At 41.1% G+C, this 129,522-nt stretch overlaps 2 protein-coding genes across 2 annotated transcripts; both read right to left on the reverse strand.

Annotated features, from left to right (window-relative positions):
- Positions 1-52,844: 52,844 nt before the first annotated feature.
- LOC310633309 (vomeronasal type-2 receptor 26-like) lies at positions 52,845-121,237 on the reverse strand (the record flags this gene model as incomplete). Its single annotated transcript, XM_083351010.1, has 2 exons — positions 121,001-121,237; positions 52,845-53,752 (listed from the first exon to the last, which is right to left on the reverse strand). The coding sequence occupies exons 1-2, from the start codon at positions 121,080-121,082 to the stop codon at positions 52,845-52,847; spliced, it is 990 nt and encodes a 329-aa protein (XP_083207136.1). The 5' UTR covers positions 121,083-121,237.
- Positions 101,322-108,385, reverse strand: LOC310633310 (vomeronasal type-2 receptor 26-like; the record flags this gene model as incomplete). The annotated part of the gene is made up of 4 exons (XM_083351011.1): positions 101,322-102,217; positions 102,336-102,462; positions 105,429-105,656; positions 108,224-108,385. The coding sequence occupies 4 exons, from the start codon at positions 108,383-108,385 to the stop codon at positions 101,322-101,324; spliced, it is 1,413 nt and encodes a 470-aa protein (XP_083207137.1).
- Positions 121,238-129,522: the final 8,285 nt, after the last annotated feature.

The following is a 129,522-nucleotide window of genomic DNA, read 5'->3' on the forward strand; positions in this document are numbered from 1 at the left end:
TCTGACATGTCTGCCTTAGAGCAAAAAAGGGAAGTGTCATGGAATTGCATGGCAGCAGTTCAGATGATGTTGGAGACACTAACACAAATTTGTGGTGTTTTAAGTATAAAAATATATTTTACATTTAAATTTACAGCAATTCTTTGATAAATTGAAAGATAAAAAGATGAAGTATAAGAAGTGGAAAGAGGGGCACATAACTAAGGCAGAATATCAGCAAACAGCCTGTGCCTGCAAAGATGAAGTGAGGGAAGCTAAGGCTCAAAATGAACTAAGGCTTGCGACCAAAGTCAAAAATAACCCCCAAAAAGCTTATTTCAACATATTAAAAACAAGAAAAAATGTAATGTAGTGGGTCCGACGCAAGGGAGAGACGCCAGCCGGAGTACGTGTTCAGCTCTTTATTGGGGGGGGGAACGTACTGAGGAATGAGGGTTACCTGGCCTCCTTAAATACCTAGCCAGGTAGGCGTCCAGCCAATGGGGTTGGCCCTAGGTTTCCCGCCAAAACTAAGGTTCCCGCCAAAACCATCCAGGCCAAACCCCCCTGGTGGCTGTTGCTATGCAGATGCCTGCATTGGATACATAACACCCCTCCCCCCTTAGAGAAGAACCACAACTATAGAACAAACATTACAACTATGTACATACATAACTATATACAATGCATGCTGATATATATGCAGTTGTTGGGTGGTCACTTGCACACATAGTCCGCTAAGTATGCTGGTGTCCTGTGGGGCCTGGTGGACCGCCTGGGTGTGGCTTGGCCCTGGACTTGGACAGCAGGCTCGTAATGTCTCTGTGCCGGGTTGAGCAGAGTTGGTTGCAGGAGGCCATCCTCCTCTAGTTCTGGTTCTGAGTCGTCTACGGTTGGTCTGACCTCCCTTGGGGTGTGGCTATCCCGTTGGCCGTGGGTGGTGCACTCAGGGACCTTTCCTCTGAGCTGGTCGATATGTCGCCTTATGTGTTGATCCCCCTCCACCCCCACGATGTAAGAGAGAGGTCCAGTTTTTTCAACCACGGTCCCCAGAATCCATGGATGCCCTGCCCCATAGTTCCTTGCCCAGACCAGGTCCCCCACGTTGAGAACCGTGTGTAGTGATGATGATGATGATGGCCTATCTGTCTCTGCTGCCACTCGGTCCGGGTGCAAGCAGTCAAGCTTGGTGATGAGGCACCGTCCCCATCATAGTTCTGCTGGGCTCTTTCCTGTGGCAACGCATGGTGTAGTGTGTTGGGCAAGCAGAAATTTCACCAGTCTGTGATGCCAGTCCCCGCTGATGATGCACCGGAGCGCGTCCTTGGTCGTCCTTACCATCCGTTCAGCTTGCAAGAAAATGGTAAGTGAGCACCTGTCCAGCCTAGACAAGTTCAAATCACTAGGACCAGATGGATTACATCCCTAAGTTCTCAAGGAACTGGCAGACGTGATCTCAGAACCACTGAACTATATTTTTTAAAGATCCTGGAGCACTGGGGAACTACCAGAGGACTGGAAGAGAGCTGATGTAGTTCCCATCTTCAAAAAAGGGAAAAAATAGATCCAGGAAACTACAGATCTATCAGCCTGACCTCAATACCTGGGAAGATTCTGGAAAAGATAATCAAACAACAAATCAGGGAACACCTTGATGCAAACAAAGTCATCACTAAAAGTCAACATGGGTTTGTCAAAAACAGATCATGCCAGACAAATCTTATTGCATTCTTTGACCAAGTGACAACACTAGTGGACCAGAGGAATGCTGTAGATATAATTTACTTGGACTTCAGTAAGGCATTTGATAAAGTAGATCACAACCTACTACTTGATAAGATAGAAAAATGTGGGTTAGATAGCATCACCACGAGAAGGATTCGTAGCTGGCTGACAGGCCGTACTCAGCTTGTGGTCCTCAATGGAACTGCATCTACATGGAAGGAAGTGTGTAGTGGGGTGCCCCAGGGCTCTGCTCTGGGCCCAGTGCTCTTCCACATCTTCATCAACAATTTGGATGAGGGGATAGATGGAGAACTCATCAAATTTGCAGATGACACCAAGCTGGCAGGAATAGCCAATACTCCAGAAGATAGGCTTAGAATACAGGAGGATCTGGACAGACTTGAACACTGGCTGCTATCTAACAAAATGAAATTCAATGGTGAAAAAAGTAAGGTTCTACATTTAGGCAGGAAAAATCAAATGCACAGGTATAGTATAGGTGGTACCTTGCTCAAAAGTAGTAACTTGTGAGAGGGATCTCGGAGTCCTAGTAGACAATCACTTCAATATGAGCCAGCAATGTGTTGCAGCTGCCAAAAAAGCCAACACAGTGCTAGGCTACATTAACAGAGGGATAGAATCAAGATCGTGTGAAGTACTAATACCACTTTACAATGCCTTGGTAAGGCCACACCTGGAATACTGCATCCAGTTTTGGTCACCACGATGTAAAAAAGATGTTGAGACTCTAGAAAGGGTACAGAAAAGAGCAACAAAGACGATTGGGGGACTGGAGGCTAAAACATATAGGGAATGGTTGCTGGAACTGGGTCTGTGTAGTTTAACGAAGAGAAGGGTGAAGGGGTGACATGATAGCAGTGTTCCAATATCTCAGGGGCTGCCACAAAGAAGAGGGAGTCAAGCTATTCTCCAAAGCACCTGAAAACAGGACAAGAAGCAATGGATGGAAACTAATCAAGGAGAGAAGCAACCTAGGACTAAGGAGAAACTTCCTGACAGTTATAACAATTAACCAGTGGAACAACCTGCCTCCAGAAGTGGTAAATGCTCCAACACTGGAAGTTTTTAAGAAGAGACTGGACAGCCATTTGCCTGAAATGTTATAGGGTTTCCTGCCACAGCAGGGGGTTGGACTAGATGACCTCCAAGGTCCCTTCCAAATTATTATTATTATTATTATTATTATTATTATTATTATTATTATTATTATTATTATTATTATTATTATTATTATTATTATTATTCAGAAAGAAACAACACACAAAGTAGTCAGGAATACAGGAACATCATGAGGTAAATCTAAACAGTATACAGAACACAGGGGGGGGAAAAAGGAAGGGAAAAAGGGAAACTCCCCCTTTACATCCACAGCAGCCAATCACAGCATATATTGTCTCATGCATGAGTGAGCACTCTTTAACTAATCAACTACAACTGTGTGTTCCAGCCCATTGTACACTTTATTGTTCAAGCTACTAAATTAAATACACTGACAAGAAGTCTTTGACCTTCCATGGGCTGTTGAATCACAGCTCTCATTGTTCCCAGGAAGCCTGACCAGTATTGAGAGTGTTCTGTACCAGCCTGCTACCGGCCCTGCAGCAAAAGCAGGGACAACCCCTTTACAAACGGCAAGAGGCTGGAATAAAGCCTGCCAAATTTATTCACATAAAACAGAGCAAGACAAGACACCAACCATGAAACAGGAGCTAAGAAACAGGAACTATCCAAGCGGTTGCCTTTAGCAAACCAGCCCTCTCACACATTCCCCTTAAATACAGTTCAGGGCGTGGCCTCTCTCTGCCTCTTTCCAAGGTGCCCCATTGCCTTCCTCTGTTTACTCCTGATTGACTGCCTCCTGCGTTGGGCGTCCTTGAACAGGGCCAGCTGTGGGTCATCTTCATCCACGCTGTCAGGCTCACACAGCTGGGTCTCCATCGTGACCAAGTGGGAGGGGCTCGGCTGAGGGCCCTGCGGAGCCTCAAGGCCATCATCAGCAAGCTCTTCAACACCCCCTCCTCCTCGTCTGAGTCGTCCGACCCAACTGCCGAACCCACAGGCTGACCCTGAATCACAACAGAGAGATCCTGAAAGTTGTAATTCAGCAGCCTCTGAAGAGGCTGAAGAGCCAGCACCAAACATAAAAAGACAAAATAACAGTTTCTTGTCTCAACTTAGCAGGTGATTGTTCCACAGTCTACTGTTTCTAGAGCACCCAGGACTTTTGGAATCCCATAAGGCAGGGGTCTTCAAACTCGGCCCTTTTATGACTCATGGACTTCAACTCCCAGAATTCCTCAGCCAGCATGACTGGCTGAGAAATTCTGGGAGTTGAAGTCCATGAGTCATAAAAGGGCCGAGTTTGAAGACCTCTGCCATAAGGTCTAAGGTCTTCATTCCTAACTACAATAATGCCAATAATGGGATGGGCATGGTTTTGCTATGATGCATCCGGCCCACAGGCCAGCAGTTTTACACCCCTGAGTTAGAGAAACAAAATTTCTCCAATTCCACTGAAGCTTGGTGAGAGTTGGGAGTCTGAAATTTTTTCAAAGACAGCATGTGTTAAGAAGAATGCAGATGGTTCGCATAACAAAGAAAATTTGTATACATGAGCTACATGGAAGCCTGGTGGTTGGGCTGGGAAAGTCATTGTTAAATGCTATGGTTTGATGCCTTGAAATTTTAGACCTTGCCATTACTATGCCTTGAATTCAATAATTCGTCTGGTGCGCCAGATGCAACCCTATCTGGACCTGGATGCCTTGCGTACAGTCACTCATGCACTTGTGACCTCTCGTCTAGACTACTGCAATGCTCTTTACATGGGGCTGCCCTTGAGAACCACTCGGAAGCTTCAGCTGGTACAGAGTGCAGCTGCACGAGTTCTTTTGGGGGTCTCCCGATACTCCCATATTACACCTCTGCTCCGTGAGCTGCACTGGCTTCCAGTTGCCTTTCAGGTGAAATTCAAGGTGCTGGTGATGACATACAAAGCCCTACATGGCATGGGTCCGGATTACCTATGGGAGCACATACTGCCGGCGTCAACTTCCCTCCGTCCTATACGTTCCCACAGAGAGGGCCTCCTCAGGGTACCACCGGTCAGAGAATGTCGGCTGGTGACCCCCAGGGGGAGAGCATTCTCGGTGGGTGCACCAATCCTTTGGAACCGCTTACCGGCTGAACTCCGGATGGCCCCCGACCTTCGCTCCTTCCGGCATGATCTAAAAACTTATCTATTCGAACAAGCCGGCCTGGCCTGATGGATTTGGGTTTTAATATTATTTTAACTAATGTATTCTTATTTTTATTGCCCTGTACACCGCCCTGAGTCCTTCAGGAGAAGGGCGGTATATAAATCAAATAAAATAAATAAATAAATAAATAAATAAAGAGTAAGCTTTCCAGAAATGAAAATTCTGGACTTTTGTTTGGATACTTGAGCTGGAGGTTGACAGCTACATTGTAAGGGAGAAGATTCTTGGAAACTCCTTTTTTCTTTGACTCTTCCAGGGAAAGAGAGGTGTAATGGATGGGTGGGTGAATAGATGGATACTTATTTGATTTAAGTTTATTCAACTCCTGAGAGATGTATGGCAATCCATCATACTAAAGAGGAAGTGTACTAAAGTAATTGTGTAAACAAATGTATTCGTCTCCTTAAGGCAGATGCTGATCAAGGTAGCCATAATCCTGATAGCATAACTGCACGTATTCCCCAGCAACTGTCTTAAAGAGGAATGTATTAAAGTCCTTGTTTAAGCAAACATAGTCTTGTCCTTAAGGCAGATGATGATTGGGATGCCATATCCTGTCTGTGAAACTACACGTACTTCATGTAATTTTCTTCTGTAAACTGTTGTCTGATAAGTATGTGCAGGATGTAACCATATAAGGAACAATGTATAACTAGGAATTAGAGGTGTATAAATATGTCTGTTCATGAGCCCTTCGGGGTTCAGACCTTTTGCTTTGTTTAAGCCTTCTGAACCTGCGCAATAAACCTTTCCTTTCCTTAAGAGCTGGCGTGAGTCTCTTCTTTCTACAACAATACATCTCTCTGGAGTTGAATGAACATACAATAAATAAATATCCACCCTATAACATAAAGATCTGAACAATGAAGAATGGAATGGTCTAAGGCAATATCAGCATCACTTAGTTCAAAAGTCCAAAATAAAAAAGGTAACGGTAACAATTTCATTATATGAAAAACACAACATCATAAAATAAACCTGTCACATATAATAGCATGAAAGGAAAATAACTGGAAATCAACCTAACAGGATGACAGGTGTCTCAGATGCCCCAGAACAATTTGGTCTTGGATGCTTTCTGTGAAGCCATTACACTGACTTACATCAGAACTTCTCCAGCTGTTCCCAGCTCACCCTGCAGGGAGGACTGAGAAGTTCTTACTTCTCAGATAATTATTAGAATGACAGTGATTTCTTTCTTGCCTTCAGGCCAAATGTCAAGAGATTCTTTATTCCCCTGGATCTCTGGAGGAGATCAACAGGCTCAGGAGCAACACATGGTAATGTTTGGCCTCATGAAAGTTAGTGCATAAATTGTCTTGTGACCTTGGGAAGCTGGCCTGAGCTTCATGGTCACCAGGATGTCTGCTGTTGTGTTAACCCATGTTTCCATCATTTGGGAAGTCCTCTCTGGACTTCATACTGTATTAGAAAAGTCAATCTTGGTGGAATCTGCTTTCAACTTCTCCAAACTCTTCTGCTCTTCTGATTCTGAGATCAGATGTAAGGCAGGGGATTCCTTCAGTTAAACCAGAAATGGACCATCTACTTCTGCTTCTGATGGAGCTTTTGTTGCCCCAGGCAGCCTGTGGGATGCTCAGCACCAAGTGCTTCTCAATTTTGGGGAGGGATGCAAGAGACCCACTCAATCATTATAGGCCAGGAGACCATCTCATCAGTGGACTCTTCTCTGCAACAAATATTCGACAATTACAACTGCATAATTTCAGTTTGAGTCCTTCAACAGAGGTTAATGAGTAAGTCACAGAATGTTGAATGATGTTATATTGCCTTTGATAAAAAACATTGGGGGGGCAAGTTAGATTTCACTACATTTGTATACAAACAGTATGACGTAAAATACATTCTGCAGATAAAACAAACACAAGCATTAATGCTCAGCATCCTTGTGTCAAACTGATCTCTATGCGGACAGCTTGCTTTGATCTTTCAAGGCTTGGGAAGTTATGGTCATGGTTTAAGTTGGTCCATCAAAGAAAATGACAGGAGGCTCCAACTGGTCAGTCCCATGTGAGGGAAATGGCTGGCTTCTTTTTTGAGTTTTTATTAAAAGATAGTTCTATATCTCCGAGAAGGACAGTATCTGTAAGTTCAAAGACATTAGCAGTCAGCTCTGTTGCTTCAAGACATGCTCCCAGATGTCCTCAAAGTCCACGGATTTCCTAAAACTTCTCACTGCCAGATCAGCAGCCAGACGTTGCTTTCCTGATGTGAGTATGGGTATCTTCAGATACTCCTTCTGGACTCACTTCTGGTTCCATCCATACCAAAGTGTTTTGAGCAGTTCCTCTGCCCTCTCTCTCAAGCAATCAGGGATCAAGACCATTTACTCAAGAGAAAATGGAGAAGCTGATGTTCAATTCTTAACTTCTTTTATTTTCTGCCCTATCTGATTCACGTGCACATTCATTCATACACATAAAAACATGCACACTATGTACATACAACATGTGTTTTTTAACCCTTTGAGTGAATACCAAGTCCTGGTTCCTACACGGAAAGGTCCATGCAAGTTTCTGGGCTGCATTTTCAGAAATGGTTCACTAATAGCTTTTTCTGTGATATTTTTTGACTTTTCAGTTTGAGGTTGAAAGAGAGACAGGGAAAAAGAGAGGGGGGAGGGAGAGAGAGAGAAAGAGAGCAAATGACAATGATGCACAGATTGTCTGGGGTGCTTCTGTTTTGACTTTTAAAAAGTAGATGCTGATATGAAGAATTTTGGTCAAAGTCTTGTAGAGACACATTAGGACAGAAGAAATGCATTATTTTTGTTGAATATAACATCATGGCATAATGTATGTATCTTTTCAGGAAAGCAGTTGTGATGTACTGGAAAATTCTGTCCTTCCTTTTTGCCATCCAGGAAATCAACAAAGATCCATTCCTCTTACCCAACCTCACACTGGGTTACAACCTCCATGACAACTTTCGAGACAGAAAATTGACATTGGATGGTCTGTTGGATTTGCTTTCGAATGGAGAGGCCAATGTTCCCAATTACAGCTGTGGAAGGCAGAGGAACATGCTGGTTCTCCTGGAGGAGACCAACTCTGACATATCCATCCTTATGGCTGCCATATTGGGCATCTACAAAATCCCACAGGTATAGAGCAGGCAAATGACTCTCTAGGTTTACTCCAGAGCTTTTTAAGGAGGTTTCCTTCTTAAAAATCCTAAGTGTGAGTTAAGATGAGCAATCCTTCTTTATTTTATCTGTCACAAGCTGAGATTGTGCCCCTGTGGACAAAGGGCCATTGAAACAACAGCTCTAATTTTAACAGAATAACAGAGTTGGAAGGGAACTTTGAGGTCTTCTAGTCCAACACAGGAAACCCTATACCAGACATGTTATTTGTTCTAATTTTCAGGAAATTTCTCCTTAGTTCTAGGTTGCTTTTCTCCTTGATTAGTTTCCATCCATTGCTTCTTGTCCTGCCTTTGGAAAATAGGTTGACCCTCTCTTCTTTGTGCCAGTCCCTCAAATACCACATCCTATTATACTGTACCTTCTATAAGGACTCATGGACCCACCTCGTAACACCTCACCTCACCTGCCCACCTAGCAGTTCAAAAGCATGTAAATGCAAGTAGATTAATAGGTACCACGTTGGTGGGAAGGCAACAGCACTCCATGTGCCTTTGGCATATAGCCATGCTGGCCATTTGACCAGAAATTGTCTTTGGACAATGCTAGCTCTTTCAGCCAAGAAACAGAGATGAGCACTGTGCCCTGGAGTCAGACACGACTGATCTTTTATCTTTTTTATTAAGTCCATCAAGTAGCCTGGAATCTTGCAGTCACTATCAATTCTCTGACCCCTTTTTTCCCTAGGTTCTAATAGTTTGACTTTGCAAAATCCTAAAATCAAATGTAAACCATTTTTTCCCCAGATCAGCTACACTTTTATTTCACCGTTCCTGACTGATAAAACTCAGCTACCCTTTTTCTACCGGACTGTCCCCAAAGAAGGTGCTCAGAATCTGGGAATTGTAAAACTGCTGCTGTATTTTCGGTGGACGTTTATTGGCCTGCTTGCTGCCGACACTGATAATGGAGAATATTTCATTAGGTCCTTCATTCCTGTGCTGGTTCAGAATGGCATTTGTATTGCTTTTTCACAAATCACGTTACTAGATACTGAGAACTTCAATTATCTGATTTCTGTTTTCAAAATGTGGCACCAAATCAATGTATTTGTTTACTATGCAGAGTTTACGTTTGTAGAAGGAGAAGTGTTTGTTGAAATCATATTGAACTTTGTGAGAAAACCTGTTACAGGAAAAGTTTGGATCACAACTGCTTTGTGGGATCTCTCCATTGAATTATCGTATAACACTTTCTCTTTAAAATACACCCATAGTATTTTTTCTTTTCTTATCCAGAACAGCCGACAGAGCAAATTTGAAGAATTTAGACAATTCTATTTTTATATCAAAGCATTTATGGTTAAAAAATTTCACTGTTTGTATGGAAAGTCTGCCTTGTCTGTGAAAGGCTGGACAAGGTGTACAGAGAAAGAGAACTCGGAGACTCTGCCTCAAGAGAAGATTGAAAAGATCTTCTCTCTAGATAGCTCCTTAACATACAATGCTATCCAGTTTGTGGCACATGCCTTAAATGTGGCCTATGCATCTCAATCCCAGAGGATAAGGATGGAGAGAAAAAGCAAGCTGGAAGTTGAAAAGATCCAGCCATGGCAGGTATTCCCTTATAGGTTCCATGTGTATTGCTAAGGGTGACAGATGCTAAACATCACAAAACACTCTCTGAAAAATGTGAAAAATGTTGAGAAAAAATTATGGGTCACATTTTTTTCCATAAAATCCTTTGTCTTCATCCTTTTTTAATCATTTGACCTCCCACAATGCCGAACAAAAAGTAATTTCTTGGCGGTATTGTCTCATACCACTACAACATTTCTATCTCCTGTGCTCTGAGCTTTTTTTTCCTTTAGATTCTGGAATTTCACACTTGGAAACAGGATTTGAATTCTCTCTCAATGTACAGTATTGCAATCCAACACACCATTTTATTAAATTGCGTGATTGTCAGTGTATATCCTCGTAGAGGCATCCAAAGAGTGCCAAATGCAATATACTAATCACTTCTTACTTGATGGTTTCAATATTTCCTTCAGATTTATTTATTTTATTTTATTTTATTACATTTATATACCGCCCTTTCCCGGAGGACTCAGGGTGGTTTACAGGGTAATTAAAAACCAAAATACAAAAGTTAAAAAACCAAGTTTAAAAAAATTAAATTTATCCCTGTATAAGTAAAACCCCAATTAAAATAAATTAATCCTCAGCCTGGGCCAGAGAGCTCGAAGAGCCAGGTCTTCAGGTCCCGGCGGAATGAACGGCACAACTGATTATAGCCAGGTGTTTGCTTCCTTAATTTTTAAAGGCAATTAATATTTACAGGACTGAGATATCCAAACTTTTGTCTTCTACATCCTCTCCCTTGTAAAATTGAAACACAGGATCTAATAAATAATCAAGGCTCACTGAAGTTCTTTGATGCACGCAATAGGGGTTCTCTAATATTGAGACACACCCTTAAAGAAAAAAGATGCACCCCTATTGATACCTCTCAGGGCAGAGGGGGAAACTAATGCATAAGCATCAGAGGATATACGCATGCATATTTATAGGCAACAGATTTCAGATGACCTTTTGCTCTTCTGCTGTCTGTTGTTGTTAGCTGCGAAGTCATGTCCAACCCATTGCAACCCCATGGACAATGTTCCTCCAGGCCTTCCTGTCCTCTACCTTCTTCTGGAGTCCATTTAGGCTCACGCCTACTGCTTTAGTGACTCCATCCAGCCACCTCATTCTCTGTTGTCCTCTTCTTCTATTGCCCTCAATCTTTCCCAGCATTAGGCTCTTCTCCAGTGAGTCCTTCATTCTCATTAGGTGGCCAAAGTATTTAAGTTTCAACTTCAGGATCTGGCCTTCTAAAGAATAGTCAGGGTTGATTTCCTCTAGGAATGAGCGGTTTGATCACCTTGCAGTCCAAGGGACTCACAGGAGTCTTCTCCAGCACCATAGTTCAAAGGCCTCAATTTTTTGGCACTCAGCCTTTCTTAGGGTCCAACTTTCACTGCCATACATTGCAACTGGAAAGACCATAGCCTTGACCATACACACTTTTGTTGACAGGGTGATGTGTCTTCTTTTTAGTGTGCTGTCTAGATTTGCCATTGCTTTCCTCCCCAGGAGCCAGCATTTTTTTTAATTTCTTGGCTACAGTCCCCATCTGTAGTGATCTTGGAGCCCAGGAAAATAAAATCTGTCACTACCTCCATTTCTTCCCCATCTATTTGCCAGGAATTGAGAGGGCCAGATGCCATGATCTTGGTTTTCTTAATGTTAAGTTTCTACCCAACTTTTGCACTCTCCTTCTTCACTCGTAACAAGATGCTCTTTAGTTCCTCTTTGCTTTCTGCCATTAGAGTGGTATCATCTGCATATCTTAGGTTGTTAATATTTCTCCCGGCAATCTTAATTACAACTGTTGATTCATCTAGCCCTGCCTTTCTCATGATGTGCTCTGCATATAAGTTAAATAGGCAGGGTGACAGTATACAGCCTTGCCGGATTCCTTTCCCAATTTTGAACCAATCAGTGGTTCCATGTCCAGTTCTCACTGTTGCTTCTTGACCTGCATATAGGTTTCTCAAGAGACAAATAAGATGGTCTGGTACTCCCATTTCTTTAAGAACTTGCCACAGTGGCAAGTTCTGATGTCTACTTAGCTTCAAAAGAATCAAGGGAAGAAAAAAAGCAATAAACAATAGGGAGAAGTTGGAATGCCAGATGCTGTGTCGCCTATTGGCAACTTGAGGACAAATTTATGGGAATTGTTCTGAACAGGCTGCAATTCAAAAAGCCAAATTCCCCATATATTTTCATGTAACTGTTTTCATTCATCTAACACCTTCCTTTCCTTACACTCTGTAGCTCCATCATTTTCTGAAGAATCCCCAGGTCTACAACAACACCATGCAAGGAATGTATTTGGATAGGAATGGAGATTTGATGGCTGACTTTGACCTTGTGAGTTGGGTGGGTTTTCATAATAGGTCAGGTACCAAAGTGAAATTGGGGAGTCTAGCAAGAGAAGGATATGCAGGAGTGAAATTCAGCATCAACAAGGAAGCCATCATGAGGTACCACGGAATGAACCAGGTGAGAAAAATATCCCATCTCTTCAGTTTTGTCCATTATCTCAATGAGTATCCCCTCCCTTCACAAATTATATATCAGAATGACTGCCTTCAAATACAGGCTTTAGAGTTGTGGCCTTTTAATTTGGCAATAGCAATGGAGACTGTGTTTTGTGTCATATAGACAACTTCCTTTCCAAGAACACAGAGTGAAATGATGTATGAATGGAGGGATTTAAGTGGGGGGGGAGTAAATTCATTTAACTTGCATGTGTTCATTTGGACATTTATAAATTAAAGAGGTAGACAATGTAGCCAGAGTTTGGCTATAGATATGCAATACCTATCATGCTTGAGGATCCTAGAATTCCCATTTCTCCTCCAGATCATACTGATATGTGTTGGTTTTTTTCAGAATTGCTGTGGCAGTCTTCTATGTCAGTCTCTAAAATGGCAGCATGTATAATTATCACAAACAACTGCCAGTTTCAAGAATAACTTTCCAAACAATTGTTGGACATCCCTGGAATGTCCACCACAGTTTGGCCTGGAGGAGAAACAGAATGTTCCATTTCTAATCCATTTAGCATACCTAGTTTGTTGACCACTTCCAACTCTATGTCTCATTTCATAGCTTATGTTTACAGATATTTCTCAATGCCAATTCTGTTCACTTTCAGACATTGCCTTACTCCCGGTGTGTGGAAGCTTGCCAGCATGGATATTTCAAGGTAGTCCAGGAGGGAAAAACAAACTGCTGTTACAACTGTGTCCCTTGTGCAGAAGGGAGGATTTCTACCCAAGAAGGTGGGTGAGTGGAAATCAACACAGTCCTTTCGATGAAGATGTTTTAAGCCAGCAGTGTGCTGCAGCTGCCAAAGAAGCCAACACAGTGCTAGGCTGCATTAACAGAGAGATAGAATCAAGATCACATGAAGTATTAATACCACTTTACCACTTTGATAAGACCACACTTGGAATACTGCATCCAGTTTTGGTCACCACGATGTAAAAAAGATGTTGAGACTCTAGAAAGAGTACAGAGAAGAGCAACAAAAATGATTAGAGAACTGGAGGCTAAAACATATAAGGAATGGTTTCTGGAATTGGGTATCTCTAGTTTAATGAAGAGAAGGACTAGGGGTGGCATGATAGCAGTATTCCAATATCTCAGGGACTGCCACAAGGAAGAGGGAATCAAGCTATTCTCCAAAGCGCCTGAAGGCAGGACAAGAAGCAACGGATGGAAATTAATCAAAGACAGAAGCAACCTAGAACTAAGGAGAAACTTTCTGACAGTTAGAACAATTAACCAGTGGAACAACCTGCCTCCAGAAGCGGTGAATGCTCCAACACTGGAGGTTTTTAAGAAGAGACTGGACAGCCATTTGCCTGAAATGGTATAGGGTTTCTTGCCTGAGCAGGTGGTTGGACTAGATGACCTCCAATGTGCCTTCCAACATTATTATTGTTGTTGTTGTTGTTGTTGTGGTTGTTGTTGTTGTTGATATTTGGGGCAAAGGCATGCAGTATTTATTTAACTACAAGGACTGATTTCACCATAGGGGGAGTAGCAATAATGTGCCAGAATCAATTGGAATGAGATTTTGAGATGTAGAGGAAATCAAGCAGCTAATGAGAAAATTCTGTAGTTTTGTGAAGCATCAGTTGAAATGACAGGAAGTAGCCTATTACTTCATCTTGACAAAGACTATGAGGTTGCTCCTACAGTATGAAGATCTCCATAAAGGAGAATGAAACCCAACTCACACAAACTCTAGTCTGTCATCTTGGCATATTTTCAGGATAGCTTCATTTCTACTTAACCATCTTCCTCCAAGATTTACAAGAAGTAGGGTCTGTGCTTCCTGTGGAATAGCTATTTGGGTGAATACATTGCTGCTGATGAGAAACCTTTCCATATTATAGCTATGACAAGGGAAAGTCAGATATTTTTAACATTTATTCATTTGGTGGACAAATGAATCAATAAATGGTTGAACAGTATTAATTACATTTAAATGTTATCCTAATATTAATGAGTTATGCGACAAATCAAACTGAGTTTTGGGGAACAGGAATATTTCAACCCTGTTAGGTTAGCCAGTTCTAGTCCATTAGAGACCTTACCACATGACAAAGATGGTTGTTCTTCACCTCTTTTTTCCCCTATAATCCCAGAGATGGAAAAGAACAGGAGAAAAATAGAGGTATTTGTCAAGTTAAATATGTCTCCCTCAAATTCTCTCCTTTTAATCTAGCTACATTTTCTCACTTTATCAACTTTGGACACTTACTATTGCAAGCACATCCACATATATATTAATTAATCTAACTGCTATCCTATAAATTCATGGTAGATGTTACATTTGTCTTTTGCAGATGCAAACTACTGCATCAGATGTCCAGAAGATCAATATCAGAATAAGAACCGAGATCAATGTATCAACAAAAATGTCAGCTATTTGTCCCATCAAGATAATTTGGGAATCATCCTTACTACCTTTGCTCTATTCCTAATCTTAACCACAATCTTTGTCTTGGGAATCTTCATTAAATTCCAAGAAACTCCCATAGTAAAAGCCAACAACCGGGACCTCTCCTATATTCTCCTGATCTCCCTTCTGCTTTCCTTCTTGACTTCATTTCTCTTCATTGGCCAGCCAAGGAGAGCCACCTGCTTTCTCCGACAAACAGTCTTCAACATCATCTTCTCCACTGCTGTATCTTCTGTCTTGGCCAAAACAATCATGGTGGTGCTGGCCTTCTTGGCCACAAAGCCAGGAAAGAGAGTGAGAAAATGGCTAGGCAAGAGTGTGGCCAATTCCATCATCCTTTCTTGTTCTAGTGTCCAGGTTGTCATTTGTTTCACTTGGTTAGGAGTCTTTCCTTCATTCCCTGATTCTGACATGCATTCACAGCCTAGAGAGATTGTTCTGCAGTGCAATTTAGGCTCTGCTGCTATGTTTTATATCACCCTCAGCTACATGGGCTTCCTGGCTGTCATCTGTTTAACAGTGGCTTTCCTGGCCAGAAATCTCCCTGGGGCCTTCAACGAAGCCAAACTGATCACCTTCAGCATGTTGGTCTTCTGCAGTGTCTGGCTGTCTTTTGTGCCTACCTATCTGAGCACCAAAGGGAAATATATGGTGGCTGTGCAGGTCTTCTCCATCTTGGCTTCCAGTGCTGGGCTGCTGGGTTGCATCTTCATCCCTAAGTGTTACATCATTGTGCTGAGACCAGACTTGAATACAAAGCAGCAACTGATGTTGAAAAGTGAAGTAGAAAAGTGACTCTGATGGATGTTTTGGAGATATATTGTATCTGGGTATATAATAGTTTAATTCATCATTAGGTACTTCTCATGGGAAAACCCACTTTTTCTGACTGCTTTTTAAAATGATCTCCTGCTTAAGTCCACTTTCCATCTTCTTCTTTTTTATTGAAAAGTTTTACAGTACATTTTTTAAAAGACAAAACCCCTCCCAACCCCCTCCCCTCTCCAAAGACCTCCCCAACTCTTCTCTCCCCTCGCCCTCCCCCCTCCCCGACTTCCCAGAGCTAAATACAGGGTATAAAAATACAAACAATCATAGTCTACCATATGCAAACAACAATAAAATATTAAGTTCTATCGCACTTTAACTTATTAAAATAACTACAAGTAATTTATATATCACATCAATACTTATTCAAATGCTAGGTGAAACTTTTTAGTCCCATATTTATTCTGGATGTAATCAATCCATCTTCTCCACTCCACAATATATCTCTGTTGCGACTGGTCTTTCAAATACACTGAGATCTTTGCCATTTCCACCAAATTGGAAACTTTTAAAGTCCATTCTTCTATAGTTGGCAGTTCTTCCTTCTTCCAATATTGCGCTACTAAAAGTCTCGCTGCCGTAATTAAATTCAACATCAACTTAGTGTCCACAACAGTAGTATCTATGATAATGCCCAGTAAAAACAATTGCGGACAAAACTTTATCCTTTTCTTGAATATTTTTTGCATATTCCACCAAATTTTAATCCAAAAAGCTTTAACCTTTTTACAGGTCCACCATATATGAAAATATGTTGCGTCTTCACAACCACACCTCCAACATTTGGGCTGGCAGTTTGGATACATACTTGCTAATTTTTTAGGATCTAAGTGCCACCTATAAAACATTTTATAAAAGTTCTCTCTTAAATTTTGGGCCTGTGTAAATTTTACATTTCTCACCCAGATCTTTTCCCAAGTATCCATTGTAATAACTTCTTGAAAATTCTGAGCCCACTTTATCATACAATCTTTAACAAGTTCCATCTCTGAATCAATTTCTATCAATGCAAGATATATCCTTTTGATATGTGCTTGACCTTGATCTCTAATTTGCTTTACAAAATTTTCATCAATCATTGAAAAACCAATTTTCTGGTCTTCCTTCCACCTAGCCTGTAATTGCCCATACTGAAACCAGGTTTGTACAATCTTTTCTTCTTTTAAAATATTATATGGCTTTAATTGCCATACATTCCTTTCCAAACTTAAAATTTCCTTATATGTAGTCACATCATGTTTAAACCCAACATTTATATTTTCTATCGCGTGTTTCGGTATTGCCTATATAGGTATCTTATAATTTAACTTATGTCTGTACTTTTTCCAAACTCGCAACAGAGCATACCTTAAAATATGTATCTTGAACACATTATCCACCTTCTTGTCATACAATAAATATGCATGCCATCCAAATAACAAATCATGGCCCTCAAGATTTAGTAATCTCGCTTGTGTTAAATTAAACCAATCACTTATCGCTGACAAAGCAGCAGCTTCGTAATATAATTTAAAATTAGGCATTTTAAGACCACCTCTTTCAAGCGTGTCTTGCATAATCTTAAATTTAGCTCGTGGCCTTTTCCCTGCCCAAACAAATTTATTAATACCTTTTTGCCATTCCTCCAGATTTAAATCCTTTTTAAGTATAGGTATCATTTGAAATAAAAATAAAAATTTTGGCAAAACATTCATTTTCACAGCTGCGATTCTTCCCAATAAAGATAATTGTAATTTTTTCCCCCAACTATCTAATTCTTTTTCTACTTTTCCCCATAACTTTTCATAATTATTTTTATACAACTTTACATTTAAGGGTGATAAATATATCCTTTCAGTCTCTGTCATTTTTGCATCTAATCTGATATTATTTTGGCTGAGGTCTTCCACTCTCTCGTCCAAGTGCTCTATGCATACAGCCATGCCTTGAAATTGAAGTAAGATGTCTGCCCTCATTTCAGTAAACCTCTCATCCATAAGATCAACTAGTTGTTGAGATTGCTTTTTCAAAGCCTCTTGCAAAACATCCTGCAAATCTTTTACTGTAAAAGTTGGTACAGGTGCAGGTGCAGGGGGGGGGCATTAAGGCTTGTAATAAAGATTGCTGCACCGGAGAAGCCCCCACGCTTCTAGGAACTTTAGAAGATTTGGCAGCCATTTTCACCCACTATTGCCTGCTACGCACTTTCACTTTCATCAAACTCCACAAAGTCCACCAAGTTAAAGATCATAAATTCACTTTCACCTGATTCTCCTGTATCGCTCTGCCTGCATCCAAGTTCTCTAAAGTTCTCTCTTGCTGGCAGGGATGGTTGCTATGCCCTGCTCTGCTCCAAAAGCCCGGAGCAGAGGCATCCCGCAATCCAGAGCAAACTCAAGCTTCGGGGGGGCTCAATCCTTCAGCCGCCAGAATTTTAACTCTGGCAGCCCCGGAGAGCTCTACCCCTACCTGGGCACTCACCCCCTCCTCTTCTCCCGAGGAGCGGGCTTCCGAGCCGTCAAAACAGCTGATCGGCACTGTTTTTGGTGGCTCTACGGAGACGATGGGGCTGACAGCCAGAATGGCTGCCGGTGGCGAAGCCTTGCCACCCGGAAGTCCACTTTCCATCTTCTTATCATTCTATGTCTAGCAGTATTACTTGGCATTTTAGGTTTCATTATCAGCTTATAATAAGGAGATATTAGCATTTATCATGGCAATGTAGACCTTTTTTATACTTTAGAAAAGCACATTTTTCTTCTGAATCAAGGACACTTTTTTAATTTGTGAGAACTAACTTTTTCAGCCACTAAACTATAAAGAAAATATTCTGAAAGTTCTTGAATACAGCCGCAAGTTTTAAGTAAGATACCTAACCACCTGGTAGGTATGTTATCTGTAATCCATGTTTTCTATTGTTCAGTTCTTACATGTAATCATCTTTTATCGTTGATTAGTTGCTTTCTGATATATCACATAAACTAAATGTATGTATCATTTCTTTTTGTACACTATCAAAAGACTTGACACCTCCCTCATCTTAATAAATGCTTTTTTTACTTTGCTGTGATTTGTATTGTTGGTTGGGGGTAAAAAGTGATTTTTGCAAAAACTAATAGTGTTTTTCTCTGTCAAATTCATTGTAATAGCTCCATGCCAAATTCAGGATGCCTGATTTTCAGGTAACAATAGGAGAAGAATGGCTACAATGCAAAAGATGCATTTTAAAAAAAAATCAAGGGTAATTTATTCACCAATAAATACTTTCTTGTTTTAAAGTTTGAATACACACATATGTTGAGACATGTTAGGGTCCAGTAATGGATTCTTGATGAGTGTTTCTTTAAAACAGGCTGGGAACATTCCCTTCATCAAGGATGAATTTATCATCACTTGGACACATCCCTTGCCACCTTCTGAGTGGCCTTTATCAAACAGGAGGGACATGGATCTCATTCACAGGTGGTGGCATTTATATTCCAGAGTACTTGTTCATTTGCAATGAACTCACTGCAAAGTGTCTATATTGTCCTAATTTAGGGTGTCATGTGAACACTACACAAGAGTGAAGAAAACAAACAGTCCAATCTTAGTTCATACTTCTCATAATAGAGAGGCATTGATTGATTGATTGATTGATTGATTGATTGATTGATTGATCAATTTATATGATCCCTTATAGACCATACAGTTCCATGGACACATGGTGGTTTCTCATAAAAAAAATAGCAACCAAACAGATGCAATCAAGACCCCACTGGATATAATGTAGTTAACATAAGGTCATACGTCATCAACCTCTTTAAGCCCCGCTGGAGAGTTGAGTTTTCAATGCTTGTCTTGAAATCTGGGAAGATGGGTGTATTCCTTGTCTCAGGAATAAAAATGTCCCAAAATATAAGACCAGCCACTGAGATGGTACAATGGAAGAGGTCCTATGTGGCCTGGGCAGGGGGGGCACTTTGCATCCCACCTCTATATTGGGGGTGGTAGCAAATCTGTCAGAAAAAGATAGTCTTGAAATTCCTGAGCTCCAGGCTATATATCATATTAAACAATGGTTTGTTAAACCATGTTTGTTGAGTAGGCCACAAACAACCAAATTGAGGTCTCCCATTTAGTCACAAGCCAGGGCTGAATTCAAATAATGCTTTCAACTGAAATCAATTTGCCCTTATTCAAATCATAGTGATTTACTTGTTATCTTGATGCAAAAATCTCCAGAGATTTTTCTGCACACTTTCAGAAGGTTTGATAGGGAGATGTCAATAATATATTTTCATCTCCATACCACACACTAAAGCTCATGGCATTGGAAAGATATAATGCATAAATGGGTCTGGAGAAAAAGCTGGGGGAGGTCTTTTTGAGCACTATGGAGCTGCATATAGTCCCCTCTCCTTGAGATGTGAAACATGGCATGTTTGTGTAAGGAACGCTCCTAAAGGTTGTGTCTCAGAAAAGGGTTTGTTCCATTTCTTCCTCTAGACTGTTGTTAAAGCAAGCACAATGCAGGAAGCTCAATCAGGAACACAAATCATGTTGCTGCTTTTTATCCTTGTGCTGCTCTTTTGGCCTCAGGGAGTCTGTGGGACACACGAAGTCAAATGCCTCCTAACTCAATGTAGGGATGGGATGAACCCACCCAATCATTACAGGCCAGGAGAGCTTTTTATTGGTGGCATAATCTCTGCAACCAGGGCTAAGTTTCAACCATTAAGCTTCAACACAACTCCTTCAACACATCCATTCCAGTGAGTGAGTCTTCAAATCTGCATTTCAGCTGCCTACTTTTGCTACATTTTGTTCACATACCAATTTCCTTAACATCCTCCAAAGAGAACTAGATTATGGATGGAAAAAAAGAAGGAGGTCACTCCTTTCTGCTCCTTAAGGACTGCTGTATTTTTCCTCTATACTGAAAATAATTCTTTTACCAGGATCCCAATTCACTGATAATATGAAGGAATTGCCCACAGGAATTTGTATAATCACTGAATTTCTATGTCACTGAATCCCATTTTGAATTGATGGCCTGTATCATAATCTTGACAGCCAGTTTGGGGTGACAGTTAAGGCATCAGCTAGAAACCAGGAGACAATTATTCTAGTCCCACCTTAGGCACAAAGCTAACTGTGAGACTTTGGGCAAGTCAGTTCCACTTAGCCTAATGACAGAGACACAACTGAATGGAAGAAAAAATATCATAATCTTATAATGATTTTAATGTAGGCTAAATCTGTATTCAGGAGACTTCAAATCTAAACACAACAGACAGGGATAACATAAAGGCTTTGTTAACAGTCCCAGATGTTTATTATATGTTATATTTGTATATACAGCATGTGAGTGACCCTTTCCAACTTTATCATTTAATGATTTTGTCTTTAATATTGAAGAATAGGTCAAATCTTTAAATATTAAGAACTGCAGAAAGTAATTTTTGCTACAAACTGGAGCTGTCTGTCTGTACCTTTGAAATTGATCTAAAATATTTACTGATACAGATTATTGTTTTTGTTTTGTTTTGTTTTAATATTTTTATGAATGTGACCATCCATTCAGAGGATCACTTGGGTTTCCCTGGATTAGAAGTATTTTTGTAAATAGAGGTTAACTAAAATGTTACTTAAATTGATTCAGCTCTAATACAATACCACTTTACAATGCTTTGGTAAGGCCACACCTGGAATACTGCATCCAGTTTTGGTCACCACGATGTAAAAAAGATGTCGAGACTCTAGAAAGGGTACAGAGAGGAGCAACAAAGATGATTGGGGGACTGGAGGCTAAAACATAGGGAACGGTTGCTGGAATTGGGTATGTGTAGTTTAACGAAGAGAAGAGTGAGGGGTGACATGATAGCAGTGTTCCAATATCTCAGGGGCTACCACAAAGAAGAGGGAGTCAAGCTATTCTCCAAAGCACCTGAAAGCAGGACAAGAAGCAATGGATGGAAACTAGTCAAGGAGAGAAGCAACCTAGAACTAAGGAGAAACTTCCTGACGGTTAGAACAATTAACCAGTGGAACAACCTGCCTCCAGAAGTGGTGAATGCACCAACACTGGAAGTTTTTAAGAAGAGACTGGCCAGCCACTTGTCTAAAATGGTATAGGGTTTCCTGCCTGAGCAGGGGGTTGGACTAGATGACCTCCAATGTCCCTTCCAACTTCTTATTCTTATTCTTATTCTTATTCTTATTCTTATTCTTATTCTTATTCTTATTATTATTATTATTATTATTATTATTATTATTATTATTATTATTATTATTATTATTATTATTATTATTTCTAGGAAAGCAAAGCCAGAATACTGGAAAGTGCTGTCATACCTTTTTGCCATCCAAGAGATCAACCAGGATTCCCATCTCTTATCCAACATCACCCTAGGTTACAACGTCTATGAAAATTATTTCAATCCACGAATAACCTCAGATGTTTTGCTGGACCTGTTTTTGGAGGGGGAGGCCAACGTTCCTAACTACAGCTGTGGAAGGCAGAGAAACACAGTGGCCTTTCTTGAAGGATCTGAGACTGGCATATCCATCCAGATATCTACCATGTTGGGCACTTACAAAATTCCACAGGTCTGATTTTGCCAGGGGGGAAAAATTGTAGTTATGCAATATTTCAAAGTTCCTTTCTTGTAAATCAGGGGTGTCAAACTCCATTTCATTGAGGGCCGAATCAGCATTGCGGTTGCCCTCAGGGAGCCGGGTGGGTGTGGCCTGGGTGGGCGTGGCCTACTGGGTGGGCGTGGCTAGAGTGCGTATGGCCTACTGGGTGGGCATGGCCAGCTCTATATCGTTCGCATCAAGGGTGCCTATGGGGGCCTGGGCAGGAGTGGGACAGATCTGAGGGTCTCTGGCAGGAGGAGGGTCTCTGGGCCAGGGCCAAGGCAGAAGGGGCCGTTCCCTCACTGTTTCCAGGATGGCTTCGCGGGCCACATGAAACTACTTCGCGGGCCGGCTCCGGCTCCCGGGCCTTGTGTTTGACATGTCTGTTGTAAACAAAGAACAAAGTCTTCTCATGGACGTGATAGCATTTAAAATGAAGGTTCAGGTTCTCTCCATTGGGAGAGAAGGATTAGAGCACACATCCCAACATGGGTCCATCCCACCAAAGTCCTAGCCCACACTGGGAGAGCTTCTAATTTTTGGAGTTTAGAAAATTCTCCACTAAAGAAGCAAATGGGGAGAGAAACAATGTGTGAAATGAGTCTTCATTTTAGATAGTGGACAAAGCCACTATTATTATCTAAATTTTGAATGTTAGGGAAGTCAAATAAAGTGCCACCTTCTTTTTTTCCCCTTTTCAGATTAGTTACAATTTTGTTTCTCAGATTCTGATGGACAAAACTGACTTTCCTTTCTTCTACTCGATGCTCCCTACTGAAGGAGTCCAGTACCCAGGGATGGTCAAGCTTCTTCTCCATTTCAGGTGGACCTTGGTAGGTCTGATTGCTTCCGATACTGACCAGGGGCAGAAATTCATGAAGACGATGACCTCCATGCTGATAAGGAATTGCATCTGTCCAGTTTTATCCAAAACATTTTCCAGAGCTGGCAAGAAACTTTTCAGTCTTTCTGATGCATACAGCAATTGGAGACAAGTTAATGTCTTTCTTTATGGTGTAGACAGGGATACAATAGGTATTGGGATATTAATTATACACAAAACTGTCGACTATTTTAAGAAACCTGTTACAGGCAAGGTCCTGATGACAACTATCCTGTGGGACTTACATCTATATTTGATGGAGATGGCTTCTCTCACTGAACTAAGCCAGGACAAGTCTGACAACATCCATAGCGTTTTTTCATTTCTTATAAAAACAAAGCGAACAGCAAACTATGCTGTATCATGTCATTTTTACTCTGCAATGCAACACTTTTCAGAAAGATCCTTCATGTGTTCCTACACCAAGGATGCCTTTATGGTGAAACTCTGGAGACGGTGCAGAGAAAGAAAAGAATTGGAGAATCTTCCCCAGGAGCTGATTGATCGTATCTTGTCAATAGATAACTATTTTACTTACAACACAATCTGGGCTGTGGCACGGACTTTACATACAATCATTTTATTCAGATCTAAGAGGACAAAGAATAAAGATGGTAAGAAAACAGAAAATCCAAGGCTGAAGGCTTGGCAGGTATTTTTGGTTGTTGTTGTTATTTCTTTAGGGCATGTTTGTCTCGCAGACAAGAATCCATTTTATAATTGTCAGAGCTGAAAAGCTATTCTGAGAAGTTGGTTGATTCTTGATACAAAAGATAGATTGAATTTAAACATCCTGTTCTTCTTCCCTTTGCATAACCATCACTCCTTCCCTTTATCTGGCAAGTTGTTCTCTGTTTAAATTGCATTATAAATAAAATATTTTAATATCTTTACTCTTGATTTTCTTTTTGTATAAGTTAGGGGGGAACAAAACCTGAAGGGGGTTTCAAGATTGCAGCCAGCCCCTTGAGGGAAGACAGGCAAGAATTGGCAGTGATTCCAGAAATGCTATTTCATAAGGCATAAGAACAGAATCTTGAAAGCTTGACTAAGGGAGTCTCCCTATCTCAGTGTTTGTTCAGTTCATATACAATTACACTGGACATTACTAGATATTAGAATTTAAATGTTTATAGATTGTCTACAAATTACTTGAGAAATAGAATTTAGACTTACATACCACCCCATAGTGCAGTTTATAATGTCAGCATATCACTCCCAACAATTTGGGTCCTCGTTTTACCGATCTTGGAAAGATGGAATAACAGAACAGAATTCAGAATAACAAATTTCAAAGGGACCGTGTCTAACCTCCTGTTCAAACAGGAAACCCTATAACATTTCAGACAAATGGTTGTCCAATCTCTTCTTAAAAGGAAGGCTGAGTCAACATTGAACCCCATCAGGAACAAACTCCAGGCTGTGAGCAGAGTTTGTCTGCAATACTGCATTCTAACCACAGTGCCACCATGGCTCCTTCACAAATAAATCTGAAACTTTCACTTTGTATGTCAGTTCACCCGAAGCACAAACTAAGGGGTCTTACTGTAGATTTTTCTAAGTCCTGTCTAAACTTACTATTTTTTTTCATCCAGCTTCATTCTTCCCTTCAAAACTCTCAGTTCTACAATAATTCCATAGAAGGAGTGTATCTGAATGAAAATGGAGAACTGATAGCAGACCTGGACATTGTGAATTGGGCAATTTTCTCCAATATATCTGTAAGCAAAGTGAAATGTGGGCATCTAGAAAAACAAGGTTCCCTGGATTTCAATGTTATAATCAACCAGAAATCTATTGAAGAGATGGAAAAGCTGAACAAGGTGAGAAAAAGACAACATTTCATTCTTCCTGAAGCTCTTACCAAGAGAATTGCAGTGTTGGGGCATGAATATGTTTGAGATGTCACTCAGTTCTCTAAGAAAGGCAGTAGCTTATTTGGTTAGATATTCAGATGGGAAAAAAGAATGGTATCCTTCATGATTCAAGGAAAATACAGCTGTTCTCCCCCATCCCTAATATTGGCTGTTTTTATTGTTCTTTTTACTATTGTTGTAAGCCACCCAGAGTTATGTGTAATAAGTTGAGAGGCTGTATAAGTCAGAAGGAAGGAAGGAAGGAAGGAAGGAAGGAAGGAAGGAAGGAAGGAAGGAAGGAAGGAAGGAAGGAAGGAAGGAAGGAAGGGGAGGGAGAGAGAGAGAAAGAGAGAGAGAGAGAGAGAGAGAGAGAGAGAGAGAGAGAGAGAGAGAGAGAGAGAGAGAGAGAGAACTTTATTCCTGTACAAAGTGATGAGATTTGATCCACAGGAGCAACACAATTCATTTCACAAAATAGAGAATCCATTTGATATCTTCTTTTGAATAATTCAGTATTTAAAATTAGGCCTTAAACTCAAATTTTAGTGCATAAAAATTGAAGAGGGAGATAAAGAAGGAACCTACATTCAGCCAAATCAGTTGGATGAGCCCCAAACATTTTTAGGTAGTGTGGGAAGTCAGCTCCCCAGAGAAGGAAATATTAAAAGGGCAGAAGAAATATATTTCCTGAAAAGATCTTGAAGAGGCAGGGAAGCATGCCCAGTTTTCTTAATAGCCCCAGGTGTCCCTCCCCCAAGCAGGGACCAGCTCTATAGAGATGCAGGTGTAAATGCAGGGAGCTAGGAGATTAAGAAGAAAAAGACCTAAAATCTACATACACCATCCAAAGAGTCATCAGCCCAGACCCAGGGAAGCAGGACATGATCTTTGAACATAATAGGATTAACCCATCACCATCAGAATACCAGAAAGGCACACTCAGACTCAGGTCAAAAGTTCATGACACAGGAAATAGCCTCAAACAGTAACAGGAAGCAGCTCCAAACAAAAGGCTCCAGAGAGTATACAAACCCACTCCCTACATGTCTTCATTCTTTCTTTTCTGCCAGCCATCTTCCTGTCTGGTTCTCCTTTTCAATAAACTACAACCTTCTTCCTAAAACAGTCGCCATGTTTATTCCCAGCTTGGATGGAACCATGATGAAGAGTTTTCTTCCAACAGTAGTAAAATTAAAACTAGACATTTCAAACCCCTTGCTGTTTGCCACTTTCTTGATGTTAATTAATTCATTAATTAATCTTTATGTTATCGTTTTCTTGATGTTGTCTCTGTTTAGCCCCTGCCTCCTTCCATATGTGTGAAAAGCTGCCATCCAGGATTTGTGAAGGTGGCTCAGGAAGGGAAGCCCGTCTGCTGCTATGATTGTCATCCTTGTGCAAAAGGAACCATATCCGCCATGGAAGGTAAGTGGCATCAGAGGGAAAAGGCTGGCATTTGAGAACAGCATGTATTGCAACATCTTTCCATAAAAGGGTATTTTGATAGGCTTTTAAAATATATTTCTTCATATTATGTACACTTATTTCAACTATATATTTTTGAGACTAAAGTGAAATAAAGATGTAGGGCAAATATTATGAGAGAGATGGCATCTCTGGCTTTTTATCTTTTTCAATACATCTTCAAGTTGCTACTTAATGATCTTGACTGGGTCTTTAGAAGAGGATTGCGTGTCATTCTTGCAATTGTCAATGTCTGGAGGGAACCATTTCTTTGGGTAGCCATATTTTGCGGTTTCAAATCTCCTCAGAAGCCAAGATGTAGGGAAATCCCTTTGAAGCTTCCAGAATCTAGCCACTTCTCTCAGTGCCTCTTCCATTCTCTAGTCCTCCTTTCTATGTTCAGATATAAGTACTCCAAAATTTTGGTCCCCATAGTGAACAGAGATGTAGACTTGATGAATGAATTCACATTTCAACTCCTGGATTAAATCCTGAATGGAGGAAAGGAGAGGGGAGGGGAGGGGAGGGGAAGGGAAGGGAGAAGAATCATGAGTCAATGCTAAACCAAATGTTCTCTGTGCACTCAGGGTAAGATGGCTCTTTTGCTATTGATAAAAATGCAAGACATCTTCAGCCCAGTGCACAGTCAGTCATGCCCAGGTTATCTCATTTATGGAATGCTGCAATGTGCTTTACATGGAGCTACTTTTGAAGAGCATTTGGATGCAATAATTAGTACAGAATGTCATGATGCAGATAGTTCTGGAAACCTCTAGGATGACACTTGTAGCACTGTTGTTGCATGAGCTGCACCGGTTGCCAATTTATTTCTGGATCCAATCCAATGTGTTGGTCATTACCTGTAAAGCCCTTTGTGGATAGGACCAGAGAATCAGAGGAGCCATCTTCTCCCACTGCCCCACTCAACCCAGCAGAATTGCTGTAGACCCCATCTATTAAGAAATTTCATCTGGTGGGGTCTAGGAGAAGAGCCTTTTCTGCTGTGGCCCTTTTGGAACATGTTGTAAGATTTGCCCCCACTGTTTTAGTTTTTGGACGGTCATTAAATTTGGCTCTGTCATATGGCTTGAGGTCCTGATGCAGGCACTCTATGCTGGAGGTGGTTGATAGATTAGGATAGAATACCCCCACCCTGTTGTAGATCTCCTGGTTTTTAGCTTCTATTTAGCATTTATTAATTTTAATCATTTTATATTTCTGGATTTATTATATTGTAAGCTGCCCAGGCTCACTTCATATTTCAATATGCAATCTCAGGATGGCATATAAATGTAATGAATAAATACCCACATCCAATTCATCCTGGAAATCATGTCTATCCAACTCTTCTTTCTCCTTGGCAAATGTAGTATTTTCCCATTTCTGCTTACAAAAATGGTCTTTTAATTGCACTTTATTTCTTTGTAGACACAACTTCATTGGTTCCCTGAAATAATCATAAAAGGTTGTATCTGTTTTAAATCATCAGGTTTATTTGCCACACAACTCACAATTCAAGACAATTATGAGTGGCTTACATTAAGATTATTTCTTTACTTTCAAAAGGTTCAGCAGTGGAATGATAAAATAATTCCTTCCCTCCTTCCTTCCTTCCCTCCTTCCTTCCTTCCTTCCTTCCTTCCTTCCTTCCTTCCTTCCTTCCTCTCTGCAAGTACATTAATGAAAGGATGATATTAAAAAATAAAAAGAAAGAAAAGAAAAATAAAATTATAAAATGCAGAGGAAATTATGTTTTCTCTTCTAACTGGAGGGAAATGAAATGTATTAATTTCAATCACACAAAATCAGAAACACCAATAATTTGACTCAATCAATGGATTTGATTAAAGTACATACTTAATGGGAAATCTTACTCTTGTTCTTTTCAGATGCACAAAAATGCACCAAATGTCTAGAAGATCAATATCCGAATATCAAACGAGTTCACTGTATTCCCAAGACTAATAGCTACCTTTCTTATAAAGAAACTCTGGGGATTGTCCTGGTTTCTATTGCCTTATTTATGTTTTTAATCACAGGCATTGTTTTGGGAATCTTCATTAAATAAGGAAACTCCAATCGTCAAAGCCAACAATCGGGACCTCTCTTACATACTCCTCATCTCCCTCCTGCTTTCCTTTTTAACCTCCTTCCTCTTCATTGGTGGGCCAAACAAACAAACCTGCCTTCTCCGACAAACGGCCTTCAGTGTCATCTTCTCAGTTGCCATTTCTTCAATCTTAGCTAAAACAATCACAGTAGTGTTAGCCTTCTTGGCTACTAAACCAGGGAATAATATTCAGAAGTGGCTGGGGAAAAGCTTGGTCAATTCCATCATCTTTTCTTGCTCTGCTGTCCAAGTTGCCATCTGTAGCATCTGGTTGGGTACTTCTCCCCCATTTCCTGAGTCTGACATTCATACCCAATATGGAGAGATTATTTTGCAATGTAATGAAGGATCTGTCACCATGTTTTACTGTGCCCTTGGTTATATGGGCTTTCTGGCTACCATCTGCTTCACAGTGGCTTTCCTGGCCAGGAATCTCCCTGGGGCCTTCAACGAAGCCAAGCTGATAACCTTCAGCATGCTGGTCTTCTGTAGTGTCTGGGTGTCCTTCATACCCACCTACCTGAGCACTAGGGGGAAGTACATGGTGGCCGTGCAGGTCTTCTCCATCTTGGCCTCCACTACTGGGCTGTTAGGCTGCATCTTTATCCCCAAATGCTACATTATTTTTTTAAGACCTGATCTGAATACCAAAGAACATATGTTGTCAAAATAAAATAGAAATTAACTGTTGGTATGTCTATCCTCAAAGGTCAGGATTATTATTTGCTATGTTGATATTCCTTAAAAAGCACACATAAAAAAGTGTTATATCATTGTATGAGACCAGACCTGAATACAAAGGAGTAACTAAAAAGGGAAGTAGGAAAGTGATTGTGATAGATGTTATGGGGTTATTCCAGGTAATCTGGGATGTTCACACCCAATATTTTAATTCATCATTAGATACTTTTAAGGGTAAAACACTATTTATCCAGTAGTTTTTTTAAGTGGTCTGCTGCTTAAGTCCAATTTCCATCTTTTTATGTTTCTAAGTTTGGTAGTATTGGCTTTTTAGATTTCATTCTTGGCTTTTAAATAAGGATATTTTAGCATTTTAGCATGGCAATATAAGCCTCTTTTCTAACAATAGAAAAGCCATTCTGACTTTTTCTTCTGAATCAAGGAAATTTCTTTTCATATGTGAGAACTAACTTTCAGCCACTAAACCATAGAAAGAGCATTCTGAAACTTCTTGAATACACTTGCAAGTTTTAAGTAAGATTTCAGTAAGACATTTGATAAAGTAGACTACAACCCTCTACTTGATAAGATAGAAAAATGTGGGTTAGACAGCATCACCACCCGATGGATTCATAGCTGGCTGACTGGCCATATTCAGCATGTGGTCCTCAATGGAACTGCATCTACATGGAGGGAGGTGTGTAGTGGGGTGCCCCAGGGCTCTTTTCTGGGCCCAGTGCTCTTCAACATCTTCATCAATGATTTGGATGAGGGGATAGATGGGGAACTCATCAAATTTTCAGATGACACCAAGCTGGGAGGAATAACCAACACTCCAGAAGATAGGCTTAAGATACAGAAGGATCTCGACAGACTTGAACATTGGGTGCTATCTAACAAAATGAAATTTAATGGTGAAAAAAGTAAGGTTCTACATTTAGGCAAGAAAAACCAAATGCACAGGTACAGTATAGGTCAGTGATGGCAAACCTTTTAGAGACCGAGTGCCCAAACTGCAACCCCAAACCCACTTATATATCATCGGGTGCAGGGTGGGCATGGCCCATTGGCTGGGCATGGCCCATTGGCTGGGCATGGCCCACTGGGTGGGTGTGGCTGCAGTGGTAATGGCAGACTGGGTGGGACTAAAAAGTTCAATCAATCAATTCCAACTTTGCGAGATCTTTTTTTTCCCGCAAGAAGTTGAAATTGATTGATTGATAGAACCTTTATTTTTTGCACACAGCGGCGGAGGCCTAAAGTGAAAAGGTTTTATAAAACCCAGCTGAAGGCCTAGGACTGGGGCGATGGCGCCCATGCCCACAGAGAGGGCTCTGCGTGCCACCAGTGGCACATGTGCCATAGGTTCGCCACAACAGGTCTTGCTCAGTAGTAGTAACTGTGATAGGGATCTTGGAGTCCTAGTGGACAATCATTTAAATATGAGCCAGCAGTGTGCTGCAGGTGCCAAAAAAGCCAACACAGTGCTAGGCTACATTAACATAGGGATAGGATCAAGATCACATTAAATGTTAATACCACTTCATAATGCCTTGGTAAGGCCACACTTGGAATACTGCATCCAGCTTTGGTCACCACGATGTAAAAAAAGATGTTGAGCCTCTAGAAAGAGTACAGAGAAGACCAACAAAGATGATTAGGGGATTGGAAGCTAAAACATATAAGGAACGGTTGCTGGAATTGGGTATGTCTAGTTTAATGAAGTTTCCAGTGGATGTAAACTAATCAAAGAGAAAAGCAACTAGAACTAATGAGAAATTTCCTGACAGTTAGAACAATTAATCAGTGGAACAACCTGCCTCCAGAGGTTTTGAATGCTCTGACACAGGAAGTTTTTAAGAAGAGACTGGACAACCAATTATCTGAAATGGTATAGGGTTTCCTGCTTGAGCGGGGGCGGGGGTTGGACTAGAATACCTCCAAGGTCCAACACTACTACTACTACTACTACTACTACTACTACTATCATCATCATCATCATCATCATCATCATCTATTAAGATACCTGGGAAAGGGAGTGATGTGACCCATAAATTTGCCATTTGAGGAATGTTATCTCTAATCAATGTTTTCTGTTGTTCAATTCTTTTTTTTTAATCCCATTCATATCCCGCCCTTCTCCGAAGACTCAGGGCGGCTTACAATTTAAAGCACAAATCAATGTGCTTAGCAATAGCCTTCATTCTATGTATATGCCTGCTTATTAGGGCTTTCGCCCCCCCCCCCCAAATGGCATTATTACAAAGTCAGCTTATTGCCCCCAACAATCTGGGTCCTCATTTTACCTACCTCGGAAGGATGGAAGGCTGAGTCAACCTTGAGCCTGGTGGGACTCGAACCTGCACTAATTGCAGGCAGCTGGTGTTACTTAAGGAGGCATTAGCCCACTGCTCCACCAAGGCTCATTTATTAATGTAATAAATGTCTTTTATTATTCAATTAGTTGTTTTCTGATGTATAACACATACTGAGCTCTTGTATATTTTTTTATGTAACCTATCAAAAGATTTGACCCACCAAAATAGTGTGCTTTTCATTTTGCCTGTGATTTGTATTGTTGGGTGGGGGTGAAAAAGCTACTTTTGCAAAAGGTGTTTTTCTCTCTCAGATTCAGGGAAATAGGTTTCATTCATTCCATGCCATATTCTGGATGCTGACCCTATAGTTTCCTCCTCTACCTTTTGGGTGACAAAGTTGTTAGCTAAGTTAGTCAGGAACCTGTTTGATCTCCCATTTGGTACAGAATTTGTCTTCCAGTTGATGACAGGGTAGTTAAAGTCCCCTATTACTTTTGTACTGGGCTTCCTGCACACCCTAGCTATGATTAGCAAAATGTTCATCTATTTCCTCTGTTTGGTTGGGTGCACTATAGTATGCACCTATGGCAATGTCCTTTCTTTTTCAGTTTATATTAACTGAAGCACATTCAAGAAGGTTTTCATCCTTGTGGAGTTTGTTATTATTATTTCTTTTTTTTTTTTAGGCTGTCAGATTGCAATTTCAGGTTTAGCCACAAGGTGTTCCCCCAAGTGCTTAGAAAATTCTTTTCAATTGTTTCTTCTGTTTTAGAAGAACAGAGCCAAATTTTCAAATAAGGATAGGAAGTAAGGAGTAGATAGTCAAAAGCTTTTAGTCCACAAGGTTTTTTTTTTAAAAAAATAAAGTTCTAGTTGAGGTCCAATACGTTTTTTCAACGTTTATTTTTAAATCACCCCTGGAAGTTCAATTGCCGCTGTTTCTGAAGGGAGGGTTGAAATCCTCCCTACCTCTCCGCAGGGGGGAAGGTGCTTAGCAGCTTATTTAGGTGGAAAGAAGAAGATTGGAGTATAAGTCATGCTGATCTTACCCAGTCTCTTCCACACTGCTTTAATGTTGCCTGGTGGTAAGTGTGACTTCGGCTGCCAGCAGCCTAGTGACCGGCCATGTTACTATGGTCGGTCTTTCGTCTGCCGGTTCAAAGGGAATGCATGTACTAATGGGAGAGTTGCGGCTCCCCTGCGTTTCTGCTAAAGCCCCTTCTTGCTGGTCGCCTCTCCAAGGCAACTCTTTGGCCCTTTTAGGGCCCCCCAGTGATGTGAAACTGGACATGGAAGACAAGAGCTGTCCTCCAAGCATCCATAATGGCTGCGTCGGCAAACCAGAAGCTGAGGTGTAGTTATTTCTTTCAAATAATGAAAGTCGGCCTCCTCCTCTGTTAGGTCTGTTTGTTTAGAAAGAGTGCACAGAACAGTAACAAAGATGATTAGGGGATTAGAGGCTAAAACATGTAAAGAATGGTTGTTGGAATTGGGTATGTCTAGTTTAATGAAGAGAAAGACCAGGGGTGACATGATAGCTGTGTTCCAATATCTTAGCGGTTGCCACAAAGAAGAGGGAGGTTTTTTCCAAAAGACTTAAAGGCAGGACAAGAAGCAATGGATGGAAACTAATCAAGAAGAGAAGCAACCTAAGGAGAAATTTTCTGGCAGTTAGAAAAATTAATCAGTGGAATTACTTCCCTCCAGAAGTTGTGAATGCTCCAACACTGGAAGTTTTTAAGAAGAGCTTGGACAACTATTTGTCTGAATATAGGGTTTCCTACATGAGCAGACTGGTCCCTTCCAACTCTGTTATTGTATTGTATTGAACAATCTAAATCCTTCTAGCAATACATTCCAGTTATGAGTTTCATCCCATCAAGTTTTGGTAATGACAACAATGTTGCAGCTGCCTCATGTACTAAGACTTCAAGTTCTCCCTGTTTGATAAGAAAAGAAAGAAATAGAAAAGAAAGAAAAAGCATGCAAAGAAATGGATTCTGATATTCTTCACAGCAGCTATAAGTACAAATATATTTTAGTCTTTCTCTGTAAAGTTACATCATGTTACTCTTCTTTCTGTAATCCATCCTATCTAATTATCAAAACCATAAATCACAAGTTAATTTATTTTTATGCAAGAAATGAATAAGAGGGTTCCAGTCATCAGTAAAGGTAAAGGTAAAGGTTCCACCGCACATGCGTGCTAGTCGTTTCCGACTCTAGGGGCCGGTGCTCATCTCTGTTTCAAAGCCAAAGAGCCAGCGCTTGTCCGAGGACGTCTCCGTGGTCATGTGGCCGGCATGACTAGATGCCAAAGGTGCACGGAACACTGTTACCTTCCCACCATAGTGGGCCCTATTTTTCTACTTGCATTTTTACGTGCTTTCGAACTGCTAGTTTGGCAGAAGCTGGGACGAGTAACAGGCGCTTAGTCTGCTACGCGGCACTTGGGATTCATCAGTACATGTAGATAATGTCCTTTCTCTAATCAAAGAAGTTAATTTATCCACCTTAGCTATATCTGTCCAATTCACCAGTTATTCCTTCTTAGTGGATAGTATAGAATCTTTCCATCTTTGTGTGTACAGTAATCTCACTACTGAGATCTTGTACTGAACTAGTCTTCCATAGCTTTTTTTTCAATGGTTTATCCATTAATACTAAAAGGAAAAGTTTTGAATGCAACCAAATATAGATCTTTTAGATGTTCTGTTAACTATACCCTCTATATCAAAGTATGTATATAAGGGGCATCTTCTTATATGCTGACAGATTCTTTTCTCTCTCTTGGCATTATGTACAGTATTGGCTACTAAGGAGGCCAATCCAATAGCAGATAGCTTGCACACCTTTGAATCTCAACCACAACTTCTAGGATTGAGAAGTGATCAGCTACCTCTTTAAATGTCTTTCACTTTGCAATGCTATGGTGGCCCATCAACATCTGACATTTTGTCCCCTGACAAGAATTGCATTGAAAGAATGACACATTCCTCCTAGGGTTTATTCCAAAGTTGAGATCATTCAGATACCATGTTGAGGCAAAGCCAATCCTTTAACTGATCTCTGACTTAGAAAAATGTAGAATAGCAATCAGGGATCCTGGGGAAACATTTTTGGTACCAGAGTTATCCATCCTGAACAACCCACTAATCCATCTTGTAATCAGGGAGCATTCACATGGATTTTTAAAAAGTTGGTGGTTGCAATCATGCTACTGATGGTCCACCCCTTTCATATGTCATCAGACAGACAGACCAAGGTCTGAAAGTGTAAAACAGTGTAAAAGTGTAAAAGTAGCAAAGGAACAAAACTTTTTAACCAAAAAATGGGGATTGTAAACAGGACATCATGGCGAGGGCATAACTGGGTTGATTTGGGGTGGAAAGAAAAAGCTGGGTATCATCAGCATACTGATGATACCCCACCCCGAAACCACGAATGAGCTCACCCAGCGGCTTCATGTAGATGTTGAACAAGAGGGGAGAGAGGACCGACCCCTGAGGAACTCCACAAACGAGAGACCTCAGGGCCGATCTCTGCCCTCCCGTCAACACCCACTGCGAGCGGCCCAGGAGGTAGGAGGAGAACCACTGTAAAACAGTGCCCCCCACTCCCAACCCCCTGAGACGCTGCAGTAGGATACCATGGTCGATGGTATCAAAAGCCACTGAGAGATCTAACAGGACTAAGACAGAGGAACAACCCCTGTCCCAAGCCCGCCAGAGATCATTCACCAGCGCGACCAATGCCGTCTCCGTGCTGTACCCGGGCCTAAAGCCCGATTGGTACAGGTCTAGATAATCAGTTTCCTCCAGGAACAAAGGAAGCTGATGCGCCACCACGCTCTCCACAACCTTCGCTAAAAAGTGAAGGTTGGAGACCGGATGATAGTTGTTCAAAATAGCCGGGTCCAGAGCAGGCTTCTTGAGGAGGGGCCTCACCACCGCCTCCTTCAAGGCAGTAGGGAATGACAATGATATCTTTAGTTTTTCCTATGTTTAAAACAATGCTGTTAAAAGCTGTAGAGGAATGGAGTTGACTCAGAGCAATAGCATGTTGTTAGGGAAGGTGTGTATTGCAATGAAGTCTGTACAGATTTGCTTTGCTATGGTGTGTCCAATAAACAAAGAAATGTTCACTGGTACTAGACTTTATTTTGAACTTTGATCAATTTCAAATATATATTCCTTTGATTTTTTTCTAACTAACTTTGGGAAATTTATTGAAAGTAAATAAAACATCTGTTGACCAGCAAAAAGAAAGAAAAGGGTTAGCTTAGTGAAGGGGCATATTGAATGGTTGGTTGGTTGATTGATTTGATTTGAGTACAATGACTTTCAGCATTTTAAACGTTTCAGAGGTAGGGTGGCAATGTTAGTTCTTTTAAATATAATTGTCCAAACATATAGGCTGTAGAAATATTGCACTCAGATTCTCTCCCATGTTGGGAACAACTTAATAATCGTTGGTAGTGCATTTCAATAAACTGTCCTCTGTTGCCACTATCCAAAATGCTTTGGTTTCTAAATTAAGTAAGCAGTTTTCTTACAACAACCAAAACACAAGAAATCCTCCCCTGATGGTTGTATTTCAAAGTGGCAGGACACGGACTAAATGAACTGAATATGGGCCACTGTAAATTGCCACTGTCTTCCCAACTCCACCAACTTGGTGGAGCAATGGGCTAATGCCTCCTTAAGTAACACCAGCTGCCTGCAATTAGTGCAGGTTCGCATCCCACCAGGCTCAAGGTTGACTCAGCCTTCCATCCTTCCGAGGTAGGTAAAATGAGGACCCAGATTGTTGGGGGCAATAAGCTGACTTTGTAAAAATGCCGCTGGGGGGGGGGGGCGGGCGAAAGCCCTAATAAGCAGGCATATACATAGAATGAAGGCTATTGCTAAGCACATTGATTTGTGCTTAAATTGTAAGCCACCCTGAGTCTTCGGAGAAGGGTGTTCTGTACCAGCCTGCTACCGGCCCTGTAGAAAAGGCAGGGACAACCCCTTTACAAACGGCAAGAGGCTGGAATTAAGCCTGCCAAATTTATTAACATAAAACAGAGCAAAACAAGACACGGACCATGAAACAGGAGCTATGAAACAGGAACTATTCAAGCGGTTGCCTTCAGCAAACCAGCCCTCCCACGCATTCCCCTTTTATACAGTTCAGGGCGTGGCTTCTCTCTGCCTCCTTCCGAGGTGCCCCATTGCCTTCCTCTGTTTACTCCTGATTGACTGCCTCCTGCGTCGGGCGTCCTTGAACAGGGCCAGCTGTGGGTCATCTTCTTCCACGCTGTCAGGCTCACACAGCTGGGTCTCCGTCGTGACCAGGTGGGAGGGGCCTGGCTGAGGGCTCTGTGGAGCCTCAATATTATTCTCAGCAAGCTCTTCAACACCCACCTCCTCCTCCTCTGAATCGTCCGACCCAACTGCCAAACCCACAGGCTGACCCTGAATCACAACAAAGGGCGGGATATAAATGGGATTTAAAAAAAAACCCTCCTCTAAACACAGAAATATGTTTTTAGGTCTGCCTGTGTCTCACCACAGCCTATAAACTAATTTGCTCTTCAATGTATTTGTCTCTTCTTCTACCTATGATGAAATTCTTCACTTACCCAAAGAAATCACCCATGTTGCACACTTTTGTTTATAATCAAATAGGACACAAAAAGGGGAAATAAAACATAATACATGTGTGTACTTTTTTAGGACCATTAAAACCTCAAACACTATTTTTGAAATAATAAGTGGAATTTAAGGAAAACACCTACTAAAAATCACTTTATATTTTATTTTGACATCACATATTCTTTTGTATTCAGGTCTGATCTTAGGAAAATAATGTAACATTTGGGGAAGAAAATGAATCCCAACAGGCTAGCACTGGAAGCCAAAATGGAGAAGACCTGCGTTGCCACCATGTACTTCCCCTTGGTACTCAGGTAGCTGGGCAGGAAAGACACCCAAACACTGCAGAAAACCAGCATGCTGAAGGTGATCAGCTTGGCTTCATTGAAGGCTCCAGGGAGATTCCTAGCCAGGAAAGCCACTTTGAAGCAGATGGCAGCCAGGAAGCCCATGTAGCCCAGGGCAATGTAAAACATGGTGACACTGCCTTCATTGCATTGAAGAATAATCTCTCCAGACTGTGTATGCATATCGGAGTCAGGGAATGGGGGAGAAGTCCCCAACCAGATGGTACAGAGGATAATTTGAACACCAGAGCAAGAAAGGATGATAGAATTGGCCAGGCTTTTCCCTAGCCATCTCTGAACTTTATTTCCTGGTTTTGTGGCCAAGAACGCTAATACTACCATAACGGTTTTGGCCAACACAGTTGAAATGGCAACTGAGAAGATGTTGCTGAAGGCTGTTTGTCGGAGAAGGCAGGTGACTCTTCTTGGCTGGCCAATGAATAGAAAGGAAGTCAAGAAGCAGAGCAGTAGGATGATGAGGAGGATGTAGGAGAGATCCCGATTGTTGGCTTTGACTATGGGAGTTTCTTGGAATTTAATGAAGATTCCCAAAACAAATCCTGTTATTAAAGACAGGAATAAGGCAAGGGAAGCTAGGATGATCCCCAAATTTTCTTGGTAGGATAAGAAAGTTTCAGCCTTCGGTATACAGTCATCACGGTTGACGTTAGGATGCTGGTCTGCTGGACATTTGGTGCATTTTTCAGCATCTGAAAAGAGCAAGATTAACATAAACATAATCCTTGTTATTCTATAAGATGTCTGATTACAGTCAAACTAGTGATGGTCTGGAATTTTTCTGGAGAAAGGTACCTTGAAGCAATGACTAGGAATTTTAATCAGAGGGAGAGCGCTAAAGGAAAAATGTGAAATTATGCAACAAATTCACTGGACAGCTTTATAGGTTGCATTATATGCATCCCAGAATCCAGGAACCATGTTTTAGGGATGAAATCAAAAATGACTCTGCAGCTCTCCCATTAATGACCAATGGAGAGATGGTCTTTGTAACTTCCTGTTTTGGATTAGTTCAAGCAGAGGAAGGAGTCGAAGGATTGAAGGACTCAGTGGCTCCCTCTACATAGTTCTGAGTCTTTTTTTTATTGAAAAGTTTTTCAATACAGTTTATCTTTAACAATCCCTCCCCCCCACCCCCCACCCAACCCTTCCTAGCCCTCCCTAACCCTCCCTCTTCCCCTTCCCCCCTCCCCATCCCCGACTTCCCAGAGCTAAATACAAGGTATAAAAGTAAAAACAATCATAAACAACCATATGCTAACAACAATAAGCTATTAAGTCTATCGCACTCTAGCTCATATAAAATACATAGTTCTGAGTCTTGACAGAAGGAAGATGCACACTAGCTGCTGGTCTTCATATGTAAACTGGCTTTTAGGGAAACTCATTTGCAATATCAATGCCTCCTTTCAACCTGGACCAAGGAAATGATGAGGTCTCGTTTTTAATCTTCCCATCCATGTCATGAAAACAAGCACCAAGTGTTTTCGTTTCCTTGGGTATCTCTATTTTATTTATTGTATGGTACATTCACACCATATTTCAGTAAAAAAGGATCACAGGAGTAAAAAAGCAAAACATAAGATATAAAATCTGTAATCTTAGCAGGAAGATAACAAATGTATATCAAAGTGGCAAATCCAATTATTTGCTTCATTTCTCACAGATCAGCATTATAGACTGTTTTGCACCCTCTCATTATGTGCTGGATAGGGTTTTTTGGCCTCACAATCACAATTCAGTGATGATATTTTGCCCAACTTATAGAGGAAATCTGCACATCTACCATGACCAGAGCGAATTCAGTTCAGTGTTGTCCATATCACACAGTGCTGGTCAAATACAGATAGTTTTTACAAAATGCATGGATAGCTTCTACATGTGGAGGACAATTTTCTGTCCAGAGTTGTTTCCACATGTTGTGAATGTCTAAATAATCTTTAACAAATGCTTTAGCAGTTGAGATGGTTGGATGTCTAGATCTCACTGTCAATTCTACAATGAACCTGGCTGCAGCCATTTTCTTCATTCTAAGTTGTCACAGGATTGGGAGGGGGATGGAAGATTTCTACTAGTCTAAACATTTTACTACCCCGTGAAAACCAAGGTCATTTCTGTCAGTTAGATAGAAGCTGGATCATTTAGTTAGAAAGCCCTCCAAACTCTTCTATTGGGGAACATAGCTAATTGCATAGCTTTGGGATGGGAAGTTTAACTTTGTAATATTGTTGCTTTCTGAAGGGAACTTCAGACTGGGTTTCACTTCTGACTGTGACGATACTATGTACCCAATAAAAATGTTCTTTGAGGAAGTTTCAAGCTTCAGAGTTTTGATTTCTTTGATCTTGCTTATCAGAACCTTGACACTCAGACTGTTTTACTCCAAATGAATTTGGGCATCTCTTTTGAGGATGTATGAAATAAACCAGCCTCAGTTTTACAGTTCTTTTTGTGATTCCAGCTAGAAGGAGAAACTCCTCTCAGTTTCACCCACTTAATTAAAAAAGAAAGTCCCTCGTTTTTTTATCAGGGAACATGTTGAGAAGGAAGGAAGGAAGGAAGGAAGGAAGGAAGGAAGGAAGGAAGGAAGGAAGGAAGGAAGGAAGGAAGGAATACTCCAGTCCTGCTGCATTACCTGTTAAACAAATAACTCCAGACATGTAACACCTCTACTCCGCAAGCTGCATTGGCTTACGGTTGCCCTTCGGGTGAGATTCAAGGTTCTGGTGATGACCTATAAAGCCCTAAATGGCGAGGGTCCGGGATATTTGAGGGAACACCTGCTGCCAGCATCAAGCTCCCTTCGTCCAGTGCACTCCCACAGGGAGGGTCTTCTCAGGGTACCGCCGGTTAAAGATTGCCGGCGGGTAACACCCAGGGGTAGGGCCTTCTCAGTGGGCGCGCCTGCCCTGTGGAACCAGCTGCCCAGGGAGCTTAGAACTGCCCCTGACCTCTGTTCATTCCGCCGGGACCTGAAGACCTGGTTCTTCGAGCTCTCTGGACCAGGCTGAGATTTTTTTTTAATTTTTAATTTTAACTGGGTTTTTATTTTCTCTCAGGGTTTCATTTAACCTTTTTTAATTTGTTTTAACTTTTGTATTGATTTTCTTTTAAATATCCTGTAAATCACCCTGAGTCCTTTGGGAAAGGGCGGTATATAAATCTAAATAAATAAATTTACTCATACAGTAATATATCAAAGGAAGGAAAAGGAAGTAAAGGGAAGACATCAAGAAAACAAGAGCAGTTAAGAAGAGCAAAACATTCCATCTGTTTTCTAATGCCATTGATTCTCTGTGTTTTGATATCCTGCTCCCCATTTAAACTCCAAAATTATTATCACTCTTTTGAAATAAATCAAGCATATTAAAAGAGATTAGTTTTTAAGAAGCCAAGCTCAAAAATGCCTATCAAAACACAGTTTTATTTAAAATGTCAGGGTCTGCACTATCCCTTTTCTCAGGTGTCACCCACCTTCCATGGTGGAGATGGTCCCTTCTGCACAGGGAAGACAGTCATAGCAACAGATGAGCTGCTCTTTCTGAACCACCTTCATGAATCCAGGATGGCAGCTTTCTACACACCTGGAAGGAGGCAGGGGCTGAAGAGAGGGAGGACAAATGTCTAGAAAATGAACTTGTTTTTTTTAAAAAAAATGGCAAAAGAAGAAAGGTTTTGTGAATTCCACTTCAAGATTTAGCTTTGAGTGATAAAAAAAAAAACCATTAAGAAATTTGAGGTTCATCAAGCAGATTGAACTGCTTATCACTTCCCTCTTTCTGTTTTGGCTTATACACGGGATGAAAGATTTAGACTTTCATTTTAAATTTAGATATTAAATGTATTGGTAATGTAATCATAATTTTAACCATTGTCTAACCATTGCAGGATGAAGGCCTCTTCCGTGTAATTCTAACCCAGGGAAAATTAGAAACAATAGTACACGAGGGAGGGTATGACATAGTTGGCATTATGGAAATCTGGTGGGACAAAACCCATGAATGGAATGGATTGATGGATGGATACAAATTGTTCAAAAGAAACAGAAGTACAAAAAGAGGAGGGGGAGTTGCACATATGTAAGAGAACACTACATATCTACAGAAATGCACATGATCAAAGATAAAATCTCTCCAGAATGCATATGGGTCAACACAAAAGAGAAAAAAGTGACATTACCATAGGTGTACATTACCCAACCAATCAGAAGAAATAGATGAACTCTTTAGCAGCCAGTTAACAAATGTATATATAGGAAGCATACCACAATAGTAATGGGTGACTTCAACTATACAGATATCAACTGGGAGACAAACTGTGCAGCGACTGGGAGATCAAACAAATTCCTAACCAACCTAGCTGACAACTTTGTCATCCAAAAGATGGAGGAGGAAACTAGATGTAAAGCCATACTGGACTTAATTCTTACTAATAGAGGAGAAGTGATAGAAGACTAGAAGACCTCCAAGATCCCTTCCAGCACTATACTATACTATACTATACTATACTATACTATACTATACTATACTATACTATACTATACTATACTATACTATACTATACTATACTATACTATACTATACTATACTGAGGACCCAGATTGTTGGGGGCAATTAAGCTGACTTTGTAATAATGCCGCTTGGGGGTGTGTGTGAAAGCCCTAATAAGCAGGCATATACATAGAATGAAGGCTACTGCTAAGCTTGTAAGCCGCCCTGAGTCTTTGGAGAAGGGCGGGATATAAATGGAATTAAAATTTTTAAAAAAATAATTAAAATTATACTATACTATACTATACTATACTATACTATACTATACTATACTATACTATACTATACTATACTATACTATACTGTTCAGAGCTTTCTTTTGACAATCGGACCCACAATGCTTGATGATGTCATTGATGCATCTTGTTTTAGGTCTCTTTCATGGATGCTTTTTAACAAGTGAGATCCACTCTATGACTGCCTTGGTCCACCTGCCATCAGTTCTTCTAATTTAATTTGATATTAATTCAATTTAATATAGAATTTATTTAAATATTCAAATTTATCAAGGAAATGTTGGATGGATTCTTTGCTTTGACTAAGTAAGCCATATAATTTTCATGATTGACTCAGCCTACCTTCCTTTACATTGACTCAGTTTCCATGAAAATTGAAGACAATATTTTTTTTTATTCACCAGAATAAGAAATGAAGGAGAAGTTTATAGTCTCAAGAGCCCAATCTGCTGATATGAAACCTTGAAGGCATTGAAAGCAAACTTCCACCACCACCACCCCTCCTTTTGGCACTTTCAGTGGAATAAAATAAATATTATTCTACCTGAGTCAGCATTTCCACCTCTGTGATACTCTTCTGGTCAATGATAACTTTAAAATCTTGGGGTGACCGGTTTTCTAGACTGCCAGATTTCACTCTCTTGAAAGATTTGTTGAGGAAAAGAACCCAGTTGACAATATTGAGGTCAGCTGTCAGATCTCCTTTCCCATCCAAATATACTCCTTCTATGGAGTTATTGTGAAACTGAGAAGTTTGAAGGAAAGAGTGAAGCTGGGAAGGAAAATAAAAGAGGAGTTTAGAAAGAACATCAAACATTCTTTGAAAAGACCACATGGACTATGCTGGGAGGGATCTGAACATTTCTCTCTCTGTTTAAAAAAACAGATTTTATTTTGCATTTCCAACTTGCTTAGGAAAGTATCAGCAAACACAGCAATAGTAACAACTGTAGATCAGAACAATAATTATAAAGAATTTTGAACAGCTGGCCATGTACCTGAATATCATTCTCTGTATATCACAGATCTGCAAACAACTGGAAGCAAACAAAAGTTATAACTGTATGGGTTTGTTAAAAACAGATCATGCCAAACTAATATTATTTCATTCTTTGGTAAAGTGACCAAATTAGTAGACCAGAGAAACGCTATGGACATAAAATACTTAGATTTCAGGAAGGCATTCGACAAAGTAGACTGTAATCTACTGCTTGGTAAGCTAGAAAAAAGTGGAATGGGCAACATCACCACCAGATGGATTTGTAGCTGGCTGACACACCATACTCAACGAGTAGCCCTCAATGGTACTACATCCACATGGAGAGAAGTAAGCAGCATGGTACCACAAGGCTCTGTCTTAGGTCCAGTATCTCTTCAATATCTTCATCAATGACTTAGATGAGGGAATAGAAGGGGAACTCGTCAAATTTGTAGATTACACCAAACTGGCAGGAATAGCCAGCACCCCAAAAGACAAGCTCAGGATTCAAAACCATCTTGACAAACTTGAACTATGGGCCCTATCCAACAAAATGAACTTTAATGTGGAGAAAAGCAAAGTTTTACATTTAGGCAATAAAAATCAAAGGCACCAATACAGATTGGGTGAAACCTGGCTTAAAAACAGTAACTGCGAGAGGGACCTTGGAGTCCTAGTAGATGATCACTACTGCAACCAGTTTTGGTCACCACACTACAGAAAAGATGTTGAGAGCTTGGAAAAAGTTCAGAGAAGAGCAACTAAGCTGATCCAAGGCCTGGAGACTAAACATATGAAGAACAGGTATAGGATTTGGTTTTGGCTAGTCTAAAGAAAAGAAGAAATGATAGCAGTATTCCAGTATTTGAGAGGGTGCCACAAAGAAGAGGGGGTCAAATTATCCTCCAAAGCACTAGACAGCAGGACAAGAAACAATGGTTGGAAACTAATCAAACAGAGAAGCAACCTAAGTAGAAAGTTCCTCACAGTGAGGACAATTGATCAGTGGAACCGCTTTGCCTTCAGAAATCATGGGTGCTTCATCACTAGAGGTTTTTAAAAAGAGCCTGGACAGTCACTTGTCAGAGATGGTATAGATTCTCCTGCTTGAGCAGGGGGTTGGACTAGAAGACCTCCAAGGTCTCTTCCATATTCTGTTCTGTTCTATTCTATTCTATTCTATTCTATTCTATTCTATTCTATTCTATTCTATTCTATTCTATTCCTTATTCTGTTCTGTTCTATTCTATTCTATTCTATTCTATTCTATTCTATTCTATTCTATTCTATTCTATTCTATTCCTTATTCTGTTCTGTTCTATTCTATTCTATTCTATTCTATTCTATTCTATTCTATTCTATTCTATTTCTTATTCTATTCTATTCTGTTCTATTCTATTCTATTCTATTCTATTCTATTCTATTCTATTCTATTCTATTCCATTCCATTCCATTCCATTCCATTCCATTCCATTCCATTCCATTCCATTCTATTCTATTCTATTCTATTCTATTCTATTCTATTCTATTCTATTCTATTCTATTCTATTCTATTCTATTCCATTCCATTCCATTACATTACATTACATTACATTATTCATTCCTCTATTCTATTCTATTCTATTCTATTCTATTCTATTCTATTCTATTCTATTCTATTCTATTCTGTTCTATTCTGTTCTATTCTATTCTAGCTATGCAATACAATTCTTCTAAAGGCAAACAACCTTTTCCCCTCCTGGATGTTTTGTTAACCAATATAAACAAACATCATCATCATCATCATCATCATCATCATAACAAGAAGAAGAAGAAGAAGAAGAAGAAGAAGAAGAAGAAGAAGAAGAAGAAGAAGAAGAAGAAGAAGAAGAAGAAGAAGAAGAAGAAGAATTTGGAAGGGACCTTGGAGGTCATCTAGTCCAACCCCCTGCTCAGGCAGGAAACCCTATCCAACCCCATCCTTTTACATTTTCCTTTCCCTCTTTGTTGTATCAAAGAGTACCCAAGAGTTACCCAATTCATATAAGAAGCTCCATGCTTCCTATTTTCCTGTGTTGTTCTCCTGGATGACTAGTGACTTAGAACAGGAGGCATCACTGATGATACAGAGATACTGATCTACAACATCTCTCTTTTTCTTAACAGTCATTCCTTTCTTTGATTGAGTAGATTACTTGATTGCGTCCCTCAGTCTAATGTGTAACCTCAAATTGGCTCCTTGTTAGCACAACTTTAACACTCTGCTCAAGTCAGGATATTAATGCTAATATCAGAGAAAAGGTCTCTTCTAACGTCATGCCAACACCCTAAAGCACTGTGGAGGGGGGTCATTACAGGTATGTTATGCATATGTTGTATTGTGCAGGAATGTTGCTTCTGGGAAATTCCTCTCCCTGTTTGCTTTCATAGGAAGGCTGCAAAGTTTTGACTATTTTTGTGGGGGCCCAAGTCACGATTCTTTACCTTCTTTTCTTTTTTCTGCAAGGGAATAATGCACCAGGTGAATTAATTCATCAAACCATCCTTATTTCTCTGATCTCATTGCCTTTCTCCTGTGCAGTTGAGAAACAGATTAAATTGTCATAGACAATGAAGACATTTCTCCTTTTTTAAAACATTCTTTCAGCTGTTCTGCCTCCAAACTGCCAGCTACTCAGTATTCGATCACTAAGTTTATTGTTAGCATCCAAGTTCAATTAACAAACAAGCTTCAACCTACTTACATCCCCAGTTAGGAGAAGGTTGGCCATGTGCTGCTACTGGTAGTTGTAGAGACTCGGTCTCTCCCATTCTACTGAGATATGAGAATTTTGGCAAAACAATAAAGCTTGTGGTAACAAAGAAATGAAGAGAGGCCCTGGACAAAGGGAGGCCTTGAGCAGATGGGTAGATCATTAGGGGAGTGAAGGTGGGATTAGTGGATTTAGACTTCCACATTGTATCAGAAGGGGAAGAATGGAGTTCTCTAGGCACAGTAGTATTTTTGCTTGCAAAGAGAAAGGTCAAAGGAGGAGACATGGACACAGTATAATATCTTACCAAGAAAACAGTTATTGGAAGATATTTGAATGAACGAGGTAAAAGAATGGGTGAACACTTATTTATTTATTTAGCTTATTTATTTTGCTAAATAAATTTAATAAATTTACTTAAATACACTTAATAAATTTATTTATTTGTTTAGCTGTCAAACCACCTAATAGGGCTGTATTACTATTATCCTTCTCATCTTTCCTATTACCCATTTCCTTAGCTTCTTATGACTATATCTTTTTTGTTTCTATCTTATGATTTATGTTGATTGCTTTTGTTTAGTATCCTATTATGATTTATGTCACAGTATCCTGCAACTGTCACTGAGTGTTTTATCTTATGATCTATGATGACTGCATTTTACGATCATGATAATGATTTATCACTTGTTGTTTGCATGCACACTGAGAGCTTAAGCTCCGGAGACAAATTCCTTGTTTTTCCAGTCACACTTGGCCAATAAAGAATTCTATTCTATTCTATTCTATTCTATTCTATTCTATTCTATTCTGTTCTGTTCTGTTCTGTTCTGTTCTGTTCTGTTCTGTTCTGTTCTGTTATGTTATGTTATGTTATGTTATGTTATGTTATGTTATGTTATGTTATGTTATGTTATGTTCCATTCCATTCCTTCCATTCTATTTTATTCTGGCACAACATGTCAGGGAAATTTATGCAGTCCCAACAACCTACATTACTAGTTCATTCTGTTCAGCACTTGTGTGTCTATAGTTGGTGCATAGCAAGGGGTGAACTAGCTTACACCAGCTAACTAGTGACACTTGGATTCGTTGAAATAAATGAACCTTATTTTCTTTTTAAAAAATATCAAAACAGAAAATGTCGCAAAAACAAGGAACAAAAGGAAGGGGAATGAAAAGGAAAGGAATGGAATTAGGTTAGATTTGAGTTCCAGGATGATTCAATTTTTCAGAAGAAGTCATCAAGGCATCAGCTTCCAAACTGATTCTAATTGGCAGTGGCAAAATATCACGCTATGTCTGATGGAAAAGAAATACCTGCCAAGCCTTCAGTCTTGGAGCTTCCACCTTTATACCCCTGTTCCTCACTGCTTTCTTGGATGTGGACATGTAAGATGAATTTAAGGCCCTTGCAACAGCCCAAATAGTGCTGTAAATGATATAGCTGTACAGAGCCAGGCTCCGATCGATCTCCTCTTCCCTCAGAGCCACCAGTTCTTCTCTCTGTCTGCACCGTCTCCAGACTTTCACTGAAATGTCATCTTTGGTGGATGAACAAGTAAAGGTGTTCTTTACAAAAGTATGTAGGGATATATAAAAGAGGTTAAATGCATCATAGTTTGCCCATTTCCCTTTCTGTATCAGAAATGAAAAAATGGCACCAATGTATTTAAACGAAACAATGCTATACAAGAACTCGAGACTGAGATCCCACTGAGCTGTGGTGATCCAGACTTTTCCTACAATAGGTCCCTGAATGTGTTGGAGTATCCCTTGTACAAACTTGATTCCAATCTGGAAAGAACTAGTCTCTGAACCATAAACACAAACATTTATTTTTCTCCACTTGGAATACACTTTGAATTTTGAAACTATGCGATATGAGTTTAGTGGAAAGCGTGGATATTCAATTGCACAAATGCCATTCCTTAACATCAGAGAAGACATTGTCCTCATGAACCTCTCCCCCTGGTCAGTTTCTGGAGCAACCAGAGCAACCAAAGTCCACCTGAAATGGAGGAGCAGCTTGACCATCCCTGGGTACTGGACTCCTTCAGCAGGGAGCATCGGGTAGAAGAAAGGAAATTGAGTTTTATCCCTCAGAATCTGGGAAGCAAAACTATAACTGATCTGAAAGGAATGGAAGATGGTGGTAGTTTAAATTTAAGAAGCAAAATGCAATTCCTCTCATTTTCAAAGTCAAACTCTGCTTTTTATTTGCAGTAGACGACCCCTTCATGACGGAAAAGTGCCTCCCCAAGAACAAGACACACCTGAGGGATTTTGTAGGTGCCCAACATAGTTGATATCTGGATGGAGATGCCAGTCTCAGCCTCTTCCAGAACAGCGACTGTGTTTCTCTGCCTTCCACACCTGTAATTGGGGACATTGGCTTCACCATCTGAAAGGAGATCCAACAAAGCCTCTGAAGTCATTTCTACCTTGAAGAAGTTTTCATAGATATTATAACCCAGGGTGATGTTAGGTAAGAGATGGCTGTTCTGGTTGAAGTCCTTGATGATAAAAATGAAGGGCAAAAATTTCCAATAAAGTTTAGATGATTTTCTGTAGGTACAAACATTTCAACAATGATATGTCAATAATATCAATGTCTATTTATTTTCCACAATGATTCTTTTAACCAACTCAATTTATTTATTTATTTATTTATTTTAATTCCATTTATATCCTGCCCTTCTCCGAAGACTCAGGGCGGCTTACAAGCTTACAAGATGACCTCCAAGGTCCCTTCCAACTTTATTATTATTATTATTATTATTATTATTATTATTATTATTATTATTATTATTATTATTATTATTATTATTGTAAGTTAGGAAAAGAAGCAGATCAAAGGAAAAGTTCCTTGTTTTCTCAAAAGGCTGGAACTGTAGACATTCATTGGAAGTGGAGTGACTCTAATGCAGTACAGGAAGATTGACTTACTTGGTGAATTTTGCTGAAGGACTTCTATCAAAGCTCAGTGATTCCCACCTTGCCTTCATTGCAGAGGCTATGCCACTAATGGAATAATCTCCTGGCTTGTAATGAATCTGTGGGTCTACTTCACCTTGTTCAAGAGTAAGGAGGCATTTGGTTTTGAGCATCCCGCAGACTCGCTGTGGCCACAAAAGCAGCACAAACAGAAGCCTCAATAACATGACTTGTGCTCTGATTGAACCTCCTCTGTGTCATCTGCTTTTGAATGAAGAATTAGATGAAGAGGTATAGGAAACCAAAACCTCTTCCAAGATAGTAGTTTCAGGTCCAGACATGTCTAGTTGTGGGACAGAAACACAGCCACTGTTCACTTTCTTGTCTCTAGAGACATTTATGAATCCAGAATTTCTGAATCAGACTCCACCCCATGTTGACTTTGAGTCAGATATTGAAATCAAAACATTTTCTGACATGTTTTCTGAAAGTTTTCAGAAACGTGTCTAGGGAGTTAACATAAAATTAGTGACTATGATTTGAATAATGACAATAAAGAGAACCTTCACCTCACTGAACACTGAATGTATCAAGAGGCAGGTGTCCAAAGGGGAATTTACGGATGTCACTCCAAACTTTGAAGGTGGGCCAGTGAGGGAGACTGCAGAATTTAGCCCCAAATCTTTGCAATATTTTTTTCTTAGGAAATCCAGAATCAAGAGTAACTTTTAGAAAGACCATGAATAGTGGTATACAGTATTTAAGCTATATTTTGTTGACTTCTTTAGAGGAAAACCTGATAGGCTTTTAGGTAGATTTCCGACCAGGAAAGTCACAATGAAACAAAGAACAGCCAGGAAGCCCATGTAGACAAGGACAATGTAGAACATGCGATGAGAGCCTTCATCATATTCTAGCATGATACCTCTAGACTGTGAGTACATGTCTGACTCAGGGAATGGGGAGAAGTCCCTAATTAGACATTGTAGAGGAGAACTTGGACAACAGTACAAGAAAGAATGACAGAATTGGCCATGCTCTTCCCTAGCTATCCTTGGAGAAGGCAAGTGGCTTTCCATTGTGGTCCAATAAATAGGAATGAGGTCAAGAAGGAAAGCAGAAGACTTATTAGGAAGATATATGTTATAAGCCAAACAATATCACCCTTTTATTCATGCATTAGTGCAGGGGTGGGCAATTAATTTTCTGAAGGGACCACATGGGAAAGTGGGACTCTTATTGAGGGCTGATGTCCTCCCCACTGGCCACTACCACCACTGCCATCCTCGTCACCACTACCACCATGAGCTGGAGCAGGGCAGCCAAAAGGATCAAATGTAGCCTGTGGACTATAAAATGCCCAGGTCTGCATTAGTGGTTCGAGGAAAGTCCATGCTAAGCCTATCAAAACACCCTTTCATGGAAAATCTCAAGGTATATTACCCACCCTCCCTCCACAGTGAAGATATTTCCTTCTGCAAAAGGAAGATAGCCATAGCAGCATGTGGGCTTCCCCTCATGAGCCGCCTTCCGAAATCCTGGACAACAGCTTTCCACACACTAGGAAGGAGGGTCTAAGCAGATGGAGGGAAAAATGAACTTATTGTCAGAAAATTCTATTTATTTATTTTATATCCAGTCTTTATTATTTTTTATAAATTCAAAGCAGTGATCATATCAAATCCTTCCGCCTGTTTTCCCCAAAATAACAACCCTGCGAGTTGGATTAGGCTGAGTGAGATTGACTGGCTTTCATGGCTAAGTCCAGACTTCAAACCACGATCTTCTGGACTCTCACCTGGCACCTTATCTACTACACCAGACTGGCTCTCTGTTAAATACGATTTAACATGCAATACTTTTTTAATTGGTAGAGGACAAGAAGGCCTGGAGGAACGTTGTCCATAGGGTCGCAATGGGTCGGACACGACTTCGCAGCTAACAACAACAACAATCTTTATAATGTTTAATTCTATTTGCAAAGTCTTGGGGCCTTCCTTTCACCCTGGAAGAAATTTTAGTAAAAGAAGTATCTGTTTTACCCTTCCGTTCAATCATGTTCCATTCTTGGAGACTGCCTGGAAAACTCCCTGTAGTTTTCTTGGCAAGGTAATAATAATAATAATAATAATAATAATAATAATAATAATAATAATAATAATAATAATAATAATAATGATAATGATGATGATGATAATAATAATAATAATAATAATAATAATAATAATAATAATAATAATAATAATAATAATAATAATGAGAAGGAGAAGGAGAAGGAGAAGGAGAAGGAGAAGGAGAAGGAGAAGGAGAAGAAGAAGAAGAAGAAGAAGAAGAAGAAGAAGAAGAAGAAGAAGAAGAAGAAGAAGAAGAAGAAGAAGAAGAAGAAGAAGAAGAAGAAGAAGATGGAAGGGACCTTGGAGGTCATCTAGTCCAACCCCCTGCTCAGGCAGGAAACGCTATACCATTTCAGACAAATGGCTGGCCATTCTCTTCTTAAAAACTTCCAGTGTTGGAGCATTCACCACTTCTGGAGGCAGGTTGTTCCACTGGTTAATTGTTCTAACTGTTTCTCGAAAGTCGTTCCTCATTTCCTGCTTTATAGAGCTGAGAGAAAGAAACCTGTTGAAAATCAGCAACTTGGCTTTCTGCCCAAGTCTGGACTAGAATTCATGGTCTCCATGTCTCTGGCATGATGACTTAACCACTAGACCAGGGCTTTTCAACCAGTGGTATGGGTACCACCTGTGGTACATTGGCCCCTAGCAGGTGGTACGCCACCATCCTAAAAAAGTGGTAGCGGGCGAGGGGAATGAGCTGAAACGGTGGTAGCACCACACAAGCCTGAGCGAAAGGTGGCTGGAGCTGCAGGGCTGTCAGGGCTCAGTGGAAGTGCCAGGATCAGCGCCAGGCTCCAGCTGGAGCTTGGTGCTGATCCTGGTGCTCCTGAGCCCAGAAAAAGCAGCAATCAGCTGGAAAGTTGTAGCATCTCCAGGGTCTTGTGATTTACATTTAGGTGCTTGGCAACGGATTCATATTTATGACGGTTCCAGTGTCCCAGGGTCATGTGAAGTGACCAAAACCTGCTGCAACCACCCAGCAGAGGGGGTGAATATAAACCAAAACACCTCCCCCACCCCTGCTGCCAATCCTCAACATAAATGCTCACAACAATGAAAACCTCGGACAGGAGGAAGAGCGCCACCGGGTGGGGGTGTCTTGCTCAACTGTGCTTGGGGGGGCACATTTTTCAGTGCCATTGTAACTTTGAACAGTCCCTAAGCAAACTGTTGTAAGTCGAGGACTACAAGTAGTTCATCACTTTTTCCTTTTTTTTTTGTCATCAAGTTTTGGACACCTTGCTAGGCAACTGGTGGTACTTGGATGTTGCCATGTCCTAAAAGTGGTACAATGGGTGAAAATGTTGAAAAGCCCTGCACTAGACCAAACTGGCTCTACAGCTCTTTATAGTGTCTGACAAGTTAGCTGAGTCCCAACCAGGCAGCATAGATGAATCAAGGAATCTGTATATATATAGCCCTAGATAAGATATTACCAGGACTTCATCTGCAGGCTTCTCTTTGCTATCATGCTCAGATACCTGCTTTCACCTTTTTCAAAAGTTTAGGTATAAGCAGTGCTTTTTTTGTAAAAGAAAAAGGTGCCGGAATTCATATATGTCATACAACCCGCCTTGCCTACTCTACAATGTTCCATCCAAAAAAGGTGCCGGAACTCCGTTCTGAGCGTTCTATGAGAAAAAAAAGCCCTGGGTATAAGTTTGTCTCATCCTATAAACCAATTTGCTTTTCAATGTCATTTGGCTTGATTCATATATATTGGTGGCAAAATTCTCCTACACTCACAGAAAGAAATCACCCATGTTGCACACTTTTCTCTATTCCCAAATAGCAAACAAAAAAGGGGAGATAAAAACAGGATGTCTACTTCTGTAATAGTTAAATGGAATTTGAGAGAAACATTGAGCAAAATTTACTTTATATTTTGTTTTGATAACAAATGTTCTTTTGTATTCAGGTCTGACCTAAGGAAAATAATGTAACATTTGGGGAAGAAAAGGAATCCCAACAGGCTAGCACTGGAAGCCAATATGGAGAAGACTTGCACAGCCACCATGTATTTCCCTTTGGTGCTCAAGTAAGTGGGCACAAAGGACACCCAAACGCTGCAGAAAACCAGCATGCTGAAGGTGATCAGCTTGGCTTCATTGAAGGCTCCAGGGAGATTCCTAGCAAGGAAAGCCACTGTGAAGCAGATGACAGCCAGGAAGCCCATGTAGCCCAAGGCAACGTAAAACATGATGACGCTACCTTCGTTGCATTGCAGAATAATCTCTCCAGACTGTGTATGCATATCGGAGTCGGGGAATGGGGGAGAAGTCCCTAACCAAATGCTACAGAGTACGATCTGGACACCAGAGCAAGAAAGGATGATAGAATTGGCCAGGCTTTTTCCTAGCCATCTCTGAACTTTATTCCCTGGTTTTGTGGCCAAGAACGCTAACACCACCATGAAAGTTTTGGCCAAGACAGTAGAAATGGCAACTGAGAAAATGATGCTGAAGGCTGTTTGTCGGAGAAGGCAGGTGACTCTCTTTGGCTGGCCAATGAACAGGAAGAAGGTCAAGAAGGAGAGCAGGAGAGAGATGAGGAGGATGTAGGAGAGATCCCGATTGTTGGCTTTGACTATGGGAGTTTCTTGGAATTTAATGAAGATTCCCGAGACAAATCCTGTTACTAAAGACAGGAATAAGGCAAGGGAAGCTAGGATGATCCCCAAATTTTCTTGGTAGGATAGGAAAGTTTCAGTCTTTGGTATACAGTCATCACGGTTGACGTTAGGATGTTGATCCATTGGACATTTGGTGCATTTTTCAGCATCTAGAAAAAGCAAGATTAACATCTGCTGTAATACATGTTCTTCCATAAGATGCATAGATGGAGTGAAACTAGTGGTGGTCTAGAGAAAGTTATGTCTAGAGAAAGGTAATGTGTATAAATGGCTAGGAATTTTAAGCAATGTAACACAGAGACAGAGTGCTAAAGAAAAATGAGAATCTCTGCAACCAATTCCCAGGATAGCTCCAACTGGTTTTAAAGATTGTATCATGAATAATGTTTGAGAGGTGAAATCCAAAGGTCTCTGCAACTTTCCTGCTAGTGACCCACAGAGAGATGATTTCTTATACTGGATTAGTTCAATCACAGGAAAGAGTAGAAGATTGTATGGAGGGCCCCAATGGCCCTTCAAGCTCTGATTATTTATAGAAGGAAGATAAAACTGCTGGTGTTCATGTATCAACTGGCTTTTAAGGAAGCTCTTTTATTAAAATCTCCTTTGCTAATAACAATGCCCCTCTCAATGTGGACCAAGGAAATGGTGAGGACATGTTTGACAACAGACACTTCGTTGATAGATTCTCCTGTTGTTGTTATTTATCTTCCCACCCATGCCAGCAAAACAAGCAGTAGGTATGTCCATCTCCTTGGGATTTTTTTGAGGTCATATGAAAAAGATCAGTCTCAGGACTTTCTCTGATCCCAGCCGTTGGGGGAAATTCTTCCAGTTTCATCCACTTAATAAAAAGACAATGCCCCTCAGTTCTCAAGAGGGAAGGTGTTGGAGGGAAAGAAAGGAAGGAAGGAAAGAAAGAAAGAAGGAAGGAAGGAAAGAAGGAAGGAAGGAAGGAAGGAAGGAAGGAAGGAAGGAAGGAAGGAAGGAAGGAATGTTCCAGCGGTTTTGTTTTACCTCTTACATGAAGAATTCCAGATGTTTAGTCATGTATTAGTCAATGGAAGGGAAGGGAACAGAAGGGAAAGATCATAAGTTCTTCATTTCTCCAGAGACATCAAGAAAATAAGACAGATATTAACCACTAAAGAAGAACAAAAAATGTCTAATGCCAAGCCATTGGTTTCCAAAAGTCTACAACTTTTCTCTGGTTTCACCCACCTTCCAGAGTCGAGATGGTTCCTTCTGCACAAGGATGACAGTCATAGCAGCAAATGGCTTCCCTTTCCTGAACCACCTTCCTGAATCCAGGACGGCAGCTTTCCACGCACCTGGAAGGAGGCAGGGGCTGAGGAAAAATGAGCAGAAAATGAATTTATTTTGGGGAAAAATGAATTTATTTTCAAAAAACAGTGGAAAAGGAGGAAGGATTTTAGGAGCCATGGTGGCATAGTTGTTAGAATGCAGTATGGCAGGCTAACTCTATAGTCTGGAGTTGAACCTAATAGAGCTCATGGTTGACTCAGCCTTCCTTCCTTCCAAGGTCAGTAACATGAGGAGCCAGATTATTGGGGACAATATACTAACATTTTAAAATGCTCAGAGAGTGCTGTAAAGCAGAGAGAGGGAAAATGTTCAGAAAATGGACTTATTTTCAGAAAAATGGCAAAAGCTTCCAGTAGTAAGAAGCCGATAAGCAATTTCAGGTTCATTAAACAGATTGAACTGGTTATCCCTTCTCTCTTTCTCTTTCAATTTATGTTTAATGCACACTACAATTTTAGGCTTTTTAATTTATATAAATATTTAATTAATTTATGTGAATATTAAATGTTTCTATGAATATTTAAATACATCAGGGAAAAGTTGGATGGATTCTTTGCACTGACAAAGTAAACCACATTATTTGGGGGACTGCCTCAGTCTACCTCCCTTTACATTGAGTCAGTGAATAGTTTCTATGAAAATTGAGGACAATATTTTTTAAAGCCACCAGAAGAGGAAACGAAGAATAAGTTTGCATTCTTGAGATTCTGAACTGCTGATATGAAACCTTGAAGGCATTGAAAGCAAATCTCCACCCACCATCTTTTTGGCACTTTCAGTGGAACGAAATAAATATTACTCTACCTTATTCAGCATTTCCACCTCTGTGATACTGTTCTGGTCAATGGTAATTTTCACATTTTGGGATGACAGGTTTTCTAGACTCCCAGTTTTCATTCTCTTGAAAGATTTGTTGGGGAAAAGGACCCAGTTGACAATGTCCAGGTCAGCTGCCAGATCTCCTTTCTCATCCAGATATACTCCTTCTATGGAGTTATTGTGAAACTTAGAAGTTTGAAGGAAGGAGTGAATCTGCAAAAGAAAGGAAAAGAAGAGTTTAGAAGCGATATCAAACATTTGTTTAAAAGACCCCTCGGTCAATGCATGGGACAGATCTGAACATTTCTCTCTCTCTGTTCGAAAACAGGCTCTATTTTGAGTTTCCAAGTTGTTTAGAATAATGGAATAATAGAATTGGAAGGGACCTTGGAGGTCACCACGATGTAAAAAAGATGTTGAGACTCTAGAAAGAGTACAGAGAACAGCAACAAAGATCATTGGGGGCCTAGAGGCTAGAACATACAGGGAACGGTTGCTGGAATTGGGTATGTCCAGTTTAACGAAGAGAAGGACGAGGGGGGACATGATAGCAGTGTTCCAATATCTCAGGGGCTGCCCCAAAGAAGAGGGAGTCAAGCTATTCTCCAAAGCACCTGAAGGCAGGACAAGAAGCAACAGATGGAAACTAGTCAAGGAGAGAAGCAACCTAGAACTAAGGAGAAACTTCCTGATAGTTAGAATAATTAACCAGTAGAACAACCTGCCTCCAGAAGCTGTGAATGCTCCAACACTGGAGGTTTTTAAATGGTATAGGGTTTCCTGCCTGAGCAGGGGGTTGGACTAGATGACCTCCAAGGTCCCTTCCAATTATTATTATTATTATTATTATTATTATTATTATTATTATTATTATTATTATTATTATTATTATTATTATTATTATCTAGTTCAAAACTCTGCTCAAGCAGGAGACCCTATACCATTCCAGACAAGTGGCTGTCCAGTCTCTTTTTAAAAGTTTCCAGTGATGGAGCACCTATATCTACGGAAGGCAAGCCATTCCATTGGTTACTTGTTCTCACTCTTAGGAAAGTTCTCCTTCGTTCTAGGTTGCTTCTCTCCTTCATTAGTTTCCATCCGTCTTGCCTTCTGGTGCTTTGGAAAGCAGGTTGAACCGCTCTTCTTGGTGGCAGCCCCTCAAATATTGATCATTGCTATCATGTCACCCCTAATCCTTCTTTTTACTGGATTAGGTAAAGGTAAAGGTTCCCCCGCACATGCGTGCTAGTCATTTCCAACTCTGCAACCATTCTTCATATGTTTTAGCCCCCAGTCCCCTAATTGTTGCTCTTTTCTGCATTCTTTCCTAAGTCTCTACAACTTTTTTATAATATAGTGACCAAACCTGGAAGCAATATTCTAAGTGTGGTCTTACTAAGGCTTTATAAAGTAGTACTAATACTTCATGTGGTCTTGACTTTATCCCTTTGTTAATGCAATCTAGGTTTGTGCTGTCTATTTTGGCTTTTGCTACACACTGCAGGCTCATATTCAAGTGATTTCCCACTAGGATACCAAGATCATCTTCAGCATCTTCCTCAATTCCTGCGATCTTGCATCCTGCTTCTAGGCTCAGGGAATGCGTCCACTGAGCACGCGGCTGCTAGTGTGGCCTAGAAAGGGGGGGGAATGCCTCTTCCCTCCAGCGTGTATTGCCGACACCTCGTTGACTTCAGCCCTTTTTAAAGGGTGAAGCAGGATCCCATCCTCAATTCTACTGTTAAGTCGTGGGCTCTGATTAGCAGGAATGAAGACACAAGGCTGAGTACAGAGAAACTCATTCTTTATTCTTGCTGGAACTGTACTTGAGCTTGAGCCGCACCCAGCCACAATATATATAGCCTAGCCCTACAGAAGCAGCCAATAGGATTAAACCCGCGCTTGCCACCTGGGCTGACCAATTGCAGGACCGGAGAGCTGGACTGGGCTTTTATAATTAATTATAATTTTCTGTTTCCCAAGCTCCTTAAGTTTTTTTCCCCTTTAAGATTTTCATCCATGGAATCCTTCTGAAGCTCTTTCTAAATTTGTTTGCGTTATACTGAATTCCAGTATGACATGGTCACTCTCCCCCAAGGTTCCTGCAACTTTCACATTTTCCTTTTACTCTTTGTTGTATTATTGGTTGTCCAACTGAGGTAACAAGCTTCATGTTTCTTATTTCCTGTGTTATTCTCCTGGGTTTCCAGTTGTGAAGACTAGTGACTTAACACAGGAAGTATCACTGATGATGCAAAGATATTGGTAAAAAAAACATCTTTATTCTAACAGTCATTTCTTTGATCTGACTATATTACTTGATTGTCTCTCAGAGCCTAAATTGTAATCCCAAGTTGGCTTCTTGTTAGCATTTTAACACTCTGCTCAAGTCAACAGGTCATAAATGCTAATAGCAGAGAAGAGGTCTCTTCTACGGTCATGCCAACACCCTGAAATACTAGAAATATCATTACAGATATGTTTTGTATGTTGTATTGTATATGAATGCTGCTTCTTGAAAATTTCTCTCCTTTGCTTTCATAGGAAGGCTCCAAAGTTTTGGCTATTTTTGTGAAGGCTTAAGTCTTGGTTTTTCTCTTCCTATCCTTTTCTACAAGGGAACAATGTAGAAAGTGAATCAATTCTTCAAACTGGCTGCATTTCTCTAAACTCAATGTCTTTTTCCTATGCAATTCAGAAACTTTGAATTCCTATAGACAATTGACCATTTTTTGAAAAAATTGGGATTATCCAGTATAGCAACAGATATTCTTTAAGCTGTATTCCCTCCAAACTGCCAGCTACTCAGTATTTGATCACTAGGTTTATCATTAGAATCCAATTTAAATTTACAAACAAATTTCAGCCTGTTTGTCTCCCCAGCCCAGAGAAGGTTGGCCATGTCCTCCTAATCATGGAGACTCAGTCTCTTCCATTCTACTGAAATATGAGAATTTTCCCCAAAGAATAATATTGCTGGTAAAATGGGAAATGGAGAAGGGCCAAGACTGGATGCAGGATTCTAAGGCTTTCCTTCAGACGTTGTGGGTGCCCTTTCACTGGAGTCTTTTAAGAAGAGACTGGACAGCCAATTATCCTCTTGTTATAGACTTTCCAGCTTAAGCAGGAGGTTGGACTAGATGATCTCCAAAATCGCTTCCAACTCTGCTATTCTGTGTTCTTTTTTATTCACTTTGGGGGGGGGAAAGAAAATATTGCAGAAGCAAGGAACAAAGGGAATGGGAATGAAAATGACAGAAATGGAATTGGGTTGGATTTGAGTTCAAGGATAATTTAATTTTTCAGAAGAAGTAATCAAGGCATCCATTTGCAAAACTGATTCTAAACAGCAGTGGGAATATGTCGGATGGAAAAAAAAATACCTGCCAAGCGTTCAACCTTGGAGCTTCCATCTTCATACGCCTGTTGCTCACTGATCTTTTGGATGTGAAAATAAAAGCTGAATTTAAGGCCCTTGCCACAAACCACATGGTGCTGTAAATGATGTAGCTGTCCAGAGCCAGGCACCGATCAATCTCCTCTTCCCTCAGAGCTGCCAGTTCTTCTTTCTGTCTACAACGTTTCCAGACTTTCACCGAAAGGTCATCTTTGGTGGATGAACATGAAAAGGTTTTCTCTACAAAGTTATGTAGGGATATATAAAGGAGGTCAAATGCATCATAGTTTGCCCATTTCCTTTTCTGTATCAGAAATGAAAAAATGGCACCAATATATTTAGAGGAAACTAAACTATACAAGAACTCGAGACTGAGATCCCACTGAGCTGTGGTAAGCCAGACTTTTCCTACAACAGGTCCCTGAATGTGTTGGAGTAGTACTTGTACAAACTTGATTCCTACCTGGAATGAACTAGTCTCTGAACCATAAACACAAACATTTATTTTTCTCCACTTGGAATACACTTTGAAATTTGAAACTATGCGATATGAGTTTAGTGGAAAGCGTGGATATTCAATTGCACAAATGCCATTCCTTAACATCAGAGAAGACATTGTCCTCATGAACCTCTCCCCCTGGTCAGTTTCTGGAGCAACCAGAGCAACCAAAGTCCACCTGAAATGGAGGAGCAGCTTGACCATCCCTGGGTACTGGACTCCTTCAGCAGGGAGCATCGGGTAGAAGAAAGGAAATTGAGTTTTATCCCTCAGAATCTGGGAAGCAAAACTATAACTGATCTGAAAGGAATGGAAGATGGTGGTAGTTTAAATTTAAGAAGCAAAATGCAATTCCTCTCATTTTCAAAATCAAACTCTGCCTTTTATTTGCAGCAGACGACCCCTGTTTCAAGCTTTCATGACTGTAAACTGTCTCCCCAAGAACAAGACACACCTGAGGGATTTTGTAGGTGCCCAACATGGTCGATATCTGGATGGAGACGCCAGTCTCAGCCTCTTCCAGAACAGCCACTGTGTTTCTCTGCCTTCCACACCTGTAATTGGGGACATTGGCTTCTCCATCTGAAAGGAGATCCAACAAAGCCTCTGAAGTCATTTCTACCTTGAAGAAGTTTTCATAAATATTATAACCCAGGGTGATGTTAGGTAAGAGATGGCTGTTCTGGTTGAAGTCCTTGGTGATAAAAATGAAGGGCACAATTTTCCAATAAAATTTGGATGCTTTACTGCAAGTGCAAACATATCAATATATATAATATTTAGTTTTCTTCCATAATAATATTTTTAATCTATTTATTTATTTATTCAATTTCTATAGCCACACATCTCATTTCAACATGCATTCAACATATATTACATAATTTAACATACATTACAATTTAATGCAATTGTCCTGCTAAGCTTGTAAGCCGCCCTGAGTCTTCGGAGAAGGGCGGGATATAAATGCAATAAAAATAAATAAATAAATAAATTATAAAATAAAAACTATAAAAAAGAATTACAGCATTAAAACAAGTTCATCCTTTTTCTGCTGGACTATTTCCCCTATTTTAATAAGGATGGGTGATTTACCAAATAGCTATAGGAAATGTTTATTATTAGCATTTATAATAATAATAATAAAGTTGGAAGGGACCTTGGAGGTCATCTAGTCCAACCCCCTGCTCAGGCAGGAAACCTTATACCATTTCAGGCAAATGGCTGTCCAGTCTCTTCTTAAAAAACCTCCAGTGTTGGAGCATTCACCACCTCTGGAGGCAGGTTGTTCCACTGGTTAGTTGTTCTAACTGTCAGGAAGTTTCTCCTTAGTTCTAGGTTGCTTCTCTCCTTGACTAGTTTCCATCCATTGCTTCTTGTCCTGCTTTCAGGTGCTTTGGAGAATAGCTTGACTCCCTCTTCTTTGTGGTAGCCCCTGAGATATTGGAACACTGCTATCATGTCACCCCTCACCCTTCTCTTCATTAAACTACACATACCCAATTCCAGCAACCGTTCCCTATATGTTTTAGCCTCCAATTTGTTTGTTCTGGATGTGCAATAGGGACCCCCAACGTAGAATCAGTAAGTAAGTTAGGAAAAGAAGATCAAAGGGAGACCACCTTGTTTTCTCAAAAGGCTGGAACTGTAGACATTGATTGGAAGTGGAGTGACTCTAATGCAGTACAGGAAGGTTGACTTACTAAGTGTATTTTGTTGAAGGACTTCTGTCAAAGCTCAGTGATTCCCATGTTGCCTTCATTGCAGAGGCTATGCCACTAATGGAATAATCTCCTGGCTTGTAATGAATCTGTGGATCTACTTCACCTTGTTCCAGAGTTGGGAGGCATTTGGCCTTGAGCATCCCGCAGACTCGCTGTGGCCACAAAAGCAGCAGAAACAGGAGCCTCAGCAACATGACTTGTGCTCCTGACTGAACCTCCTCTGTGTCATCTGCTTTTGACTGAAGAATTAGGTGAAGAGGTATCAGAAACCAAAACCTCTTCCAAGAGAGTAGTTTCAGGTCTATATACAGACCATCTGTGGGGCAGAAATTCAGCTGCTGCTTGTCTTAAAGCCACCCCCCAAATTCAGCAACGCCGCTTGCGTTCCTGTCTGAGTCTTCTCTTTGGTAACTGCTTTTTCACAAAGAGTTATGTGAAGTGGCGTGAGAAATCAAAACCTCTTCTAAGACACAATCTTAGCCATTCAATTTCTGCTTCTAGAGCCATTTATGAATCCAGCATTTCTGAATCAGGTTCCACCCAACACTGACTTTGAAATCAAAACATTTTCTGACATGTTTTCTGAAAGTTTTCAGAACGTCTCTAGGGAGTTAACATAAAGTCAGCAAATGACTATGATTTGAATAATGGCAAGGTAGAGAGCCTTCACCTTGTTGAATCCTGAATTAATCAAGAAGCAGGCGACCAAAGAGAAAACTCGCTGATGTGGCTCAAAACTCTGAAGAGGGGACAGTGAGGGAGGCTGAAATATTTAGCCACAAATCTTTCCAATAACTTTTTTTTTTACAAAACCCAGAATCAAGGGTAACTTTGGGAAAGGCTGTGAATAGTGGCATATTTAAGACAGATTTTCTTAGTCTTTGTTTAGAGGAGTTTTCTGATAGGTTTTTAGGTAGATTTCTGGCCAGAAAAGTGACCATGAACAGAGCCAGGATTGTGGTCTACTTTGTCGAATGCCTTACTGAAATCTAAGTATATTATATCCACAGCATTTTGCTGGTCTAATAATTTGGTATAATAATAATAATAATAATAATAATAATAATAATAATAATAATAATAATAATAATAATAATAAGAAGAAGAAGAAGAAGAAGAAGAAGAAGAAGAAGAAGAAGAAGAAGAAGAAGAAGAAGAAGAAGAAGAAGAAGAAGAAGAAGAAGAAGAAGAAGAAGAAGAAGAAGTTGGAAGGGACCTTGGAGGTCATCTAGTCCAACCCCCTGCTCAGGCAGGAAACCCTATCCAACCCCATCCTTTTACATTTTCCTTTCCCTCTTTGTTGTATCAAAGAGTACCCAAGAGTTAGGTTGCTTCTCTCCTTGACTAGTTTCCATCCATTGCTTCTTGTCCTGCTTTCAGGTGCTTTGGAGAATAGCTTGACTCCCTCTTCTTTGTGGTAGCCCCTGAGATATTGGAACACTGCTATCATGTCCCACCTCACCCTTCTCTTTGTTAAACTACACATACCCAATTCCAGCAACCGTTCCCTATATGTTTTAGCCTCCAGCCCCCTAATCATCTTTATCAAAGAGTAGTCCTCAATCGTACTACATCCACCTGGAGAGAAGTAAGCAGTGAGGTACCACAAGGCTCCGTCTTAGGCCTAGTACTCTTCAATGTATTCATCGATGACTTAGATGAGGGAATTGAAGGGGAACTCGTCAAATTTGCAGATGAAACTAAACTGGCAGGAATAGCCAACACCCCAGAAGACAAGCTCAGAGTTCAAACAGATCTTGACAAACTTGAACAATGGGCCCTATCCAACAAAATAAGTTTTAAGGTGAAGAAAAACAAAGTTTTACATTTTGGCAGGAAATGCCAAAAATATAAGTGCAGATTAGGTGAGACCTGCCTCAAAAGCAGTAACTGTGAGAGGGACCTTGGAGTCCTAGTTGACGATCCTACTGACTATGAGCCAGTAATATGCAGTAATATGGATTGTATAAATAGAGGCATAGAATCAAGATCACACAGAGTACTAGTTCTGCTTTATAAAACCCTAATGAGACCACACCTGGAATACTCCAAACAATTTTGGTCACCATACAGGAGCATCAGCAGAGGAACTGGCAGGTAGGCTCAGGGAAGTGCTGTCAAGGCTGCACACAGCTGGTCTCAAACTCAAAAAGGAAAAATGCAGCATAGGCGTCCCTTCCACAGAATTCTTGGGGTTCAGAGTAGACACCAGGGGAATCCACCCCACAGAATCCAAGGTGAGGGCCATCAAACTAGCACCCACACCCAAGAACAAAGCAGAGCTTCAGGCATTCCTGGGTCTGCTGAATTTCTATCATACATTCCTCCCACACAAGGCAGCCATCACTGAACCACTCGACAGGCTGCTAGACAAGCAGTCAACATGGGCCTGGACGGCCACCCATGACCAGAGTTTCAAGGCCCTGAAAGCATTGTTGTCGGACAAGTCCACAGTAACCCATTTCATCGAGTCCAAGCCTATTTGCATCGCCTGCGATGCATCCCCTTACGGTGTGGGCGCTGTTCTCAGTCACCTTGAGCCCAATGAGGCACAGATCCCCATAGCGTACTATTCTAGGACACTGTCTGGAGCAGAAAGAAACTACGCCCAAATTGACAAAGAAGCCCTGGCAATTGTGGCAGGAATCAAGAAATTCCACGATTACTTATATGGCAGGGAGTTCACTGTCTTCACGGACCACAAACCACTCCTGGGCCTGTTCACAACAGACAGGCAGACCCCCCAAATTCTGTCCCCCAGGATGCTCCAGTGGTCCATCTTCCTTGCAGCCTACAATTGCAAGCTGGTGCACAAGCCAGGGAAGGAGATGGGCCACGCAGACGGTCTAAGTAGGCTCCCTTTAGACACACACGATCCAGACCCAGCACCAGCCACACAGATCCTAGCCCTGCAGGAACTACCCGAGTGTCCAGTTCTTGCCAAGGACATTGCCAGCCACACAGCCACAGACAACATCATGGGCAGAGTGCACTCATGGGCTTGCACAGGGTGGCAGGACAAATCCCCGGGACCAGAGTTTCAGGCCTATTTCATTAGATGCGATGAAATTTCCACACACAAGGGGTACCTCCTTTGGGGTAGCAGGGTCATCATTCCACCTGCACTACGCGCCAGGGTATTGGATTCCTTACACGAAGGGCACCCGGGGGTGGTCAGGATGAAGGCACTGGCTAGGAGCTACCTCTGGTGGCCCGGGTTGGACAAGGAAGTTGAGGATCGGGTCAAGGCCTTTTACACGTGCCAGAGATCCAGGCCAGAAATGCCACATGCACCAGTACACTGGTGGGAGGCCACACACACGCCATGGTCCCACATTCACATTGACTATGCGGGGCCATTCCAGGGCCAACTATTTTTAGTAGTGGTGGACAGTCACTCCAAGTGGTTAGAGGTAGTCCCTGTCCCCAACATGACCTCGGGGAGGACAATCCAGGTGCTCAGAGCTCTCTTTGCCACACACGGCCTCCCCAACGTAATTGTGTCTGATAATGGGCCTCAGTTTACCACTGCTGATTTCCAGGCATTCTTGAAGGCGAACTGGATTAGGCACACCACCTCTGTGCCTTTCCATCCATCAACCAACGGGCAGGCCGAACGGATGGTAAGGACGACCAAAGACGCACTCCGGCGCATCATCAGCGGGGACTGGCATCACAGACTGGCGAAATTCTTACTAGCCCAACACACAATACCATGCGTGGCTACTGGGAAGAGCCCAGCAGAACTGCGATGGGGACGGCGCCTCATCACCAAGCTGGACCGCCTACACCCAGACCGGGTAGCAGCCGAGACCGGAAGGCCAGCATCACCATCATCACCATCATCACCATCACCAACAGCATCACTATCATCACCATTGCCATCATCACCCACACACAGGGTTCTCAACCTGGGGGACCTGGTCTGGGCAAGGAACTATGGGGCTGGACATCCATGGGTTCCGGGGACAGTGGTCGAGAAAACAGGACCCCTCTCATACATTGTGGGGGTGGAGGGGGACAGACGCATAAGGCGACACATCGATCAGCTCAGAGGAAGGGTCCCTGAGCACATCACACACGTCCCTGAACTCAACGCACATGCCCAACAGGAGAACCACACTCCAGGAGAGGTCAACCCAGCCGAGGACATCACAGAGCAGGGACCAGAGGAGGAGGACTTCCTGATTCCGGCTCCTTGCAGCCCTGCACAAAGGCCTCAAGAACCCACGGTCCAAGCCCAGGGCCCAACCACACCCAGACGATCCACCCGACCACACAGGACACCTGCCTACCTGTCGGACTATGTGTGCAAGTGACCCACACATAGGACATCATTGTTTTTTTATATATAGTCATAGTTATAGTAGTTGCAAGTTGTTGTTGTTGTTATGTGGTTCTTCTCTAAGGGGGGAGGGGTGTTATGTATGCAGGCACCTGCATAGCAACACCCACCAGGAGGCGTTGACCTCGACAGTTTCGGCGGGAAACCTAGTTTCGGCGGGAAACCTAGGGCCAACCCCATTGGCTGTCCGCTTACCTGGCTAGGTATTTAAGGAGGCCAGGTAACCCTCATTCTCCAGTTCACTTCCCCCTTCCAATAAAGAGCTGAACTCACACACCGGCTGGCGTCTCTTCCTTGCGTCGGACCCACTACACAATACCCTGGGTCTCATCTCAAGATTCACATACAGAAGTTCAGAGTTTAATAATAATAAACCTTTATTGTCAAAGTACAACATGTGTACATTGAGATTAGCTGAGCCTCTCCCCATGCTCCCTCCCCCCAACACACAGTGACAACAAACCCTCCATCCTGCCACACCATGTGAACCAACTACACCACACACCAGCCTCCCAAGTCAATTCTGCATACGTTCACAGAGATTATATCCCATTCAAAAGCCTAACAACCCATGGATAGAAGCTGTTTTTCAGCCTGTTGGTATGGCTGGCTATACTCCTATATCTCCTATCCGATGGTAGGAGAGTAAAGAGATGCCGTCCAGAGTGTGAGTCATCCCTGAGAATTTTCCTCACTCTTCCAAGGCAACGAGCCCTGGCAATGTCATCCAGTGGTGTCAGGGAACAGCCCACAATGTCTTGTGCTGTACTCACCACCCTCTGTAATACTTTCCTATCCACTGCTGTCAGACCAGCATTCCAAACCACAATACCATACGAGAGGACGCTCTCTATAGTAGACCGGTAAAAGAGGGTCATTAGCCGTTGTTCTACCCTGTTCTTCCGCAAGACCCTAAGAAAGTGAAGCCTCTGTTGGGCTTTCTCGCCACCTGGGTTGTGTTAACTTTGTACAGGGACACCATAATCCCCATTTCATTTCCTCACCACTGTGTTCTGCAGTAGATATTTATGGAAGCAAAGTATTTAGGACTCAGGGTGAAATGCTCCTCATCAGACTATCACGTTGGCAGAGAGGTTCAGATAGACTTTTCTATCTGTTGGGTAAGTATGAGACAACCAGAGATGTCTCATGTTGAGCATCTCTGTCTGAAGTTATATAACAATGGAGAAGTTTCTTAGAGACTTTTTATTTTCCTTGACTCTTCCAGATAAATAGGGGCATGTCACATGGATGGACATCTATTTGAATCACGTGCATTCAATTCCAGACAGATGCATGGCAATAAAAGTAAAGTATCCTAAAACATAAAGATCTGAATAATAAGGAATGCACGGTAAGTCTAAGGCAACATCAGCCTCAAAAGTCCACAGTAAGAAAAAGTTTAGAGTAACTTCATCTAAGCAAAAATGCAGCTTCATAAAATAAGTATCACTTATAATAACATGAAAGAAAACCAACTGGAAATCAACCAAGCAAAATGACAGGTGTCCCAAATGCCCAGAGAACAATTTGGTCTTAGATGATTCCTGGGAATCCATTATATTTTGTTATATCAGGACTTCTTCATTTGGATTCCCAGCTCACCCTGCAGGGAGGTCTTTGCAAAGCTCCTGCATCTCCAGATAATTATTATTACAATGATAGTGATTTCCTTCTTGCTTTCATGCTAAATGTCAAGAGATTCTTCTCTCCTCCAGAAATTCTCTGGAGATCAACAGACTCAGGAGCAACACATGGGTAATGTTTGGCCTCATGAAAGTTAGTACATAAATTGTCTTGTGACCTTGGAAAGCTGGCCTGAGCTTCATGGCCACCAGGATGTCTGCTGTTGTGTTGATCAAATTCTTCTGATTCTGAGATCAGATGCAAGGCAGGGGATTCTTTCAGTTAAACCAGAAATGGATCCACTACTTCTGCTTCTGATGGAGCTTTTGTTACCCCAGGCAGCCTGTGGGATGCTCAGCACCGGGTGCTTCTTGACTTTGGGGAGGGATGCAAGAGACCCACTCAATCATTACAGGCCAGGAGACTATCTCATCAGTGGACTCTTCTCTGCAACAAATATTCAACTACCTGAGCTGCACAATTTCAGTTTGAATCCTTCTAAAAAGTTCTATCAGTAAGTTACATAATGTTAAGCAATATTATACTATGTTGCCTTTGAGAAAGAAAGTAGGTGGAGAAAGGCAGTGAGATTTTAATTAATTAGATCTACAGTTACGTCTGTATACAAACAGCATGAAGTGGAACACATTCAGCAGATAAAAGAAAAGTATGCTTTAATGCTCAGCACCCTTGTCTTGTCCAACTGATCTCTAAATTATTATTATTATTATTATTATTATTATTATTGTTGTTGTTGTTGTTGTTGTTGTTGTTGTTGTTGTTATTGTTATTGTTATTATTATTGTTGTTGTTGTTGTTGTTGTAGTATGAAAAGCATAACAGTGATACCCATTGTCATCGGGGCACTGGGAACTATGTCCAAAAACTTTACAAAACACATCAAGAAATTGCAACTTCCTGCAATAATTCCAGCAAAGCTACAAAAAACTGTGCTACTCGGAACATTTTACATTTTAAGGAGATACCTGGTTGATACCTAGGATGTTGGCAGCAGCCTGTGTCAACCATTAGTGCCAGTCAATTTGAGTGTTCAGTTGACTGAGTTTCATGTTTTATGAATAAAAGTTTTATAATAATAATAATAATAGTTGGAAGGCAGGAAACCCTATACCATTTTAGACAAATGGCTATCCAGACTCTTCTTAAAAACTTCCAGTGTTGGAACACCTACAACTTCTGCAGGCAAGTTGTTCCACTAATTAATTGTTCTAACTGTCAGGAAATGTCTCCTTAGTTCTAGGGTTGCTTCTCTCTTTGGTTAGTTTCCATCCGTTGCTTCTTGTCTTGCCTTCAGGTACTTTGGAAAATAGCTTGATTCCCTCTTCTTTCTGGCAACTGCTGAGATATTGGAACACTGTCACCTCTCATCCTTCTCTTCATTAAACTAGACATATCCAATTCCAGCAACTGTTCCTTATATGGAACACATTCAGCAGATAAAACAAAAGTATGCTTTAAAGCTCAGCACCCTTTTCCAACTGATCTCTACATGGACAGCTTGCTTTCATCTCTCAAGGTGATTAGCTTGGGAAGTAATGGTTATCATCTCAGCATCTCCATTAAAGAAAAGGAAAGGAGTCTCTCATTGGTTAGTTCTGGTCAATCCCAGTTCAGAAAAAGGCTGACTTTTTTTCTGAGTCTTTCCTAGAAGTTAGTTGTGTATCAGAGTTGCCTTTAGGTGAGACGGGTGGCACTTGCAGAAAACAGAATCTGCAAGTCCAAAGACATCGGCGCTCTGATCTCTCCAGACATTCTCCCAAATTCTCTGTCATTATTTTCCTCGGTGGTCCAGGGATTCCTCACTGCCAGATAAGCAGCCAGCTGTAGCTTCCCCAGTGTGAGCATTGGCATTCTCACTGTCAGGAAATTTCTCCTTAGTTCTAGGTTGGTATTTTCACTGAATGTAACATTATGGAAAAATCCATGTATCTTTTCAGGAAAGAAGCTGTGTTGTACTGGAAAATTCTGTCCTTTCTTTTTGCCATCCAGGAAATCAACAAAGATCCCCTCCTCTTACCCAACCTCACCCTGGGTTACAACCTCCATGACAACTTGCGAGACAGAAGAATGACGTTGGATGGTCTGTTGGATTTGCTTTCGACTGGAGAGGCCAATGTTCCCAACTACAGCTGTGGAAGGAAGAGGAACATGCTGTTTCTCCTGGAAGAGACCAACTCTGACATATCCATCCTTATGGCTTCCATACTGGGCATCTACAAAATCCCACAGGTATAGACCAAGTGAATGGCTGCAAGTTTATTCCAGAGCAGTTCAAGCAGATTTCCTCCATAGAAATGTTAAGCATGGATTAAGGTGTACAATTCGTCTTTACATCATCTTTCAGTCTCCCAAAGAGACAAGAATAAATACAGCCATCATTAACAGTTATCACTGAGTACAAAATATGAGTTCAAAATGTATGCTTGCTCAGATCTCGCACTATGCAGGCTCTCTGGGAGCATCAACCTTTCAGAAAATGAGTTCTGGATTTCTTCTCAACCTTCCATTGATGACAATTACATTATCTGCATTTCTGATCCCCTATTAAATCCACCAAGGTAGGCTGGGATCTTCCAGCCACTACCTAAGCTCTGACATTATATTTTCAGGATCTCATACGTTGGCTTTGTTAAAAACCCAAAATAAAACATGAATCTTCTTTTTGTTTCCAGATCAGCTACACTTTTATTTCACCAATCCTGAGTGACAAAACTCAGTTACCCTTTTTCTACCGAACCGTCCCCAAAGAAGATGCTCAGAACCTGGGGATTGTTAAACTGCTGCTGTATTTTGGGTGGATATTCATTGGTGTCTTTGCTGCAGACACTGATAATGGAGAACATTTCATTAGGACCTTTATTCCTATGCTGGCTCAGAATGGTATCTGTGTTGTTTTTTCACAAATCATATTACTAACAGCTGAGAACCTCGAGTATCTGGTTTCTGTTTTCAACATGTGGAACCAAATGAATGTATTTGTTTACTATTCAGAGTTTACATTCATAGAGGGAGCTTTTCTTCTAGAAAAAATATTAAATTCCTTGAGAAAGCCTACTGTGGGGAAAGTTTGCATCACAACAGCTTTGTGGGATCTCACCATCGAATTATCGCATAATACTCTTTCTTTCAGATATACCCCTAGTATTTTTTCTTTTCTTATCCAGACCAGCCAAAGGACCAAATTTAATGATCTCATAGATTTCTATTTTTATATCGAAGCATTCATGGTTAAAAAATTTCACTGTTCGTATGGAAAGACTGCCTTGTCTGTGAAAGGCTGGACAAGGTGTACAGAGAAAGAGAACTCGGAGACTCTGCCTCAAGAAAATATTGAAAAGATCTTCTCTCTAGATAGCTCCTTAACATACAATGCTATCCAGATTGTGGCACATGCCTTAAATGTGGCCTATTCATCTCAATCCCAGAGGACAAGGATGGAGAGAAAAAGCAAGCTGGAAGTCGAAAAGATCCAGCCGTGGCAGGTATTCCCTTATAGGTTCCATGTGTATTGCTAAGGGTGACCAATAGATGGTGAATGTCACAAAACACTCTCTGAGAAATGTGAAATATGTTGAGGAAAAAATGAAACATTTTCTGTCATAAGATCCCTTGTCTTCCTCTTTATTTTTCCCTTTGGCCCCCAGAATTGCTGAATGGCAAACTACACCTTGGCTGTGTTGTCACACACCACTACAATTCTTTTATCTCATGTGCTTTAAGCTTTTCTTTCTTCAGGTTCTAGAATTTGGTGCTTGTGGAAAGGGATTTTGGATTCTCTCCCAATATATTACAATGTAAGACAACATTGTACTTAAAGAGGGTGAAGATTCATTCTCCAAGCTTGTGGGCAAGTTTCCTTCCAACTTGTACTATTATGATTATTTATTTATTTTATTATTATATTTGTATACCGCCCTTCTCCCCAAGGACTCAGGGCGGTGAACAGGGCAATACATGTTAAAAAAACAAGAATACAAAAGTTAAAAAAGATTAAACAAGATGCCCAAAAACTATAACAATAAGTTAAGTTAAAATACATAAAAAACAATAAAACCCAAACCCATCACCCATCTGGCCAGGCCGGTTTGTTCGAACAGGTAAGTCTTTAGATTGCGCCAGAAGGAGCGAAGGTCGGGCGCCATCCAGAGCTCAAGCGGAAGATGGTTCCATAAATCCGGCGCACCCACAGAGAACGCCCTCCCCCTGGGGGCCACCAGTCGACATTCTTTGACCGGTGGCACCCTGAGGAGGCCCTCTCTGTGGGAGCGCACTGGGCGGAGGGAAGTTGATGCCGGCCACAGGTGCTCCCTGAGGTATTCCGGACCCATGCCATGAAGGGCTTTGTAGGTCATTACCAGCACCTTGAATCTCACCCGGAAGACAAGATCTTCAGCGGAGTTTAGGGGATGTCAGCGTCAGTGTTCTTCTGTTTATAAGGGCTTCAGGTGTGGGTGTGTCAAGTGAGGGTCTTGTGATGGGTCAGATGTGAGTCATGAGTGAGGAGTGGGGGGCCTTGCATGGGTTGGTTGAGGGTCGGTGCTGTTGGAGCCATCTCTGATTGGCTGTGTGATTGATTTGGATTCTGAGGAGTTTGTAGACTTGTTGTAGGTCAACTTGTCTGTTGATGGAATTGCTGGTGGAATGCAGGCTTCAATGAACTCACATGTGTGGTGGGTGATAGCGTGGCCAATGATTTTTGTGTTGCTCAAATCAAACTGGTGCTGTTTGGTGTTGATGTGGATAGATATTAAGGATTTGGGATCATGACATTTGGCTGCCAGCCAGTGTTCATGGCTCCTATTTTGTAATTGATGTGATGTTTGTCCCATGTAGAATTGGTTGCAATGGTTATGGTTTATTTTGTAGATTTCATTGTTTCTTTCATCCTTCTGTATCTTGTCTTTGGTTCCGGATAATTCCTGGCCGAGTGTTGTTATGGGTTTGTGGGCTATTGCTATTCCTAGGGGTTAGAGAATTCTGGCTGTCATTTTGACATCCCTTTTGTATATCGTGGAGTTAATTTTTGCGTGATGGTTGGCTGTGTGCTGTGTTTTGGTTTGGGTGCTGTGTGTTGGAATACGAATTTTTTTGGATAGCCGTCATGGAGAAAGACAGAAAGCAGCCATTTCTCTTCCACTTTTCTTAGTGTTGTGTTGCTGTAGTGTGTCCTGGCCCTTCTGAAGAAGGTCTGGGCACAGCTTCTTTTGGGTGCAGTGGGGTGAAGCTGAGGATCTGGTCCATGTGTGGAGGTTTGCAGTGGACATGGGTTTCCAGTTCTCCATTGTCTAGTCTCCTTATGTCAGTGTTGAGGAATGGGAGTCTGTTTCCTCTTCATGTGTGAATTTGATCCCAGGGAATATGTTATTGAGTAGATGGCATGTTTCCTCAATTTGGGAGCATTTGATGATGAAGGTTTCATCAACATAGCTTGTCCAGAATTTTGGTTGAATGGTGGGCAGAGCTGTGGATTCAAGTTGTTGCATGCCTGCTTCTGCTATTAGGCCTGATATGGGTGATCCCATTGGCATACCTTGTACTTGCTTATTTATTAATTGTACTTAATATTACAATTATCAGTGTATATCCTTGAAAAAGGGATGCGGTGGCTCAGTGGGTTAGCACGCTGAGCTTGTCGATCAGAAGGTCGGCAGTTTGGCGGGTCGAATCCCAAGTGCCGCGTAACAGAGTGAGCGCCTGTTACTTGTCCCAGCTTCTGCCAACCTAGCAGTTCGAAAGCACATAAAAATGCAAGTAGAAAAATAGGGACCACTCCGGTGGGAAGTGTTCATACTTTCTTCAGATAACAAGTACATGGAACAGTCAATTTCAAATATTGACATTTGCTTCCCAATTTCCTAAAGCCAATTAATATTTCCAGGACTGAGTTGTGCAAACTAATGCTCTGTCTTCTACATTGCTTCATCTTCTCTCTTGTGGAATCACAATACAGGATCCAAAATAAATAATCAAGGCTCACTGCAGTGTTTGTTATTCAATGTGCACAGGGGAAATTCTCCAAAGAATGTTGAGATAAAACCCTGTGGACAAAAGAACACATCTATAGTTATACAGGACATCTCAGAGAAGAGGGGGAAACTCATGTATAAGCAACAGGTGAAGTAAGCAAACATATTTGTAGGTAATGGATTTCCCTTCTCCTGTCCTTCTCTCATCTGGTTATCTTCAAGGAGAGAAATAGAACAATAAAACAAGAGGAGAGGGGCCATCTGGGAATGCCAGACATTGAAAAGAAAGCATCTCCCACAAGGGTCTACAGTGATAATTGTAATATTAAGTACAGTTAATAAATAAGCAAATCTATGCAAAGACAAATCTATCCAAATTGTCCTGAGAAGAAATCAGGCTGCAGCTCAATAAGCCAAATTCCTTATATCTCTGTACAACAACTTGTTCAGATGATTTTCATTTGTGTAAAAACATCTTTCCTCATACACTGTAGCTTCACCATTTCCTGAAGAACCCCCAGATCTATAACACCACCATGGAAGGAATGTACTTGGATAGGAATGGAGATTTGATGGCTGACTTTGACATTTTGAGCTGGGTGTGGTTTCCTAATAGGTCCACCACCAGCGTGAAATTTGGGAGTCTAGTCAGAGAAGGAGCCATTGGAGTCAAATTCAGCATCAACAAGGAAGCCATCATGAAGCCTCAATGGCTCAATCAGGTGGGGGAAAAGGTGTCCCATCTCTTTACTTTTGTCCATCCTCTCAATCGGTGTCTCTTTCCTTCCTAAACTATATATCAGACTGACTAAGGAGGAATTTCCTGTCATTTAGAGGAATTAATCAATGGGATGACTTTCCTCCAGAAGTTGTGGGTGCTTCATCACTGAAGGTTTTTAGGAAGAGATTGGACAAACATTTGTCTGAAATAGTCTAGGGTTTCCTGTCCAAGCAGGGGGTTGGACTAGAAAATCTCCAAGGTCCCTTCCAAGTCTGTTAAATTCAGGCTTCAGACTCATGCTGTTTCCATTTAGAACAAGCAAAAGAAAATTTGTTGTGTGAAGTATAGAAATCTAAGGGACACAGAGGGAAATTATGTTTGGGTGGAGGAAAACAGAAGCAGGAGTTAAGAAGCGAGGGGAGAAATAAAATCTCTTGAGTTGTATTTTTTTCATTTGGACATGTAGAAATGCAAGAATTGAATTTATCTAGACATTTGGTAGAAGAAATGTGCAAATGTACAGGTGGGGATGAGACAGCATATAGGGCAGAGGTACAAAAACTATCCATATGGTGTAGTAACAACAACTTGCACCTGAACATCGGCAAGACGAAAGAGATGGTGCTAGACTTCCGGAGGAAAAAGGAGGAACCTGCCCCACTTTACATCGGGGAGGACTGCGTGGAGAGAGTTTCCTCCTTTAAATTTCTGGGAGTCTACCTCTGTGAAGATCTGACCTGGAAAGTTAACACAACCCAGGTGGCTAGAAAGGCCCAACAGAGGCTTCACTTTCTTAGGGTCTTGCGGAAGAACAGGGTAGAACAACGGCTAATGACCCTCTTTTACCGGTCTACTATAGAGAGCGTCCTCTCGTATGGTATTGTGGTTTGGTATGCTGGTCTGACAGCCACGGACAGGAAAGTATTACAGAGGGTAGTGAGCACAGCACAAGACATTGTGGGCTGTCCCCTGACACCACTGGATGACATCGCCAGGGCTCGTTGCCTTGGAAGAGTGAGGAAGATTCTCAGGGATGACTCACACCCTGGACGGTATCTCTTTACTCTCCTACCATCCGGTAGGAGATATAGGAGTATAGCCAGCCGTACCAACAGGCTGAAAAATAGCTTTTATCTGTGGGCTGTTAGGCTTTTAAATGGTTCACATGGTGTGGTAGGATGGAGGGTTTGTTGTCACTGTGTGTTGGGGGGAGAGAGCATGGGGGGAGGCTCAGCTAATCTCATTGTACACATGTTGTACTTTGACAATAAAGGTTTATTTTAAAATCCATCATCCTGGAGAATTCCAGAATTCCCATTTCTCCTCTACATCATACTGATGTGTTTTTCCAAAAGTTGCCCTGACAGTCTTCCAGAGTTCGTCCTCCGAAATGGAAGCATGTCTGGCTATCATGAACTGCTTTCAGTGTAAAAAAGTAACTTTCTAGAAAATTCTTGGACCTTCCCTGGAGTGGTCACCACAACATGGCCTGGAGGAGAAACACAACATTCCATTTCTAGTCCATTTTGCATATACCTGTTTTGCTGACCCCGTTCCAGTTCTATAATTCATTTCATTGCTGATCAGTCTTGCCAATGCTCCTGAATGTCAATTCTATTCACTTTCAGCCCTTGCCTTACTCCCAGTGTGTGGAGCCTTGTCAGCCTGGATATTTCAAGGTGGTCCAGGAAGGAAAACCAATCTGCTGCTACAACTGCATCCCCTGTGCAGAAGGGAGCTTTTCCACCAAAGAAGGTGGGTGACAGCCCTTCAGATAGAAGCAGAGTTTTCTGCAGATCTTTTCTGAGAAGATATTTCTAATTTGGGTATTATGGAGAGGAAGTATTAATTTAATTATCAGAATTAATTTCACCGAGGAGATCACAATAATATGACCCGTAAGAATGCATTGGAATGAGATGTTGAGATGTAGAAGAAGCCAAGCAGCTATTGAGAAGTATCTGCAACTTTGTGGAAGATCAGTTGAAGTGACATGAAGCAGCTTGTTACACCATGACAAACAGAATGATATTGCTTCTAGAGTATGAAGCTCTCCATTGAGATGAATGAAAGCCAACTCACATAGGACCTCGCCGGTAATCTTGTCATCGCCTCCATTCTAGTATGAACTCAGAATAGACATATTTCTGCCTACCCATCTTCTCCCAAGATATCCAAGGAGTAGGCAATCATAGTCTGTGCTTCCTGTGGAATACAGGGGGAACACATTGGGGGAATACATTGCTACTGGAGAGGAACCTCTTCTTATTATGTCTATTAGAGAGAAAGGTCAAACCAGACATGTTTATCTATCCCCTTTTAATCATTAACCATTGGGATTTGGTGGAACAAAATGAATCTATAAATAGTTGAACAATATTGGTACTGTATTTCAATTTTATTCTTCAATTAATGAGTAATGGGACAAATCAAAGTCCATTTTTGAAAAACAGAATATTCCAACCTTGTCAGATTGGCCAATTCCAGTCCATTAGGGACCTTCCTACATGATGTAGATGGTTGTCCCTTCTCCCCTTTTGCTTCCTAGAGTTGTCTGCCCCTAATCTAGCCACATTTTCTCACTTGATCCACTTGGGACACATACTAATGCAAAGAAGCACAGCTATACACATACTCCTGCCTGCCATCCCCCTGCTGATGAATACACACAAATTCAGATGTGGGTTTCCTGATTTCAAAATCTAACTCCCATCCTATAAATTCATGGTAAATATACATTTGTCCTCTGCAGATGCAGACCACTGCACCAGATGTCCAGATGATCAGTATCAGAACAAGCATCGAGATCAATGTATCAACAAAAATGTCACCTATTTGTCCCATCAAGAGAATTTGGGAATCATCCTTACTACCTTTGCTCTATTCCTAATCTTAACCACAATCTTTGTCTTGGGAATCTTCATTAAATTCGAAGAAACTCCAATTGTCAAAGCCAACAACCGGGACCTCTCCTATATCCTCCTGATCTCCCTTCTGCTTTCCTTCTTGACTTCCTTTCTCTTCATTGGCCAGCCAAGGAAAACCACCTGTCTTCTCCGACAAACAATTTTCAGCATCATCTTCTCAATTGCTGTGTCTTCTGTCTTGGCCAAAACAATTATGGTGGTGCTGGCCTTCCTGGCCACAAAGCCAGGAAACAGTGTGAGAAGGTGGCTGGGCAAGAATCTGGCCAACTCCCTCATCTTTTCTTGTTCGAGTGTCCAGGTTGTCATTTGTTTCACCTGGTTAGGAGTCTTTCCTTCATTCCCTGATTCCGACATGTATTCACAGCCTAGAGAGATTGTTCTGCAGTGCAATGAAGGCTCTGTCACTATGTTTTATGTTGCCCTTGGTTACATGGGCTTTCAGGCTGCCATTTGCTTCATGGTGGCTTTCCTGGCCAGGAATCTGCCTGGGTCCTTCAATGAAGCCAAGCTGATCACTTTCAGCATGCTGGTCTTTTGCAGTGTCTGGATCTCCTTTGTGCCTACCTATCTGAGCACCAAAGGGAAATTCATGGTTGCTGTGCAAGTCTTCTCCATCTTGGCCTCCAGTGCTGGGCTTCTGGGCTGCATCTTCATCCCTAAGTGTTACATCATTTTGCTAAGGCCACACTTGAATACAAAGGAGCAACTGATGTTCAAAGCTGAAGTAAAAACATGATTCTGATGGATGTTCTGGGGATATAATTCTCACCCAATATAATTCCCACCAATTGGGTCCTTTTCAGGAGAAAACATTGTCAGGCTGCTTTTTGAAGTGATCTCCTGCTTAAGCCTAATTTCCATGTTTTTATGTTTCTGTGTCTGGTAGTATTATTTAGCATTTTAGGCTTCATTATTAACCTTTAAGTGAGATGTTATTAGCATTTTAGTTTGGCAGTGTTGATCTCCTTTAGAAAGCATGTTTTTCTGTTTTTTTTAATAGGAAAAAAATCTAGGCTTTTCAGCAACTGAAACTTAGACGGTTAATTCTGAAATAGACTTGTGAGTTTTAAGTAAAATACAAATCAAGCCTGGAAAGGGCATGATGTAACCCATAAATATACCATTTGTTGAATGTAATCTCTAATCAATGTTTTCCATTGTTCAGTTGTCTCATGTAATAAATGTCTTTCATTCTTTCTTTCGTTGCTTTCTGATTTATGAAATATACCAAATTTTTGTATCATTTGTTTCTCTGCCCTATCAAAAGACTTGGACCACCCACCATCCCCCCAAATGCTTTTAACTGTGGTTTATATTGTTGGGTAGGGGTGAAAAGGCTAATTCTGCAAAAGAAAAAATGTTTTTATTTCTCAAATTTGGAGAAATTTTCATCAGCTCCAGGCCAAATTTAGGGTGTTTGAATTTCAGGCAACAATTGGGAGAAAATAAAACTGCAACATAAATGGTGCACACCTTTTTTTTAATCCAAGGGACATTTGTTCATTAATAAAATATTTTATAATTATTGAGATCTACCAAACTGTTAGAAGAAAGTGTGTTCTCTTTTTTCTGTAATCTATCCTGTCTAACAATCAAAACTATAAATCAGAAGTACTTTTTATTTCTGAGGGGTCCTTGCTGTTCTCTGAGCTGGCTTGTTTTCTTGCAGACATTTCATTACCAAACTAGGTAACACCATGAGTGCTAGTAACTATCATCAGTGACTATCACTGATGATGTTACCTTGTTGTTAGTTGCGAAGTCGTGTCCAACCCATCGCGACACTATGGACAATGTTCCTCCAGGCCTTCCTGTCCTCTACCATCTTCTGGAGCCCCTTTAAGCTCACGCCTACTGCTTCAGTGACTCCATCCAGCCACCTCATTCTCTGTCGTCCCCTTCTTGTCTTGCCCTCCATCTTTCCCAGCATTAGGCTCTTCTCCAGTGAGTCCTTCCTTCTCATTAGGTGGCCAAAGTATTTGAGTTTTAGCTTCAGGATCTGGCCTTCTAAAGAGCAGTCAGGGTTGATCTCCTCTAGGACTGACAATAAAGATTTGGGGACCTGACAACCATGTTTCCGAGGTCAATAAAACGAGGACCCAGATTGCTGGGGGCAATAGGCTGACTCTGTAAACCCCTTAGAGACGGGTGTAAAAGCACTGTGAAGCGGTATGTAAGTCTAAGGGCTATTGCTACTAGCTCAGGGCTCAAGGCTGAGTGCCAAAGAATTGAAGCCTTTGAACTATGGTGCTGGAGAAGACCTCTGCAAGTCCCTTGGACTCCCAGGCGATCAAACTGGTCAGTCCTAGAGGAGATCAACCCTGACTGCTCTTTAGAAGGCCAGATCCTGAAGCTAAAATTCAAATACTTTGGCCACCAATTGAGAAGGAAGGACTCACTGGAGAAGAGCCTCATGCTGGGAAAGATCGAGGGCAATAGAAGAAGGGGACGACAGAGAATGAGGTGGCTGGATGGAGTCACTGAAGCAGTAGGCGTGAGCTTAAATGGACTCCAGAAGACGGTAGAGGACAGGAAGGCCTGGAGGAATGTTGTCCATGGGGTCGCGATGGGTCGGACACGACTTCACAGCTAACAACAACAATAAGTGAAACTTAATAAGATCAATAGGCAGCTATTGCTCATCTGAATGGGATTCACAGCTATAGATAACTGTGAATCAGCAAATTTCTCTGGATAAAAAGCATAACTAAATCCATATTAATATGGTACTAATCATGGCCCTGCCAAATATGCTTCTTAATTTTGGATTTTCTAAAAGTGTGTTATTGGATTGATTGGGTGGGGGGGTTAAATTCTCCAGTCTCTCTCATTGGCCCATCTTCAGGGTTTTAAGCCACATCTGTTAGTTCTCCCTTTGGGCACCTGTTTATTCACTCACTCAGGGTTCAGAGAGTCTTACTTGCAATTATCCAAATCATAGAGATTTCCTTTTGTATTTATGTTTGTACACTAGAGAGGTTTCTGCAAACTTTCAAAAAAAATGAACAATAACATGTCAGGATATGTTTTGATGACAATATCAGATTCAAAAACAATGTTAGGTGGATTTTTGGTCAAAAGCTGGGTGCATACATGGCTTTGGAGACAGAAAGACTATCTGGGAGTGGCTTCAAGACAAGCAGGATCTGGATCCCAAGAAGTTGTCCAACATGTATCCTAATTTACGGTCTAAATGTTGGAGGTGTGGTAGTTTAGAAGCTACCTATTTTCACATGTGGTGGACTTGTAGAAATATAAAAGCTTTTTGGATTAAAATTTGGTGGAACATTCAAAAGATTTTTAAGAGAAAGATAAAGTTTTCTCCGCAATTGTTTTTATTGGGTATTGTTGTAGATTGTGATGTTAAAGAAACTAACTTGATGTTGAACATGATAACAGCAGCACGGTTACTGGTGGGACAATATTGGAAGAAAGATAGTTTGCCCACTATAGAAGAATGGGTGTTTAAAGTTTCGAATCTTGCAGAAATGTCTAAGATTTCTGCTTATTTGAAAGATCATTCACAGGAAAGATATATTTCAGTTTGGAGGAGATGGATAAATTATATTCAGAACAAATATGGGACTAAAAAGTTCCATTTAGCTTATGAGTAGATTTTAGTGGGATATTCTTATTACTACGTTGTTTGTAGTTATGTTAAAAGGGAGTTAAAGCACATTATGAATTTGGTTAATTGTATATTATGCATAATTTTTATTTAGAATATGATTATTGTAACTATAATCCTGTATTTAGCTCTGGGAAGTGGGGGGGGGAGTGGGCGGGTTTGGGGTGGGAGGGATTTGGGGATATATTGTAAAATTTTGTTTTTGTAAAACTCTTTAATAAAAAAAGTGGTTATGGAAGATAAGCAGGATCTGTGTTTCCATTCCTTGACTGGACCCTGTCTGGATCTGAAGCTTCTCTTTTGCAGGATTTGGTTTCTTTCACCTCTTCTTCTCATTCTTTGTTAAAAAGCAGGCTCAGTCAGGAACACAAGCCATGCTGCTTTTACTGGTGCTGCTTCAGTGGCCACAGACAGTTGGTGGGATGCTTAAAACCAAATGCCTTCTGACTCTGGAGCAAGGTGAAGTGAACCCAAAGAATTATTACAAGCCAGGAGATTATTTCATTAGTGCCATAGTCTCCACAAGAAAAGTTTGGCTTCAGTCATTAAACTTCAGTAGAAGCCCTTCGACAAAATTCATCTCGTAAGTCAAGCCTTGGTGGAGCAGTGGGCTAATGCCTCCTTAAGTAACACCAGCTGCCTGCAATTAGTGCAGGTTCGCATCCCACCAGGCTCAAGGTTGACTCAGCCTTCCATCCTTCAGAGGTAGGTAAAATGAGGACCCAGATTGTTGGGGGCAATTAAGCTGACTTTGTAATAATGCCGCTTGGGGTGTGTGTGAAAGCCCTAATAAGCAGGCATATACATAGAATGAAGGCTACTGCTAAGTTTGTAAGCCGCCCTGAGTCGTCCGAGAAGGGCAGGATATAAATGGAATTAAAATAAAAAAAAATTAAAAAAATCTTCCTGCATTGTGTGAAAGTCACTCCATTTCTTACGTCTGCAGTCCCTTGAAAAACCCAAGTCTTTCCCCCTGACTTGATTTGTAACTTTTCTAACTTACTCTCTAATGCTACCTTTTGGGTCCATATTGCAAACTGCAGGTGACAAAGCTCACTTCGAGCTGACAAATATCAGGATCCAGTCAAATATTTGCATGCCCCCCTCCATTTTCTTTCCCATCTTATGACCAGATCTAGAACCAGTTGACCTGGTCCAAGGTTGCTGTATTTTCTTTTTTGCATCAAATATGAGATGGCATCACTATTTTTTTTCCTTTTTTTTCCTTTCCTTCTGGGATCAAAAAGTCCCAGTTAAGAACATAAACATTCTGGGAGTTTGTAACTGTCTTTAAGTTCATTCACAAGTTCATGCCAAGGTCCTAAAAATCTTTAAATGAAATTATAATCTCTATTATATTCCTGCCTGCCTACCTACCTCCCTTCCTGCCTTCCTTCCTTGAATTCCTTGATTTTTGTTTTACTCTTGGTGGCTTATAATTAAAGTAAAAATAATAATAAAAAAAACAGGAAAAGAATCATGAATTATTTTCATGCCCATGAAAAAAAAAGTGCCAACGAATATCCATGTAATTGGGGTTCTTAGAGTTGGGAAAAATAACCTGGTCTTTAAAAAGCTTCTGAGTGTCATCCATGTGGGAGCCTTTTCAATGAAATTCTTGGACCAATTCAAAGTATATTTGTAATATCTAGAATATACAAGAGCTAGTAATAAATTCTTTTAGTTATTTGGATATATTATCCACCCTTATTAAGAATAAATAAACCACCATCAAATACCTGATAAAATATCGACAACCAGTGCATAAATTTGAAGTGATATTAGGGCAGGCATGTCAAACTCGCAACGTCGTGTGATGTTGCATGATGTATCGGAACTTGAGATAAGTGCGGTTTCAGTGTGACGCATCCGGCCCGCAAGCCGGCAGTTTGACATGCCTGTATTAGGGTAATCAACTGAGAGAGTGCCTTTTAAATATTGCATGATGCCATTTTTTATTGTTCCTATTCTTTTTCTGTGGTATTATTTTGGAATGTTGCAAACTGTTGAAGAATAATTACAACCGAATGGATTAAAAGTATTGTGGAAGAATAGTTTAATGCTATTTTCATTGATATGTTAATACCTGCAGACGTGCACTCCAACGTTTTTGGAAATTTCTGCCCTTCCTTTTTGCAATTGAGGACATCAACCAGAACAGCCGTCTCTTACCCAATATTACCTTGGGTTATAATATCTATGAAAATTTCTTCAAAATAGAAATGACTCCAGATGCTTTGTTGGATCTGCTTTCAGACGGGGAAGCCAATGTTCCCAACTACAGGTGTGGAAGGCAGATAAACACAGTGGCTGTCCTGGAAGACTCTGAGACTGGCATCTCTATCCACATTTCAAATGTTTTGGGCCCCTACAAAATCCCACAGGTGTGTCTTTTGAGGGAGACAGTCTTTAGTCATACAACTTTGAATCAGAGATCCTTTGTTGTAAATTAAAAGAAAAGATTTATTATGGAAATGAAAGGAAGTCCATCTTGCTTGTTACATTTAAACTACCACCATCTTCCATTCCTTTCAGATCAGTTACAATTTTGCTTCCCGAATTCTGTGGGATAAAACTCGCTTTCCTTTCTTCTACCCGATGCTTCCTGCTGAAGGAGTCCAGTACCCAGGAATGGTCAAGCTGCTCCTCTATTTCAGATGGACCTTGGTTGGTCTTGTTGCTCCAAAAACTGACCAAGGAGAGAGGTTCATGAGGACAATGTCTTCTTTGATGTTAAGGAATGGCATTTGTGCAGTTATACAGCAAAGATTTACACAAAATGTTAATGAGCTTATTTTAAAATCAGAACAATATTATAAGTGGAGAAAAGTTAATGTCTTTGTTTATGGTTCAGAGACGAGTTCGTTCAACTTAGGAATAACAATTGTACAAAAAGTATTTCAAAGTTCTCAGGAACCTTTTGCTGGAAAAGTCTGGATCACCGCAGCTCACTGGGATCTGAGTCCTGAGTTGATGTATAATCATTTTTCCTTAAAAGATTTTAGTGCCATTTTTTCCTTTCTGATACAGAAAGGGAAATGGCCAAACTATGATGCTTTACGTCACTTTCACTTATCCCTACGTAGCTTTTTGGAGAAAATCTTTATATGTTCATCCACCAAGGATGACCTTTCAGTGAAAGTCTGGAGACGGTGCAGACAAAGAGAAGACCTGGTGGCTCTGAGGAAAGAGGAAATTGATCGGGTCCTGGCTCTGGACAGCTATATCATTCACAGCACCATCTGGGCTGTGGGAAGGATCTTAAATTCAGCTTATATATCCTTATTCAAGAGATCAGTGAGAAACAGGGGCATGAAGATCAAAGCTCCAAAGTTGAAGGCTTGGCAGGTACTTTCTTTTGCATCAGAAATGTTTCCTCTGCAGGTGGGTGTCTGGTAAGGGAATGTTTTGGTTGTTGTTGTTGTTAGTTGCGAAGTTGTGTCTGACCCATTGTGACCCCATGGACGATGTTCCACCAGGCCTTCCTGTCCTCCACCATCTTCTGGAGTCCCTTTAAGCTCACACCTACTGCTTCAGTGACTCCATCCAGCCACCTCATTCTCTGTCGTCCCCTTCTTCTCTTGCCCTCAATCTTTCCCAGCGTGAGGCTCTTCTCCAGTGAGTCCTTCCTTCTCATTAGGTGGCCAAAGTATTTGAGTTTTAGCTTCAGGATCTGGCCTTTTAAAGAGCAGTCAGGGTGGATCTCCTCTAGGTCTGACCGGTTTGATCGCCTTGCAGTCCAAGGAACTCGCAGGAGTCTTCTCCAGCACCATAGTTCAAAGGCTTCAATTCTTTGGCGCTCAGCCTTTCTTATGGTCCAGCTTTCACTGCCATACATTGCAACTGGGAAGACCATGCTTTGGTTACTTATTCCAAAAAAAAATTAATTATCCTAAAATTTAAATCTAACTCAATTCCAACTTTCCATTCCCTTCTTCTCATTTTCATTCTCTTTGATCCTTGTTTTTGTAATATTTTCATTTTTAATCGTTGTCATAGTGAATACTTTGACATCTTGGTTGTTCAGCCAACTTTGTATTTCGTTCAGTGAGATATCTTCCAATAACTCTTTTCCAAGGTATTGTACTGTGTCTATGTCTAGTGAAGTATAAGTATCACTTTATAAATCCTTACTAAGGGCACACCTGGAATACTACCTCCAGTGTTGGTCACCACATTGCAAAAAAGATGTTGAGATTTTGGAAAAAGTGCAGAGAAGAGCAACTAAGATGATTAAAGAACTGGAGACTAAAACGTATAAAGCACAGTTGCAGGAATTGGGTTTGGCTAGTCTAGAGAAATGAAGGACTGGGAGGGCATGATAGCAGTATTCAAGTATTTGAAGGTCTGCCACAAAGAAGAGGAGGTCACTTTGTTTCCCAAAGCACCAGAAGGCAAGAGAAAAAACAATGGATGGAAACTGATCAAGGAGAGAAGCAACCTGGAATTAAGGAGAAACTTCCTAACAGTGAAGTTAGGATGCTGAGCTTGTCGATCAGAAAGTCGGCAGTTTGGCGGGTCGAATCCTGAGTGCCGCGTAACAGAGTGAGCACCTGTTACTTGTCCCAGCTTCTGCCAACCTAGCAGTTCAAAAGCACATAAAATGCAAGTAGAAAAATAGGGACCACTACGGTGGGAAGGTAACAGCGTTCCGTGCACCTTTGGCGTTTAGTCATGCCGGCCACATGACCACGGAGACGTCCTCGGACAAGCGCTGGCTCTTCGGCTTTGAAATGGAGATGAGCACCGGCCCCTAGAATCGGAAACAACTAGCACGCATGTGCGGGGCAACCTTTACCTTTACCTTTCCTAACAGTGAGAACAATCAACCAATGGAGCTTGCCTTCAGAAGTTGTGGATGCTTCGTCTCTGGAGGTTTTTAAGAAAAGACTGGACAACCACCTGTTCTGACCTTAATAGGGACATTAAGGAGACAGGTAAAGGTATCTGTGATAATAACTCAAATAAGCAGGGGATTGTGGTCCAAGATGAAAAACTTGTTTTCGACACGGAGAAGTGCAAATCTGGTATTACACACCAGTCATGCAAGAACAGAAAGGAAACCAAAAAGAGAAGCCACCTTCTGGTTGGTGATTCAATTATATTCAAGTATTGCTCAATACTAGTAACTGTGAGATGGATCTCGGAGTCCTAGTAGACAATCACTTCAATATGAGCCAGCAGTGTGCTGCAGCTGTCAAAAAAGCCAACACAGTGCTAGGCTGCATTAACAGAGGAATAGAATCAAGATCACGTGAAGTACTAATACCACTTTACAATGCCTTGGTAAGGCCACACCTGGAATACTGCATCCAGTTTTGGTCACCACGATGTAAAAAAGATGTTGAGACTCTAGAAAGAGTACAGAGAAGAGCAGCAAAGATGATTGGGGGACTGGAGGCTAAAACATATAGGGAATGGTTGCTGGAATTGGGTATGTCTAGATCAGGGGTAGGCAACCTCGGCTCTTTTATGACTCATGGACTTCAACTCCCAGAATTCCTGAGTCAGTGTAGGGAAATGTCTTCAAAGAAAAACAAAGTCCAGTTGCCTCCTGAAAAAGCATCTTTGGGAGAACTATGACCTGGATGACTGAGAATCTCCATAGATCTCCAAAGATTATTTGTTGTTCCTATGCTGAACAATCCAAATTAAAAAAAAATCCCTTAATTGTCTATGAAAATTTCATCTTTTTCTCAACATGTTGTACAAAAGGAAGACTTGGGCCCTAAGAAAGATGCTCATTATTTTTTTTTTTTTTGACATTTCTTATTATAACAAAGACTGAGAACTTACAAGAAGCAGCATTTGTGTGAAAAAACAACCCACACAACATATACCTGTCATGCTCCTTTTAGTACATAAAGGCTATTAGCATGATGGTACAGGGCATCCCTTTTCGGCTATCGGCACTTTTGACCTGTTAATTGGAGCAGTGTGTTAAACCTGTTAAAGCTGTACTAACAAGGAACCAACCTATGTTTGCTCTTTATATCATAGGAGACAATCAGATAAAGCTTTCTTTTCTGGAACAACAAATATTCTTTGTGCTAACCCTCCAAACTGCCAGCTATTCAATATTTGATTGATTTGTTTATCATTAGCATCCAATTTTAATTAACTGTTAATAAGCAGGCTTCAACCTACTAAACTTCCCAGCCCAAATACTTATGATAGCAAGAAGAGATATGTTGTGGACAGATAGTGTTAGATCCTCAATTATACTTCCCCTACAATGAAGAGTGAGCGCCTGTTACTCGTCCCAGCTTCTGCCAACCTAGCAGTTCGAAAGCACGTAAAAACGCAAGTACAAAAATAGGGACCACTACAGTGGGAAGGTAACAGCACTCCGTGCGCTTTTGGCATCTAGTCATGCCGGCCACATGACCACGGAGACGTCCTTGGACAAGCGCTGGCTCTTCGGCTTTGAAACGGAGATGAGCACCGGCCCCTAGAGTTGGAAACAACTAGCACGCATGTGCGGGGTAACCTTTACCTTTACCTTTACCTTTACAATGAAGGAAGGAAGGATAAGCTACAACATCTACCTCAGTTGGGCAATTAATGATACAACAAAAGAGAAAAATCACATGATGTCCCTAAAGTTAAAGGAAAAACTGAATGGCTGATATTTTTTTAGCTTAATAAAACAATCAATAAAAGAAAGAATTAGTTCTTTTTTTAGAGAGGTCTCTGTGTGTGTGTGTGTGTGTGTGTGTGTGTGTGTGTGTGTGTGAAATATATCATTTATATGCTACCCATCTCACTGTACATAAGCATTGCTGTGAGAAAGTGGTGGGAACCAGAACATGACCAGAACCCTGTCCTTTATAATCATAGTTCTAAACTACAGCTTATTATTCCTGTGCTTATTGATATTCTTCTAAAGAAGTTGAAAACTGAAACGAGAACCCAGTTTTTGAACTCAGAGAAGGGAATATCCAGATCCCTCCCAGCAGTGCTTTTTTTGTAAAAGAAAAAAGGTGCCGGAACTCACACATGTCATACAACCCGCCTTGCCTACCCTACAAGGTTTCATCCCAAAAAGGTGCCGGAACTCCGTTCTGAGCGTTCTATGAGAAAAAAAAGCCCTGTTTATTCTTATTTAGGATAAGCTTTCATTCTAAGCATATAAGACCAGAAGATGAACTAATGTTTACTTAGTCACTGACCATGATGTATTAATTTAATTCTATTTTATTCTCTCTTTTTGTATTGTTTTTCACTTGACCTGTGAACCGCCCTGAGTCCTTCGGGAATAGGGCGGTACAGTGCTTTTTTTGTAAAAGAAAAAAGTGCCGGAACTCACACATGTCATACAACCTGCCTTGCCTACCCTACAAGGTTCCATCCCAAAAAAGGTGCCGGAACTCCGTTCTGAGCGTTCTATGAGGGAAAAAAAGCCCTGCCTCCCAGTATACAACAAAGGATCCTTTGAAAGAACGTTCTGATGTCCCTTCTAAACTCTTTTTTCCCCTTTCCAGCTTCATCCCTTCCTTCAAAGCTCTCGGTTTCACAATAATTCCATAGAAGGAGTGTATTTGGATGAGAAAGGTGATCTGACAGCTGACCTGGATATTTTGAACTGGGTCATTTTCCCCAACAAATCTGTCAAGAGAGTGAAGTTTTGGAGATTAGAAAAAGGGGCATCTCAGAATTTTGAACTTACCATCGACCAGAAGAATATCCCACAGCTGGAAATGCTGAACAAGGTGGGACTAATATTTATTTTATTCTACTGAAGCTGGCTACAAGAGGATTAAACTTGGGGGATAGGTGGGGGCTTTGTTTTTAACAAACTTTCCTGTCAGCTGATAAGATTTTCTAAAGTGAAAACTTCTTCTTTAATGGATTTAAGGGCCACGAAAAATATACTGTTCAATTTTCATGCAAACGATTCACTGAGTCTATGGAAAGGAAAGTAGATTGAGCCAGACATGCAAGTTACATGGTTTAGCCAAAGAAAAGAGTCCATCCAACATTGGTGGAGCAGTGGGCTAATGCCTCCTTAAGTAACACCAGCTGCCTGCAATTAGTGCAGGTTCGAGTCCCACCAGGCTCAAGGTTGACTCAGCCTTCCATCCTTCCGAGGTAGGTAAAATGAGGACCCAGATTATTGGGGGCAATTAAGCTGACTTTGTAATAATGCCGCTTGGGGTGTATGTGAAGCAGGCATATACATAGAATGAAGGCTACTGCTAAGTTTGTAAGCCGCCCTGAGTCTTCGGAGAAGGGCGGGATATAAATGGAATTAAAATAAAAATAAATAAATAAATAAATAAAATTTCCCTGACGAATTCAATATCTAAATTTAAAATAAAAGCTTAAATTTGTATTGCATGTGAAACATCAGAACAGAAGAGAAATAGAGAAGGAATATGTAGTTGAATCCGTTTGATGAGTTTCACATTTCTTGTAAGTTTCTAATTGTTATGTTGTTGTTAGTTGCGAAGTCGTGTCCGACCCATCACGACCCTATGGACAACGTTCCTCCAGGCCTTCCTGTCCTCTACCATCTTCTGGAGTCCATTTAGGCTCACGCCTACTGCTTCAGTGACTCCATCCAGCCACCTCATTCTCCGTCGTCCCCTTCTTCTCTTGCCCTCAACCTTTCACAGCATTAGGCTCTTCTCCAGTGAGTCCTTCCTTCTCATTAGGTGGCCAAAGTATTTGAGTTTTAGCTTCAGGATCTGGCCTTCTAAAGAGCAGTCAGGGTTGATCTCTTCTAGGACTGACCGGTTTGATCGCCTTGCAGTCCAAGGGACTCGCAGGAGTAAGTCTAATTAGTCAAAGCTAAATCTTGAACTTGTGATCACCAACACCATCTTCCTATGCCATTTTCCTGAAACTAAGTTAACTTTCTGGACATTTTGTCTCTCTCTTCTCAGCCCCTGCCTCCTTCCAGATGTGTGGAAAGCTGTCATCCTGGATTCATGAAGGTGGCTCAGGAAGGGAAAACCATCTGCTGCTATTATTGTCTTCCTTGCGCAGAAGGGACCATCTCCACCATGGAAGGTGGGTGACTCCAAAGAAAAAATGCAAACATTTGGGATAACTATAGATTCTAACATTTTTCATGAAATGATGTAATATGCATTTTAAACCTTGGCTTTAAAAAGATAATTTCTTTTAATAAGTACAATTATTTTATAGAGAGTGATAAGAAATAACATGGGAATTTAAATCAGGAGCAGAATACTAAGAAAAATGGGATCAGTGGGGGCATGACATTAAGAGGGAAATGGCATTTCTTGATATTCATCTTGTTTAGTGGTGGTACTGCCATGTTTTCTTGGACTCTCTCTTAAGAAATTGAGAACTTCTTTTTCTTCCTTTCCGTTCCCTTCTAGAATAGAACAGAACAAAACAGAACAGAATAGAATCTTTATTGAGAATCTTTACTGAGAACAGAACAGAACACAATGGAATGGATGGAAACTAGTCAAGGAGAGAAGCAACCTAGAACTAAGGAGAAACTTCCTGACAGTTAGAACAATTAACCAGTGGAACAACCTGCCTCCAGAAATGGTGAATGGTCCAACACTGGAGGTTTTTAAGCAGAGACTGGCCAGCCACTTGTCTGAAATGGTATAGGGTTTCCTGCCTGAGCAGGGGATTGGACTAGATGACCTCCAAGGTCCCTTCCAACTTATTATTATTATTATTATTATAGAACAGAACAGAATGGACTAGAATAGAATAATTTTATTGTCACTTTAAATGTACACTAATCAGCATACATTAAAAAGAAATTTCATTGCATTTAGCTCTCAAAGGGTAACCACCTCCAATCACATTGGAACCGTGGCTAGGGGGGCATTTGCCCAGATTCGTCTTATATACCAATTGCGCCCCTTTTTGGACCGAGATGCCCTACGTACAGTCACCCACGCACTCGTTACCTCCCGTATTGATTACTGTAATGCTCTCTACATGGGGCTGCCCTTGAAGACCACCCGGAGGCTTCAGCTGGTGCAGAATGCAGCTGCACGGGTTGTGATGGGAGCTTCCCGATACTCCCATATTACACCCCTCCTGCGTGAGCTGCATTGGCTACCAGTTGCCCTCCGGGTGAGATTTAAGGTGCTGGTACTTACCTTTAAAGCCCTACATGGCTTAGGTCCGGGATACTTGCAGGACCATCTGCTGCCGGGAACAAATTCCCATCGTCCAGTACGCTCACACAGAGAAGGCCTCCTCAGGGTACCGTCAGCTAGGCAATGTCGGCTGGCGACCCCCAGGGGGAGGGCCTTCTCTGTGGGAGCACCAACCCTATGGAATCAGCTCCCCCCTGAGCTTCGGATGGCCCAAAACCTCCAATCCTTTCGCCGCGGCCTCAAAACACACCTGTTCCACCAAGCTGACCTAGACTGACAGGCATTTCAATTAATTTATATTTAGTATTTTTAATTCATTTTAAAATTCTCTAATTTTTATTGCACTGATGTTCTCAATTTTCATTTTATCTTGATTTATGTACTTATTATATGTTGTATTGTGAGCCGCCCTGAGTCCTTCAGGAGATAGGGCGGGATATAAATCCCATCAATAAATAAATAAATAAATAAATATACACTACATAAGCATGATAAAAGATTATACATATACTCACATACGTACACATGTATGACACAGAGGAACAACACAGTCTAGTTCAGATGTATTCATATTATTGTTGTTGTTAGCTGCGAAGTCGTGTCCGACCCATTGCAACCCTATGGACAACATTCTTCCAGGCCTTCCTGTCCTCTACCATCTTCTGGAGTCCATTTGAGCTCATGCCTACTGCTTTACTGACTCCATCCAGCCACCTCATTCTCTGTCGTCCACTTCTTCTCTTGCCCTCAATCTTTACCAGCATTAGGCTCTTCTCCAGTGAGTCCTTCCTTCTCCTTAGGTGGCCAAAGTATTTGAGTTTTAGCTTAAGGATCTGGCCTTCTAAAGAGCAGTCAGGGTTGATCTCCTCTAGGACTGACCGGTTTGTTTTTTTTTTAAATTCCATTTATATCCCGCCCTTCTCCGAAGACTCAGGGCGGCTTACAAGCTTAGCAGTAGCCTTCATTCTATGTATATGCCTGCTTATTAGGGTTTGATCGCCTTGCAGTCCAAGGGACTCGCAGGAGTCTTCTCCAGCACCATAGTTCAAAGGCCTCAATTCTTTGGCGCTCAGCCTTTCTTATGGTCCAACTTTCACTGCCATACATTGCAACTGGGAAGACCATAGCCTTGACTATACGCACTTTTGTTGACAGGGTGATGTCTCTGCTTTTTAGTGTGCTGTCTAGATTTGCCATGGCTTTCCTCCCGAGGAGCAAGCGTCTTTTAATTTCTTGACTACAGTCCCCATCTGCAGTGATCTTGGAGCCCAGGAAATTAAAATCTGTCACTACCTCCATTTCTTCCCCATCTATTTGCCTGTATTCATATAGAAGGTGAGAAAAAAGAATCCTGAGAATTTCATCCATTAATACAAGTGTAAAAGGATGGACTTGTTTGTTTATCAGGTCCCCTCCCTCCCTCCCTCCCTTCCTCCCTTCCTTCCTTCCTTCCTTCCTTCCTTCCCTTCCTTCCTTCCTTCCTGGGAAATGAGGGATTCTTTTTTTTAAGTGGGTGAAACTGAGAAGAGTTTCCCCTTCTATATGGAGTCATAGGAAGGACTGTTAAAACTGAGCTTTTGTTTTTCATCCATCCACATGTCAGATGCACAGAAGCCATTGGTGCTTGCTTACCTGGTATGGATGTAAGGAAAAATAAACAGTGGGATCCAGCAGCACAGAGAACTGCTGCCAGGATAGAAGACCTGGCTATCTCCAAGCTGTCAGGCTTCAAATACTAAAAATAACACAAAGAGTTACTTCTAAGTCCTGCCCTTATTTTCTCTATTGCTTCTCACTTATAGACAGAAACCTGCCAACTAAAGCACTACTTGTATCATTAAAGACATACTCTGAGAACTTCTAGAGAGACACTATCTTGACTCTCTTTCTTCCAATCAAACCACCTAAATTTCACTGTCTCTTGGTCCACTGGAGTGCAGCTACTCCCTCCTCAGAAACCAGATTACATTCCACACAACATTGGAGGGAGGCATTCAATTTGCAAAGGAGAATTAAGTAAAACACCTTGACTAATAGACAGTTCACACACGAAGGCCAGCAGCTGAATTTATTGGAGAAATATCTTCCTTCTTAAAGGATATTGGTGGCCACTGAAGCCTTGAGTCCAACCTCCTCCTACAGTCTGTGCTTGACCTAGTCCTGCATAGGGGTCTCAATGATCATCGCTTGGTGGATCATTAATGGGAGGGCCATGGAATGCTTTGAAGTTCCTCTCTAAAAGGTGATTCATGGAATCTGGGATGCAAACAATGCAACTGTCATGGTTCCAACAGACAGAGACAAATAAAGCAGAACTCTGAAGCTTGCAAATTCCTCAAAGAACATGTTTATTGGTTACAAAGTATCAGCACGTCAAAAGTGAAACCAAGTCTGGAGAAACCCATAACAATTCCCCAATACAAAGTTTAAAAAATCCCATTCCTAAGGCTATGCAAACAACTATGTTCCCCAATCCATCTTCTTGGTGGGCTTTTTATGCAACACCCAGCCTGCAATCTCAGGAGCAGCCTATGACCTTGGTTCCCTCTGGATAAAAGTTTATTTAGACTAACGAAGCACCTGGCAAAACCCTTCCCTCCATTCTATGTGTCAACTGAAAATGAATAGGAAAAATGACTACAGCCATGCTCCTTTTTAGAGTTGACAGCAACCTCTAAAAACAGACACAGCTCTTCCTGCAAATGAATGCAGAGATTCTCATTTCTCTTTGACATTTATTCTTCTGCATTACACATCAATTTCCTAATCACTGCTGCATGCTATGTTTCTCCATGCAAATTCATTCATACCATCATCACCCATACCATTCCAGATACAGGTATTCCTCAATTTACAACCATTTATTTAGCAATCTTTCAAAGCTACAATGACACTTGTAATACTATATTTCCTTGAAGTTGCAACTATTGCAGCATCCTGATGGTCATGAGAAAAGCAACTGGCATATATTTAGGATAGTTGCAGCATACTGAAATCACCATTTGTGACCTTCCCACTTATCTTCCACAAGAAAGCCAATAAGGAAAGCCAGATTAGCCTAAAATCGCATGAATCACTTAACAACCATGATTTGGTTAACAACTGTGGCAAAAATGTAATAAAATGACACTTAGCAATTGCCATGCTTATCAATGGAAATTCTAGTCCCATCTGTGATCCTAAGTTGAGGACTCCCTCTATGCATCTGATAGAAGAACATGTTTTACACTAGATATTAATCTCACTCTTTTCAGATGCTGAAAAATGCACCAAATGTCCAGCAGAAGAGTATCCAAACAACAACCAAGATGACTGTATTCCTAAGACTGAAACTTTCCTATCCTATCAAGAAAATCTGGGGATCATCCTAGCTTCTCTTGCCTTGTTCCTGTCTTTGGTAACAGGTTCTGTCCTAGGAATATTCATTAAATACCAAGAAACACCCATAGTCAAAGCCAACAATCGAGATCTCTCCTACATCCTCCTCATCTCCCTCTTGCTCTCCTTCTTGACCTCATTCCTATTCATTGGCCAACCAAAGAGAGCTACTTGCCTTCTTCAACAATCAGCTTTCTGCAACATCTTCTCAATTGCTATTTCTACTGTCTTGGCCAAAACAGTCACTGTGGTGTTAGCTTTCTTGGCCACAAAACCAGGGAATAAAGTGCAGAGATGGCTAGGGAAGAGCCTGACTAATTCTATCATCTTTTCATGTACTGGTATCCAAGTTGTTTTCTGCAGTATTTGGTTGGGCACTTCTCCCCCATTCCTTCAGTCGGACATGTACTCACAATCTGCAGAGATTATCCTGCAATGTAATGAAGGTTCTGTTGTCATGTTCTACCTTGCCCTTGGCTACATGGCCTTCCTGGCTCTCATCTGCTTTATGGTGGCTTTCCTGGCCAGGAATCTACCTGGAGCCTTTAACGAAGCCAAGCTCATCACCTTCAGTATGCTGGTCTTCTGCAGTATCTGGATATCCTTTGTACCCACCTACTTGAGCACCAAAGGGAAGTACATGGTAGCTGTGCAGGTTTTTTCCATCTTGGCCTCCAGTGCGGGACTTCTAGACTGCATCTTCATCCCCAAGTGCTATATTATTTTTTTAAGACCAGACCTGAATACAAAACAATATTTGTTTTCAAAATAAGATATAAATTTACTTGGCACATCTTTTCCAAAAATGCCAGTTAATTTCTTCCAAAATATTATTGGAAGATGTAATGTTCCTTAAAAAGCACAAATACAAACCTGTTTTTGTTTTGTTTTGCCTCACAATAGAAATAATCCACCACTTTTAATAAATATATGTCCCCCTTCTACTTTTAATTTAAGTATGTACTAAACTGTGTTAGGAATCTCTCTCTGTGTGTGTGTCTCTCTCTCTCTCTCTCTCTCTCCCTCCCTCCCTCCCTCCCTCTCTCTTTCTCTCCAAAATGTATGTCATCCATTTGATTTACCTTGATTGATATTTTTATCAATATTAATATCGATATTATCAATGTTTATAGTTTGATTAATCTATATAACAAAATGAAATTCAGTGTAGAGAAAAGTAAGTTTTTACACTTAAGAAAAACCAAATGTACTGTACAGATTAGGTGAAATGTGGCTCAATAGCAGCAACCATGAAAGGGAACTCGGAGTCCTAGTGGACAATCACTTTAATATGAGCTAGCAATGTGTGGCAGCAGCCAAAAAAGCCAATGCAATCCTAGGTTGCATTAACAGAAGGATAGAATCAAGATCACATCAGTCCTCCTAGATTCACAGCTTTCTCTAGATCATATATTAACTGTGACTAGGAGGGGCCTTCGCCCAGGTTCGCCTGGTGCGCCAGTTGCGGCCCTATCTAGACCGGGATGCCTTGCGTACGGTCACTCATGCGCTTGTGACCTCTCGATTAGACTACTGCAACGCTCTCTACATGGGGCTGCCCTTGAGGACCACTCGGAGGCTCCAACTGGTGCAGAATGCAGCCGCGAGAGTCGTGTTGGGAGTCTCCCGATACTCCCATGTTACACCTTTGCTCCGTGAGCTGCATTGGCTTCCAGTTGTCTTCTGGGTGAGATTCAAGGTGCTGGTAATGACCTTTAAAGCCCTGCATGGCATGGGTCCGGAGTACCTTAGGGAGCACCTGCGGCCAGCATCAACTTCCCTCCGCCCAGTGCGCTCCAACAGAGAGGGCCTCCTCAGGGTGCCACCGGTCAGAGAATGCCATCTGGTGGCCCCCAGGGGGAGGTCCTTCTCTGTGGGCGCCCCGGCTCTATGGAACCGTTTACCAGTTGAGCTCTGGACGGCGCCCGACCTTCGCTCCTTCCGACGGGATCTTAAGACCTATTTGTTTGAACAAGCCGGCTTGGCCTGATGGGTTTTGGGTTTTATTATTGCTTTTAACGTATTTTAAATTATTGTTTTAAGGTATTGGGCACTTTGTTTAATCTTTTTTTAATTTTTGTATTAGTATTTATTGCCCTGTTCACCGCCCTGAGTCCTTCGGGAGAAGGGCGGTATACAAATAAAATTATTATTATTATTATTAAAATTATTATTAGTAGTACTGCCTTATAAAGCCTTAGTAAGCCCACACGAAAAATACTGCATTCAGTTTTGGTCATCATATTATAAAAAGATGTAGAAACTCTGGAAAGAGTACAGAAAAGAGCAACAAAGATGATTAAGGGGCTGGAGCTAAAATATATGAAGAACGATTACAGGAATTGGGTTTGTCTAGTCCAGACATGTCAAACACAAGGCCCGGGGGCCATATCCGGCCCGCGAAGTGGTTTCATGCGGCCCACAAAGCCATCCTGGAAACAGCGAGGGAACGGCCCCCACTGCCTTGGCCCTGGCCCAGAGACCCTCCTTCTGCAAGAGACCCTCAGATCTGTCCCACTCCTGCCCAGGGCCCCATAGGCACCCTTCATGCGAACGTAGTAGAGCTGGCCATACCCACCCAGTAGGCCACACCCACTCTAGCCATGCCCACCCAGTAGGCCACGCCCACCCTGGCCACACCCACCCGGCCCCCTGAGGGCAACCGCAATGCTGATGCGGCCCTCAATGAAATTGAGTTTGACACCCCTGGTCTAGTCTAATGAAAAGAAAGACTAAGGGTGACATCATAGCAATGTTTCAATATTTGAGGGGCTGCCATAAAGAAAAGAGGGTTAACCTATTTTCCAAAACACCAGAAGGCAAGACAAGAAACAATGGATGAGAACTAACCAAGGAAAGAAGCAATCTAGAAGTAAGGAGAAATTTTGTAACAGTAAGAACAATTAACCAGTGGAATGGCTTGTCTTCAGAAATTATGGGTGCTCCACCAGTGGAGGCTTTTAAGAAGAGATTGGACAACCATTTATATGGAATGAAATAGGATCTTCTGCTTGAGCAGGAGGTTGAACTAGAAGACCTCCAAGGTCCCCTCCAACTCCATTATTCTCATTTGTATTGTTGAATCTGCAGTCTCAGTTTGAACTTTTTGGCTGCTGCTTCTTTCTCTGCCACTGACTTCTCCTATAGGCAAGAATGCATCATTTTATCTAAAACCGCGTTCCCCAATATAAAACTTCATGCATCATCTAGTTACATACTACAGTAGCAACCCATCTCAAATACGCCATCTAGCAGGGATCCAGTTGATTTGAACCTTTCCTATGACACTGGACTATCTTGTCTCAGATCCTGGAGATGCCAAGCATCCCAGTGATTGTAAGCCTAGCTTTGGTCAATCAATCAATCAATCCATCAGAATAAAATAAAGCATCATTCTGTGCAGAAGTTACCCATCCCGAGAAGAGCATGACTATATATACTAGATAACATCATGAAGTTGAGCCAGCTTCTGACAAAACATTTAGACTGGGAATGTTGGTGTAAGGAGGACAGTCTAGTTTTAAATACCAGAAAAACCAAAGAGATCATTGTCAATTTCTCTGTGCATTAATGATTCACCTGTGGAAATGGTTACCAGCATCAAATTCCTGGGTGTGCAGTTAACAAGTAGGCTGGCTCAGTCGTTCAACAGGGAGACACTGGTGAAGCAGGCACAGTAGTGCCTGCATTTTCAGCATTGCAAGAGAAGAGCACATCTTCTTTCCCCTATCCTTACCACTTTCTACAGGGGAACGATTGAGAGCATCCTGTCATACAGCATCACAGTCTGGTTTGGAAGCAGAGAGTGGTGAGGATGGCTGAAAAGATCATTGGCAGTTCCCTCCCTCCCATCCAGGACATAGCACAGAAGCGTTGCTTGAGCAGGGTCCGTAAGATTATCTGGGACACTACCCATCCTCTTCACAACCTGTTTTCCTTGTTACCTTCTGGGAAAAGGCTTCATGGTATCCGCAGCAGAACATCCAGATTCAGCCACAATTTCATTCCATACAGTATAAACCTTGTGAACTCTCAAGCTTCCTCCTTCTGTTATATATTCAAGATGGACAGTGTTTAATATTCATATGTTATGTATACGTAGGGGTATAGGTCTATACATATGTTGTATATAGTATATATGTTGTATATAGTATGTTTAGTTGTGTGTCATGTATATGTTCCGTACCTTCCGTCGCGACTTAAAAACTTTTTTGTTCCAGCAGGCTGGCCTGGCATGATAGCGTTAATTGGGGTCCCAGTTTGTGTTCATTAGTGTTTCTTATTATTTTATTGTTCGGTCTGTATACTTCTTCCTTCCTCTGTACACCGCCCCGAGTCCCTCGGGAGAAGGGCGGTTTATAAAAACTAATAAATAAATAAATAATAAATAAATATGTTCACTTTGAGAGCTGGGCAATTAAATTTCATTTTTGATGTGTATCGTAGTGCCCACAGAAAAAAAATGACAATAAAGCTTATCTTATCTTATCTATCTTATCTAACTTTATTTTAACTCCAATTCATCAAATTTCCAGAAATTCATGATCTGCGTGAAACTGTTGGGAGACTTCTTCAGGTTTGGACATTCTCTTAATGAAGATGTTGTCAGGTTTTATTTTTATTTTATTTAGGAAATGTATATAGCCATCCAGATAGCATTTGTAACACTGGGTGGCTTATAGTTAAAACATAAACAGTACCAAGAAAATAAAACTGCCATTTTGTTGTTGTTAGTTGCGAAGTCGTGTCCGACCCATTGCAACCCTATGGACAATGTTCCTCCAGGCTTTCCTGTCCTCTACCATCTTCTGGAGTCCATTGAAGCTCACGCCTACTGCTTCAGTAACTCCATCCAGCCACCTCATTCTCTGTCGTCCCCTTCTTCTATTGCCCTCGATCTTTCCCAGCATTAGACTCTTCTCCAGTGAGTCCTTCCTTCTCATTAGGTGGCCAAAGTATTTGAGTTTTAGCTTCAGGATCTGGCCTTCTAAAGAGCAGTCAGGGTTGATCTCCTCTAGGACTGACCGGTTTGATCGCCTTGCAGTCTAAGGGACTCGCAGGAGTCTTCTCCAGCACCAGAGTTCAAAGGCCTCAATTCTTTGGCACTCAGCCTTTCTTATGGTCCAACTTTCACTGCCATACATTGCAACTGGGAAGACCATGGCCTTGACTATACGCACTTTTGTTGACAGGGTGATGTCTCTGCTTTTTAGTGTGCTGTCTAGATTTGCCATGGCTTTCCTCCCAAGGAGCAAGCATCTTTTAATTTCTTGGCTACAGTCCCCATCTGCAGTGATGTTGGAGCCCAGGAAAATAAAATCTGTCACTACCTCCATTTCTTCCCCATCTATTTGCCAGGAATTGAGAGGGCCGGATGCCATGATCTTGGTTTTCTTAATGTTTAGTTTCAACCCAACTTTTGCACTCTCCTTCTTCACTCGCAACAAGAGACTCTTCAGTTCCTCTTCACTTTCTGCCATTAGAGTGGTATCATCTGCCATACAAATAATATAAACATTAGAAACAGTTAAACAATTAGAAGCCATACAAAAAGATACCGGGAGAGCAGAAGCATTCAAGAGTACAGCTATTTTATGGGCTCCATACCACTTTCTGATCCCCAACCCAGACGGCAAAGCCAGGTCTTCCGGCTTCCTGAGAGTTAAAACTATCAAGCAAATGTCACCCAGTGGTGACAAATTGTTCCAAACATTTGAAACATTCCCTTTACTGTGGAAAGATTCTGTTCTTACAGTGACAAACTCATTTTGCTTTTTTCTCAAAGTTTTCTCTCTTCAGCCCAACTGATATTTGCCTAACATAAACATGTGTACATAGGCACACACAAACAAAATATTGCTGGGATTCAAGTGACATAGCCTGCACATCACCCATTTTCCTCAAATAATTCCAACAATTTCATAATTTTCTCCTTAAATGTCTTCCATGTTGAAAATAATTGCAGTAAGAAAAATATAATCACACATGCAAACATGGTCCTCTTGAATTTAATGAACAGATTAAAGATACAACAACAACCACTCAGAAAGATCAGAAGATACCATGGCTGACGTATGTGCCAATTTCTGGAAGAATAAACATCTTAAGAATGAGGGAGTGACATTAAGAAGAAAGAAAAGATGGAATTTAAAACACACAAATCCACTTATATTAGATATTTAAACCTTTATTCAGACAGAGCACACAATTAGAACAAACAAAAACTGTATGTTAAAACAGATACAAAATTTCAAAGAAACAGTCATAATATATCAATGGGAAGAATTATTGATCAAATCCATGACATTTACTTTGAGCTACAATTTAAACAGAAATACCATTTTACCTCATGCAATGGATATGTAACAAAACTCAAAAATACTAGAAGGATATACAGTATACAGTATATGGCATAATGTAGAAAATTTTGGAAATTAAATTTGAAATGAAATCACCATTTTCTTACTAAGTATAATCCTGGAAAATATTAAAAACAAATATTATAAGTTACTGACATAAATGCTCAAGAATGAATTTTGTCAAACATTGGAATAAAAATAAAGTTCTGAAAATGTCTGACAAGGAATTTAAACTTGAAAAATTTCCAGCTAATGCAAAATTGCTGGCATATATCCACAACAGAAGTTTAAATTTAAGAAAGAATTGCTCTTGTATATAAAACCCATCACACAGAACAATACAATAATTATTTCTAAAGACTGGAAAAAGGTGAAAGTTAGAAACCAAATGATTCTTTTTTCTTCTTTTTATTATTCATTTGTGTATATTTTTTCCTCTTGTTATTGGTTTGGTCTATTTTTTCTTTTTTAATATGCATTAAATATTCAGCTTAAGACAGAAACCCTCACTTTATCAAATATTTTCATGTAATTTGCAGCTGTATTAATGTTATGTTTAGCTTGGGATATACAATTTAAAGAACCTTATGTTTATTAACACTGACATTGACTAACATAGTTAACAGTGATATAAATCTCTTCTTTTTCTCTATCTTTAAATGTTTAAATTATCTAAGCAGGGTATAAATTATCCTTAGTATAACTCGTCTATATAAATGCCAATGTATCACAATTATATAATCTATTATTTATGTCTTAAAATTAAAAAAGGACAAAAGAAAGGACAAAAGACAAACAATGATGGTGTTGAAGTTAGCTTTTTAAAGTGTCAAATGTTGGAATGTTGACATTTTTGGGAACCCCCTACCCAACATCAATTTTATTGCATTATTTTGACATCATATGTGCTTTTGTATTCAGATCGGGTCTTAGGTAAATAATATAACACTTAGGGAAAAATATAAAGCTCACCAAGCCAGCATTGGAGGCCAAGATTGAGAAGACCTGCACAGCCACCATGTACTTCCCCTTGGTGCTTAGGTAGGTGGGCACAAAGGACACCCAAACACTGCAGAAGACCAGCATACTGAAGGAGATCAGCTTGGCTTCATTGAAGGTCCCAGGGAGATTCCTAGCCAGAAAAGCCACCGTGAAACAGATGGCAGCCAGGAAGCCCATGTAACCAAGGGCACAGTAAAACATGGCACTAGACCCTTCACTGCATTGCAGAATGATCTCTTCAGACTGGGAGTACTTGTCAGAATTTGGGAATGGGGGAGAAATGCCCAACCAAATGCTGCAGATGACAACTTGGACACCAGAGCAAGAAATAATGATGGAGTTGGCTAAGCTTTTCCCCAGCCACCTCTGAATATTATTACCTGGTTTAGTGGCCAAGAAGACTAACACCACTGTTATTGTTTTGGCCAAGATTGAAGAAATGGCAATTGAGAAGATGACACTGAAAGCAGTTTGACGGAGAAGACAGGTCTGATTTGTTGGCTGCCCAATGAATAGGAAGGTAGTCAAGATGGAAAGCAGGAGGGATACCAGGAGGATATAGGAGAGGTCCCGATTGTTGGCTTTGATGATAGGAGTTTCCAGGAATTTTATGAATATTCCCAAAACAAAGCCTGTGATTAAAAACATGAACAGGGCAATGGAAGCTAAGATGATCCCCAGAGTGTCTTTGAAAGAAAGGTAGTTTTTAATCTTGGGAATACAGTAAATGCGTTTGATATTTGGATACTGATCTTCTAGACATTTGGTGCATTTTTGAGCATCTGCAAAAAACAAGAGTAGGATATCCCATTAAGCATGTACTTACAAGCCCTTTTATGGAAAAATGTCAGTGTATATGCTTTTCTCAAATGACAGTGTTTTTCTTCTGGTGTTACCCACCTTCCATGGTGGAAATGGTTCCTTCTGCACAACGATGACAGTCGTAGCAGCAAATGGGCTTTCCTTCCTGAGCCACCTTCATGAATCCAGGATGACAGCTTTCCACACACCTGGAAAGTGGCAGAGGCTGCATAGAGACAACATCCAAAAAAAGAAACATGAATTTATGTCAAGAAAATGGGGGGGGGGGAGAGACAAGGATAGAAATCTTCAGTTCCAATTTTAATTTAGCTACTTAAAAAAATTGTGACTCATCAATGTTATTTGGCTGAATGTTGTTTCCTTTTTTATTGCTGCTCATTCTAATTCTTATCTCTATAATTTTTAATTTAGAATCTAAATTTAAATATTAAATTATTCAAAAGAAGGTCAGATTGATTCTCTGGTTTGTGAAGTAAATTATGTTACCCCATGTTACCCCAAGACTTGTCCCTTTGTACAAGTCTGTTTTCATTCTTTGATCAATCAGAATAGAGCTGGAAGTGACCTTAGAGGTCTTTTACTGCAACCCCCTGCTCAAGCAGGAGACCCTATACCATCTCAGACAAGTGGCTGTCCAGTCTCTTCTTAAAAACCTCCAGTGATGAAGCACCCAATACTTCTGAATGTAAAGCTGTTCCACTGGTTAATTGTTCTCACTATTAGGAAGTTTCTCCTTAATTCCAGGTTGCTTCTCTCCTTGATTAGTTTCCATCCATTTTTTCTTGTTTTGCCTTCTTGTGATTTCTGATACAATAAGTTGATCCTGTCTTATTTGTGGCAGCCACTCAAATACTGGAATACTGCTATCATTTCATCCCTGGTCCTTCTTTTCTCTAGACCAGGGCTTTTCAACCAGTGGTACAGGTACCACCTGTGGTACATTGGCAACTGGCAGGTGGTACGTGACCATCCTAGAAAAGTGGTAGCAAGGGAGGGGAATGAGCTGAACTGGTGGCAACACCACACAAGCCTGAGCAAGAGACAGCTGGAGTTGCAGGGCTGTCAGGGCTCAGTGGAAGCTCCAGGATCAGCACTTCTTTGGGGCTGTCAGGGATCAGAGGAAGTGCCAGGATCAACGCCAGTCTCCAGTTGAAGCTCGGCGCTGATCCTGGCACTTTTGAGCCCAGAAGAAGTGCCGATCAGTTGAAATGTTGCAGCATCTTCAGGGTCTTGTGATTTACATTCAGATGCTTGGCAACTGATTGATATTTATGATGGTCACAATGTCCCAGGGTCATGTGAAGGGACCAAAACCTGCTGCAACTACCCAGCAGACAGGGGAACAAAAACCAAACACCCCCCACTCCACCCCCGCTGCCAATCCTCAGCAGAAATGCTCACAACAATGAAAACAGGAGGAAGAGTGCTGCTGGGCAGGCAGGCAGTTGTCTTGCTCAGCTGTGGCTTGGGGAGCACTTTTTTCAGTGCCATTGTAACTTTGAACAGGCAACAAGTGAACTGTTTTAAGTCGAGAGCTACCTGTACTTCATCACTTTTTTCCTTTTTTTGGTCATCAAGTTTTGACACCTTGCTAGGTGACTGGTGGTACTCAGATGTTGCCATATCCTAAAAGTGGTACAATGGGTGAAAAGGTTGAAAAGCCCTGCTCTAGACTAAAAAGGTAAAGGTTCCCCCGCACATGCGTGCTAGTTGTTTCCAACTCTAGGGGCCGGTGCTCATCTCCGTTTCAAAGCTAAAGAGCCAGCGCTTGTCCAAGGACGTCTCCGTGGTCATGTGGCCGGCATGACTAGACGCCAAAGGCGCACGGAACACTGTTACCTTCCCACCGTAGTGGTCCCTATTTTTCTACTTGCATTTTTACGTGCTTTCGAACTGCTAGGTTGGCAGAAGCTAGGACGAGTAACAGGTGCTCACTCTGTTATGCGGCACTCAGGATTCAACCCGCCAAACTGCCAACCATCTGATCAGCAAGCTCAGCATCCTAACCCACTGAGCTCTAGACTAGCCATATCCAATTCCCACTGCAGTTCTTCATATGTTTTAGTCTCCAGGCCTTTTATCACCTTAGTTGCTCTCCTCTGCACATTTTCTCAATGTCTTTTTTGTAACGTGGTGGCATTGCACTTTTCTTTCTCCCTGTTCTGTTCCCCCCTCCCGGAGCACAGACAGACAAGCAGGGACAACTAGCAAGAGTTAATGCTAGTTACTGCTAGCATTACTAGCTAATAACTACTACTGTTACTGCTAAGCTTGTAAGCCGCCCTGAGTCTTCGGAGAAGGGCGGGATATAAATGTAATAAAAATAAAATAAATAAATAAATAAATGCTACAGGCTTTAATTAATTGCCTACTGATAAGGTCTTGGCAGCAACATAAGCTCGTTACCTCAAACTTCAGCTGAAATGAGATATCGTCCAAGCAAAGAGTCCATTAGCAGAGGTACAGAAGCGTTGCCAAGAATTCAGACCAAGGTTTCAAACAAGAAGCAGAGTTCCAAAGACGTGACCCGAAGTTGTTGAAACTATTGTTCGTCACAAAGTTCTGAGAGCAGCCACACCCCCTTTATACCTTATGGGGTGTGGCTCAATGACTCAGCTACTCCCTGGCCCTCCTACCCAACCTACGTTGCTGAAGATGCTTGGCCCTGCGTCTTTCTCGAGGGTCTAGCCATGACTCATCTTCGCTAGACTGCTGCAGCTGTTCGAGCACTGGCTGCTCCTCTCGGCCTCCCGATGGAGACGGAGGCCTTGCCAGAGAGGAGGGCCCCGGAGAGGAAGGCTTTGCCAGTTCCTCCCCATCATCCTCAGAGTCCTCGTCCTCAGTTAAGACAGGCGCAGGGGTCGGGGCCACAACACTCCCTTTCCCCCCTCTGACTTGTATAACCTCTTACCTTGTTGTTTATTATTCTGAGTAGCTAACAGCAACATTAAAAAAAATTAAAATCAATATTGGCGATGGAGGAGGGAGTACATGTCTATTCAACCACTTGAATATTTATGGAGATTATTGTTTATAGACACCTGCACATCTAATCAAAGAAGATGTTGCTTCTCTTGGAAAACTGAGATGATATCTGAACCCCATCTTGCTAAATACTGCAATCCTCATGGTAAGACCTTTAGAAAGAGTGAAATGACATGTTTTCCCCACCTTGTTCAGCACTTCCAACCTTTCAATAGCTTTCTGATTGATCGTGAACTTGAAATCAAAGGATCCTTCTCTTTCTAGACTCCCACATTTCACTCTGCTAACAGACTTGTTGGAGGAAATCACCCAGTTCACAACGTCCAGATTGGCTACCAACTCTCCATTTGCATCCAGATATAACACTCCTATGGAATTATTGTAAAACTGAGAATTTTGAAGGAAATAATGAAGCTGGATGGAAGATAAAATGGGTATGTTTAGAAAGGACATGGAAAAATCTACAGTAAGTTTGTGCTGTGGGTGAACAGACACACAAAGTGAAAGTTTCAGATTTACTTCTCAAGTCATTTGCAGACCATCAATAAACATTTAAATTCTAATATCTACTAGCTTACAGTGGTAATTATATTTCAACTGTACCAACATTAAGATGGGTTAGAGACTCACTTGGACAGGTTTTCAAGCTCATTAACAATAAATTAACATTCTGAAATCCTTGCAGATTCTTGTCTTTCTTCCTTCAAGGGGCTGGCTGGAAGCCTCTCCAAATTTTGTTTCCCCCTCCATTTATATTAAAATAAAATCAAGCATGCATATTTGAATGCTAAAGGTATTAAAATATTTTATTTGAAAAACAATTTAAAACCAGTTAATATCAGGACTGTCACCTGCTTCACGAGCTATGCTTCACCAGATGCCAGTCTGCCATATGCAATAAGGGGGAGGGAGTTAAATGGAATCAAAACCACTCATTGTACTGTCCAGTGAGAGCCACAAGCTGTTCCAAGGTCACAACATGGGATGCAACACTCTCCAGCCTACCAAGCTAGCGACTGTTACCAAAACAATTTGTTTGAATGTAATTGGACAATGGGAGATAACCAGGGGGAAGATGGGGAGAAGGGAAGAGTTAATCAGATGCTTTGGGCATGAAAGTTCAGATCAGGCTTTTCTACGCTACAACCATTTGACTTTAGTAAAGTATACTTTCATTAACAATGGATTCAAGAGTCATTCTTTTCTAACTGACCAAGTTGGGACAGCTGATAATTACCAACTAAAAAGAAGTGACTGTAATGCAAAAGGGACAGAAACAGAATGTTTTAATTCAATGTACTTTCATCATAAAAATCAGCTATTTTTTCATAATAATTCCTCTGTTCTGACACTTATAAAATTGATTCTTATCTTCAAGAGAAAAACAAAGAAAACATACAAAAAAACCCAATTACCTGCCAAGCTTTCAGCCATGGAGTTTCCATGTTCTTGCCATCTTTAGTCCTTCTCCTTTTAGATCTAGATAAAAAAGCTGCATGTAAAGCCCGCACCACAGCCCACACTGTATAGTAAGTGAAATAATTGTCTATTGACAAGATGCGATCAATTAGCTCCTTTGGCAGAACCTCCAGTTCTTCACTTTCTCTGCACCGTCTCCAGACTTTCACCGAAAAGGCATCCTTGCCATAGAAACATGTAAAGGATCTCTCTGAAAAGTCTTGCACCATAGAGTAGAAATGCCGAGACACAGCATAGTTAGCTGTTTGCTTTGTTTTCATAGGAAAGGAAAAAATACTATGGATTTGTCCAATGAGATTAGCAATTTCTGTTAAATATAAATGTAAGTCTCTCAGCAAAGTTGTCATTAGGACCTTGCCTTTAACAGGTTCCTTAAAACCTTCAATGGCTCTATGAAAAAGCAATAACCCAATTCCTATTGAATCCATCTCTGCACCATAAAGAAAGACATTCACTTGTCTCCAATTGCGGTATGTATCAGAAAGCTTGAAGAGCTTCTTGATAGTCATGGAAAAGATCTGTGATAAAACTGGACAAATGTCATTCCTTATCAGCATGGTAGTCATCATCCTTATGAATTTCTGCCCCTGGTCAGTATCTGGAGCAATCAGACCAATCAATGTCCACCTGAAATGAAGGAGCACTTTGACCATCCCTGAGTACTGGACTCCTTCAGAAGGGAGCATTGGGTAGAAGAAAGGATATTGGCTTTTATCATACAGAACCTGGGAAATAAAACTGTAACTGATCTAAAAAGAAAACAAAGAAGAAAAAGGTAGCATTTTATTTAACATTCATAAAATTCAAAGTTTAGGGTAACTATATTGGCTCTACATCCACTTCCTACATTGGTGGCTCATTGTTTCACACGTTGTTTCTCTGCCTATTGGTTTCTTCAGTGGAGAATTTTTCAAATTCCACAAATCAGAAAGCCCCTAGTCTGGGCTGGCATCATGATGGGCAGGAATATGGCTACTCTAAACCTTGTCTCTCTAATTAGATAACCAGAGTCTTTACTTTTCATGCTGCAGGATCCAATCTGGGTCAGTCATCGAGACCAGAGGTTTAGTCTTCCAAACTTTCAGACTTGTGCTGGAGCCCATCCTCAGGGAACCTCTCTCTAGCAGAGTACATGGTTTGGACTGTTGTATGTGTGGTATCTATTGTGTGTGGTTTTTTAGTTGTTGATTGAGTTGTTGGTGGTCGACTATTAATTCATTGGCTGTTCTTTCCTTGTGCTGCCAAGCCCTCGCCTCCTAAGTAGTTGATAAGCTGGTGGTAAATCAGTACTCCTGTAGTCTGACAAGTGGCCCATTTCCCAAGCTTCAATCACTTCCCTGGCTGTTTTTGTGACTGCTCATCCAACAATCTTAGTAGCTGCAAAATTGAATGTATGTCTTTGTTCATTGCAGTGTGAGGTTACTTTATTTATTCTTTATTTACAAAAGAGAAAACATCTGAAAACTGTATAACTAAACCTTTTTGCCCTGTCAAAATCAAACCTGTGGGATTTTGTAGGTGCCCAACATGATTGAAATTTGGATGGAGATGTCAGTCTTGGATCCTTCCAGAACAGTCAGTTTGTTTCTCTGCCTTCCACAACTGTAGTTGGGAACATTGGCCTCCCCATCTGAAAGCAGGTCCAGCAAAGCATCTGAAGTCATTCGTGGATTAAAATAATTTTCATATACATTGTAACCTAGGGTGATGTTGGGCAAGAGACCAGAATCCTGGTTGATCTCCTGGATGGCAAAAAGGTAGGACAGCACTTTCCAGTATTCTGGGTTTGTTTTCCTAGAAATATAAGTGTATGAGAGCAGAATCAATGAAAATAACATTTTATTTAATCTCTTTTTACAAAAATGCTTCTAATCCACCAAAGTCCAAGTGTTCCTCTGAATGATTGCTGAGGGAAGGAGACAGGTACAAGGTCTTTTGTCTGGCTTCATATCTAGGGTGGGACTAAAACTCCTGGTTTCTAACCTGATGACTTAATCACTACCCAAACTTGCTCTCAAGATTATACCTGCCTTCAGTTCGAAATGGAACTCACAGACATATGGAAAGTCACAGACCCAAAAAATTCCTGGGTGTGATTCCTTCATATTATCAGTGAATTGGCATCCAGAAAAAAATGTGGAAGTTATCTTATTTTCAATGCCAGGAAAAATATAGCAGTCCTGAATTATTCAGTCCATCTTGACCTCTTGATGAGACAAGGGAAGGGAGACACCATCTTCTCTTCCTATACACATTCTAGCTCTGCTCCGAGGATGTTGAGGAAATTGAGATATGAACTAAATTAGCAAAAGTAGAATATCAGGGGACATTGCCTCACAAAATTGGAGGGTTGAAAATAGAATGGTTTCAGTTCAGAAACATTCACTTACTCTAATGGCTGAATTGAAGGAGACGTGCTGAAGTTTAATGATTGAAACTTAGCCCTGATTGCAGAGATTATAGCACTAATGAAATACTTTTCTGACTTGTAATAGTTCTGTGGGTTCACCCCATCCCTATTCAGAGTCAGGAGACATTTGAGTGTCCCACAGATTCCCTGAGGCCAAAAAAGCAGCACCAGAAGAAGCAAAAGCAGGAACATGACTTGTGTTCACAAATCCACTTCCTGTATTGTGCCTGCTCTGAACAACAATCCAGAAAAAGAGCTGGAAGAAAACAAAGCCCTCTTCTGAGACAGGAGCTTCAGGAGCTTTTCAAACACAGACATAGTCCCACCAAGCTTCACAACTTGAGGAGAGGAAACAAAGTACACCCCCTAACTACTCTAAAAGACCCTCCCCCAGCTCTCTTTTTCTCCAGACCCATTTATTTATCCATGTCTTTCCAATGGCCTGTCAACAAAGCTTTAGCATGGTATTGAGATGAAAACATGTTGTTGACATCTTGCTGTCAAATCTTTTGAAAGCGTACAGAAAAATCTCTGGAGACTTTGCAGCTAGATAATAAATAAATCACTGTGATTTGGATAACAGCAAGCAGGAGAGATACATCTCTTAACTTTGAATGAATCAACAAGGAGGTGCATAGAGTTTTGAATGAATGAAAGACAACTTTCATTTCGCTCGGATCCGGACCAGTCTGGATTCTGACTGGGCAGAGTCTGACGATGAGAACATAGACAGTCTTGTTGATGTTATCTGGGAAGAGTTTGACCCTGTGACTTTGGACGAGGTAGACAAGATCATGAGGAAGCTGAGCTCCACTACGTCCTTATTGGACCCGTGCCCCTCCTGGCTGGTTTATGCGGCCCGGGATGGGACACGAGGCTGGATCCATGAAGTGATAACTGCTTCATTGAGAGAGGGCAGTTTCCCCACAGCCTTGAAAGAAGCAGTGGTGAGACCCCTCCTCAAAAAGCCTGCCCTGGACCCAGCTGTTTTAAACAACTTTCGCCTGGTCTCCAACCTTCGCTTTCTTGCGAAGGTTGTTGAGAGCGTAGTAGCGCATCAACTTCCTCTTTTCCTGGAAGATGCTGATTATCTAGACCCATACCAATCGGGTTTCAGGCCCGGACACAGCACGGAGACGGCATTGGTTGCTCTGATGAATGATCTCTGGCGAGCTCAGGACAGGGGTTGTTCCTCTGTCCTAGTCCTATTAGACCTCTCAGCGGCTTTTGATACCATCGACCATGGTATCTTACTGCGGCGTCTCAGGAGATTGGGAGTGGGAGGCACTGTTCTCCAGTGGTTCTCCTCCTACCTTCTGGAACATTCACAGTCTGTGTTGGCGGGTGGGCAGAGATTGACCCCGAGACTTCTCATTTATGTAGTTCCTCATGGGTCGGTCCTCTCACCACTCCTATTTAACATCTATATGAAGCCACTAGGTGAGATCATCCGTGGTTTTGGAGTGGGATATCATCAGTATGCTGATGATACCCAGCTTTTCATCTCGACCCCAAACCACCCCAGTGATGCCCTCGACATGATGTCCCGTTGCCTGGAAGCGGTCCGGGTCTGGATGGGAAAGAACAGGCTTCAACTCAACCCGGACAAGACTGAATGGCTGTACATACCGGCATCTCAGGAAGTTCAGATTATTCCATCTCTTACTATTGGGGGTGAGTTATTACCCCCCATAGATAAGGCTCACAATTTGGGTGTCCTCTTAGATTCACAGCTCTCCTTAGATGATCATATATGAGCTGTGACTAGAGGGGCCTTTGCCCAGGTTCATCTGGTGTGCCAGTTGCGACCCTATCTGGACCTGGATGCCTTACGTACAGTCACTCATGCCCGTGTGACCTCTGGTGTAGACTACTGCAATGCTCTTTACATGGGGCTGCCCTTGAGATCCACTCAGAAGCTTCAGCTGGTACAGAGTGCAGCTGCACGAGTTCTTTTGGGGGTCTCCCGATACTCCCATATTACACCTCTGCTCCATGAGGTGCATTGGCTTCCAGTTGCCTTCTGGGTGAAATTCAAGGTGCTAGTGATGACATACAAAGCCCTACATGGCGTGGGTCCGGATTACCTATGGGAGCACCTACTGCCAGCCTCAACACCCCTCCGTCCTGTGCGCTCCCACAGAGAGGGCCTCCTCAGGGTGCCACCGGTCAGAGAATGCCGGCTGGTGACCCCCAGGGGGAGAGCATTCTCGGTGGGTGCGCCAATCCTTTGGAACCGCTTACCGGCTGAACTCCGGATGGCCTCTGACCTTCGCTCCTTCCGGCGTGATCTAAAAACTTATCTATTTGAACAAGCCGGCCTGGCCTGATGGGTTTGGGTTTTAACATTATTTTAACTAACCTACTACATTGGGCACAATCATTTAACTTTAAATCTTGTATCCTGTATTCTTATTTTTGTTGCCCTGTACACCGCCCTGAGTCCTTTGGGAGAATGGCGGTATATAAATCAAATAAATAAATAAAATAAATAAATAAACTTGGCCCCAAAGATCTCTGAGATCATGCCTGCATAGAACCCAGTAGCAGGAGAAATAAGTTTCATGGGTTTGAATGCAGCAATGCAAGCAGTTATGTGTGCAAATAGATCTCTGCATGTTAGACCTCTGTTTTGTGAGCTGCAGTGGTAGCTGGTGTGTTTCCAGGTTCAATTCAAGATATTGGTAATAAACTATAAGGCACTACATGACACTGAGTCAGTTTATTTGAAAGACACCCATCAAAGTGAATTTATTTGGTCTTGATCTGTGGTTGACTTTGTGGTACACCACAAAGATCATCCAGATGGCATTGTGGCTAATACAGGACTAAAATTCACAATGTCCCAGTTTCCAAACTGTCTCTCTTCCTGAAACTTTACCTGAGCTATAATTTTGGAGTGTGAGTGAACCTGGAGGATTCTTAACCCAACATATTATGTAAAAGAATCTATGCAGACCCTCACAGATATAACCATAGATATTTATGTAATATTTTTCAAAAGAAGACAAAGAATATGAAGAAAGAAAGAAAGAAAGAAAGAAAGAAAGAAAGAAAGAAGAAAGAAAGAAAGAAAGAAAGAAAGAAAGAAAGAAAGAAAGAAAGAAAGAAAGAAAGAAAGAAAGAAAGAAAGAAAGAAAGAAAGAAAGAAAGAAAGAAAGAAAGAAAAGTCCACTGCTTTTCATATCTACAGTACATAAACCTGCCTGGTGAGATCATCCATAGCCATGGGGTGAGGTTCCCAATTATACCTAATGATGCCTTTCTGCTGCTGGCAAAAGAGGCAATATTGCCAACATCCTGTCTTGGTGCCTGGAGGTTGTTGGAGTTTGGATAGAGAAAAACAGGCTTTGGCTCAACCCTTTCAAGATTGAGCAGCTTTGAGTTTTGGGACTACTTGGATCTAGGAACTTACCTTTTTTTGTTTTGGATGGAGTTGCACTTCCCCAGGAAGGCCTGATTCACTATCTGGAGGGCCTTCTGGACTCCTGATTGCTGCTTGAAGAGCAGGTGGCAGTTGTGATTAGGAAGGCTTTTGCCCAGCTTCTAGTTGTGTTCCAGTTGTGTCCCTTCCTGGATCAGTCATTCATACTCAGGTCACCTCTGATATGGATTGCTCTAATACGGGCTGTAATATATTGTAATTGTCAGAATCCATTTATATCATATTCATAAATGTATGTTTAAAACATTATTCCATGGATTCTGCCATCTCCCGAAGAGAAGAGAATGGATGTGTATTGAACCGGTATTAGGCATTTCAAAGGAAAGGAGAAGCCTTTTGAACTGGGGAAACAAAAGGGGGGGGCTAGCATCTGGCTTTTGTCATGGAAGACAGCAATAAACATGAAGGGTCCTAAGTTCCTTTTTCCCACAAGAGGGATGATACGAGAGAAAGGATGGGGGACTGACCAAATGGGGCTAAGGGGGGTTTAACCGGGAACTCTATATAAGGGTTAGTTCATGGAATAATATTAAGTCCTGTCTCATTCCTACAACCAAGCATGTCATATTAAAGATTCTTTTTGGAATAGACTTGACTCCAAGAATTTTGTCTTCCTAAGACGTGGTTTGGGGTGGGTCCTGACAGTAATACATGGGCTGGCCTTCAAGCATATTCAGAAGCTTCAGTTGGAGACAAATGCAGCAATACAAGCAGTTATGTGTGCAAATAGATCTCTGCATGTTAGACCTCTGTTTTGTGAGCTGCATTGGTAGCTGGTGTGTTTCCAGGTTCAATTCAAGATATTGGTACTAAACTATAAGGCACTACATGACACTGAGTCAGTTTATTTGAAAGACAATCTCTCTCCAGTGACATCTATCCATCCCATCAGGTCATACAGAAGAAGCTTGTTGCAGGTCCAATCCACTAGAGATTGAAGATAGAGGGAGGGCTGTGTCTGCTATTTCACCCACCATACAGAACATCATTTCCCCCAGAGTCAGGTTGGCCCTGTGCTCACTAGCCTCCCAGAAGGAACAGAAGACTAAGGCTTTGCCATCTTGCCTGGGGTTCAGAGTAAGGTGTGGAACCCATAAAATGGCTGTACTAATCTTGAGTATCTATGCTCTCCCAATGAGTATATCATATGGCTTTTAATGACTTAATTGGTTTTAATGTTTGCATTGTTTGATTTTTTTTAGTACTGTTACTGTTTTAATTTTAAACTGCCAGAGTCATGAATGTGAGAAGAGTAGCTGTTGTGTAAGGAAATCCCTTGGACTGCAAGGCGATCAAACCGGTCAGTCCTAGGGAAGACCAACCCTGACTGCTCTTTAGAAGGCCAGATCCTGAAGCTGAAACTCAAATACTTTGGCCACCTAATGAGAAAGAAGGACTCACCGGAGAAGAGCCTAATGCTGGGAAAGGTTGAGGGCAAGAGAAGAAGGGGATGACAGAGAATGAGGTGGCTGGATGGAGTCACTGAAGCAGGAGGCGTGAGCTTAAATGGACTCCAGAAAATGGTAGAGGACAGGAAGGCCTGGAGGAACGTTGTCCATAGGGTCGCGATGGGTCGGACACGACTTCGCAGCTAACAACAACAAAGGAAATCAAGTCAAAGCAAAATAGGTTTCTCGATTAAGAGAATATCCCAAGCACAAGAGAAGTCTCTCATGGAAGACTATTTTGTTTTAAATGCAAAGGGGGGGGCTCACAGAAAATATTGATTTGATTTGGATTTCTCCTCTGTTCCTTTACTTTTCCTTTTGCTAACTGATGAAACATAAACTATTAACACTTCCATTTCAGAAAGCATTCTTAATTTGCAGCATTTCTGCACAACTGCCTAACACTTTTTCACAGTACTGTACTTGGATGGGATTGTTGAGCATATGAAGGCTCCATGCTGGCTGAAAACCAGAAGGGATTGATCAACCAGGGAGGAGTAGGCATCCCTTTAGTATTGGATCAAGGGAGGCAAAGTGGAGACCATTAGATGGGTCTTAAAAGGGCAATGTGCACCTCTAATCTAGTGTTGATCCTGACTTCCATTCTGTGGTCCAAGTGACTGAAATTCTGAAGATCATGGCCTCAGTGTGCTGATACCTAATGATGGATTTGCTTGCAAAACGTCTACCTTGATCTACATCTTGGTGATAGATGATGCAATGGACCCAGCATGTGTTACTGAAACCAAGTTGTGCAAAGCAAGTAATATTGCCTTGTTTGAAAAGTAGAAAGGGATGGCCTTGATCATGAGAATCTGTTGACTCTACTCCTGACGGCCTTACCAGGTAGACTAGTCAGGAAACGTAGCCTGATAAACTTCTGCTTTATTGTAAAGCCACATTAACAGAATCTTGCAAGTTAGATAGTGCAATTCTCCTGCCATCACCTTAACAACTTGAAAACTTAGAAAGGGTCTCTTCTGAATTCCTTCCTCCATTCACTTTGCGGTTGCAGTCCATGCTGCCTCTTATCTGACTGTTCCCAAGCAGCATCTCATTGGCCCATCTTCCAAAGTCTTTCCCACATATCATTGAATCTTATGAAATCTAAGGTATATGTACAAACATGTTAGCTTTAGAGACAAGGTGATGATCCTACTGGTATAACAGCTGCCTGGCTGCCCAGTGATATCTTTTATCAGACTGCTGGAGCTAGTTTGTTCTGGAGGCCTTCAACCTCCACAATAGATCAGATAAGGTTCAGGAATTCATGGAGTTCTTGGCAACCATGGGGTATTCTCAGGCCAGACATACATTAGAACCCTCCTTTATTTAAAAGCTGGTGTCATAATCTAGATGTCAGAATCCATTTATATCCCATTCATAAAATCCTATATGTATGTTCTAAAAATCTTACAACCCCACTGGATTCTGACATTTTTCCAAGGAGGAGAAGAGAAGATGTTAATAGGCGCAAGGATGTTTATTCAGACTGCCAGGAGGCTGTCTTCAAAGACCAGGGGGAGAACCTTTGAACTAAAACAACAAAGGAAGGGGGGAAGAGATCTGGTTTGTATCTCTGATTTAAATCTCAAAAGGAAGGGAGTAATTGTCATAAAGACATGAGAGTTCCCTCTTTCCCATGGAAGGATTTGACACCTGAATTTTAATTGATCCAGGACAAACAGTCCAACCTACCAAAACCAGTGCCATAAAAAACAGAATAGAAACGCAAGTTAAGATAGGCAAGAAAATGGTAAGTGAGCACCTGTCCACCCTAGACGAGTTCAAATCACCAGGACCAGATGAATTACACCCCAAGGTTCTCAAGGAACTGGCAGACGTGATCTCAGAACCACTGAACTATATTTTTCAAAGATCCTGGAGCACTGGGGAACTACCAGAGGACTGGAAGAGAGCTGATGTAGTTCCCATATTCAAAAAAGGGGAAAAAATAGATCCAGGAAACTACAGACCTATCAGCCTGACCTCAATACCTGGGAAGATTCTGGAAAAGATAATCAAACAACAAATCAGTGAACATGGGTTTGTCAAAAACAGATCATGCCAGACAAACCTTATTGCATTCTTTGACAAAGTGACAAAACTAGTGGACCAGAGGAATGCTGTAGATATAATTTAAACTTCTTAGTTTCCTAGAATTTAATGAAGATCCCCAAGATGAAGCATGGGAACAATGCAGTGGACATCAAGATAACCCCCAATTTTTCCTGATAGGAACGGAAAGTCTTAATCTTTGGAAAACCATGATCTCACTTGTTGTTTGGATGTTTGATCTACTGGACATTTACGGGAGCACCTTCTGCCGGCGTCAACTTCCCATTGTCCTGTGTGCTCCCACAGAGAGGGCCTCCTCAGGGTGCCGTCGGCCATGGAATGCCAACTGGCAACCCCCAGGGGGAGAGCATTCTCTGTGGGCACGCCTGCCCTCTGGAACCAACTCCCTGTTGAGCTCCGGATGGCTCCTGACCTTCGCTCCTTTCGCCACGACCTGAAAACTTCGTTATTTGAGCTTGCCGGCCTGGACTAAGGGATTGGGATTTTAAGTTTTTTAATTCTAAACTTTTAGAATGTGTTTTACTTATTAGGGCTAATTTAATTTGATTTATTTTAACTTTGTATAGTGTATATTGTATATTGTGTTTTAATTGCCCTGTACACCGCCCCGAGTCCTTCAGGAGAAGGGCGGTATATAAATCCAATAAATAATAATAATAATAATAATAATAATAATAATAATAATAATAATAATAATAATAATAATGATGATGATGATGATGATGATGATGATGATGATGATGATGACTGGGTTGTTGAAATGCTGGATGGTCTTCCAGCTGTTGGTTAAGCTTCTTGAAATGAGAAAATGAGTGGATTCATCATCTTAATTGTCTGTTCCAAGTCTGATTCTTCTGAAAGAATTATTTCACTGTTCAAACCAGAGAAGGTGCTGTTGGAGTTAGTTTTTAAAAATGCAATTCCACATTTAGTTCCAGAGATGCAACTTTACTGTATGCTTTGTGATTTTCTTTATTGGTAGCTTGATTTTGTCCTTCTCACTCATGTTTGGACAGCAAGAAGGAAACAATATTCCCCGCACATGCGTGCTAGTTGTTTCCAACTCTAGGAGCCAGTGCTCATCTCCATTTCAAAGCCGAAAAGCCAGCACTTGTCTGGCATGACTAGACGCCAAAGGCGCACGGAACGCTGTTACCTTCCCACCGGAGTGGTCCCTATTTTTCTACTTGCACTTTTATGTGCTTTCAAATTGCTAGGTTGGCAGAAGCTGGGATGAGTAACAGGTGCTCACTCTGCTACGCGGAACTCGGGATTTGACCCGCCAAACTGCCAAGTGAGGGTCTTGTAATGAGTCTGGTATGAATCATCAGTGAGAGGCTTGTGATGGGTCTTGCGAGGGGGAGGTTACATCAGGTCAGGATCATTGGAAGGTGAACTGCTGGTGGGAGGGGGACTTGCATGAGTTGGTTGAGAGTCGGTGCTGTCTCTGGCTGGCTGTGCGGTTGATTTGGATTCTGAGGGATTCATAGGCTGGTTGTAGGTAGATGTGTCTATTGATGGAATTGCTTGTGGAGTGCCAGGCTTCGATGAACTCACAAGTTAGTGGGTGATAGTGTGGCCTATGATTTTAGGGTTGCTCCAATCAAACTGATGTTGCTTGGTGTCGATGTCAGTAGAGATTAAGGATTTGGGATTGTGGCATTTGACTGCCAGCTGGTGTTCATGGCATTTGCCACTAATGCAAAAATAACATTATTTGATTGAAATTGATTACATTTATTCAATATGTAGCAATATAAGGCTACAGTCTATTATCTTATTAGAACAATTCAAATTTGCAGTAGGAAATTATTTTCTTTTGGTGTGTGGAATTTTCAAATAGCCCCTACTTCTTAATTTATGGGAGATAATTTATTCCCTGTTTTAATTTTTCTTCCTTTTGGACTTCTGAAGGAAAGCAGACATAGGAAGAGACTTGAGCTCCATTACCTATAGTAACCAGAGTTCATTTACTTATTAATATGCATGGTTAAATCATCTGACCAAAAACATTGAAAATCAAAATCATGGGACAGCAGACCACTACAAATGACCATAAAGGTGAACTAGTTGCTAAACACCCAGAGTGCTATCATGTGACTGTTGGGCCAGGCCAACACTGAGTTCCTTATACCAATGGAATTTGAGCCAAATTCAGTATTTTATTTCTGCACAGAAGTAAAGATCGATGCTTCTGAAGTTGCAAGGTTTTTTTTATTTTTAAAATCACATACACACATCAGAATTTCCTGAAATTTCATCACTTCTAACTGACTTTGTTTATTCATTACATTTTTATGCAGTCTATCTCCCCTACAAAGTAACTCTGGGCAGTTTGCAGTTTAGAAAAAATAAAAATAGTTAAAACATTAAAACAACACAGAATTAGAATATTATTAAAAACTATACTAAAACCATACTAAGAGAGCTAAGAGTGGGATGGGATGCAGGTGAAGTCTTCTCATCCCATCAGACAGTGCCTTGGATATAATAATTTAATTTTTATTTTATTTTGACATCAAATATTCTTTTGTATTCAGTTCAGGTTTTAGGAAAATAATGTAACATTTGGGGATAAAAATGAAGCCTAACAGGCTGGCACTTGAAACCAGGATGGAGAAAATTTGCACAGCCACCATATACTTCCCTTTGGTACTAAGATAGGTGGGTACAAAGGATACCCAGACACTACAGAAAACCAGCATGCTGAAGGTGATGAGCTTGGCTTCATTGAAGGCCCCAGGTAGATTCCTGGCAAAGAAAGCCACCATGAAACAGATGACAGCCAGGAAGCCCATATAGCCTAGGGCAAGGTAGAACATGGCAACAGAACCTTCATTACATTGAAGAATGATCTCCCCAGACTGCGAGTATGTGTCCAAATCAGGAAATGGGGGAGAAATGCCCAGCCAGATGCTGCACACAACAACTTGGACACCTGAACAAGAAAGGATGATGGAGTTGGCCAGGCTCTTCCCCAGCCATCTCTGCATTTTATTCCCTGGTTTTGTGGCCAAGAAAGCTAACACCACAGTGACTGTTTTGGCCAAGACGGTAGAAATGGCAACTGAGAAGATGTTGCTGAAGGCTGTTTGTCGGACAAGGCAGGTGGCTCTTATTGGCTGGCCAATAAATAGTAAGGAGCTCAAGAAGCAAAGCAAGAGGGAGATGAGGAGGATGAAGGAGAGATCCCGGTTATTGGCTTTGACTATGGGAGTTTCTTGGAATTTAATGAAGATTCCCAATACTAATCCTGTTATCAAAGACAGAAATAAGGCAAGGGAAGCTAGAATGATCCCCAAATTTTCTTGATAGGATAGGAAAGTTTCAATCTTAGGTATACATTCATCTCTGTTGATGTTGGGATACTGGTTTGCTGGACATTTGGTACATTTTTCAGCATCTGAAAAGAGCAAGATTAACATCTATTGTAGAGCATGTTTTTCCATCACATTCTTCATTAGAGTGAAACTGGTGAAGGGATGGATGAATATGGGTGGAGAAGAGCAGCATTCAGCAGTGGTTGAGGGAGGAAGAAAATGAGGAAGAAAAAGTGCCAAAGGCAAATGAGATTCTGTCCCATAAATTCCCAGAATGAGGTGTGACCGCTTTCAGAAGTTCCGTTGTTTGTATTTCATATTGGGGGTCCTTCTAGATTCACAGCTCTCTTTGGAAGAGCATATTGGAGCTGTGACTAGGGGGGCCTTTGCCCAGGTTCACCTGGTGTGCCAGTTGCGACCCTATCTAGACCGGGATGCCTTGCGTACAGTCACTCATGCACTCGTGACTTCTCGTCTAGACTACTGTAATGCTCTCTACATGGGGCTGCCCTTGAAGTCCACTCGGAGACTTCAACTGGTGCAGAATGCAGCCGCGCGAGTTGTCCTGGGGGTTTCCCGATACTCCCATGTTACACCTTTGCTCCGCGAGCTGCATTGGCTGCCGGTTGCTCTCCGGGTGAGGTTCAAGGTGTTAGTGATGACTTACAAAGCCCTACATGGCATGGGTCCGGATTACCTACGGCAACACCTGCGGACGGCGTCAACTTCCCTCCGTCCAGTGTGCTCCCACAGAGAGGGCCTCCTCAGGGTGCCTCCGATCAAAGAATGTCGATTGGTGGCCCCCAGGGGGAGGGCGTTCTCTGTGGGCGCGCCAGACCTATGGAACCGCTTGCCGGTTGAGCTCTGGACGGCCCCCGACCTTCGCTCCTTCCGGTGCGATCTCAAAACCTTCCTTTTTGAACAAGCTGGCCTGGTCTGATGGGATGGGGTTGGGTTTTATAAATCGGTTTAAACTTTTAATTATGTACTAGTTTATTACGGGCATTGTTGTTTAATTACTTTTTAATCTTTGTATCCTGTTTTTATTATGTATTGCCCTGTTCACTGCCCTGAGTCCTTCGGGAGAAGGGCGGTATACAAATTAAATTATTATTAGATTATTAAATATTCTATGAACTACCTTTTAGAGCTGAAATTCAAAGCAGTCTGCTGCCCAGCCACATGGAGAACTGATCGTTGGAAACTCCTATCTCAAGCAGAGGAAGGAGTAGAGATTTGGACCCAAAGTCTCAGTGGCGCTTTCCACCTAGGATTCTTTCGATGATATTTCACGATTAATTTAGCTTCTGGTGTTAGGTTGTCAGATCTTCTGTCTGGACAGCCATTTTCCTGGCTGATGGAATCCCCTATTTCTTCATCTTCCCATCCATGCCAGGAAAGCAGACACCCTTTTTTTAATAATTTGCCAATTTGAATTCCAAGTTTATTTCTTATCACTCATTATGTAATAAATTATTAACAATGATTTTTTTTTATTTTTTAAAAACGATGGTATGAACAATATCATGATCTATGGTCTTCCCAAAAGTCTGCCTCTTTTGTCTGGTGTCACGCACCTTCCATGGTGGAGATGGTGCCTTCTGCACAAGGATGACAGTCGTAGCAGCAAATGGGCTTCCCTTCCTGAGCCACCTTCATGAATCCAGGATGGCAGCTTTCCACACATCTGGAAGGAGGCAGGGTCTGAGGAGAGAGAGGTGAAAAATCCAGGATATGAAATTATTTTCAAAACCATGTCAAAGAAAGAAGGATTTGGTGATCTCCAGTTCAAGAATTTGCTTTGACTCCACATATATGTGGTGGACTTGCAGAAATATAAAAGCTTTTTGGATTAAAATTGACAGTTATAACAGCAGATGGGTCTCCTTTCCTTGGGCACTTTCTTAAATCCAGGACGACAGCTTTCCACACACCTGGAAGGAGCACGTGTCTGAAGAGAGAAAGGGAAAATGCCCAGAAAATGATTATAGTTTCAAAAAAATGTCGAACAAAGAAGGAGTTGGTGATCTTCAGTTCCAAGAATTAGCTTTGACTAGTTAGAAGCCAATAGGAAAATTGAAGTTCATCAAACACACGATTGCATATTCCATCACTGTTTCTCTTCCCTTCTAATGTTTCACATACACTACAGATTTAGACTTTCATATTCAATTTAAATGTTAACCTTACCAGGGGGATGTTGGATGAACCTTTTGGTTTTCTAAGTAAATGAACTTTTCTATTTAACTGGCTCAATCTATTTCTTTTTCCACAAATTCAATGAACAGTTTTATCAATATTGAAGATTATGTTTTTCATGGCCCGCTGAATAGTCAGCAAATAAGAAGTTTGCACTCTTGACAGCTTAGTCAGCTGACATGAAAACTCAAAACAAGCTCCCTCCCATCCCAAAAGTTTAATCCTGTTGTTGTGGAAGAAAAATAAATATTTGTCACACCTTATTCAGCATTTCTAACTGTGTGATACTCTTCTGGTCAACAGAAAATTTGAAATCCTGGGATGTCAGTTTTTCTAGACTCCCAGATTTAACTCTCTTGACAGATTTGTTTGGGAAAACAACCCAGTTCACAATGTCCACGTCAGCTGTCAGATCTCCTTTCTCATTCAAATATACTCCTTCTATGGAATGATTGTAAAACTGAGAGCCTTGAAGAAAGGAATTAAGCTGGAAAGGAAAGGAAGAATTTAAAAAGGACATTAGACATTCTTTGAAAATACCGCTTTGGTTGATGCTGGGAGGGATCTGAATATTTCTCTCTCTGTCTTCAAATACTAGATTCTATTTTCTGTATCCAACTTGTTTAGGAGAGTATCAATAATCATAGGAGTAATAATAGCTGTAAATTAGAACAATGGTTGTAATGGACAGGTGTCTCAGCATCTGGTCATGTTCCTCTTCCCATTGCTTTATCACAGAAGTGCTGATATAGAATTGTTTTATATACTTACTTCCCCAACTGAGTTGGGGAGTTCCACATTTCCTACTTTCCCATGTTGTTCTCTGGGGAAGACCACTGACTTACCATGGGATGTATCACTGATAATCCAAAGTTATTAGTCCACATCTTCTTCCTTTATGCTAAGACATTCCTTTCCAAGGTTGGAGAGAATTACCTGATTGTCTTCAACAGTCTAATGTGTGAACTCATCAGTGTGAGATAAAAGGATGACTGAACAACGAAGATGTCAATGTAGTTGTTTTGAAAAGCATAAAAAACAGCAGGAAATTATTACAAAACAAGGATCAAAGGGAATGGAAAGGAAAGTGAAGGACATGGAAGGTTCAAATTATGTTGAAGTTGACTTTCAAGATAATTTAGTTTTTCAGAATAAGTAACCAAGGCATTCACTTCAATAACTGCTTCTCATGCACAGAGGTAATACATCTAATGGGAAAGAAATACCTGCCATGGCTTCAGTCTTGGAGCTTCCACCTTCACCCCCCTGTTCCTCACTGATCTCTTGAATGTGGACATATGAGCTAAATTTAAGGACCTTCCCAAAGCCCAAATAGTGTTGGAAATGAGGTAGCTGTCTAGAGCCAGGATCTGATCAATCTCCTCCTTCATGAGAGGCTCCAGTTCTTCTCTCTCTTTGCACCGTCTCCAGATTTTCACCGAAAAGGCATCCTTAGTGGATGAACATGTAAAACTTTTCTCCAAAAAGTTAAATATGGATGTGACAATGATCGTAAAAGCATCATAGTTTGTCCATTTCCCTTTCTGTATCAGAAAGGAAAAAATCCCACCAACATGTTTCAAGGAATGGACACTAAACATAAAATCAAGGCTGAGATCCCACAGAGCTGTTGTGATCCAGACTTTATCTACAACATCTTTCTGAATGTGTTGAAGTCCTCCTTGTACAATTATCATTCCTATTGTGAATGAATTAGCCTCTGAACCGTAAACAAAGACATTGACTATTCTCCACTTATAATATTCTTGTAATTTTATATTCATTTCAGCAACATTTAGTGTAAAGCTTTGATGTATAACTGCACAAATGCCATTCCTTAACATCAAAGAAGACATCGTCCTCATGAACCTCTCCCCCTGGTCAGTTTTTGGAGCAACAAGACCAACCAAGGTCCATCTGAAATGAAGTAGCAGTTGGACAATTCCTGGGTACTGCACTCCTTCAGCAGGGAGCATCGGGTAGAAGAAAGGAAAGCGAGTTTTATCCCACAGAATTCGGGAAGCAAAATTGTAACTGATCTGAAAGGAATGGAAGATGGTGGTACTTTAAATGTAACAAGCAAAATGTAATTCCTCTCACTTCCATAATAAAACTTCACTTTTCATTTACAGCAATTGAGCACTGATTGAAACTTGCTTGACTGAAAACAGTCTCCCAAAGAAAGACAAACCTGGGGGATTTTGTAGGTGCCCAACATGGTTGAAATCTGGATGGAGATGCCAGTCTCTGCCTCTTCCAGAAGAGCCACTGTGTGTCTCTGCCTTCCACACCTGTAATTGGGGACATTGGCCTCCCCATCTGAAAGCAGGTCCAACAAAGCCTCTGAAGTCATTTCTACCTTGAAGAAATTTTCATAGATATTATAACCCAGGGTGATGTTAGGAAAGAGCTGACTATGCTGATTGACGTCCTCGATGGCAAATAGGAAGGGCACAAATTTCCAATAAAATTTGGTTGATGATCTGCAGGTACAAACACATTGATGAAAATATAATTTAACTTGCCTTTGATGATAATACTTTTCATCTCCTCAATCACAAGCATTATTCCAAAAATGCTGCAATATTCTATAATATTATTATAGAAAAAGAACGAAAAGAATAGAAAATTAAGAATCATAAAATATTTCAAAGACAGTCTCCCATTTGATTAAACTAACCCCATTTCAACTTCATGTTATGGTTTTCAAAAATTTGTTCTACAATTGATGGATTGTTATCTCTCTTTTAATGAAAGTGGTTGATATACCCACGTGGCTAAGAATACCTATTTACTATTAGCTATAGTATATTCCAGCTATTATAAATATTTTTGAAGTTAGATCAAATGTTTAGACCAGGGGTGTCAAACTACCGGCCCATGAGCTGGATGCATCATGCAGAAGCTGCGCCCACCCCATGTAAATAAGCAGATCAATCACTCAACCAATTAAATAAAGATAATATTTTCATTTTTTAAAAAATGTTAGGTATGACATGAACTTCTGAATGAGAATGAGAGACATTTACAAAATCCATGAACATCTATCTTCTTAACTGGGAGTCTTTAATCCCAGCGATAAATTTTGATGTGGAAAAACGATGCTGGAATTGTCCCATCTCCAATGCAGAGAGAAAAGAGAAGCATCCCTCTGAAGCTGGACCAGTGTCCTCCAGAGTCCAGCTCTGCTCAGGAGTGAGGTGGAGGGAGAGGCCAGACTGTCCCTGTATGTCCACAGTCTAATTCTGCTGATAGCATGGAAAGAAAAGTGGATGGGGGAAATATATTAATTTGTTTCTGATACGTGAAATCTTGAAATGACACCATGCATGCAACAGGCATCTCAAGGTAGCATCAGAAAGTAAGTTAGTAACTGGGAGAGATTGAGGGGCAAAAGAAAACACCTTGTGTTTTGGGTGGGTTGGAACTCTAGACTTTCATTGGAAATTTGGTGTCTGTAATGCAGTGTAGGAAGATTAACTTACTTGGAGAAAGTTGTTGAAGGACTTTTATTGAAGCTTAAGGATTGAAGTGCAACCTTCATTGCCGAGACTATGACGCTAATCAAATAATCTCCTGGCTTGTAATAATTCTGTGGGTCCACCTCTCCCTGTTCCAAAGTCAGGAGGCATTTGGCTTTGTGCATCCCCCAAGCACCCCTTGGCCACAGAAGCAGTGCAAATAATAGCAGCAGCAACATGACTCGTGTTCCTGACTGAGACTTCTCTATTGCACTTACTTTTTTAACAGAAAAGGATGAGAAGAAGAGTTGGAAGAAACCAAAACCTCTTCCAAGACAGAATCTTTAGATCCAGACTGTGACTAGCCAAGGGAAATACACATAGCCTCAGATTCTCTCTGTGTCCAGAGCCACTGATGTACTCAACATATGTGACATAGACTCCACTCAACATTGCTTCTGAGTCCGAGACCATCACCAAAACATTTTCTGACATGTTTGTGCTAAACTTTCTGAAGATTTGCAGAAAGGTCTCCGAGGACCTAACATAAAGACAAGAAATAAATCACTGTGATTTTAATAATTGCAAGGCAGAGAAGCATCACCTCTCTGAACATTGAACATGTCAGTAGGGAGGTGCTCAAAGGGAGAATTCACAGATGTGGCTTCAAACTTTGAAGACGAGCCAGTGACTGCAGGATTTTGCCCCAAATCTTTCCAGTAATACACTTTCAGAGAAAGTGGCTTTTTCCTAGAAAAATTTACTTATAGGGCTTTAGTTAGCCACGAATCCCATTTAGAGGTGAGCAATTACATCCTGTCTGGAGATAATGAAATGTGGAGAACAGAAAAAATATTTCCTATTAATCTTACTAGCCTTCATTATGATTCCCACCAAATCCAGCAAAATCCTGAGAAGGAGACCTTTTGCTCAGTATGAGCTGCATCAGTACTTTGGCTTCAGATTCTGCAAATCTAATTCAACTCTTTTCCTGCTTTTCTTTTCTTATAAAGCTAAACTAAAGGTAAAGGTAAAGGTTCCCCCGCACATGCGTGCTAGTCGTTTCCGACTCTAGGGGCCAGTGCTCATCTCCGTTTCAAAGCCGAAGAGCCCGCGCTTGTCCGAGGACCTCTCTGTGGTCATGTGGCCGGCATGACTAGACGCCAAAGGCGCACGGAACGCTGTTACCTTCCCACCGTAGTGGTCCCTATTTTTCTACTTGCATTTTTACCTGCTTTCGAACTGCTAGGTTGGCAGAAGCTGGGACGAGTATATATTTGTATTAATTTTGGAAATACGGCATTTTTATCCAAACGTTATGTCTCAACTTGGAAACCCCTGACACAATGGTTTAAGATTCAGAGTCATTGAAAAATACACCCAGACTCACATAAAGAATCTTATTTGTATATTCAAGAACAAATGATAGTGAAAGAACAAAGATTTGGTGCTTTTTTCTTAGTTTTTTGTTTAAAAAAAAACCAATAGTGAAGTATTAAATTCTGTTTTCTGGAACAGTAACTGATGTTTTAAGAAACTGTATACCCAAAATCCACTTAACATATTATTTTATTTATTTTTATGAGCTTATAATATGCTTATAATTGCTTATAATATCGCACCATTGCACTCATTTCTCATGCTAGTAAAGTTATGCTTAAAATCCTACAAGCTAGACTCCAGCAGTATGTGAATCGAGAACTACCAGAAGTACAGGCAGGATTTCGAAGAGGCAGAGGAACTAGAGATCAAATTGCCAACATACGCTGGATCATGGAGAAAGCTAGGGAGTTCTAGAAAAACATCTACCTCTGCTTCATTGACTATGCTAGAGCATTTGATTGTGTGGATCACAACAAATTGTGGCAAGTTCTTAAAGAGATGGGCATACCAGACCATCTTATTTGTCTCTTTTTTTTATTGAAAAGTTTTATCATACATTTTATTTTTAACAATCCCCCCTACCCCTCCCCTATCCCTCCCTCCTTTCCCCTCCCCCCCTCCCCCCCGACTTCCCAGAGCTAAGTACAAGGTATAAAAAACAAAAAAAAGAATCATAAACAACCATATGCTAACAACCGTAAATTCTAAAATCTATCACTCTCTAGCTCATATAGGATAACTACAAACACTATTAATATAAAATATATAAAATAAGAAAAAAGAAAAAGAGAAAAGAAGGGAAGACTTATTCAAATACTACATAAAACTTTTTAGTCCCATATTTGTTCTGGATATACTCAATCCATTTGTCCCATATTTATTCTGGATATACTCAAACCATTCCTCTTAACAGTTTAATAGCCTCCTTAAACTTCATATCCTCTGGATTCAAAATCAAAGCCTTTTCTTTTTCCTTTATTTCATTCTCCAATTCTTTCCTCCTAGCTTCCACAGCACATCTAAATTTATTATTCATATATATCAACACCCCTCTCATATAGGCCTTGCTAGCATCCCAAACCATGTCCATAGAGGTGCCCTTATTCATAATAATTTCAAAAAAAAAACCCTTTAACCGCTGTTTACATTCATCCTTAAAAAAAAGTCATTAGTCAACAAAATAAAATCGATCCTGAAAAAAAAAATTGATATCTGTCAGAAAAAAGAAAGTATAATCCTTTTCTTGCAAATGTCTTTCACGCCAAATATCTCACAGTTCCAAGTCATCCTTCATTTCAAAAAAGGATTTAGGCAGTCTAACATGACTTGGGACACGCTTAAAAGCTCCAGCCTTGTCCATCTGTACATCCAAAACACCATTCCAATCCCTCATAAAAATAAAAAATTTTATAATCCAACTGGGCAAACTTAGTAAACTAAAAAAGTCAGCTTGTTATTGATCATTAATATTGAAAAACTTTCTTCCTCTTCTGTGATGAATTTAGTCCATTAACGTTCCAAGTTAAAAATTTAATTGCCATGCATATCATCCCAAAGCTCTTGGAGCACTGCTTAAATAGGACTATCTTTTTTAAGCCGTACTCCTCCCAGTGCTTGGCTGTAAGTACATTTTTCTTTTATTTTTCTTTGATCGTTTTAAAGCAGCACGCGTCTCCCCTCTGCTCTCCAGAATCATCCAAAGAGGTTATAGCTTGATCTCCTCCAGCACCATTCTCCTCTGTCTGTCCATCTTCAGCCTCTTGGTGTTCTCCTTCTCCAGATCCCTTTGCAGCTTCCAGAAGTGATAGAGGGGTTGCTTTTAAAACATTATTGTAAAAATCACGTGCCTGCATCACAGTGGCCAAACGGTGCCTTTTACCTTCATACATCACCATCAACCCAAGTGGAATCTCCCATCTGAACCTTATATCTCGTTGCTTGAGCTCTTGCACTAAAAATGTAAAATCCTTCCTTCTCCTTAAAATCTTTGGAGGAATTTCTTTTAGAACCAAAACTTCTTGATCAGCAATCACAACTTTAGTACCATAGGCAGCTTGAATAACTTCATCTCTAATTTCCCTCTTTACAAAATAAACCACCACATCTCTAGGTAACTTTCTCTGTCTAGCAATCCATGAATTCACACGAAACACTTTATCCATGCCTCCCTTTATTTCAGATGCTGGCTGATTCAATACTACTTCCAGAGCCTCAGAAATCAACTGCTTTAGGTCTTGCTTAATATTCTCTTTTAAACCTCTGATTCTAACAGCATATTGCATCTGGAAATATTGAGCAAGACTCAGTTCTGTGTCCATTTTTTCTCTTAAATCTTCATTCTCCAGTACTTTTGCTTCTAATATGGCATTCTTTTGAGTCAAATCTTCCACTTTTTCCTCCAAATCTTCCACACATTCAGCCACTCTATACACTGAAGACAAAATGTCTACCTTCATCACTCTGAACTTCTCTTCCATCCTCTCTTCTATTCTCTCCTCCAATTTCTCCAATTTCTCCTCCATCTTTGCAAATTTATCACCCATTGTTTCCAGAATTACCTGGGCATATTTTTCAAGAGCATCTTGTAGATCCTTCGGTGTCAATACATCAGGAAGAAGCAACGCTTGTAATGATGACTGTTGCATTGGAGAAGTTCCAGCACTCCTGAGAGCTTTTGGGGAAGATTTAGCCGCCATCTTTACTTTCACTTACTACGCACTTTCACTTTTAAATTTATAAAATCCATTAAGCTAGAAAGCAGCCATAAAGGTCCTCTTCACCTTTTCCTCCTGTACCGCTCTGCCTGCTCCTTTTATTCCATGGTCTTTCCTTCTGGCAGGGGTGGTCGCAAACGCCTTGCTCCGCTCCAGAAATCACAGAGCAGAGACGCTGACCAGCTGGGAGCAACCCAGGCTATGGGGGAGTTCAATCCTTCAGCCGCCCTAGCTTTAAGCTCAGGCGGCCCCGGAGAACTCAACCCCTACCTGGGGGCTCACCCGAGGAGGGGGCTTCAAATCCACCCGAACAGCTGATCGGCGCTGTTTCGGGTGGAAATA

The sequence above is a fragment of the Vipera ursinii genome (assembly GCF_947247035.1).
Source record: "Vipera ursinii genome assembly, chromosome: 2".
Classification (NCBI taxonomy): Eukaryota; Metazoa; Chordata; class Lepidosauria; order Squamata; family Viperidae; genus Vipera; species Vipera ursinii.